The sequence below is a fragment of the Schistocerca cancellata genome, chromosome 1, assembly GCF_023864275.1.
Source record: "Schistocerca cancellata isolate TAMUIC-IGC-003103 chromosome 1, iqSchCanc2.1, whole genome shotgun sequence".
Taxonomy (NCBI): domain Eukaryota; kingdom Metazoa; phylum Arthropoda; class Insecta; order Orthoptera; family Acrididae; genus Schistocerca; species Schistocerca cancellata.
In genome coordinates, this window is record NC_064626.1 from 1,085,781,253 (window position 1) to 1,085,925,431 (window position 144,179).

Genomic DNA, 144,179 nt, shown 5'->3' on the forward strand with positions numbered 1-144,179 from the left:
GTAGCACCTCTTTTAATGTAGACAGAAATCTTTTCCTTATTATTCCCATCCTTGAATTTTATTGTGGAAAATTTACAGGAATTTTTCAGGGTGATACACATTGTCAGTAAAATATAAATAATTGCAACACAATAATTTGCACACCATAGTAGACGTAAAACAGACTTTGACTTCACATAACTTAAATTATCAATTGTAATAGTTAGCACACGAAATTTTTCGATTTTTTGTGAAATTTTTATTTTTTGCAAATTCATACAAGGCAGAAAAATATATGCCCATTGTTGATAACAATAGCGAAAACGCAGTCAGCCAAGATGGCGCAGAATTGCGCTATAGAACAATTGAAGTTCAGGCGCCATGCTTGCCTACTGCAGAAAGTTTAAGTAGGTCACAGATGAATGTCACAGATGCGGCAAATGATAGCGATGCTCCACAGCAGAAAAACTTTGATGACACAATGTTTACAACTGACGAGACAATGTCACGCATCTCCCAGAGCGATATGCCGCTCATGAATGAAACACTGGAGAGCGATACAAATATGAATCTTGACAACACGTTATAAACACCACTTGCTCACAACACAAATATTAACTTGAAAGGTACAGCTGACAGCAAAAATAGTAGTACAACTGACACACTGCTATGGAAGTTATTATCTAACATAAACACGAAATAGAGATAACATGAACACCAATTTCAGTGGGGTGAAACAAGATATGAATACCGAAATTGATAATTTGACACAGAATCTGAACATAGTCTCACAAGATATGAACACAGTAAAACAACAACAAAACACTGTTACACAAGATCTAAATACAATGAAACGAGAACAAAAACAAGTATTCAAGGATTTGCAAGAGATGGTCTCACAGAAGTTCAATGACTTAGTCAAAAATTTTCGCACTGAAATCGACGAAAAATTGAATGATATGAAGAAAACAAGTAAAGCATGAAAAGTAACATTACGGAGATAAAACAGAAGGTAGATTCTTTTAACGACCATCATGATCTAGTAGAGCAACAGACAAGGAAAATCACAGACGCAAACACGAACACTGAAGCCACACAGAACCAGTTGTCTTTGACAGTAAAAAAAGGTAACCACTGTCGTTACCCAACTAAACAAAGACTATTAATATGTACCTCTAGCTGTAGAAGAGCTTACTTTAAGGGTAGCAACAGCAGAAATTGACCCAGCATGTACTAAGAAGGAGAGAGAGAAGATCAATGAAAATCTAAGTGATATCATTAGTCAAGCTGAAGCAGGTACGTTAGATAAGAGTAATACCATTGCTGAGAAATTAGTAACCGATCGTAAGTTATACATGGATGTAGCAGAAAAAGCAATTCAGAAAAAAAAAAATGAAATTGTGAACATTAACCTACAAGTCACGGAAGGTAAGATCCGAATCTTTTAGAACAAAATATTACCGTATCTCGAAATATGCACGTAAATAATACACAGGCTACAGTGAACACACCACAACCTGTCGGTATTTACCCACAAATTGTCATGAGTCCTACAGCAGGTACCAGTGATAGTTGTAGAGTGCAAAATGTAAACATACCCACAACTGCAACACCTCAGCAATTACCAACCGGAATTACAGGTAACTACAATAACAACATAAATACGACAGAAAATGCCACGTGTCTATCGACTATTTTTGCAGGCGAAGGTTTGCTGAGACATCGACAGTTTCCTACATTCACTATTGAAGGTAAAAGAATGAACCCAGTAGTATTTATCAGTGTATTTCGTCATGTATTTCCACGTAACTGGACGAAAGCACAAAAATCAGGTTTGTCGTGGGATATACAGGGCTATTACAAATGATTGAAGCGATTTCATAAATTCACTGTAGCTACATTCATTGACATATGGTCACGACACACTACAGATACGTAGAAAAACTCATAAAGTTTTGTTCGGCTGAAGCCGCATTTCAGGATTCTGCCGCCAGAGCGCTCGAGAGCGCAGTGAGACAAAATGGTGACAGGAGCCGAGAACGCGTATGTCGTGCTTGAAATGCACTCACATCAGTCAGTCATAACAGTGCACTTCAGGACGAAGTTCAACAAAGATCCACCAACTGCTAACTCCATTCGGCGATGGTATACGCAGTTTAAAGCTTCTGGATGCCTCTGTAAGGGGAAATCAACGGGTCGGCCTGCAGTGAGCGAAGAAACGGTTGAACGCGTGCGGGCAAGTTTCACGCGTAGCCCGCGGAAGTCGACGAATAAATCAAGCAGGGAGCTAAACGTACCACAGCCGACGGTTTGGAAAATTTTACGGAAAAGGTTAAGCAGAAGCCTTACCGTTTACAATTGCTACAAGCCCTGACACCCGATGACAAAGTCAAACGCTTTGAATTTTCGGCGCGGTTGCAACAGCCCATGGAAGAGGATGCGTTCAGTGCGAAACTTGTTTTCAGTGATGAAGCAACATTTTTTCTTAATGGTGAAGTGAACAGACACAATGTGCGAATCTGGGCGGTAGAGAATCCTCACGCATTCGTGCAGCAAATTCGCAATTCACCAAAAGTTAACGTGTTTTGTGCAATCTCACGGTTTAAAGTTTACGGCCCCTTTTTCTTCTGCGAAAAAAACGTTACAGGACACGTGTATCTGGACATGCTGGAAAATTGGCTCATGCCACAACTGGAGACCGACAGCGCCGACTTCATCTTTCAACAGGATGGTGCTCCACCGCACTTCCATCATGATGTTCGGCATTTCTTAAACAGGAGATTGGAAAACCGATGGATCGGTCGTGGTGGAGATCATGATCAGCAATTCATGTCATGGCCTCCACGCTCTCCCGACTTAACCCCATGCGATTTCTTTCTGTCGGGTTATGTGAAAGATTCAGTGTTTAAACCTCCTCTACCAAAAAACGTGCCAGAACTGCGAGCTCGTATCAACGATGCTTTCGAACTCATTGATGGGGACATGCTGCGCCGAGTGTGGGAGCAACTTGATTATCGGCTTGATGTCTGCCGAATCACTGAAGGGGCACATATCGAACATTTGTGAATGCCTAAAAAAACTTTTTGAGTTTTTATATGTGTGTTCAAAGCATTGTGAAAATATCTCAAATAATAAAGTTATTGTAGAGCTGTGAAATCGCTTCAATCATTTGTAATAACCCCGTACACAAGGTGAAGATCAAAAATCAAATGGTTCAAATGGCTCTGAGCACTATGGGACTCAACAGCTGAAGTCATTAGTCCCCTTAGAACTAGTTAAACCTAACTAACCTAAGGACATCACAAACATCCATGCCCGAGGCAGGATTCGAACCTGTGACCGTAGCGGTCTTACGGTTCCAGACTGCAGCGCCTTTAACCACACGGCCACTTCGGCCGGCAAGGTGAAGATCTTTTATGGGCAACTGAAATGGCCGAACGTAGCAGACCTTATATACAAGGCAGTACAAGAAAGACTCAGACGCGAGGTTTTTAACCCCACACCATTCAATGGCAAATATGGTAGTCTACGCGGATATTTTGAAAAATATCTGAACATGACACACTACTGGACGAACCCAATACCACAGGTAGACGTATTGAAAATTCTAAAAAGTCGTATACCATCGCACATTAGAGAAAAATTAGTCACAACGCCAGAGCACGACACTGAACTCTTTCTGCCAGTGCTTGATTCTATCGACTTAATCTATGAGGAAAGACCTGTACTGAATAGAACAACAGAAAATCACTCACAACAACAACAGCAACATAGTTATTTAAGTCAGTAAACGTGACCTTAACACCCAGCAGGGATGGTACATGCAAAAGCAAAGTTACATACCCAGAGGTAACGAATATGGTAAGGGGAACGAAAAAACCAAATGATCTAAAAGAAATTTTCAAAACAACAGGAGTAATTTCAATGCACAAGCGAAGTACAGTCCACCATCACAAGGCCATACGCCAAACACAAACAGAAACAGTCAGCCGCAGCAATGGCCGACATGTGGCAACAATGCCAAGCCTTTCGCTGCACCACAGCCAACCTTTGGGCAGCAAAATAACAGTAGAACAACTTTTACTAATAATAAGACGAGCACTCACAAAGGAATGTCGCTAGCAGCCAACGACACAAATTGGTGAAGTAACCACACTAACTGAAATTACTCCAAGTAATGAATTAAGTCACACTACACCATCGGAAAACCCCAACCAGTTGTAGTTAAGCCCCATGCTTTTGACCTCTCAGGGAGTGGTGGCAAAGACAAAACACAAACATGTTTCACAAGATTTGACAAACAAGGTGACATGTATCACCATAAGTTATATAAAACGAATAATATCCATGAAGAACAAGTAGAAACAATCATAAGGGTGAAAATATTTATCATTGACACACAGTTAATTTTAGATACAGGTTCAACTACCAACATAATGCCAAATGCATTTTTGTGTGAACTCAGGAAGAGAGGCAAATTTCCAACATTTCGTGTCCAAAATTGCAAGGTGTAAACTGCTGCAGGCAGTAAGGCTAAACTGGTAAAATATCAGGTACTTATTCCATTACAAATTGAATGTTTTACAGTGAAGTACAATTTTCTTATAATTGACAAACGTATGGTTAATTGTCTTTTCGGCATGGACATGTTTAGAACATAGAAAACACAGATTGACACAGGTAAATGTCACTTTTATGTAAAAGATACGATTTTTTTCCTTTATTTAGTCAAAACATCTGATAAAAGTAACAAAAACAAATCAGAGTCAAATGTAATAGTACAATATTCCCTTCCAACTGTATATTTCACAAACAAATATCAAAGTGAACAAGAAACAAATACTGATGATAGTTATGAAATGGTTGGGCAGAATCTAAGTGAATCACATACACTAAATGATATGCAATGACAAGAACTATATAACACTTGTTTAAGTATGCAAACGTTATCAGTAAGGAGCCAGGATTCATCAAAGACTATGAATATAAATGTGAAGTTAATCCACACGAAACTTTTGTGTAATGTCATATTCGATTCCATAGGCGAAACGAGAGGCAGTAAAGGAAGAGATCAATTGTATGAGTAAATGGGGAAGTATAGAACCTTCGTTCTCACCCTATTGTAGTCCTATATGACCAGTAAATAAACCAGACGTATCTGTAAGATTAGTTCTCGATGCTTGAGGCATCAATAAGATTTTAGTACCAGTACGCATAACACCAGACATCTTGGACGAACGGCTTTTAAAGTTTTACACTATCAAATACTTCAGTACAATCGACCTCAAGAAAACTTACTGGAAAATAAAGCTCCCCAAAGAAAATCGAAAATATACAGCATTTGTTTGAGGTGGCAGCAGTTACAAATACTGTTTTCTACCTTTTGGACTGAACTTTAGCACAGGCGTGTTCATATCTGCTTTGGACAAGGTCTTAGGACCTGAATTGCTTACGAAAGTCACTGTTTATGAAGATGACATGCCAATAGCCACACTCACTTGGTTAGAATATATCAGGCTGATTCAACAGGTACTTCAACAATTTGCAGATTACAGAGTAACAGCCAATGTAAAAAGAGTCTAGTTTTCGTAAGGAGCAAGCTACATTTTTAGGACATGTTTTGTCAGAACAAGTTTTATTACCTGATCCAAAAAAACTTTATGCCATATGCAATTATCTAGCTCCCAGGAATAAAAAAATAACTTAGTTTGTTTAGGACTAGCATCCTTTTTTCGTAAATTCGTACCACAGCAACTGATGAAGAGTGATGCATTACTCAACTTGCTACAAAAAAATAGGCCTTGGTTATGGGACAATAAGTGTCTGGAGGACTTTAGTAACATTAAGCAGGCATTAGTCAATGCAAACATTCTTAGCCACCATGATATGTTCAAAGATTTTTGTCCATACACAGATACCTCATCTCAGGGACTGGGGACATACTTGTTCCAGATGTGAGAGGAAGAGGGTAGAGTAGTACCCAAGGTCATCAGTTGTGCTAGTCGAACATTATCAGAAGCAGGAAGGTTGTAAAATTTAGCTGTAATATGGGCATTTAAAAAGTTTGAATATTTTTGTGGGGTAAGAATACCAAAGTTTACTGTGACCATCACTCGCTGTCATTTCTTTTAACCTGTAAACTACTACACCATAGATTAGCCAGGTGACGTCTGTGTTTACAAGAATTTAATTTCGAGATCATTTATATAAAAGGAAATCAAAATGTTATTGCAGATGCCTTGTTTAGGTTACCACAAGGTTTAGATCAATTACGTGAATTAACAGAGTAAGATGCATAAATCAAAACATTATTAATGCAAGGTACAGTGCAACAGTCTGATTATCATAAGTTTTGTAAGGAAATGAAAATTATACAACAGCAAGATCGCAGTTGGAGTAAATTAATACAAAACCTTAAGCAAGATGAAGGTGGAAAGGTAAGTAAATGACGTCAGCGGCACAAGGCGTATTGTATCATAGGAAACATGGAAAATCTGATCAGTGGTGTCTGTGTATTCCTGAAGATTATATCGACGAATTTATAAGACACACACATGAAGTATGGGAACATATGGAGTAGGCAAATGTACTGAAAAAGTTACAACACTTTGTTATTTTCCAAATTTGAGAAGGCGAGTCCTACAGGTATTAAGAAAGTGTGCAATATGTGAAAAATCAAAACACTTCAATGTGTCAAAATATACTGAGCTACGCCCAATACTCACAAAAAAAACCTCTAGATATGGTATCCCTGGACATAGCTGATCCATATCCAAGAAGTAAAGGTGGTGTACGATATGTGGTAGCACTATATGATATTTTATCGAAAAGTATCAAAATATATGCCATTAATAATGCAACAGCCACAAATGTCAGAAAAATAATTGAGGAAGACTATTTGAGAAGAATACATAAACCAAAAGCACTACTAACTAACAATGCTTCATATTTCGTTGGGCAAAAGTGGAAACAATTTATGACCTCATAGGGTAAAAAAACATGTATTAGTAAACTTTTTTCACCCAGAAGCAAGTCCTGTAGAATGAGCCTTTAAAGAATTTAACCGGTTTATTAGGACATACACCGTTCACAAACCCATCCAATGGGTAGAATGCATAACACCTTTCATGCAAGTTATCAATAATCTCCCATATTCTTCAGCAGGTTTCACACCTAACAAATTGATGTTCCAGACAAAACAAACGAATGAGTGGGAGTCACCCATACCAAAAGTACCCACTACAGAAATGACACTACAAGTCAAAATCGATCTATGATTACACTCGAAAACAGGGCCAAGTTTAGAAAGAAAATTTATAATAAGAAACTGAAACATGTTACACAATTTCTTGAAGGGCAATGAGTCCTCTTACAGACGCACCCTAAAATCGACAACAATTGGCAGACTGAATAAGAAGTGGCAATTACTCTATTCAGGAGCATGTCCAATTTCTAAAATACCTTACCCTGGAATGTACAGATTAGTCTATGACAAAACAGGGACAGCAAAGGGTCTCCACCCCCACACAAAGGTATAAAAGCTTTTATGAAATGATGAAGCAAGGTAGAATTTTTCTTTCCAACACAAGGTAATTGTACATACTGTACAGAACTCTAAGTGTAATTTTTTCTGGGTTGTATTTTAGGATAAAGTAATTTGTATAGGTGTAAGTAATTATTATCATTTATACACGTAAGCATAAAATCAACAGGAATGAGACGTAATACACTGCTTCATGCGAAGCAAAAGTAAAAAAAAAATTAAAAAAAAGCGCTACTGACGTCAGTAGTAGTAGGAGGGCTTTGACCTGTGTGCGTGCACAACAGACTGGCAGAAGGTGCAACCAAATAGGAATGCGATATGTACAAGCACCTAACTTAAATACTAAGTAAACAGAAATACTAAGCAATTACATCTAAGAACTAAGGAACCTATTGATATATGTAAACAGAGATTTAATTAACTACTAAGCTATATAAAACAAATTTACAAGCAAAAGGAAGCATTATGAATAAATATACATGTGTAAGCTAAGAAGAAACGATAAAATATTGTAGAAAATGTCTCTTTGTAGGGTAAATGATCTTAAAGGGTAACAGAATAAATGAATGTCTATAAATTTAAACAAAGTATGGTAATATCTGTGGATGGATATAATGACCTAACGTATCATTGGCCACTGAGCTATGTAAAGCTGTAGTTTTAAGTGTTTTTTCTATTTCAGCGCCCAGTGCGTCGTCACAGCACAGAAGAAGAGAATTACATTGAGAGTAGCAGGTATCAAATGAAGAAACGAACCACACTTTGAGTAAGCGATTTAGTTTTAAGGATATTTTTACAATGGTCATAAGGCAAATGAAAAATGAAAATATGCATCGCTGCAGTATAGCTCTGTGACATTTATCAGTACCTATTCGCTGCAAAGTACACATAAACATTTAAGCTTGTGATTTTACAAAAACCAATTAATTTTTATCATGTCACATGAAAGCCTAAATAATGACATTTCCAGGTATTCGAGAAAGATAAGTCTACAATGGTTGAAACTTCATCATATTTAACACTGAGCTACCTGTAAATTGAAGTAAACTGCACTAGCGCATCAAGAAATAACATGATTAGTACATGAATGACTAGTCAGTACATATCATTTCTATGGAATAAGAGTTCCTTGGCAACTAGTAACATTTCCTCATTAATCCTTGAACCAGTAGATGAGTATTTCCTTTTTTCCCTCCCAAACAAAGGAGGTGGCGCCAAGCGTAGTTAGGCCAGCAATGCATAAGGTTATAGTCCTATTTTGAATGTTTTTCTCCCTCTTCCACTTAAGGAAGTAATGAGCTCCCATAAGTAATATAAGTATGTCTATAAAATTAAGCATAAATATATCATATACATGTATTGTACCATAATAATGTGTTATGTAATTAATTTGTACACGTTATGTGAATGAAGATAAGTTGAAACTAACAAACAAACTGCAGTAACCAAAACCAGTTAATGAAAATTTTATGACTTTTTAAAACTTAAGAAATTTATGTTCATAGCATAAGCAATGGATGGAATGTCAGCCATAGGTATAAGCTATCATGTTATATATTATTGTAACTCAGCACTTGTATGCATTTTCATTGAAAACCAAACTCTGTGTAAAGGAGTGAACTTTAAAGACAAGCAATTTATTCAGTGTTTTGGATGGCAATATGAGTCTTTCAACAAATTGGATGGTGAAGTGCGGTGATATTAACATACTTGTGCAACAAAGTAATTTCTGAGAATTGTGTCTCTCAATGCCTGATCATTAATAAGTGAACTATAGTTGTTCAAGCCAGTATTTACATTGTGGACAGATGTTGTTAGCCAGGGTTCTCTCTGCTGAAAATGCGAGTGCGAAGGGTAATAATGACGCCCAGGCCGTAAGAATGGAGATCTTCTGCCACAGCGTCGGATTTTGAAGAACAAGCACACACACACTGCAGCCAGAATGAAGACAAACGCCACGGCAATCCTTTAATATGTAATGCTCAAGTGAAAGTGTGACACTCAATGTGAAATTAACACTAAGAAACGAGTGCACACACGTACGATGGTAGCAACTAACATGTTGACCGTTAGCAGCTCATGCTTAGCTGCCAAACATACTAGTGGCAGGAACAAAACCCGGTGACAAAGAGAAAGCAAACTGAACATTATTGTCAGGACGCTAAATTCAAATATGTAATGAACTATCACATTATGTATATAATATTTTAATTTCTTGTAGAACTAACATGTATAGGATAAGCTGACGCATCCATTCCACTGAATAAAAGAGAAGCCAACAAATACAGGGCATCGGCCCCTATTGGCAAATTTAAATATAAGTTATGCACATACAAAAACATTGTACATCTCGATACCATGTCAACGTACAGTGTGGGGGCAGTTGTGAAGGTATATGATGAAAGACCCCTCTAGATACGCTAAAGTTAAAAATTATTAAAATATGAAACAGTGAAACGATATAATCAAAGACCGACTAAAAGCATCTGCAAAGACATTAGTTATGAATGCGTAGTAAAGTGCAGACAAATAACCATAAAAATCATTCACTTTTTTGTACATGTTTCTGTTTCACTCTCTCGTATGTAGAAGTTTTGTCACACTGTACTGCTCGGAGTAGGACAGGCTATGATCTTTTGCATCATATGTCTTTCTGAATAAGAAAAGACTTAATAACAGTATTAAGTATTTTTAGTAAAGTGAAATAGAGCCAAGTTAAGAAGAATTCCTTCATATATTCCCCGGAGTTGGCTGCCTACATCTACAATTGAAGTCAAGGAAAGGAACTCCACAATCGTATTTTCGTAAAATTAACAGAAGTAGAAGCTTTCAGAAGACAAGAAGTATAATTAAATTACACATAGTGATGGGCACAGAAAAAGAAACAACCTAAAGTAAAGTGAATGAGTAATAACACAATTTCTTACTTGTAGAACATTTGATAATAATGTAATTGTGCTAATATTTTCTTTTTATTGCAAGTGATAAGACAATTACCAATCAGTTTCCCTCATTCATTCCTTTAATTTTTTAATTTTTTTGTTATAATACAATAGGTATTACTAATAGCAAATTTTTATCTGGGAATTTGGCTCTGTATGAGCAACATTTTATTTGCTATTTAAGGAGAGAAGTAGGCCATCCCAGCAAAGTCATATTCATAGAATGAACCTGTGACTGACAGGAGATGTTTGTACATCATTAGGAGCAAATTTTCTTATGTTCCTCGTAATGGTCCATGCTGGCACTGAATGTTTACCAAATAGTTTGAAAGTCCTCATTACAGAATTCTAGTGATTGTAAGGGATACTTAATGGAGAACGATTAGTTTGTTGACCCCATACTGGGTGTGCTGTGAAGTGGGAAAGATGAAAATGATCTTATATTCAAACTTGTTTTACATTCCAGTTGGTACATTCCATCCCATGGGTTCCTTAGCAAAACTGTATCTAACAAGTCCCCTCCGCCACATCCTAGAAGCGTGTAACTGAAATTGTGGAACATCCTGTATATTTTTAAATATCAAGTTATTCAATTTATATATTATATGTTCTATTTGTGCCTGACAATTGCTTTCTGTCCTATTTTAGGCTTACAATCTTCCCCTGAATAGCTCTAGTCATGTCATAATTGCTGCAAATTTCTTTTCTCGTACAGGTCTAAGGATTTCGTTATAAGCTACATAATCTAAATGCTTATGATATTCAGTTCTAGTCTACTCTGAGGAAATCACCATTTGAGCTGTTCTAAGGTTTGCTTCTTTACTGTATAGAATTATTCCCAAGGCATAACTTCCAGTTAGGACTGAGGTGTTAGCTACAAACAAAACTGAAAAAACACAGTATTCAGTGGAAGGTGATCTGTGTAACATAGGAGTAGATGTGATCTCAATTTCAAACCTTGCAGAACGTCCTGACAGATTGTTCACCAGTTAGAATTTAACATCCCACTCAGATAGAGATCATTACAGATGGACCAGAAGCTCAAATAGATTCAAGGATGGGGAAAGAAATTGGCCATGCCCTTTCAAAGAAACCATAATGGCGCTTGCATGGAGAGACTTAAGGAAATCATGGAAAAGCTAAATCAGTATGACCAGATGTGGGTTTGAACCTCCACCCTCCCAAATGCAAGTCCATTGTCCTAACCACTGCGCCACCTTGCTTGATTTATTCTCTAGTAATAGAAGCAACTGCATGCATTTTACATTAAATTTATCCTTTCTTTTTTTATTTGACAAGTATGGTTTGAGTTGCCATAAAGCAAGCAGAAATGATTACTGAACTGAAAGCCTTTGTAATGTGATATAAAATTCTTATGTCCATTCTATTGTTATCTTTTCTAAAAATTTGCTGATGGATTAAAGAGTCTTTTATTTTTTAGGAGTCAAACTCATTTTTAAAAATCTAAGTCGCAAAGAAAACATATGTTCTGATAATTTCACATACCTTCTGCTGACCTTTCTTTGAGCAGTGTTTTTGTGGTTGAATATCATAACATATTAAGGGAAAACCCCTTCTTGAAAGAAATGCACCTACCCCCACTATTGCCCAAGACTTTTAGCCACTATTACTGTGTGGATCTGTTACCATCCCACTTTTTTTTCGTTCAGCAAGGCCAGGTCTTGAACTGTCTATTTTCTGTTCATGAACAATTAGTGTCTTGGCAAAAAATGGGCTTTGCCTTCAACTAAGTAAATAAATAGTTTGCAAAGTGGCAAAATGTTCTTAAAACGTGTGGTAGGAATCTCATTCTGGTCTTCAGTAATTACTTACAGTTACTGATTTGTAATAAAGTAACACAGCATCATTTAAGTGATGTAACGTTTCTAATTCCAAAAGCTTTCTAACAGAGAGTGTACACTTGCTGAAGTTCATATTAATAGAATAGTCAACATTTTAAATGTATTTTAACTTCATTATAATGATAATAATTTGTTGCTTTATTGAAGGTGAACATTATGAAGAAGTGTAAGGAGAAATTTAATTGTGTCTTCAGAGATTTACTGCTACACTTGACCTAATTAAAATCCCATTGAAATAAAATAATGTTCTCATTAATGCAATCACTGAAGTCTGATTGCAAAATTAAGTAAAGAAAATGTTAAATTTACAACACCTATGAGTTAACAGATCCTTGACAGACTCTACAAATGAAAAGAATGCAGAGATTTTGAGATAAAAATTTGGAAGTTACACTTTTAGGAATTAAATAAGGGTACTATAGTGATAATGAAGAGGTCTACAGTTGGCGGAGTTATTTGTAGCTGCCATGTCATGTTGCATATTTATGAGTAGAGCAAGAAATATAACTCAAAATTATTTCAAAATTACTTTTACTCGTTCATTTATTTTTCAAACAACACTGTATTGGCTTATAACAACACTGTTTGAAGCCCCCGAATGATTTATACAAGAAATCCATTTTTGTATCCACTATTTGCGTGACAGTGATCTGTAAGGCTGTTTCACGCTAGACTTCATCAGAACAGAACAGAAGTCAGGCTACATCACTTTCCAGTGGTGGAATGTTCACACTAAATGAGACATCAGAATGACATCAGTTAGTTTAGTCCAGTACTGTATGGTGAAAGTGACGTTTTGAGATCCCATCTGTTATATAAAAAGTTAGAAAATAGTATCAAAATTTCCCCAGGGGTCCACTCTTTTGTGGATATGTGAGTGGCGAGCACAGGACCTCGAGCTCATGCAGCTCTCATTCCTTTCCAGACTGCATACTTTGCCTTTCCACATCCTCCCTGTCCTCGATCCTTCCCTTCTCCCCCCCCCCCCCCCAGCACCTTCACGTCCCCTTCTCCCTCTATTTGGGAGTATGTTTTGCGTCTCCATCCGGAGACGGACACTAGGGAACGAATGAAGTGGTTTCCCTTCTTTTATCCCTCCAATGTGAAGTATCGGTCCTTACTTTGTCCTTCTCTTTCCTTGATTCTTCTCTTTGCCTTCTTCTCCGCTGCTACGTTTGAGAGTCCTTCTCTTCTTTTCTTTTCTTTGTTCCTCCCTTTTCTTTCCTTCCTCCCTGTGCGTGTCTGAAGGCCGCCCTAGTCGGTGACAGGGTAACGAGTAATTCCCCGCCCTGAATAGACAAGTAGGACACATATGTACCCCCTGGTAAAGGCCTGGCCCAGGGAGGGGTGATTACCCACGCTGGTACCTTACGAGGATGCCCATTGGTCTCTCCATCCGTTTCTCAGGAGGTTTGACCTGTGTAGAAAATCACCTAAGATGGGACTGCCGTCAGAGGGGGCCCCCACTAGGAAGGAGCACGCCATTGAAGACGCCGTTAATCATGGGAGATACTTTCGCAATGGTTTCTTCTACTTATATAACTACTGCCCACAAGAGAAAGCTAGATGATTCTCAGCAAGAAAAAATTCTTCATTCAGTGTCAAAGCTCCTAGTTGTTTCTCGATCTGATGAAGGTCAAGACTTGTTAACTGTAACCCTTTCATTATTCAGAAAGGTTTCGATCCAATTGCAGGTCCTGTAATGTCTTGTTCCCAGCTACAAAACGGCGTCTTGTTGTTAGAAACAGACAGTGCCCTCCAAGCACAAAAATTGCTTCGAACTACACTGCTGCACACCTTCCCTGTCAGGGTGGAAGCACACTGTACTTAAACTCATAGCGTGTGGTCGTATATACAAGATCACTCGACGTATTATCATATGAGGACATTCAAAATTACCTCTCTGATCAGGGAAAAACGGCCGTACATCGAGTAATGAAAAGGGTTGAAAAGGAATTGGTACCAACCTGCACTCTCTTCTTGATGTTTGACAGAGCTCAAGTTCCATCGAACATTAAAGCGGGATATGAGATAATTTCTGTCCGCACTTACATCCCCAACCCTACGCATTGCTAACCGTGTCGGAGATTTCATCACATCAGACACTCGTGTTCCAATATGGCCAAATGCGTTAACTGTGGTAGGGATATCCATGAGGGTGATTGTCCACCCACCTCCCCTCGTTTCATCAACTGTATGGGTAACGACGCTACTTCCTCTAGAGATTGCCCTATTTTTAAAGATAAACGAATTATTCAGGAATTCCAAGTGAAGGAAAAGGTGTCTACCTTTTTTGCTCGTAAGTTATTCGCCAGTAGAAAGCCCACGGTGCTCCCAGCGGGTAAATATAACACTGTCGTCACCTCTCCTCGACCTCCTAAGGAGACAGCCATGCAGACTTGCGATCTCACCTTTAACGCCATGGTCGTCAGATCGGACAGCCCAAAGATCGCCTGTTCAACTTCCCCACTATCACTTGCTCACTCTAAGGCTCAGCCTTCATCGGCTCCTGCTAAATCATGTGTCCCAAAATCAGACGCCCAGGCTTCCAAAAAAGAGCCTACTCGTGAAAATTTTTTACATACCCAGACCTCACAACCATTAACTCCTCCTTCACCTCAAAATCCTGCTTCCAAAAAGCTTCAGAAGAAATCCTCTGCTACAGCGCCACCCAGTGGTAGCCACCCTCGGCTATCTTCCAAGTCGCCGAGACGCACCGCTCACAGCCAATCAACCAGCCGATCACTGGCGGCAGCCCAAACAACCTATGGATCAGGATCTTCTGCCTCTGTCTGAATGCCATTCCACGCTGTTGGCCACTGGCTCTCAGCAGTCGCTGAGTTGATGGCAACTTTGGTGAGATTTTTCCTTTTTTCGTCCACCCTATGTCAGTTATCCATTGGAATATCCAAAGAATTAGCTCCAGTCTGGATGAACTGTCGATCCTCGTATGATCCTAATCCCCGATCATCTTCTGTCTTCAGGAAACAAAGCTCTGTCCCCATGATCGCTTTGTCTTCCCTCATTTCCAATCAGTCTGGTTTGATCTCCCCTCTGTCACATGGGGGACTTATGATTCTTCTTCGTGATACTATCCATTATCGCCTAATCCACTTACACAATTCCTTCCAAGCTGTCACTGTACATCTTTCCCTTTCTGGATTCACCTTCTCTTCTCGTACGATATACAATCGTTCACACCAATGGCTAGAGCCGATCTCCTTCACCTCCTTGGTCGCTCCCACGCCACTATTTGCTGGTTGGGGACTTAAATGCCCACCACCTGCTTTGGGAAGCTCCGCGTCCTTGTCTGAGATCCTACTGATTGACCTCTTCCACCAAGTAGATCTTATTTGCCTCAAAACTGGGGAACCTACATTTTTGACTGCCTCCACATCAACTTACTCTCATTTGGACATTTTGGTCGGTACTGTTCGGTTAGCCTGGCGGTTTGAGTGGTTCGCTCTTGCTAATACACACTCGAGTTACTATTTTTCCTATGTGCTTCAATTGCAGTCACAACTGCCATCTATGTGCCCAAGACGCTGAAGTTTTCCCAATCCGGTTGGACACTTTTCTCCTCTCTAGCGACATTTGACGACCGTCAATTTCCTAGCATCGACGATCAGGTCACTCATGTTATGGGAGTTATTCTTACAGCCAAGGGAAATTCAATACCTCATACCTCCCCATCGCCCCAGCGCTCCACAGTTACTTGGTGGAACGAGGCATGCCATGATATAATACGAGAGTGAAGATGTGCTCTTCGCGTTTTCCACCATCATCCTACTTTGGCCAACTGTACCTGCTATAACCAGTTATGTGTGTGATGCCATTTCATCATACACGATAGCAAGAAGGCAAGCTGGGATTTCTTTACCAGCTCCTTTAATACCTTCTTTCCCTCATCAGTTGTTTGGAGTCGAATCCAACAGATATCAGGCACATCCAGTTTTTCCCTGACCTCTGGGCTAACTGTCGCGCAGGATACCTTAGTGGACCCAGTCGCAATTTCTAACTTACTGGGACGACACTTCGTTCAGATTTGGATCTCTTCCAATAAACCACCAACGTTTCTGCTGAAGAAACTGGTAGCGGAAGAGCGACCTCTTGCTTTTTCCGCTCAAAATCTCGAAAGCTATAATGCCGTTTTTCCTATGCGGGAACTCAGATATGCTCTCTCCTCTCGCTCTTCTGCTCTGGGACGGTATGGTATCCACGTCTATCATACCCTAGTCTGTGCTACCTCTTTCGCCTTTATAACCACCTTTGGGTCGACAATACCTTTCCCAGAAGATGGCGGGAAGCTATCGTCATTTCTGTTCCAAAACCTGGAAAGGACAAACATCTCCCCTCCAGCTATCTCCCAATCTCTCTCACGGTTAGTGTTTGTAAGGTTTTGTAGTGTATGGTAAATTGCCGTTTAGGCTGGTGGCTGGAGTCCCGAAACCTTTTAACAACTGTTTAATGTGGTTCCCGAAAGCATCGTTCTGCAGTTGACCATCTTGTTGCTCACTCCACTTGCATCATGAACAATTTTCTCAGGAAACGCCAAATGGTAGCTATAGTTTTTGATCTGGAGAGGGCATATGATACCTATTTGAGGACAGGCATCCTCCACGCACTGTTCTCTTGGGGCTTTCGAGGTCGGCTACCCTTTTCAATCTGTGAATTTATGACAGAGCACACATTTAAGGTGCAAGTGAATTCTCTATCCCGTACCTTACCCCCAGAAAACGGGGTGCCCCAGGGCTCCGTGATAAGTTGCACTGTTTGCCATTGCCATCAATCCAATTATGGATTGTCTCCATCATCCTGATGTCTGGGGATCACCCTTTGTCGGCGATTTTGCAATCTACTACAAATCTCAATGGACCAGTCTTCTTGAACGACGTCTTCAAGGATGTCTCGATCGCCTCCACTCATCGAGCATCGAAACCGGGTTTCGACTTTCTCCCAGTAAGACTGTCTGTGCAAATTTTTGGCGTCATGCGGAGTTTTCTCCGCCTTCCCTACATCTAGGCCCTGTTGATCTCCCACTTGCGGACGTCGTCAAATTCTTGGGACTTATGTTTGACAGAAAACTGTAATGGTCTTCCTACGTTTCCTATCTTTCGGTTCGCTGTCTGCAATCCCTCAGCACCTTCTGTGTTCTGAGTGGTAGCTCCTGGGGAGCGGATTGAGTGGTCCTCCTCCGCCTATATCGCGCCTTAGTGCGTTCTAAATTGAACTATGGAAGTATAGTTTACTACTCTGCATGGCCATCTATTCTTCGGCGTCTATATTCTGTCCTCCACCGTAGATTGCGTTTAGCATCTGGAGCTGTTTACACTAGACACGTGGAGAGCTTTTATGCTGAGACTGCTGAACTTCCGTTGTCCAATCAGTGAGCTGTCCTTCTGAATCATTACACTAGTCATCTGCCTTCCATGCCTGCTCATCCAGCGCATGCCCTTTTTTTCGACGCCTCCTTGGATCTGGAGTATGCAGGCAGCCCTTCCTCTCTACTACCACTGGGAGTCCGTTTCTGCCAACTGCTACATTCACTTTCCTTCCCATTTCCTAAAACTTTCTTGACGAATGGGGCTACAACGCCACTCTGGCTTTGCCCCCTGACCCGCCTTCTCCGTGGCCTTGGTCATGTTCCCAAGATTATCACCCTCTCCCTTCCCCGCCCTATAGTTTATCCTCGGGCATTTCCTGCTCTATGCACACAAATGGAGGATGCCACATTTATTTACGCTGACAGCTCTAAGACAGGAGCGACTATATTATTGACAACGCCCCTATTAGATTTCGGCCACCCTCTGGTCCACTTGATTCAGGACTGCCACCACACGGGGACATCTCTGTGGCATTCTGCAGGGCATGTTGGTATACATGAAAACGAGGCAGCCGATAAAGCAGCAAATGTTGCTTTCTCTCTTACTCGGTCCACTGTTCACATGGTTCCCTTTGCGAACTACAGAGCGTTTTATGTCGTCGTGTTGCTCTTTTATGGCGCACACAGTGGTTTGCACTTCAGGCTAATAAATTACAGGACATAAAACCTCTTCCCTGTGCTTGGAACTTCCTCCCGGCCTTGTCGTCGGGAGGAGGTAATTTTAACTAGACTCCGGACTGAACATGGTATTTTTAGCCCTCGACTCCCCCACTTTGTCCCCACTGTTCTCAATCGTGGACGGTGAGACACCTTTTACTTCAGTGCCTCTATTTTCATCCGCTACGCGCCCGTTTACAGCTGTCGCCTGATATTGTAAGGGTATGGTTAGGTGTTTTCTTATTTTATGACTGAACACAACTGTATAAGCTGTAATGACATTGTTTAATATTGCATTTTGTCGTGGAAATACACAATTTTACAAAGTTTACGATATGACAATGTTAAGACACTTCTCAAAATGACGCATCTTGGCCTCTGAACGTGAACCAATCCTAAACAAAACAGTATTAAATTTTAACTCACAGAAAGTTAAATAATCCTAAACACAACAATATTAAATTTTAACCAGAAGTTTCTTTACAACATTATTCTTACTATTACGTTATGATGTTGGTCAGTACTACAATAAATCATCTGATTCCGGTTCAAAGTTCGGTACTATTTTTACGATGACAATCAAGTCTATGGAAGATGGTTAGTTTTATGACAAGTCGAGCAAAAGATTACCCAAGGTCGCTCGAGTTTACAGTGGATGCAAGCTGCTGAACAAACAACTTTACATCTCTGCACGTGGTATTTACCTTAGCTGTGATGAGTTGTCGTCAGCATGGCTACTCTCGTGCACAAAAATTCCTAAAAAATCTGATTAAGCCTTTGCTGAATTTTCCTGCAGAAACTCTCCCTATATGCAAGAAAACATGAACTCATTCCTAGTCTCAGACTACGGCGATATACATGCACATGACTGGAGCAGTGCAGATATTATAATGCCCTCTCAGTTCTCGCAAGACCAATTAACTAACTTACTGGTTCGTTTCTCCACAGTTGGAGCTCAACGATGCTACAGCTAATTTCTAGCTGGAGGTCAGTCGCTGTGAACGCAGTGTTCACACAAATTTTTCCTCTGCATTGTACAGAGCGTTATGTGCTCCATTCTGAACTTGACGCCAGTTCAGAGAAGAGTCAACGAAAATTTCGCTCTCGTCTTTCTTGTAGCCGAACTCTCTTCCCGCCTGGCTTCTTTCGGTCTCCACGTCATGGCTTTTTTTGACCAATAGGAGCTTTCCTCTTATTCTGTGGAAACTCTCTCTACCAATTGCAAGGGTCCTGCCATTAAACTGCATCGAAATCTCGGCACTTTACTCTTTCCCATTGCGTTTCCATCAATCGGACGTTTTGTGCCTGCTCCAAACGCCTGAAAAGTTACATGTTCACATGATCGAATGCGTCACTGGTTTTGTTTGTGTCCCTTTGACATTCCGAAATGCAGTTTTCTAAAGCTTCTTTCTGTCCTACTTCTGGCGGCCCATTTCTCGCCCTGCAGTATGTCTCACCTCTCCGGTCGCTGACTCTCGCTGCGGGACGCGCCCCCTTAAAGAGCTCTCTGTAGTGCCTCACAGGGTGCGGCCTCTGCGTCTGCCCATGCTGGTTTCTACACAAAACGTTTCCTTTCGCTGCTTATGTCAACTTCTGCTCATTGCTATGCATTATATAGGAGTGGTGTGTTAATACCGTCGATTGAGTGTCTTACCTTTTGCATTACATACTTAAAGGCAAATGTGCTCATTACCACCAAAGTAAATTAGGTGTCATATTCACCTTCCTATTACGATGTATAAAACCGTTATGTAAGGTGCGGAATTGACCATCATTTATTCTGCCACCTTACATATCCTCCTCCTTCCATGTTCAATTTTGTGCTGGGTCAATCAATGGTTGCGAAACTGATAGAAGTCAGTGCAGAATTGTCTGCTACTGCTGACTCTAGCAGTAGACCTATTTACTGGCCAACTCCCTATTATAATATTTTGTATACCTTAGACAGTGGTTTGATCTAGGCTTCTCATCGTTCTATTTCATATTGTACTTGATTTCATATCCACGGATTTGAGCTCTTAAGTTATGTTCTTTTTCTATCAAAATTTATTATTCTTTCTAATTTTCTGATTTTTATACAATGGTATGTAACTCATCTAAACTTCTTTTCTCTCAATATAGTTGTCTACACTTTCATTTCAATTTAAATAGAAACAACTGGAGCTTATCTTTAAATTTGTATTATCTTTTAAAAATTTAGTTTTGAGACTGATCTGTTTTTTGCCTACCTAATGTATGTTAAATGGTGATGAAAATGTATTGAAGTTGAGGAAACCGCCATTTAACATTATCCTCCCCTTTTTCAATATCTCCAGCTTTCATACCAATAATTATCTAAGAAATTTTCATTTCTTATAATAAAGCAGTATTATCATCATTTACAGGCATAATCCTATTCATGAACATGTTATATTCCCTAAAATCTTAGCTCTATGCATTACAACTTTACAAAAATTTTCAAATTTGATTTTTACAAACATATTAAATTTCTAATCATATTAATGGCTTTACAAAACTGAAACAGGCATCATGGAATACCTAAACCTTCTGACATGACACAAGCTAGGTAACGTGATTGGCGGCATGTTGAATGTGATCCATTAATTCCTCTTCGTTTCTAGGTGGTTCACGTCTGGGTGGGTGAACTAGAACCTTAGGGATCCCAACAGGAAAAAGTCAGGTGGCGTGAGGTCTGTTGATCGTGGGGGCCATGTCCTACAAGCACTTCTGCCAATTACCCATCCATCTAAGAGTTCATTAAAATATCTGCACACAACACGACTGTTATGTGCAGGCGCCCCATCATGCAGCAACCACATGCGTAGCCATATGTCCAGGGAACATCTTCCAGCTGGCTGGGCAGAGTTTCCTGTAAAACGTGAAGGTAATTTGCCCCAGTAAGTCGAGGAAGTAGATGGACTAGCCCAATCAGATGGTCACCCACAATGACTGCCCAAATGTTGAGCGAATCGTTCCTGGTGTCCGTGGTCGTACAAGATGTGAGGATTTCACCTTGCCAAGTAATGAATGTTTCGAGTGTTGTAAAGACCATCCCGATGGAAGGTGCACTCGCTGGTAAACAACACAGTGCTGAGGATATCGGGATCTCGTGCAACAATTCGCAGAAACCACCAGCAAACCCTAGTCTGTGTTCATAGTCTGCCACAGGATTTAGGTCTTGGACAGGGTGGAAACTAAATGGATCCCTCAAATCCTCCCAGACTAAACATTGAGTGACCCCCATGTCGTGTCCAAGTACTTGTCATAGGTGCTTCCTCGAAGTGCTTGAGAACAGTCTCCAAAATCAGCATCCATTCATGTTCGAGGTCTTCCAGCATCACCATGATATCCTGCTAACGAGCGTGTTTCACCAAGGCGCAGGTGAATTGCTGTAAACGTTTGCAGGTGTGGGTGGCGTCTTGCTGGGTACTGTTCCTCACAGAACCGTCTAGCTCCATGTGCATTACCATCAGCTAGTCCATAAACAAAAACCACGTCTTGTTGTTCTCCAAACGAATACTGTGCCATCATGCTTAATGCATGATTGAATCACAGGCGGCATGTGTGTGTTCTGAAGCGAAGCTTACACGTTAATGCTTCTGACGTGGGGTGGAGATAAACAGCAAGACCTATTCGACACATGTGCTTGTCACGATGGGGCAGTGACAGGCGAGGGACATTTGTATGTGTGAACTGACAACCATAGTGCTGTGGCGCCAGGTTTTCGTAGTTTAAAAATGGTGTGTTGTCGACCTACACAACATCAGTAATTTTGGTTCCTACTGGCATCAGCTATCCAGGGTTAAAATTTCGTGACACCATTTTTCTCCACCCTCTATATAATTCGAAAACCGCACACTCCAACGAAAACGCGTCTCATTACACAATTAACTAAACTAAACTAAACTAAATTTGCTACAAAAAATGCCGCATTAATTTTTTGTCTAGGACTAATGGTTTGCGCAGAGAGATCGGGGGAAAACTGAAAATCTCGCGTGACGCGTGTGCACTGTAGCTTAGGTACTTTTTGTAGACCAGTTTGTGGTAGTTTTCCGAGTTGATGGACCACAAGCATCCTGTATCAAAACGTTCGTCTCAACTTCCTATATATTACTGTGGTATGTTGTAAAGAATGACAATGAATAATAATAGAGAAAATAAATAGAAATGTGCATTAAAAGTGTTCTATCTCAGAAACCATTCGGAATAATGTTCACATCAAGTTTTTTGGTTCAGAATCAGCTATGCTATCACCCGTCAAGGCACGTACCTATCCTCCTGATTCACCATATATATATACACACATACAAGTCGGGATCTCGTGCAACACATCGCAGGAATCACCAGCAAAACACCCTAGTCTGTGTTCATAGTGTCCTATTTATCTTGACCATCCTAAATAACTGTTTGTCCAGATGAAAATTACTAATGTTTCAAGCAAATGTTCGTTAGCCATCAGGGAGACATCAATCAGCATGATTGTCTTCGTTGCAGCCTTGTTTTTTCAAAGATATGAACAGCAGTATGACTTTTTTAAATGGCACCCTATATTTTTTATGTTTTTTATTCGGTAATTCATTTTATCTCCTAAAGAGCTATTCAAAAATGTATCACAGCGTACCATTCACTGAAACACAACGTTGTTAATTACGTAACACAATATTGACGTTGACGCTCCCAGCGCCTAGTGCAGGTATTTGGAACACATCCACATGCTGACGTCGACAGAGGACAAATGTAAACATAAGTTGAACGCACACCCGTCATTCCATCAACCATCGTCAGTTGAAGAGTTGTGTGAGTAGAATGTACACCAACGAAAAGAAGGTAGAAATGCTACTCGTCTGTGGGGAATGTAAGTTAGCAGAACATTAATTGCAATACTGTATTCTTACATACGGTTACATTTAGTACAGTAGTTTAGTCCTTTTAAATACTGTTGTGTAGAGTGGGCATACAGTAAAAAGGCTCTCCTTCCTACAAACAGCATCGACATAACGTTTCTTTTATTGTTGTTGTTGAAGGTAGGCAAAATGCTATGCAGGTAGCGGAACTGTACAGAGAGCGATATCCTGACAAGAACCCATCTTCCCGATGGATGTTTTCTCGTCTTGTTGCGACGCTCCAGGAAACGGGAAATTTCAACCCACGACAACGCAATCATCATAGCATTCACACTGACGAAGCTGCCAAAATTACTGTACTCGCTTCCGTTGCTATGAATCCACATGCGAGCACATGACAGCTTGAACACGAGATTGTCATTCCTAAAACCAGTGTACATCGTATTCTTACACGTCACTGGTTCCATCCTTACCATGTACACCTAGATCAAGAACTGCATGGAAATGATTTCCAGAATTGTGTACAGTTCTGTCAGCGGACACAGTAGCAAATCCTCGCCAACCCAAACTTCTTCTCCAATGTTCTATTTACCGATGATTGTTCCTTCTCAAACAAAGGATATGTAAATACAAGGAACATGCATTATTGGTCCAGCGACAACCCACAACGGCTTAGACATGTGGAACATCAGCGTCAATGGAGAGTTAACGTCTGGTGTGGGATGCTTGGTACTACAATTATTGGCCCTTATTTCATCAATGGTAGTCTAAATGGCACAGAATATGCCAACTTACTATGACGAATTCTTCCTCCTCTTCTGCATGAAGTACAGCTAAGAACCAGAATGCTTATGTGGTATCAACACAATGGATGTCCAGCACATAATGCCTTGTGTGCAAGTCACGTTCTGAACCAAAGGTATCCTGTCTGATGGATTGGTCGAGGAGGAACAGTTACTTGGCCTGCTAGGTCTCCTGATTTAAATTCTCTGGACTTTTTTCAATGGTGATGCATTAAAGACGTTGTCTATCGCGATATTCCAACAGCTCCAGAGGACATGCACGAATGCATCATGCTTGCTTACAATTATCTTCAGCAGGCAACATTAGAAGCAGTAAATAATTCTTTCATTCAACGAGTGCAGCAGTGTATTGGTGTCCATGGTCACCACTTTGAGTACCTATGAATGTTCTACTCTTTGGCAATGGTACAGGAGAGTCAAAGTCAATTTTGTGTTATGTTTTTACTTGGTGTTCATTTGTTTTCTCTTAACTTCAGCAAGTGGCCGAGTTTGTGATCTCGGGCTCAAAGTCAATTCTGTGTTATGTAATTAATAACGTTGTGTTTCAGTGAATGGTACACTGTGATACATTTTTAACAGGTCTTTAGGAGAGGAAATGAATTACTGTATAAAAAATACAGAGTTCCATTTAAAAAAGTTATACCGCTGTTCATATCTTTGTAAAAAACAAAGCTACAACGAAGGCAATCATGCTGGTTGATGTCCCCCGATGGCTAAAGAACATTACAGTTATTTATGGTGGTGAAGATAAATGGGACACCCTGTATATACACTCCTGGAAATGGAAAAAAGAACACATTGACACCGGTGTGTCAGACCCACCATACTTGCTCCGGACACTGCGAGAGGGCTGTACAAGCAATGATCACACGCACGGCACGGCGGACACACCAGGAACCGCGGTGTTGGCCGTCGAATGGCGCTAGCTGCGCAGCATTTTTGCACCGCCGCCGTCAGTGTCAGCCAGTTTGCCGTGGCATACAGAGCTCCATCGCAGTCTTTAACGCTGGTAGCATGCCGCGACAGTGTGGACGTGAACCGTATGTGCAGTTGACGGACTTTGAGCGAGGGCGTATAGTGTGCATGCGGGAGGCCGGGTGGACGTACCGCCGAATTGCTCAACACGTGGGGCGTGAGGTCTCCACAGTACATCGATGTTGTCGCCAGTGGTCGGCGGAAGGTGCACGTGCCCGTCGACCTGGGACCGGACCGCAGCGATGCACGGATGCACGCCAAGACCGTAGGATCCTACGCAGTGCCGTAGGGGACCGCACCGCCACTTCCCAGCAAATTAGGGACACTGTTGCTCCTGGGGTATCGGCGAGGACCATTCGCAACCGTCTCCATGAAGCTGGACTACGGTCCCGCACACCGTTAGGCCGTCTTCCGTTCATGCCCCAACATCGTGCAGCCCGCCTCCAGTGGTGTCGCGACAGGCGTGAATGGAGGGACGAATGGAGACGTGTCGTCTTCAGCGATGAGAGTCGCTTCTGCCTTGGTGCCAATGATGGTCGTATGCGTGTCTGGCGCCGTGCAGGTGAGCGCCACAATCAGGACTGCATACGACCGAGGCACACAGGGCCAACACCCGGCATCATGGTGTGGGGAGCGATCTCCTACACTGGCCGTACACCACTGGTGATCGTCGAGGGGACACTGAATAGTGCACGGTACATCCAAACCGTCATCGAACCCATCGTTCTACCATTCCTAGACCGGCAAGGGAACTTGCTGTTCCAACAGGACAATGCACGTCCGCATGTATCCCGTGCCACCCAACGTGCTCTAGAAGGTGTAAGTCAACTACCCTGGCCAGCAAGATCTCCGGATCTGTCCCCCATTGAGCATGTTTGGGACTGGATGAAGCGTCGTCTCACGCGGTCTGCACGTCCAGCACGAACGCTGGTCCAACTGAGGCGCCAGGTGGAAATGGCATGGCAAGCCGTTCCACAGGACTACATCCAGCATCTCTACGATCATCTCCATGGGAGAATAGCAGCCTGCATTGCTGGGAAAGGTGGATATACACTGTACTAGTGCCGACATTGTGCATGCTCTGTTGCCTGTGTCTATGTGCCTGTGGTTCTGTCAGTGTGATCATGTGATGTATCTGACCCCAGGAATGTGTCAATAAAGTTTCCCCTTCCTGGGACAATGAATTCACAGTGTTCTTATTTCAATTTCCAGGGGTATATATATAATATATATATATATGTATGTTTGTGTGTGTTCATATGTATGTCTGTGTATGTATTGTGTTCCTTGCTTCATCTTCTTTGGCTACTATGTAATTTGTCTACACGATTATTTATTTTAATAATTTTATATTGCATGAACTCTTCAACTGAGTGCAAACTATTTTTTAGTAAATATTGTTTAAGAATTTTTTAAATTTGTAGAGATCCTTTATGTTTCTTATATCTTTTGATAGTTTTTTTATATATCTTTACTCCTTGATAAAACAGAGTGGTTTGGGTCTTTGCTTTATTCATTCCATCTGGTGACAATTAGTCGTTGTATCTGGTTTGACCATAATGTATGGAGCCGCTTATTGCGTATTGTTCATTGTTTTTCTGTGTGAAAACCGTAGTTTTAAATGTCTATTCACTTGGGACTGTCCGGATACCTTGTTTTTTGACCAGTTCGATGCTGTGAGCCCTTCTGTGACTCTTGCTCGTTACTCTGATGGCTCGTTTTTGCAGTTTGAACACTTTTTCACATTCTGAACATTTGCACCCCATAATACTATCCTGTAACTGATAATATAATGTATGTGTGCAAAGAATGATGTCCTTAGCCATGAGCTATTACACCCTGTAGTTAATATTTGTAAGGCATAGCATGCTGTGCGAATTCTTTTTTCAGTTACTCTGATATGTTCATTCCCACCCATTTTAGTTGTTTATCAAAATACATACCTAAAAATTTTTTGTCAGCAATATATTCTATGGTCTCATTATGTCTTCTACATTTTGTTCGATTAGGTTTTTGTTTATGTAGAACTTCATGTTATTATTCTTTCTTATATTAAGAGTTACTTCTTATTATTTGATCAGTTGTGGACTGCCATGTGGCCTTTTTAAGTATTTACTTCTAACATTTCTGGTGTCCTATCTTTAATTATTGTATTCCTGTCATCAGCAAATAACACTGGTTCTTCTTGTGTGGCCCATAGTAGGAAGTCAATAATGCAAATGAGTAACAGTATTGAGGGATCCTAACACGGCGTCGAGCGGCTCCCACTTTCAAATATTCTTGATCTGTAAGATGTTTCACCATACAATTTGAGCCATGTGAAATTTGGTATGGCTCTACCATCTCCACTCTGTCTGACCCCAACTACTTATTGGCAACCCACCGTGTTCCCAGATTCGAATCTACCTAGCAGTACTTCACGATCGACTGTGTCAAATGCTTTACTGAGGTCTAGGAGAAACCTTGTCACCTGTCCTCCTTTATCTTGGGCCTCTAAAAGTACTTTTGCAGATTTTGTTATAGCAGCTTCTGTTCCCTTTCCAGACATGAAACTAAACTGTTCTTTGCTCAAAAGTTGGTTTTTATTTAAATAATCCTCAACTCTGTTTATTGTAATAGTTTCTATCAGTTTTGGAAAAGAAGACAGTATCGTAATATCTAGGCAGTTACATTTAATCCCGCACGGTATATTTCAGTTGAAATCGTCTTGAATAGAGTGCCAGTAAAAATTCACACCACACTTGTGCAAATACTTTCTGGCCTCCGAGGCGATGGTGAGGCGACGTATGTGCAAATTTTCATTGCTTGTGAAGTGCGGCTTCACGAGTTACACGCCAAGGCGTTCTGTAATAATTGTCTTTAAGGTCGAAGTAAGTTTTCTTCATAATATCTTTGCCTTTGTCGCACGTGTGGTGATGCTGTGTTATGTTTACGTTTTGAATTGATTGCACATTGCGAGCAGTGGACGAATGTGTCATTACCGTCACATGTGGATTGTTTTGCTTCACGTTTACACAAGTCAGAAGTTTGAATAATGGTATGTTGAGTGTTAGCATACAGACATTTTATTTTACGAATTTTAAGGCTGCGAATAATCATATTTCCGAGGTATACAAGAGTAAGTGCCCATCGTTTTCCTCCCGTGTAAATTAAATTTCGTAAGATTTCACGCAGCCTCTATTTGATTCCAACAGAGACATATGTATAATTCTCTCCCGTTTACACAGTAGAATCTACATTCTGAAATGCAGCCCAGTTTAATCTTATTTTGGTCACATTTGAAAGGAACAGACTTTATTCATATCAGTATTGAAGCTGCCGAACAGAATTGTTTGTTTTATTGAAAGTCGCATATTTAATTTTGTCTCTTTACCTGTACACTGGAAATCATTGTACGGTTTCGACACAATAGCAACTTTCTCATATTTGTTTCTTCACAATTCATGCAAATGTTGTACGGAACTGTAATTCAGTTTTTATTTACTGATGACTACACAGCTGCTGTAATCTTAATTTTTCCTCGTGCACAATGTGTTCTTACAAATGCGTATTTTATATTATCTACGGTGGACTGATCTTGTGGCTGCATTTTTCTGTTGATACCATTCTGATGATACCATTGCATGATTCATCCCATAAATTTGTGCGCTAAATAGTGAGTGTCTTTTCAGCTTAGGGTCTTGTCTCAATGAAAGATTTGCAGACAGTGATTAAAGTCACATATAAGCTTATGTGTAGGACACATATGTACATTTTATGAAATAACTAACGTTGATTTCCTGCTACTGAATAGCATGCCCCATCATTGAATGTAATATTTATTTTTTTCTTTCAAGGCTAAGAAGAAAATTGTAATGAATGAGCAGCCAGTACACAAAGTAAAGAAGTCTGTGACAAAGAAGTCCTTGCCACATATCCTAAAACTAGATGACAAACCAAGAAGAATAAAAGGAGATCCAATTCAAAGGTCCATCAAGGACGTTAAAGATTTAGTAAATTCTATCCAAAAGAGTGAAAATGTGGAACAGCAGAAAGCGACCGGTATTTCCCACAGTCAACAACAACAAGGTCGAACACCTATTCCAAAAGAAAAGCTACTGCGCTACAGCAGAGGTTCTGGAGTTGATAAGGACACTATAAAAACTAAAGTATGGAAGAAACGAATCAGTAAGCAGGAAAGGAAAATAGAATATGCAACAGAGCAAGCAGCGAGGGCAGAACTATTACTGACAGAGGACAGTGGGTGAGTGTAAATGTGTGTAGGCTATGGTATAGCCTTTTTTGGATTTCATGTGAAAGATAGCTCTCAAGTATATTATGTACACTATATTATATGCAACAAAATATTCTTTCATCTTTTTAATGTCTTTTGAGGTATCACTTCATGAGATGTATTGTAAGTTATAATTTTGTGATGCTAATGGGAAGCTGTCTTGTAAATATCCATCTGGAGAGTTCAGTGTTTTAATGTCATCAGGTACATATTTTCTCTCATGAAATCAGAAGCAAATAATCCATCAGAGTTAAGAAATACTGATGATGGTTAGGTGTTGAGGGACTAAACAGTGAGGTTGTTAGTCCTAGAAGTTGTAATGATGTTCGTAATTATAAAAGTAGAAGAAAAAAATGACCTTCAGTGCTCAGCATTGAAATTTATGTTAGAAATGCTGCTAAGAAAGTGACACCAAAATATATTTAAATGCTTAGTTTAATTTAAAAATTAACTATATTTTTATTTATTTATTCGTTTCTTCAAAGGATCATCTCACAGTGATACACGTATGATTTATCATGGTAGTATAACAAAAATCAATAGCTCAGAAATTAGATATAGGCCCTACACAGAGTACTTACATATGCTCTATAAGAATAGGACAGGTGGTCAGGCGTGGTTTTCATGAAGAAACCATTGCAGTATTACTTAATTTAGTTCAGAAGTATTACACAGTTGGTTGTTGCTTTGTTGTATGAATAGAGAGCTTAACATTGTGGTCATACCAGTACTTGCCCTTACTAAAAAACTTGAAGACAGATGTGATTTAAATGTTTAAAACTGCATTCCAAAGTTGAAATATGGAATGGAAATATGATCCACTCCCACATTTTTAATCCCTTCCATTCTACATGTCCAATATCAGTACAGTAACTAAAATATTTACTTTGGGACTGAGAATGTTATACCATATTACTGGCAAACAATGAAGGAACTAACCACCCTGAAAACACCTTAAAATCTTAAACCTAACAGTCTCTGCAGAAGATCAGATGCTACACAGAGCCTTAATTATGACCACATTTGTGGATCGTCTCCTGAAATAGTGGGCAGGACAGTTTGTAAGCCAGTAGCAGCCCTTTATCAGTGACATGAAGCATTTTCTGTTAAAATGTGAATTACTGGAAATCTGTACACTGTTGGGTGTGCTCACCAGAGCTGAAATCCATCTGTCATAGGTCAGTACCCTTTCAGGAGTGATGTTAAAATTATTTCCTCCCACCTCATGGGCTAGGAAGAGCAACATCGTGTACATATCACTTATTTCACCTACTGCTGTGTGTTGATCCTCCTTACTAGCTACCCTATCGTCCACTGGCGTATGATCCTTTGGTTTAATAGCAAGGTGATTGCATGTATGTAAACAACACATTGTATAACTGAATGAAACCTTCCCTGCCCCTACTGATAAAGAAGAGAGAATTGATTGACTGGACTTGTTTTTCTGCTGTATACATATGGTAGTCTGAAGAGCGGCTGGGAATCAGAGCAAATGAGAAATTTGGTAGTATTATTACATCTCATCTGCCCCAATACATCTGCATAGATACTCCGCAAGCCACTGTACGGCACATGGGGGAGAGTACCCTGTACCACTACTGGTCATTTCCTTTACTGTTCCATTCGCAAATAGAAAGAGGGAAAAATTACAGTCTATATCCTTCCGTATGAACCCTAGTTCCTCATATCTTATCTTCCTTGTCTTTAGGTACAGTGTATGTTGGATTGTTAGTGACAGTAGAACTGTTTTGCAGACAGCTTCAAATGCCATTTTTCCAAATTTTCTCAATAATGTTCCTTGAAAACAATGGCACCTTACCTACAGGGATTCGAGTTCTCAAAGCATCTCAGTGACACGTGTTGTTCACATGTACAGGTAACAAATCCAGCAGTGTTGTTCACATGTACAGGTAACAAATCCAGCAGCCCAATCTCTGAATTGTTTCAATGTCTTCCTGTAATTTAACCTGTTATGGATCCCAAATACTCAAGCAGGCTCAAGAATAGATCACACTAGCGACCTGTATATGTCTCATTTACAGATGAACCACACTTTCCTAAAAGTCTCCCAACAAACCAAAGTCGACCGTTTGCCTTCCTTGGCACAATCCTCAATTGCTCATTCCATTTCATATCACTTTGCAACATTACGCCCAGATATTTAAACATTTTGACTGTGTCAAGCAGGACACTATTAATACTATATCCAAACATTACTCTCAAGATCTTAAATAATTCAGCATCAGATACTGTGAATACATTATGTAAGTAACTCTTGGAGTAATATTCAAGAAATAATGCAGAGCAGACAGTGGAGTTGTCTTGTTGAGGCTCATCACTGTAAACTACAGCCTAGTTGCAGTGTTCAGAAAAAAATCTGTAAAACATGGACTTTAAAATGTGGCCAATTTTGTTTGTACCCCGACAGATCTAAAATAATTCTGAGATTCCTACACATCCAAAACGGTGAACAACTCCACTATTGATTAAATCCAATAATAAGGTCTTCATTAAGAGTGTCTAGGTCCTGCTTAGAATGCGTCTTAAACAGCCTTATTGTTCGCTCTCAGTTTACAATTATTCTGTCAATTAGTGGGTGTGCAATGGTATGGATGAACTTATCTTATATGTCACTGTTGCCAGCTTAATCTCCTCATGCAAACAGTATGTATGATTTAAGATACATTATGTACAAACTGAGCATCTGTATTCAAGAAGGTTAATAAAAGTCTTAAAGAATAGAGCAGACATTATTGGTCTGCTCCACAAGACCTGTGGCTGACACATTTGTAGTATAGTCAAATCCTTTATCCATTTAAATTGTTGAGGTATGGTAACAATGCATCTTGCAGAGGTTAGATCCAGAGATGTCACTGAACTTTTAAAATTGACAAAAGTGTCCCAGACTTTGGGCACAGGTCTCATCATCAGTACAACCAATGAGTAGCCATTGCAAGGTTGGAGGAGAAGCAAAATATAGTAAAAACCTCCATAAACAATGAACGGAAGATTTAACTGTGGCCCTAACAGAGTCACACTTCAAAAATAGATCCATGAGTGAACCACTTGCATACTTGAATAATCACACCAACAGAAAATCATTGCAAACTGCTTCTCGGAAGGGCTAAGTGTTTAGCACTGCGACAAATGGAATTTACTGGACTTGTAGTGTCACTCTCACTGATGAGAGTGAGGACGTTCAGCTAATTTGATGTTCACTGTTGATCCTGTATCTTCAGGTTTCCTTACCAGCTTCTGCACTGTTGACACGTTAGGCGCACTCACCTACCAAAAATTACATGGAGTCTTCGAACAGTCTCTGCAAGCATTCGCTGTACTTGAAATGCACTTTCAAAATGCATCACGTATCACTCTATTTTAGCTGATAACAATATACACAAATGCCAAATGACAGCGACAACTGCTAATCGCAATATCAACAGATGACAGTCGCTTAAATTTCAGGTCCACCAAGCTAACAAACTTAAGAAGGTGCTGAATTTAAAAACTGCATTCGTTTTTAGTATATGCTACGTACCAGGTAGCCCTTATTGTAAGCATATTGTGCATATATGAACAACTTACCATGGGTGTAATGCTAGGGCAGTACGAAATGCAACTTGGCCATCTGACTGCCCACCACAGCGAATTCGTGTCCTGCTACCTGTAGGCCGGCACTCAAGCTGGAACAGTCCACTTTATTGAAAACAAAATCTGGAAAGAAAGAACTGTGTGAATATGTGTTGACATCCCCATAACCCCAATTTGTGGTGCTGTCTGAGGATGTTATGAAATAGTGTCTTAGACCCTCTTAAGATTGAAGATTATGCCTACAAGATGGTGTCTGCATTGGACACGCTGTAACATTGCCTCCTCCAGTAGAGTGAGTTAGACAAGGCTTGAACATCACCTTCTGAACCCACACTGAAAATGACTTAGTTCCTGTCATTCTAGGACCCAGTTCAGATGCTGGTTTACTGTATCACTAATACTTCTGTTTAGTTAACCAATTGATGTCAAAATTATTTTAAAATTTGTAGTGCATTGAAGTTTTTGGGGCAAGTACTAAAAAGTTCTAAAACCACACATTTGAAGTTTAAATTGATTCCCTCCGGCAAAAATAATCACTCTCCTATAAATAAGACACAGGACACACACAGTGTCCTATAAAGGAATCAGTCTTCTTTCAGCTTTTTCTCCTGTTTTACAGTTATATTCCACTTTATTTTTAAGAAAGAAATATTCCAAATAAAATACTCAATTTCAAAATGGGAAGGACTGATTTAAACACTCAAATAACAAAGTATATTCTGTTACTCTTGAAAAATTATAAGAAACCCTTTATGAAAGTTAGTGGTTAGCTCCTAACTTGTCACATCAGCTATGCACGTCATAAACATGGGTAATTGTGATTATCTGTGAAAGTTGGTGATTAGAACCTATAGGCCCAGTGAGTTACCCTTAATAAAAATGTTGAATGTGGTTATCATTGGTTGAAATGTTGGAAGACAAGTGTTTATGGAAATTGATAATTAGACAGTACAATTATAGCCACACCACTTAGTGAAAAATGAGAAGTTTAATTACTTATCAAATTCTAGAATAAAATCAGTACACAAAGTTGGGTTAAATTTTGGAGGCTTCCTTGGATAATTTTGGAGTAGACATTTCTTCTCTGCTTCTCACTCCTTTTTTTTCCAATAAAGTGACCTTTCCCAAGGAACGGCTCGCTCTCCAGAACTTTTTTCCAAGAGATGGTACTAGTATGCAGATGCTTCTTAATGCATTCTGCCTAATTTTCGGATATGAAGGTGCCAACGAGGCTTTTGTCCACCTGTGAGATACTTTGTTGTAGAACACATATATGTTTTCACTGCCTTTGTCAACCTTCATAATACAGATTGGCCAGTACTATTTTTTCCATTAACTTCTAGTGTATGGTTTTACAAGAGCCATTCTTTGTGGTCTACGCTGCCCATACATTTTCTGTACTTACAAGATAAGGCTGTTGGATGAGCTTCTTTTCTTCATGTCCTTTCTGTTATCTACAAACTAATATGAGAGGCTAAATTAGATCAAAATTTGTTGCCATTGTCACACAGACATCATTCCATTTAACCATGATGATTTGGTTGTTTGTCCCCAGATAGGAATCGTAACATCCTTGACCGTCCTTTGCTAAGATATTTTTCGGTTCCAAAGAGCAATGAACAGTTTTTTCTGTCTTATTGTACTTGTGGCACAGTGTCCCATTATCTTTTAGTTCTAAAACAGATCATATAAACTATAAAATAATTACCGAAATAAGTGACATGAGTGTTCGGGTCAACAACACACACTAGCATTCATTTTCATTAATGACACATTAAAATTAAAAACAAATGTTATAGTACAGTTTACCTGGCACAAGCCAGTGAGAAAAATATCATTTCAACTCAGTTTTAAACATTTAAATAATTTGTGGCTCAAAGGTTACTATTTTTCTCAGAATTTCAATTGTCTTGCACCATTTTACGTTGTTGGACACTTTTCTAGGTCCACAAATCCTGTGAACATGTTTTGATTTTTCTTAAGTTTTGTTTCCATTATTAAGTGCTGTATCAGGAGTTTCTTTTTGTGTCTTTACCTTTCCAAAACTGAAACTGATAGTCATCTCTAACTGGTGCTCAGTTTTCCTTTCTGTGCTTCTGTATATTGTACTATGTAGCAGCTTTTATACATGGGCAGTTAAGTTGATTATGTTATAATTCTCACACTTATTTCCCCTTGTTTTCTTGTGCACTGTGTAGATGATGTTTTTCCAGAAGGTGATGCTATATCCTCAGACTCATAGAGTCTACAAACCAAAATGAATAACCATTTGGTTACCAAATACCCCAATGATTTTAGAAGTTCCAAAGGCATCTTACATATTCTTCTAAAGCTCCGTTTTGACTGGAACACTGGATCTCCTGTCTCTTCTGAATCTTCTTCTGTCACCTCATCAGATAAGTCTTTCCCTCATAGAGGTCTACGGTGTACTGTTTCCACCTGTAACAGCACAAACTAAGGCAAGAGGGCTTGATGCTGTAAAGAGTGCCACTTGCAGAAGTAACGTGACACAGCATAATGCCACAAGATCTGATGGGTGCCAGTACCTGCCTGTTGGTCTGTACCCACCTAGTTACTGAAACCGGGGACATTTTTGCACATGACAGATGTGACATTGCAGTAGAAGCACTACCACCACCACCACCACCACCACCACCACCACCACCACCGCCAACAACAACAACAACAACAACAACCCGTCCTTGGCATATAGAAATATCGGCAGTCTGCTCAGGCAGGTCATTGATCAGTGAGTCATTGAGTTGGCATCCTACATAGTATTGACTTCCACTTAGAGGACACTCTGTTCCATCATCATCTTCACAGGACTGCCTGTCAGCGGATTCTGCAGCTGCCTGATTGGCCGAAGGTCAAATTGAGACACTCCGAGCCTGTAACCCATTAGGATGTTTGCCAGCACCATTCACCACCAGCCAGCAGTCTATGCTCTGTAAGCCATGATGATCTGCCACATCAGCCCTGACACAGTTCAGTCACTGGCCAGGGATATTTGCTACACAGGGTCACACCATACCACAAAAACTACCCACTCTCTCCACTGTATTTAACAGTGGAATGCACATTGTCCTCTTAATGTTGCCACCCTTGCTTTTAATTTCATTGAAGGTTTTTGGCTATTTGATGTGTTGAATCAGTCTTCTGATGACCATTTCTTTTTCAATTTCATTACATTTTTCTTGCAGACTTTTTCCTTAGCTTCTCCACACTTCCAAATTATTAAAGTTTTTTTGCAGTTGCCTTCCTTGTAGGTGTCTTCGTCTGCCCAATTTCTGTGATTTGTGATTGACCATTTGTTAGCAATGTTCACTCCTCGTCAGCTGAACTGTGCAGTGCAGTATTCATTATCACAGTATCTACAACCTTAGAGAACTTGAAATTCACATCGTCATCCACAAGTACTTCCGTATACCATTTTTTTCCACATTGATTCTTCTGGACCTCCTCTTAAACTTCAGTTTACTCTTCATCATTATTAAATTGTGATTCAAGTTTATATCTGCTCCTGGCTAAATCTTACAATCCATTATCGGATTTCAGTATCTCTGCCTGACCCTGATAGTGATGCCTATATGGCGATCAGTGAGTACCAGTAGGGTCTTCTGAGATCTGTTTGGATAGTCTGACCATAATGTAAGCTGGCAGGAAACTTCCCGTGTCCATGAGCATTTTACAATTACACTCCCTCATCTTGTGATTCTTAAACAGAGTATTAACTATTACTAGCTGAAGTTTATTGCAGAACCATTTCTTTTTCTCACAAGACTTTCTTTCGTTTCTGACTGAGTGAGTCCAGTATTTATTGTCCTTAAAGTATTTTGTTGTGTAGAAATACTATCTATTGTATTGTACATACCTTTAATCATGTTTTACTGTGTGAAAAGGGAATGAATGTCTCATTTCTGATTCCACCCACAGTTCATTAGAAGATGGATAGTCAAGTTTATTTTCATATAATTTACAGAAATAGCCTCCAGTGGCTGCTTCTGGGTTGTTTCACATTCTGAAAAGCTCTCCATCACATTGGGAGTTATGGAACACACTGTGCGAATGAATGCGTGATGAAAAACATTCTGTGTGTATTAGTATTGCTTGTTGCAAAACAATAATTAGTTGTGTGTTTGCAGTTATCTGGTTCCTGATGAAGGAGAGGTAACTACGCAGTTTACGCAGAGCCAGATAGCAGCCTCAGTTGATATCACAAGTGCTACAAAGCATTTTGACCTTCAACTTCCTTTTGGATCTTACAGGTAATCACTGAAAACAGAATTATCTTGAGGTACTTATTTTCACAATAGCACTAACACTTTTTTCTTCATATATAGGATGAGGTACAGTCGTAATGGTCGCTTTTTGTTGCTTGGTGGAAGGAGAGGTCATGTTGCAGCATTTGACTGGGTTACGAAGAAGCTGTTTTGTGAAATGAATGTAATGGAGGAAGTCTTTGACGTTCAGTAAGTGAAGCTACTAGTTATAAATAAGCCAATTGTAAACCTGGATTAAACAAGTTGTAAGCATGAGAAAGAACTTGTTAGACTTGTGCTACAAATGCTCATAGTTACTGATAAAATGTTTTTCAAAAATTATTACTGATGGTAACATTTATTCTTTTTATAATGATTATATAAGGGTGCACTAAAAAGCAAGGTGTCCAAATTTTTTATGTGAAAAATTTCAAAGGCTTCTGAAGAAAACAAATGTTATTAACATTCTACATCTTTACTTTTCATGTCTACATATTTGCAGCACTCTGCCATGAGAAGGATCAGAATTAAAGCATGTAACATGGCAGTGTGTAACGTAACTATGTTGGTGCATGGGAAACAGCATGCTGTAATCAAATGTTGAACTGAAAAGTTTGTTCAGACACAGAGCACCATCTTCCTCAGTGTGACAATGCCAGACCTTACACGAGTAGTGCGACATTTACAACAGTCCAATATCTTAGGTTCACTGTCACCAATTATCATGTGTACAGTCCTGACTTGACCCCATTTGATTTTCATCTGTTTTCAAACTTAAAAGAACACCTTCAAGGACTTCACTTTGACAGTTAATGAAGGGGTAAAAGCAAAGGTGAGGTTGTGGCCCTGTCAACGAAGTCAAACCTTCCCAGTGACAATGTCAATAAACTGGTCTCTCATTGAGAGAAATGTGCTCTTCCCAGGGTGACTATGTTGAGAAATTAATAAGTATACATGAACAATAAAGATGTACAATGTTGATAACACTTGTTTTATTTAAAAACTTTCATGAATTTTCCCGTAAAAAATTCAGAGGCAGGACTTTTCAGCACATCTCATAAGGTACTTCACCACAAAAGTTTTGTTTTGGGCCCTATTTATAAAAGCAGCAGCTTAATGTTCTTGCCTAATCATAACTACTTTGCAGTTGCTGTTCGAGAAAATTGGTTAGTTGATGGGTAGGGCCTATATTCAGTTTTGTGTATTTTCAGTTTAGCATTACATTTATGATTCCGCAGTGTTTCCCGTTAGATGAAAATCTAGTCAGGAATGAGTACTTTTTTGTACCCATTTTCTAGCAGCTAGTATTTCAGAAAATGTCCACAAATTAATTTTTGCAGTTCTATAGGTTCAACTAGGTAGCAACGTCACTGTTTAGCAACCTCTAAGGAAGGTAGAATGTGAAGGAGACAGTAACCCCTGCCACTTTAAAATATAGAGGAGAAAGGCAACAACTGACTTATCATGGACTGATGTGTGAAGAATAGGAACATCTGTAACAGGAAACAGTATTCATACTAGCTTTCTAGCTCTTGCTCTTGCTCTTTTTCTAATAAAAGCACACACAACCACACAGGCGCCCATGGCTGCAGGTGTGTACATGTGGTTGGAGTGTGATTGATTGTACTTCTACTAGAAAAAGAGCAAGAGCTTGAAAGCCACTGTGAATTCTGTTTCCTGTTAAATATTATTGTGTTCCACACATCAGTTTGCTATAGATGGACTGTTGCCTTTCTCTTATTTTGTGTGTTGTTCCATCTACAAGGTGTACAACATTGCTTCTGCCATTTTTCCCCCAGCATTTGAGGCTTCAATGAAACAAATTCGTTACACATATCATTCAAAGTATTTTCCATCGCTGGCCGCTACTTTTTCCCATCTTTTGGGCAGTGCACGAATCCTGTGTCGAAAAAATTGTTCATCTTTTGAAGTGATCCATGAATCAATCCAATTAGTGACTTCTCCATGAGATCGGAAGTGTTGGTCAGCCAACCCATGTGCCATTGATCTAAACAGGTGATAGTCAGAAGGAACAATGTCTGGAGAATACAGCAGGTGGGGTAGGACTTACCATTCTAACGTTTCCAAGCACGTTTTTTTCTCTTTTGCAACATGGGGTCGAGCGTTGTCATGCTGCAAAATCACTTTATCGTGCCTCTCACTGTATTGCAGCCATTTGTCTTTTAATGCTCTGCTCAAACACATTAATTGCGTTCGATAACGAGCACCTGTGATTGTTTCACTTGGTTTTAATACCTCCTAGTACAGGATGCCGAGCTGGTCCCACCACATGCAGAGCATGATGTTGTAGCCATGAATATTCAGTTTGGCTGTCAATGTGGAAGCATGGCCAGGATATCCCCATGAATTTTTGCATTTAGGGTTACCGTAATTAGCCCATTTTTCGTCCTCGGTCACAATTTGATTCAGAAATCCCTTCCGTTTTTGCCTCTGAAGCAACTGTTCACAAACACACAAATGCCATTCGATGTTTCTTGAGTTCATCTCACACGGGACCCAAGTTCCCTCTTTCTGAATCATGCCCATAGCCTTGAGAGCTTTTGAAATGGCTTGCTTTGTCTTTCCCACTAATCGTCCCAATTATTCTTGAGTTTGACACGAGTCTTCACTAAGCAATGTCTCCAGTTCTGCATCTGCAAAAACATTCTCTCTTCCACCACTATGCTGGTCTACGATGTTAAAATCACCGTTCTTGAAGCGTTGAAACCACTCGTGACACATTCTTTCACTAATGGCGTCCTTACCATACGTACTTGACAGCATTCAGTGAGATTCAGCCGCTGTTTTCTTCATATTGAAACAAAACAGTAACACCTCCTGCAGATGACGAGAATTAGGCTCATAAATTGATATTTTCAATCAGAAACAACTTTCTGATGCAGACACAAATTTACTAATGTCTGAATGAGGTTATGTTGACCAAGGTCCAAGCTAATTGCCTGACATCTGCAATTTGTTTCTTTCGACTGCTACTTACCATTGTCGCCACCTGTCGGAAAATGGTGGAGGAAAAGTTGTACACCTTGTAGGAATTTCCATTATTGTGTTAATTATGTAATGCAATTGTAACATGTTACAGTGATATATTTAATGATCAAAATTTGAGTTAACACAGTTGATTTAGCTGTTTTACACATTCTTTGTGATCCAAATACTTATGAAGCAAATGTGATTTTATGTAAAAGGTGGCTGCATATAGAAACAATGTTTGCTGTTGCACAGAAGAATTGGGTGTACATATATGACAACCAAGGTATCGAATTACACTGTCTGAAGAATTTACACCACGTTCTAAGGATGGAGTTCCTGCCATACCACTTCCTGCTGGCTACCAGTGTGAGTATTCTTACATTTCTTGCTTATACCTTACTTCTGGCTGTGGAATGCTCTAGGTAGAATATAAATATAATGGAAGGAGTTAAGATAACAGCTCAGCTATAATTGAAGTGTTCAGTTATCAACGGACGCATCGACAGGAGTGAGACTGTTGCTGTCAGACAAATACTTCTTCAGGGGTAATAGAATACATAAAACCTGTACGGCTATAGTGCGCACAGATTGACTTTTTTTGTCATTTCAGACAGCATTTGTGTATTATTAAGAGAAATTGCTAGAACTATATTATGGAAGGACAGTGAATGATCAGCATCTTTCCCACTCTTAGTGATTTATTCACTTGACTATGAATGGCACAATGGCAGAAAGATTAACACATTGACAGTGCACAAGTTGTATATTCATACATACAAAAAATAATTAGCCAGGTGTAAAACTGTTTATTAATATTTCTTTTTCATAAGAATGAGCAGTAGATTTTAATTGAATATGGTGTGTTCTCTCTCTCTCTCTCTCTCTCTCTCTCTCTCTCTCTCACACACACACACACACACACACACACACACACACACACACACACACACACACACACACGGCTGTGCCCCTATATGGTGCCACCTGGACGAACAGTGCCACTGCTGCATTTGGGCAGGTTGTGTTGGGTGAGGTTGAGAGGAGGATTAGGGTTGTGTGGTTAGTGGCTTGGAGAGAGGCAGCTGGTTTGCTGGCTAGGAATGGGAAGGGAGAGATGGCAGCTACATGGGCTAGGCATGTGATGCATGGTTGTCAGTTGGTGGGGAGCGGCACATACTGATGGTGACATGGAGTCATGCATTGGGAGGGGGTGACAGTGGAGGAACAGGAACTGTTTGGTGCAGATATTGGGACAGTGGGTTACCAGAGATTGAGGCTTGGACAGTTACAGGAGCGAAGGATGTCTTGTAAGGATAACTCTCAAATATGTAGTTCAGAGAAGCTGATGATGTTAAGGACCTGCAACATAATTGATATATAACATGGTTGCTTACACTGATGGCCCAGCCTCTGGTTGGGTAGGATAAGCCTGTGACAGAGCTGGAGTGATTTGGGCAGGTATTGCACCATGGTCTACCACAAAGATATTACCATAGTGGGAAGAGGGTGGGAGTTGAAGTGGCGTAGGGATGGGTTAAGATGTTGTATAGGGTGGGTGGATGATGAAACACCATTTTAGGATGGGTGGGAAGGATCTTGGATTGAATATCTCTAATGGCATGACGAGAGATATTCAGAGCCTTGGCAGAGGATATTGTTCAGTTGTTCCAGTCCAGGGTAATACTGGGTGACAAGGGGGCACTCCTTTGTAACTGATTCTTGGACATGATGGGAGGATTGGGTGTATGTGAAGATATGGAGTGGGAAATACATTTGTGGACTAGGTTTATGGGGGTTTTACCTGTCTATGAAGGCCTTTACGTGAGCTTCACCATATTGGGTAATGGAGTTTTCGTCACTGCAGATATATTGCCCACAGGTGTATGGGAGGGATTTTTTGGTGGGAAAGGGATGGCAGCTTTCAAAATGCAGGTACTTATGGCTAATAGGATTAATGTGGACAGAAGTGTGGGTGGACTCATTAGAGGGGTGGAGGTCAATATCCAGAAATGTTGTACATTGGGTAGAGGAGGACCAGGTGATGCAGACAGGAGAAAAGGTGTTGGGATCGTGAAGTAATGAGTACAGGGTGTCTTGGCCCTGAATCCAAATCATGAAGATATCATCAATGAACATAGTAAAGACAAAGGGTTGGGAGTTTCAGAGGCTAGGAAGGTTTCCTGTAGAAGGCCCATAAACAGTTTGGCACAGGAGTTTGTCATGCAGGATCCACTTGCTGTCCCCATGTCACATTCAGCAAGTGCCACTCCCCACTGCCCCGACAACCGTGCGTCAGATGTCTAGCAAATATATCTGCCACCCCTCCCCCCTGCATGCCTAGCCGGCAAACTAGGTATCTCCCTCCAAGCTGCCAGCCAACCAGCCCCAGTCGCTCTCCCTGCCTCCTGCCTCTCTCTTGCCCTACCCACCCCACCTAACACAACCCCCGTTCACAGCCCGTCTACTTGTCAAAGTGCAGCACTAGCACTGTTCGTTCATCCTGGACCATATAAGGGCATGTGCATGCATGCATGTGTGCATGCATGCGGATGCGCGCGAGTGTGCTTATCGATGACTAAATGCTTCTACTTTATGGTGAGTGGTCTCCTTTAATACAAAGGTATTTGCATTCTATCAGAACTTTCCTGCAACATTTTTACTTTCTGTACAATATATTTGATGCTCTTCTTCTGTTTGATTTCAGAGTGAAGAAGGATACCTTGCATGGTTAGATGTTTCCATTGGAAAGATAATTTCTCGATATAATGCAAGGCTAGGAAGGCTTAATATAATGACACAAAATCCATACAATGCTGTCCTTTGTTTAGGGCATTCGAAAGGTGAGCATCTGAGCTAACAGTAATGTTTTTCCATCACAGTTTCTAAATTACTTTTGTTTCCTCAAGGCTTTTAAGATATGTGTATGTGCATATTTATATTTGGAAGAATTGTTTGTAGGTATATTGGATAGTTGCCTGTTTTACCCTATACTCCCACAGAAAAGTAACTGTGCCATTTCATACTCTGTGCTTACCTGCTAGCTTTTTGGATGCTTCAAAAACTGGTGCATTTGTATTAACACATATGGAAAATAACTCCATTGGAGACACATACCACCTTAAGATGTTCTGAATGTAGTAGTAACTATATTCCCCTTGTCAGCTCCAGCATAGAACAGCAATTAAGGATGATTTGAGGCAGTGCACGCCCCATGACAGCAATGTTCCATGCGCCTGTTCTGAACTCTGTGAGTCGAACTGACGATATAAACCTTCCCATGTTGACATAGAATTTTATATAAGCCAGGCTTGCTAAGTCCCAAAACAAACTTTCACAGCCGGCCGGAGTGGCCGAGCGGTTAAAGGCGTTACGGTCTGGAATCGCACGACCGCTATGGTCGCATGTTCGAATCCTGCCTCGGGCATGGATGTGTGTGATGTCCTTAGGTTAGTTAGGTTTAAGTAGTTCTAAGTTCTAGGGGACTTATGACCACAGCAGTTGAGTCCCATAGTGCTCAGAGCCAAACTTTCACAGAGCTGTGTTGTGCCCTAATCTTGGAAGGTGAATGGAACACACTCTTAATGTTAAAACTCCTCAAAATTCTTAGAGTCTTAAATGATATGCCCCCTGCATAAGGAATAAAGGCCACAGATCTATGCCCTATTCATGCACCTTCAGGGATAGTCCAAACTCCATAACCCGATGAATCTGCTTCTAAGAGTATCCATTTTCCATAGAAACAACCATCAAATACAAAAGTTCTTAGGTTAAACTCTCTGCATCAAAAATGGCATTGCTCTGCATAGCAGAGTCCTAAGGATGCCACTTCCTTGGTATGGTGGATGGCATTTCTCAGCATGCAGACACCGATCAGTGTGTGTCGGTTTTCAGTGAACACTATGTCCCATAGTACCATCTGTTGTTTTGTAAACCATGACATCCAAGAATGGAAGCATCCCATCACTTTCAACCTACATGGTAAATTTAATGCCGGGATGAAGACAGTTAAGTGGTCCAAAAATCTGTTGAGAGCAGCATGTCCATGTGGCCAGACGAAAAATGTATCATCTTCATACCTCCAGAACCATGTTTGTGTCAAAGCTGAAGTCCTTAGTATCATATCCTCAAAGCCCTCCATGAATAAGCTGGCAACAATGGATGATAAAGGACTACCCATAGCTATTTTGTCATTCTGTTCAAAAATGTTGCCGTTAAATGAAAAATACGTGGATGTTAGCATATGACGACAGAGCTTCACCAACTCTTCATCCAGCCAAGCACTGATAAGAAAACACATCTGTTTTACCTGTAGACAGCTGGATATTGTCTTCAGAGATTTATTTTACTTCCATTTGGCTTGTCATCACAGTTTTCAAGAGACATAGGGGAGTGGGTTGATGGTTCCACATGGGCACTATTAGACTGGGGACATAGTGCCCTTACCAATCAGTCTTCGAGATTTGAACGTCTTCTTTCTCATCCTACAGCATCAGAAGAAATAAACTTCAACACACTGTTATTAATCTTTCTAGTAAGGTGTTGGACATGACCAAAGTTTTGGTGTTGTAGAAAGGTTTAAATTTTGCTCCCACTTCATAGAGACCTCCTGTCGCAGAATTTATCTGCTCTGGAGAACAAGCAATACACACCTCCTTGAGAACCAGATGGAAGAAATAAGGCAAGAAGTGTCCCACACATTACATTGGGCTCGGCCACCGTGGGATAACATCTCTTCCGGAGAGACAGTGGCCATTCGTTCCTGTAGGAATGATGATGATTACTACTCAGCAACCTGGCTTACGGAGAACTGTCTAGTGACCCAACAGAAAGGATTAGGAACAAGACATTTTCAGTTTTGAAAAAGAGCTCATTGTCCAAAGATTTACGTAAGAAACTTCATACTGGTGCTGCTTTTCTGCTTAGGTTGTATGGTCTGCCTAAGTTACCTAAGGAAGGGATCCCTGTGTGCCCTATTGTTAGTAATTTGAGTGCACCCACTTATAACCTGGCGAAGTATTTAACATCTGTTCCAGCCCATATGTTGGCAAGTGTGAACACCATATCTCCAGTTCAGTGGATTTTATTTGATGATTGAAATTTTTGAGTCTGGGTCCTTTGGATTTATTATTGCGTTTTGATGTGGTATCTCTATTTACACGAGTCCCTCTGCAAGAGTCCCAGAGCTTGAGTAGTGAGAAACTGAATTAAGAGTTGGTGAAGCTTTGTCGTCACATGCTGAAATCCACATATTTTTCATGTAACAGCAACATTTTTGAGCAGAATGACAAAATAGCTGTCGGTCGTCCTTTATCATCCATTGTTGCCAACTTATTCATGTAGGACTTTGAGAATATGGCACTGGAACATTGGTTTTGCAACCAACGTGCTTCTGGAGGTATGTAGATGATAACTTTTTCATCTGGCCACATGGACGTGATGCTCTCAACAGATTTTTGGACCACTTCAACTGTCTTCATCCCAGCATTAAATTTACCATTTAGGTTGAAAGGAATGGGATGCTTCCATTCTTGGATGTCATCGTTTACAAACAACAGATGGTACTCTGGGACTAGTGTTCACCGAAACCCAACACACGCTGCTTGGTATCTGCATGCTTAGAGTTGCCATCCACCATACCAACACAGTGGCGTCCTTAGGACTCTGTACGCTCAGCATAAGCCATTTCTGATGCAGAGAGTTTAACCCAAGAACTTGCACATTTGATGGCTGTTTTAAGGAAAATGGATACTCTGAGAAGCAGGCTTGGACCATCCCCAGAGGTGCATGAATAGGATTGTAGTTCTGTGGCCATTATTCCTTATGCTGGGGGCATATCATTTAAAATTGGAAGAATTTTAAGGAGTTTTAACATTAAGAGTGTGTGCCATCCACTTTCCATGCTTAGGGCACAACTCGTCTCTGTGGAAGATGATTTGGGGCGTAAGAAGCCTGGCTTATATAAAACTCCATGTTGATATGGGAAGGTTTACATCAGCCATTGGATTTGCACAGTTCAGACCAGGTGCATGGAACATTGCCGTCATACGAAGCTACAACTGGAAAAATTGGCAGTAGCAGTACATTTTTTAAACGAGGGACAAGGGATGAAGTTTGACAAAACTGTGATAGTTGCCAACACATCCAGCTTTTGGAACAGTGTTTATAAAGAGGCAATAGAAATTAGGTTGGCAGATAATTTGGTTAATTGAGTCAATGGGTATCCTCTTAGCAGGACGTGGAACCCTGTACTATTCCGCATCAAAACAGAACGTTCTTCAGTGCAGCCAGTCCGAATGTTCGAAAATAGTCTCTTGAATGTGATATATCATTGCTGCTGGTATTCTACTAAGGTTGGCGCCATCTGCCTCGTCTTGGAGGGCAGCATCTGTGGTGTGCAGTACATGTGCCGTGTACGGTACGGAGGCCTGTATTGATTTGCAGCCTTGGCATCAGTTCTCAGCAGCATCAGGGGCATTCCGAAGATGATGAGCAGTTGGATTGTCGAAATATTGAATCGAGTTAATGTTAGGATCCGGCAGCATCCCGAAGAGAATTTCAAGACTTATTATGCCAAGAAAGCCTACAAAGTCACAAAACTCGCCTGGATTTTGGACACCACCACCAAATTTGTTAAAAACTTGTCCGAAAGAACAGATACCATCTTTTTATATATATATATATATATATATATATATATATATATATAAAGATGGTATCTGTTCTATATATACCTAAAAACAAAGATGATGTGACTTACCAAATGAAAGTGCTGGCAGGTCGACAGACACACAAACGAACACAAACATACACACAAAATTCAAGCTTTCGCAACAAACTGTTGCCTCATCAGGAAAGAGGGAAGGAGAGGGAAAGACGAAAGGATGTGGGTTTTAAGGGAGAGGGTAAGGAGTCATTCCAGTCCCGGGAGCAGAAAGACTTACCTTAGGGGGAAAAAAGGACGGGTATACACTCGCACACACACACATATCCATCCACACATATACAGACACAAGCAGACATATTTAAAGACAAAGAGTTTGGGCAGAGATATGTCAGTCGAGGCAGAAGTGCAGAGGCAAAGATGTTGTTGAATGACAGGTGAGGTATGAGTGGCGGCAACTTGAAATTAGCGGAGATTGAGGCCTGGTGGATAACGGGAAGAGAGGATATATTGAAGAGCAAGTTCCCATCTCCGGAGCTCGGATAGGTTGGTGTTAGTAGGAAGTATCCAGATAACCCGGACGGTGTAACACTGCACCAAGATGTGCTGGTCTTGCACCAAGGCATGTTTAGCCACAGGGTGATCCTCATTACCAACAAACACTGTCTGCCTGTGTCCATTCATGCGAATGGACAGTTTGTTGCTGGTCATTCCCACATAGAACACATCACAGTGTAGGCAGGTCAGTTGGTAGATCACGTGGGTGCTTTCACACGTGGCTCTGCCTTTGATTGTGTACACCTTCCGGGTTACAGGACTGGAGTAGGTGGTGGTGGGAGGGTGCATGGGACAGGTTTTACACCGGGGGCGGTTACAAGGGTAGGAGCCAGAGGGTAGGGAAGGTGGTTTGGGGATTTCATAGAGATGAACTAAGAGGTTGCGAAGGTTAGGTGGACGGCGGAAAGACACTCTTGGTGGAGTGGGGAGGATTTCATGAAGGATGGATCTCATTTCAGGGCAGGATTTTAGGAAGTCGTATCCCTGCTGGAGAGCCACATTCAGAATCTGATCCAGTCCCGGAAAGTATCCTGTCACAAGTGGGGCACTTTTTGGGTTCTTCTGTGGCAGGTTCCGGGTTTTAAGGGGAAGAGGAAGTGGCTCTAGCTATTTGTTTCTGTACCAGATCGGGAAGGTAATTGCGGGATGCGAAAGCTGTTTTCAGGTTATTAGTGTAATGGTTCAGGGATTCCGGACTGGAGCAGATTCGTTAGCCATGAAGACCTAAGCTGTAGGGAAGGGACCGTTTGATATGGAATGGGTGGCAGCTGTCATAATGTAGGTACTGTTGCTTGTTAGTGGGTTTGATGTGGATGGATGTGTGAAGCTGGCCATTGGACAGATGGAGGTCAACATCGAGGAAAGTGGCATGGGATATGGAGTAGGACCAGGTGAATCTGATGGAACCAAAGGAGTTGAAGTTGGAGAGGAAATTCTGGAGTTCTTCTTCACTGTGAGTCCAGATCATGAAGATGTCATCAATAAATCTGTACCAAACTTTGGGTTGGCAGGCTTGGGTAACCAAGAAGGCTTCCTCTAAGCGACCCATAAATAGGTTGGCATATGAGGGGGTCATCCTGGTACCCAAGGCTGTTCCCTTTAATTGTTGGTATGTCTGGCCTTCAAAAGTGAAGACATTGTGGGTTAGGATGAAGCTGGCTAACGTAATGAGGAAAGAGATTTTAGGTAGGGTAGCAGGTGATCGGCATGAAAGGAAGTGCTCCATCGCAGCGAGGCCCTGGACATGCGGCATATTTGTGTATAAGGAAGTTGCATCAATGGTTACAAGGATGGTTTCCGGGGGTAACATTGGCGTTCAAGAAAGTGTTTGGTGTCTTTGATGAAGGATGGGAGACTGCATGTAATGGGTAGAATGTGTTGATCTACGTTGGGCAGAGATGTATTCTGTGGGGGCTTGGTAACCAGCTACAGTGGGGCGGCCGGGATATTTGGGTTTGTGAATTTTAGGAAGTAGGTAAAAGGTAGGGATGCGGGGTGTCGGTGGGGTCAGGAGGTTCATGGAGTCAGGTGAAAGGTTTTGTAGGGAGCCTAGGGTTCTGAGGATTCCTTGAAGGGAACCCTTGTCAGCCGGAAGAATGACGATGGATCGGTCAGCCTTCAGATCACAGATAGCCTGGGCTTCAGCTGTGGTGATGTTGGGAGTAGGATTAAGGTTTTTCAAGAAAGATTGAGAGGCAAGGCTGGAAGTGAGAAGTTCCTGGAAGGTTTGGAGAGGGTGATTTTGAAGAAGAGGAGGTGGGTCCCGCTGTGACGGAGGACGGAACTGTTCCAAGCAGGGTTCCATTTGGATAGTGTCTTGGGGAGTTGGATCATTAAGAGTAGGATTAGGATTATTTTTCTTCGTGGCAAAGTGATATTTCCAGCACGGACTATGAGTGTAGGACAGTAAATCTTTGACGAAGGCTGTTTGGTTGAATCTGGGAGTAGGGCTGAAGGTGAGGCCTTTGGATAGGACAGAGTTTTTGGATGGATTGGGAGAGAGGTTTGGAGGAAAGGTTAACTACTGAAGTGGGGTATTGTGGTTCCAGATTGTGTTGATTAGAATTCTGAGGTTTTACAGGGAGTGGAGCTGGAAGTGGGAGATTGAGTAGATGGGAGAGACGGGGTCTGTGTGCAATGAGGGGAGGTTGAGGTTTGTTGGAAAGGTTGTGGAGGGTGAGTGAGTTGCCTTTCCGGAGGTGGGAAACCAGGAGATTGGATAGTTTTTTGAGGTGGATGGTGGCAAGCTGTTCTAATTTGGCCTTTGGGGGTAATGCAAAATGTCAGACAAGCCTGAGTAAATAAAATATGGGAGTGTAATCTGGCTAGGGGAAGGCATGTTTGCGGAGCGAATGTAAATAAAACTTAATGGGGTCATTGTGGGGATGTTGTGAGGGAGACATGATATTTAGAAGGTGGAAAGTGTAACATGAGGCTAAAATGGAAGTCCCTGCAGTTGTACTATCTTGTGTGTGTGTTTTTTATTGTGTCTATCAACATACCAACGCTTTCTCACTTGGTAAGTTACAGCATCTTTGTTTTTTGGGAATGTGGAACTCACGGGAGGCGTGCCAGAGATAAGTCCCTGTAGTCGTACTATCTTCTGTGTCCTCGGTGGCTCAGATGGATAGAGTGTCTGCCATGTAAGCAGGAGATCCTGGGTTCGAGTCCCGGTCGGGGCGCACATTTTCAACTGTCCCCGTTGACTTATATCAATGCCTGTATGCAGCTAGGGGTATTCATTTCATTGTAAAACCACCAAATTTGTTAAGAAACAGCACTGAAGTTGGAAAAAACCCGCATAATTGGTGGAAACAAAACCAACAACACTGAACTTGAAAACACAAACAAACAACACAGATTTTGGCAAGAAACATGGAATTTGACAAGAAATCATACCAAATTTGACAGGAAAAACAACAGTAAATATGACAAAAGGCAACACTGAATTTGCCAAAAAATAACACTGACTTTCAACACAGTGTGAGTCTTTTAACCTAAGGGTCTATAGTTCATGTCCCTGTCTGGGCAAAGATTTTAAAAAACAACACTGAATTTGTCAAAAGATAACACTGGGTTTGCCAAAAAATAACACTGGGTTTGCCAAGAAATAACACTGGGTTTGCCAAGAAATAACGGCGAGTTTGACAAAAATTAACACCCAGTTTGGTTATGAAATAAAACAATTTTCTCCTGTGCCTAATTATCACCAGACATTTCCTGGAGACTGTAGAGTGCAAATGAATGACACATTCTGCCAGCAATTATTGAGTTTTTTGTATAAATAACTGTAGATTCCCCAATATACATTAGTAAACAGTATGCCTATGACCTATCCAGCATCCTTCAGCAGGTAAGTAACATGGTGGCCTGCCCTTGATTTTTGTTTTATTGTTGTGAACTTTCCATTAACATAACGCATTTGCAATACAGTTTTGCTTTAGATCTCTCAGTGTTTGAAGTCAAATGAACATTACTTTCTAAAGAAATTTCTTTGTTGACATAAAATTTCAAATATTAAAATTCTGGAATGGTGGTCACCATTTTTTGCATTATTCATTAACACTTTCACTTGAGTTACATCAGTTACTGTATGCTGTCTGAAGAAAAGAAAGTATTAGTCTATTAAATCTGGCTGCGTGTGTTGCTGGCTACCTTCTCAAATGTGCTCTCCTTGAAGAACACCTGGACTAATGAAAAAGTAAGCTCTCCGAGTAACAGTTTGACACACTGTCTTTGCATTGCCTCTTCAGAATGTCATTTTGGAAACTAGAGACATGGCACAGACACTGTAATATCTAAGAATTTTGCCATTAATTATGATACACTTTGAAGGAGCGTACTTTGTGCGTCTCATTATAGTGCTTACCCTTGTTTTTCTGTAAGCTGCTTAATTGTTATACAGGGTTTAACCTCTGAGTCCAGTAGTATTCTTAAGGTCTGTTAAGATGTAATTTACTTTATTACATTATCTTTTCGTGATTAGTATTTATAAGTGTGTTAGAAACAAAATAGGCAGTAATAGGCATTGTGAAGTTTTTTTGTATGTCTGAAGAAAAGAGGATAAAAGGCAGTGCAAAGACTTAGATATTGGTTCTCTAGATGCTCATGATTTAACTGTCACCACACTAAAAAGTTAACAATCTAGGATTTCTATAGTTGAAGTCCTTTTATTCTTATACCCATCTTACTGCTACACATGACCTCAAATTTTCTTGCTGTTTTGAATGTGCCGAATATATTTCATGTTCTTTAGTTAGATCTTAGGGAAAGGTGAAATCTAACTTGTTACAGATCGGAGTTCGAGTTCTGTCCGATTTTGTTCTGCACTACATAAAGTTACCTTTATTCAGTCAATTTGTTGGTGTCTGTCAGTCTTTCATTTTCACACACACATTTTTTAGAATATCTCAGTATCAAGGATGAATATTTTTCTCTGTCCCATATGATAAGCACTATTGTCCCAAATCATCTCTGTCTATTCCCTTTGTTTCTATGTATCTACTATTTTTTCTGAGATTGTGATTAGTTTATTTATTCTGTATCTTTATTTCTTATGCTACCAGGTACTGTAACAATGTGGAGCCCAAATGTCCGTGAACCACTTGCCAAAATGTTGTGCCACAAGCATCCACTATTGGCTGTAGCTGTTGACCCTGCAGGCATGTAAGAAAAGTACAGAAATTTAGTTACATGTATTTTTATAATTGAGTTTCTCTTAGGTATTGTTTAGTTTTGATAAAATTCTAGTGTGGACGAGTTTTCTATCAGACGGAAATGAGGAAAATGTCTTTGAACTTTAACCACAGTTTTCTGTGTTTGTCCAATTTTAATTACATTTTCTCATTTTGTCTTTTAATTGATTGGTACTGTCTATCAGTTTCAACAAACTCAAATACTCTCAGAGCATTTTTGCATTTGTTGATCAGAAGATCCCTAACCACATTATGGTTCAGTGACTCTTCCAAAAAGATTGGGTCTCATATTCCATCATTTTTTGAGAGTGCTTCAGGCATATTATTAACTCTTGTAGTTATATTTTGGCATACAATCTTTTAGCCATTCTCAGGATGAATTCCTTGTAAGAGTTTTGATGCACTTTACGCTGTGGAGTAAATATGCATGTGTCAGAGATAACACTGTTGGTAACATGAGCATCGCTGACAGATAAAACTTCATGTCTCTAAGAGTAAAACAAAGCAACTGCAGAGTCAGCGAATCCACATTGCTTTCAAAGTATTTGGTTGACTGTTATGGATGGCATATGTTCAAATTTTCATGTGGAAAAACTTGGAGACTAATACTTACTTCAAGAGCACAGACTTGAAATGAAGGGTTTCCATAATTTGTTGAGTTGGGAAAAGCCATGCACCTGATGGAAGCCCTTTCAAATTCTATACAGAATTTGCAGCTGAGTGAGGCCCTTTCTTTAACCATTATATAGCATACATGCATCAAACAAATACTGTGCCCAGTGGTTCAAAGAAAGCGCAGGTCATACTCGTCTACAAGAAGGGTAGCAAAATGACCCACAAAACTACTGTCCAATCTCATTGACATCTGTCTGTTGTAGAATCCTAGAACATGTTCTGAGCCCAAACATAATGTGGTGTCCAGAACAGAATTATGTCATCCATGTCAACCAACATGGATTCCAAAAACATCAATCTTGTGAAATCCAACTTGTGCTTTTCTAACATCATGTCCTGAAAGCTATGGATCAGGGAAGATGGGTGGGTGTTGTATTTCTTGAATTCCAAAAAGCATTTGAGTCAGTACTACACCAAAACTTGTTAACCATCATACACAGCAATGGAAAATCCAGGATGGAATGTAACAATATTATAAAAAAGAATAGTATCTACTCACCATATAGCAGAGACACTGTGTCGCAGATAGGCACAACAAAAAGAGTGTCACAAAATAAGCTTTCAACCAACAAGGCCTTTGTCAAAAATAGACCACACACACACACACACACACACACACACACACACACACACACACACATGCAACTCACACTCGCATGAGCACAGTCTCGGGCATCTGAAGCCAGACTATGAGCCACAGCTGCAGCACATGGTGGGAGAGCCAACTAGGTGAGGGTAATGAGGAGGCTGGGGTGGAGAGGGGAAAGGATACTGGGGCAAGGGTGAGGGACAGTAAAGTGCTGCTGGGGAGCATGCAGGGAATAGAGGGCTGTGTAGTGCTCTAATGGGAACAGGGCAGGGGCTAGATGGGTGAGGACAATGACTAATGAAGGTTGAGGCCAGGAGGGTTGTGGGAAAATAGGATATATATTGCAGGGAGAGTTTCCACCTGTGCAATTCAGAATTGGTGGGGTGGATCCATATAGCACAGGCTGTGAAGCAGTCATTGAGATGATGAACATTGTATTGGGTGGTGTACTCAGCAACAGGGTGGTCCAGTTGTTCCTTGGCCACAGTTTGTTGGTGGCCATTCATACGGACAGACAGCTTGTTTCCTGTCATGCCCATGTGGAACACAGCACCGTAGTTGCAGCTTAGCTTGTAGATTACATGGCTTGTTTCACAGGTAGGCAAGGGGTTGGGAGCAAGGATTGTGTAGGGATGGATGAGGATATTGTGTATGTTCTCCTCACAGTCGTATTCTGCCATCCACTGAACCTACACAATATCTTCATCCATCGCTACACAATCCCTGCTCCCAATCCCTCGATTCATGGCTCATATTCCTTAATAGACCTAGATGCAACACCTACTCCATATGCTTCCCACCACCATCTACTCCAGTCCAGTCACAAACATCACCTGTCCCATCAAAGGCAGGGCTGCCTGTGAAACCAGTTAAATGATCTACAAGCTAAGCTGCAACCACTGTGCTGCATTCTGCATGGGTATGGTAACCAACAAGCTGTCTGTCCACATGACTGGCCACCGACAAACTGTAGCCAAGAAATAACTGTACCCACCCTATTGCTGAACACGCCGCTCAGCATGATGTTCTTCATTTCAGTGATTGCTTCATAACCTGTGCCATATGGATCCTTCAGACCAGCACTAGCTTTTCTGAGTGGTGCAGGTGGGAACTCTCCCTGCAATATGTCCTATGTTCCCACAAACATTCTGATCTCAACCTTCATCAGTCATTGTCCTCACTCATCTAGCCCCTTCCCCGTTCCCATTCGAGCCCTACACAGCCCTCCATTCCACCAACGCACCCAGTTTTTTTTTTACTTCTCTCCTTTTCCGCTACACCCCCCCCCCCCTCCCACACCCTCCAGCTAACCTTCTGACTGGACCTAGCTACCCTACCCTCTGTCCACCCCGTCCCTGCATGCTCCCCAGCAGCACTTTAGCATACCTCACACCTACCCTGGTACTCCTTCCCCTCCACACCTCAGCCTCCTTCGTACCCACACCCAGTTGCCTCTCCCCATGATGCGCTGCTGCTGCTCATAGTCTGGCTTCAGCTGCCAGAGACTGTGCTGAAGTGTGTGTGTGTGTGTGTGTGTGTGTGTGTGTGTGTGTGTGTGTGTTTGACAAAGGCCTTGTTGGCTAAAAGCTTATTTTGTGACAGTCTTCTTATTGTGCTTATCTGCGACTCAGCACCTCCGCTATATGGGGAGTAACAACTATCCCTTTCGGAATAACTATAATGTGTGGTGTCAAAAGTTGCAACTAGATGGAGGGTATCTCGCAAGGGAGGTTGCAAGATTTTACATTGGATGGGGAGTCATCAACAGATGTAGAAGTAACTATCCCAAGGAACCCTTGTTATTTATATTACACTGAGGTACCTTACCCTTTTAAATGCTGGATTACGACGTAAGAAGCTGTCATCTTTTGTAATATACTCCTCTGCATACGATCTTGACTGGCTGTATCAGAGCTGGACAAAGCCTCACTCAGAGTTCTTATCCTTGCTTGGGGATAAATTTAATTGGTAATTTTTCTCCAGGTTGAGTCAATTAAACTTTCTAGGAGCACTTTTCTGACCTAGAGGAGAGGTTCAAATTGTGGCTTATATTGCATCACTGTATAATGTAACGTGAAACAAGCACCATCGAGTTAGCAGAATTCTGGCTGTCAGTGATATTGTTTAACTGTGCTGCAGCATAACGATTAACCATCGGTGTTCAAACACCATTTATCTTTAAATATTTAGTCACTGTAACATGATGAAACAGCATTTTAACACTTTACAATGAGATGCCTGTTTTACGTTTTCATGCTGTTCAGACTTAAAAATGCAGACTTGAGGAAAATACAGAATCGAGGAAAAATTAAAACACCCAAAATATGATCAAAAACATATGTAATGGGCATATATGATCAACAATCGTAATCCTCTTTGATACATTGCATAAAATTGTATAAGTGAAAGACATTAAATGTACAGTACAGTGTTTATACAATATGTATTTGTTGTTGTTATGTCATATGAATAGAATGATTGCTGCAGTTGTAAATACTAAGAATGAGTTTTTTATTGTGTGTTTCATGTGGATTAAAAAACTGAAAGCTTTTTGTTTCAGTATTCATGACAAATGAAATGTTGTAAGTGATTTTCATACCAGATGATGGCCTATGGCTGAAACTGTTAGTTGTAATAAAATCCAGTTAATATAGTCCAGTGTCATAAGGTTTTTTGAAAATTTATACAATAGTTTGCAGTAATGAATCCATCAGTGATTTAAAATATCTCAGATGTGTAAGTTGTTGTTTTGCTCTTCAGTCCTGAGACGGGTTTAATGCAGCTTACCATGCTACTCTATCCTCCCTTCTGTTAAATGTTAATACTGAACAGGATATAAAATCTGTTAAATCTGAGCTCAAGAGGGTAATCAGTAAGCCAAAAATTGATTATTTTAGGACACTCCTCAGAGACATTCACTGGACTGATGTTTACAGTGCTCATGGCATGAATGAAAAATATAACATTTTTGCTAATAAAGTGCTTACCTTATTTGAACACTGCTTTCCCCCAAAACTTACCAAGGTTAGAGCAAAGTCTACAAAGAAGCCATGGATTACTCGAGGAATAGGGGTATCTTGTAAAACAAAAAGAAAACTGTATCTGTCAATCCGAAACATTTCCAATGTTGATGCTATAGCACATTATAAGAAATACTGCAAAATATTAAAGACTGTAATACAGATGTCAAAGCAAATATATTACAAGGAAAAGATAGTCATATCAGATAACAAAATAAAGACAATATGGGATATAGTGAAGGAGGAGACCGGTAGAACCAGAAATGAAGAGGAACAAATAGCATTAAGAGTAAATGATGCATTGGTGACAGATGTGTATAGTGTTGCAGAACTTTTTAACAAACATTTTATAACTGTTACTGAAAAGATGGGGTTGTCAGGTTCGGTAGATGCTGCTATGGATTACCTTAGACCAGACATTTCAAGTAACTTACATAATATGAATTTGACCCTCACTACCCCAACAGAAATAATGTCCATCATAAAATCTTTAAAATCAAAAACATCTAGTGGGTATGATGAAATATCAACAAAGTTAATTAAAGAATGTGATTCTGAGCTAAGTAACATATTAAGCTATCTGTGTAACCAGTCGTTTATCAGTGGAATATTTCCTGAATGGCTGAAATATGCTGAAGTTAAGCCACTGTTTAAGAAGGGAGATAAAGAAATAGCATCAAATTTCCGTCCAATTTCACTGTTGCCAGCATTCTCAAAAATTTTCAAAAAAGTAATGTACAGTCGTCTTTATAACCATCTTATCTCAAATAACATACTGTCAAAGTCACAGTTTGGATTTCTAAAAGGTTCTGATATTGAGAAGGCTATCTACACTTACAGTGAAAATGTACTTAATTCATTAGACAAAAAATTGCAGGCAACTGGTATATTTTGTGATCTGTGAAAGGCATTTGACAGTGTAAATCACAATATCCTTTTAAGTAAACTAGAATATTATAGTGTAACAGGAAATGCTGCAAAATGGTTCAAATCTTATATCTCTGGCAGGAAACAAAGGGTGTTATTAGGAAAGAGACATGTATCAAGCTGTCAGGCATCATCCAACTGGGAACTAATGACATGTGGGGTCCCACAAGGTTCCATTTTGGGGCCCTTACTTTTTCTTGTGTATATCAATGACCTTTCATCAGTAACATTACCAGATGCCAAGTTTGTTTTGTTTGCTGATGATACAAACATTGCAATAAATAGCAAATCAAGTGTAGTCTTAGAAAGATTAGCCAATAAAATATTTGTGGACATTAATCACTGGTTCCTAGCCAATTCTTTGTCACTAAACTTTGAAAAAACACACTACATGCAGTTCAGAACTTGTAAGGGATGTCCCAAGAGTATATGTCTAACATATGATGACAAGAAGATAGAAGAAGTGGACGGTGTTAAATTCTTGGGATTACAGCTTGATAATAAATTCAACTGGGAGGAGCACACCACAGAACTGCTGAAGCGTCTTAACAAATCTCTGTTTGCAATGCGAATTTTGTCAGACATAGGGGATATAAAAATGAAAAAGCTGGCATACTATGCTTACTTTCATTCCATAATGTCATATGGGATTATTTTCTGGGGTAATTCATCAAGCCAAGCTAAAGTTTTCCGGGCACAAAAACATGCAGTAAGAATTATATGTGGTGTGAACTCAAGAACATCCTGCAGAAGCCTGTTTAGGGAACTAGGGATACTAACTACAGCTTCCCAATATATTTATTCCTTAATGAAATTTGTCATTAAAAATATATCACTTTTTCAAACCAACAGCTCAATTCATGGAATCAATACTAGAAATAAGAATAATCTTCACAAGGATTTAAAGTCACTTAGTCTTGTACAAAAAGGTGTGCATTATTCAGGAACACACATTTTCAATAACTTGCCAGCAGCCATAAAAAGCTTAACAACCAATGAAATTCAGTTTAAGAGAAGCCTAAAGGATTTATTGGTGGCCAACTCCTTCTACTCCATTGATGAATTTCTTAGTAAAACCAACTGATTTGTATATAAGTACAACATAACTTCTGCACAATTTCAGTGCAGTAATGTGTTCACTGAAAATTTGTGTGTGTGTGTGTGTGTGTGTGTGTGTGTGTGTGTGTGTGTGTGTGTGTCTGTGTGTGCTTGTGTGTGTGTGTGTAAGTATAATCTAACTTCTGCACCATTTCAGTGCAGTAATGTGTTCATTGTAAATAAGTATTACAGTAGTTGTATTACATGTTTCTTACCTTATAAATAAATAAAAAACTTTTTTATTTTAAATTCAGTGCATTAGTATTTGTAAAATGACTCTTAGTGTTCATTAAAAAATGACGATCATTCCACTTGGGACCTGTGGAATGGTACATTAGCTTATTTGTTTTAGTTGTAAATATTTGTCATGTATTGTTGTTTTTCTGACATGTTCCACATCCTGGAGGACCTCCTCACTACGGATCAATTGGAATGAAAGTAAATCTAAGCTAATCTAATCTAAAACCTGTGCAAGCTTCTTCATCTCCCAGTACTTACTGCAACCTACACCCTTCTGAATCTGCTTAGTGTATTCATCTCTTGGTCTCCCTCACGATTTTTGCCCTCCACGCTGCCCTCCAATGCTAAATTTGTGATCCCTTGATGCCTCAGAACATGCCCTACCAATCGGTCCCTTCTTCTTGTCAAGTTGTGCCACAAACTCCTCTTCTCCCCTATTCTATTGAATACCTCCTCATTAGTTACGTGATCTACCCATCTAATCTTCAGCATTCTTCTGTAGCACCACATTTCAAAAGCTTCTATTCTCTTCTTGTCCAAACTATTTATCGTCCATGTTTTACTTCCATACATGGCTACACTCCATACAAATACTTTCAGAAACGACTTCCTGATACTTAAATCTATACTTAATGTTAACAAATTCCTCTTCTTCAGAAACGCTTTCCTTGCCATTGCCAGTCTACATTTTATATCCTCTCTACTCTGACCATCATCACTTGTTTTACTCACCAAATAGCAAAACTCCTTTACTACTTTAAGTGTCTCATTTCCTAATCTAATCCCCTCAGGATCACCTGACTTAATTCGACTACATTCCATTATCCTCGTTTTGCTTTTGTTGATGTTCATCTTATATCCTCCTTTCAAGACACTGTCCATTCCGTTCAACTGCTCTTCCAAGTCCTTTGCTGTCTCTGACAGAACTACAATGTCATCGGCGAACCTCGAAGTTTTTATTTCTTCTCCATGGATTTTAATACCTACTCCGAATTTTTGTTTTGTTTCCTTTACTGCTTGCTCAATATACAGATTGAATAACATCGGGGAGAGGCTACAGCCCTGTCTCACTCCCTTCTCCACCACTGCTTCCCTTTCATGCACCTCGACTCATAACTGCCATCTGCTTTCTGTACAAATTGTAAATAGCCTTTCGCTCCCTGTATTTTATCCCTGCCACCTTTAAAATTTGAAAGAGAGTATTCCAGTCAACACGGTCAAAAGCTTTCTCTAAGTCTACAAATGCTAGAAACGTAGGTTTGCCTTTCCTTAATCTTTCTTCTAAGATAAGGCGTAAGGTCAGTATTGCCTCACGTGTTCCAACATTTCTACGGAATCCAAACTGATCTTCCCCGAGGTCGGCTTCTACCAGGTTTTCCATTCGTCTGTAAAGAATTCGCGTTAGTATTTTGCAGCTGTGACTTATTAAACTGATAGTTTGGTAATTTTCACATCTGTTAACACCTGCTTTCTTTGGGATTGGAATTATTATATTCTTCTTGAATTCTGAGGGTATTTCGCCTGTCTCATACATCTTGCTCACCAGATGGTAGAGTTTTGTCATGACTGACTCTCCCAAGGCCATCAGTAGTTCTAATGGAATGTTGTCTACTCCCGAGGCCTTGTTTTGACTCAGGTCTTTCAGTGCTCTATCAAACTCTTCGCGCAGTATTGTATCTCCCATTTCATCTTCATCTACATCCTCTTCCATTTCCATAATATTGTCCTCAAGTACATTGCACTTGTATAGACCCTCTATATACTCCTTCCACCATTCTGCTTTCCCTTCTTTGCTTAGAACTGGGTTTCCACCTGAGCTCTTGATATTCATACAAGTGGTTCTCTTTTCTCCGAAGGTATCTTTAATTTTCCTGTAGGCAGTATCTATCTTACCCCTAGTGAGATAAGCCTCTACATCCTTACATTTGTTCTATAGCCATCCCTGCTTAGCCATTTTGCACTTCCTGTCGATCTCATTTTTGAGACGTTTGTATTCCTTTTTGCCTGCTTCATTTACTGCATTTTTATATTTTCTCCTTTCATCAATTAAATTCAATATTTCTTCTGCTACCCAAGGATTTCTACTAGCCCTCGTCTTTTTACCTACTTGATCGACTACTGTGTTTCTTTCCCCCATTCCTGTCAATTGTTCCATTATGCTCTCCCTCAAACTCTCTACAACCTCTGGTTTAGTCAGTTTATCAGGGTCCCATCTCCTTTATTTCCCACCTTTTTGCAGTTTCTTCAGTTTTAATCTACAGTTCATAACCAATAGATTGTGGTCAGAGTCCACATCTGCCCCTGGAAATGTCTTACAATTTAAAACCTGGTTCCTAAATCTTCTTTCTTACCATTATATAATCTATCTGATACCTTTTAGTATCTCTAGGGTTCTTCTATGTGTACAACCTTCTTTCATGATTCCTGAACCAAGTGTTAGCTATGATTAATTTATGCTCTGTGCAAAATTCTATCAGACGGCTTCCTCTTTCATTTCTTACCCCCAATCCATATTCACCTACTGTGTTTCCTTCTCTCACTTTTCCTACTCTCAAATTCCAGTCACCCATGACTATTAAATTTTCGTCTCTCTTCACTACCTGAATAATTTCTTTTATCTCATCATTCATTTCATCAATTTCTTCATCATCTGCAGAGCTAGTTGACATATAAACTTGTACTACTATAGTAGGTGTGGGCTTCGTGTCTATCTTGGCCGCAATAATGCATTCACTATGCTGTTTGTAGTAGCTTACCCGCACTCCTATTTTTTATCCATTATTAAACCTTCTCTTGCATTACCCCTATTTGATTTTGTATTTATAACCCTGTATTCACCTGACCAAAAGTCTTGTTCCTCCTGCCACCGAACTTCACTAATTCCCACTATATCTAACTTCAACCTATCCATTTCCATTTTCAAATTTTCTAACTGACCTGCCCGATTAAGGGATCTGACATTCCACGCTCCGATCCGTAGAACGCCAGTTTTGTTTCTCCTGATAACGACATCCTCCTGAGTAGTCCCCACCTGGAGATCCGAATGGGGGACTATTTTATCTCCGGAATATTTTACCCAAGAGGACGCCATCATCATTTAACCATACAGTAAAGCTGCATGCCCTCAGAAAAATTATGGCTGTAGTTTCCCCTTGCTTTCAGCCGTTCGCAGTACCACAACAGCAAGGCCGTTTTGGTTACTGTTACATGGCCAGATCAGTCAATCATGCAGACTGTTGCCCCTGCGACTACTGAAAAGGCTGCTGCCCCTCTTCAGGAACCACACGTTTGTCTGGCCTCTCAACAGATACCACTCTGTTGTGGTTGCACCTACGGTACGGCCACCTGTATCGCTGAGGCACGCAAGCCTCCCCACCAACGGCAAGGTCCATGGTTTATGGGGGGAGGAGATGTGTAAAAGCAAGTAAAAACTTTTCAAAAAATTGAAATTGATATCTGGGCACAAAGTAATTGAGCTATTTTTTGACTTGCTACAACCACAAATTATTCCTCAAAACACGCATTTTTGAGAGACCTTTCCTTCGCACTCACCAAGGAAAAAAAAAAAATTTATGAACATGCTGAATTAAAACGAAAACAGTGAAGTACTGTGACAGGTGCCAGAATCTAACATGTGAGTGTGTGTGGTTTACTTCTGTAGCCATTGCAACATACTCTGCTGATGTGAGCATGGTTACCTCTAGTGTACTGCTTGTAAACATCCAGCAGGTGAGCTCATTTGTGTGTGTTGATCAGGTTCATTTCATAGTACTTTTTTCAGGAACTGACTTAATTGTGACGTAGTGATACTGCGAAGGTGATCAGAAACGAGGCTATTGGTTTGTCGATCACTATAGCACTGAGTTGACGTTTATGAATGTGTTAGTGACAGGAGAATCTCAACTGTACCAAGAACTCTTTGTGGGAATTGTTTGCAGTCATGCAACGTGCAAAATATTTGTGACCAGGATGAATATGAATGTTATTGCTCATAATTTTACTTGCAGCTATTTAAGCTGTCCTCTTAGGTTCTCGCCTAACAACACACCCGGAAATTGTCACATATTCAGAAACAAAGAGTCAGATATTTGTGAGAAGGAAGGATATGAACATTACTGCTACTCGTTTCAGTCTCAGCAGTTAAAGCTGTGCTCCATGGCTCCTGCCTAACCACACACTCGGAAATCGCCACTTATTCAGAAATAGACAATGAAGTATTTGTGACAAGGAAGAACATGAATTTTATTGCTGCTCGCTGTCCTATTAGGTTCCTGCGTAACCACTCACTTGGAAATCACCACATGTTCAGAAATTCTCAGCCAAATATTTATTTCAACCTTTGTTCTCTAATTAGACGGCAGTGTTAAATAAGATCGAATATTGCAGAGCATACTTCTATTACATAACAAAGTCCCAGAGTGTGTTAAGAACACTAGGATGTAAAATAATAATAATAATAATAATAATAATAATAATAATAATACACTCCTGGAAATTGAAATAAGAACACCGTGAATTCATTGTCCCAGGAAGGGGAAACTTTATTGACACATTCCTGGGGTCAGATACATCACATGATCACACTGACAGAACCACAGGCACATAGACACAGGCAACAGAGCATGCACAATGTCGGCACTAGTACAGTGTATATCCACCTTTCGCAGCAATGCAGGCTGCTATTCTCCCATGGAGACGATTGTAGAGATGCTGGATGTAGTCCTGTGGAACGGCTTGCCATGCCATTTCCACCTGGCGCCTCAGTTGGGCCAGCGTTCGTGCTGGACGTGCAGACCGCGTGAGACGACGCTTCATCCAGTCCCAAACATGATCAATGGGGGACAGATCCGGAGATCTTGCTGGCCAGGGTAGTTGACTTACACCTTCTAGAGCACGTTGGGTGGCACGGGATACATGCGGACGTGCATTGTCCTGTTGGAACAGCAAGTTCCCTTGCCGGTCTAGGAATGGTAGAACGATGGGTTCGATGACGGTTTGGATGTACCGTGCACTATTCAGTGTCCCCTCGACGATCACCAGTGGTGTACGGCCAGTGTAGGAGATCGCTCCCCACACCATGATGCCGGGTGTTGGCCCTGTGTGCCTCGGTCGTATGCAGTCCTGATTGTGGCGCTCACCTGCACGGCGCCAAACACGCATACGACCATCATTGGCACCAAGGCAGAAGTGACTCTCATCGCTGAAGACGACACGTCTCCATTCGTCCCTCCATTCACGCCTGTCGCGACACCACTGGAGGCGGGCTGCACGATGTTGGGGCGTGAGCGGAAGACGGCCTAATGGTGTGCGGGACCGTAGCCCAGCTTCATGGAGACGGTTGCGAATGGTCCTCGCCGATACCCCAGGAGCAACAGTGTCCCTAATTTGCTGGGAAGTGGCGGTGCGGTCCCCTACGGCACTGCGTAGGATCCTACGGTCTTGGCGTGCATCCATGCGTCGCTGCGGTCCGGTCCCAGGTCGACGGGCTCGTGCACCTTCCGCTGACCACTGGCGACAACATCGATGTACTGTGGGGACCTCACGCCCCACGTGTTGAGCAATTCGGCGGTACGTCCACCCGGCCTCCCGCATGCCCACTATACGCCCTCGCTCAAAGTCCGTCAACTGCACATACGGTTCACGTCCACGCTGTCGCGGCATGCTACCAGTGTTAAAGACTGCGATGGAGCTCCGTATGCCACGGCAAACTGGCTGACACTGACGGCGGCGGTGCACAAATGCTGCGCAGCTAGCGCCATTCGACGGCCAACATCTCGGTTCCTGGTGTGTCCGCTGTGCCGTGCGTGTGATCATTGCTTGTACAGCCCTCTCTCAGTGTCCGGAGCAAGTATGGTGGGTCTGACACACCGGTGTCAATGTGTTCTTTTTTCCATTTCCAGGAGTGTAATAATAATTTTAAAAAAGTTCGCAACTTACCACCTCTAACTCTGTAAACTACCATTTTATTCCTTATACTACAGATGAATTGTATGAGTTTCAGCTCTTTTCATGGTTATCATAATATCAGTATCACTGAGGCATGCAAGCTGCCCCACCAATGGCAAGGTCCATGGTTCATTGGGGGGGGGGGGGGCTTTTGTTATACAATTCTTTAACAATAAATTCATAGAATATCAACAATGGTGGTGTGATGTTCTCACTGATAACAACCATTGGCTGTATCAGATGAAGTGCCCCACACTGCAAGATGCTGATACAGGGGGAACACCACTGCAACACCTTTCCAGAAACTCCTCAAATACATGTAACAAACAAAAAAAGAAACACATTTTAGTATGCAGTTTTAACATAAAGTGATTACAAAAATCATTCACGTGAACAGGGCTTACTTGAGTTTGTTTAAACATGGAAGAAAGGACATTGTGCATTCAAACTGGTGCACTGCAACATACAGAGTTATTCAGAAAGATGGAACCAATTAATTAATTGAAACTTCCTGGCAGATTAAAACTGTGTGCCCGACCGAGACTCGAACTCGGGACCTTTGCCTTTCGCAGGCAAGTGCTCTACCAACTGAGCTACCGAAGCACGATTCACGCCCGGTACTCACAGCTTTACTTCTGCCAGTACCTCGTCTCCTACCTTCTCCGCTGCAGAGTGAAAATCTCATTCTGGAATTAATTAATTGATTTGTGTTTTATGAAGTATAAGTTATACATGAACAGTCTACTTACCAGTGAAAGGTATGAGTTTTTTTAATGCAGGTTATAAATGTTCAATGTGTGTCCCCCCTTTGTTACGTGGCAAATTTGTAAGTGCTAACCAAACTCTTACCACACATGAAGAAGCATGTGTTATGTTACGGAGTTCAGTACAGCAGTGACACAGTTCTACGGGTCAGCCACATTTGTTGTAGAGATGGCACGTAAACAGTCTGCTTAACATAGCCCCACATGAAAAAGTAACAGGGTCTAATAATTTGGTGACTAAGAGTGTGTGAAGTGTATGTGCAAACTTCCCACTTCTCTTATACGAGTCGACTTACTTGCTGTACACAGCCGATCTTCTTCTCTGGGTAGCCGGCTTCTGGAATCTCTATAAACTACTTCTCCGAAGAATGATACTAGTCACAGGAACCTTAAAGACTCTCTCTCTACTTGTGAAATAATTAGGTACTCAAAGAATACTTTTCAGTAACTATAGGTGTATTTGAGCTTCATAAAGAACAAATTTCACACTTCGCACATAAACATTAGACCTCTTGTAAGTCGCTTGTATCGTCTCACATTAGAAACAGATTTAAGTACATTCAGCAAAAAGTTGGCTTAACAACTCTTACAACAAATCGTAAAATACGTCTTGCCTCTAGCAAGCCCAAGATAAGAGGTTTTTTTTCCAGACTTCAGAATCTCAATTCTTCTTGTTATTTATAACAATGGTCACTGATATGATTAGCGCAGAATAACCTAGAAGCTCCACGGTTCTTCAGTATACTTTCAATAGAACTTGCAAGTACTTGTCGGTGCTGTTTGTCCGCCACGTCTACCTTCTGCTAGCGACTGATTTCACACCTGCACACACAAACATGTGACACGCAGTAGGTAGGATTCTACCATCCCACTCTCACATCTAAAATATCATGTGTTCGAGACAGAAGAAGGCCGAGTGGTTCTAGGATTTACACAGATATTCTCGAAACACTACAAGGGCTTCTTCAGAAGTGCAAAGCCAAGTCTTGATTTTTCATGTGACTTATCTGTCACCAAGAAAGAAATCCCTAGACATGATGGTGCCAGTGGGGTGGAGCTCCATCCTTTTGGAAAATGTTTAGGAAATGGAGAGCTACAGAGAGGTCACTCAGAAACTCAGTTCATGGGAGACTAACCAGTCCCATTCCACCGTCACTCTTTCTTGCCCCGCTGGCTCCAAAAGATTGCACATTTCAGTAACTTTTATGTGTGTTTCCTCCTGCAGCTGCTTGGTGAGCAGATTTTTATCTATCCTGTTCTATTGTACAAAAAGAATTAAGCACATTGCTCTAAGAATCTGTAAAATCATGCAGAGAATGTGTAAAGTCTGCCATTGTTTATTTTGTAATGTGCCCATGTCTTGATGTTTTTGTAGGTACATGGCAACCAGTTCTGTGGACCGGAGCTTAAAACTGTGGGATATACGCATGCTTGAAGGACCATTACAGCACTATAACCTCCGTTCTCCAGCAACACAGCTTTCATTCAGCCAGCGTGGACTGATTGCTGTGGGCATGGGCAGTGTAGTTGAGGTTAGTAATTATTTTTTCACTACAGGTTAAGGCATTTAAGACAGGCCACCTGAATGCCTCCGTCCCTTTTAGTGATAGAAGAAAATCTTTCAAATCAAAGCTGCTTAGGTTGTGGGGGCGTAGTGTGGTGGCCATATTTTTTAATACGTAGAAGGGTAGAGGAGATATGATAGTCAACTTCTTGACTTTTAATGTACTGGTATGTTATATTATTTACCTTTTAATAATATGTTTGAAGACATGTTCGATCCATTAGGTTCTGTGTTCTTTGCCAAAGCTGAGAAAGTTGGTACAGATTTTATTTAAGGCAGATATTACCAAAATATGAATGCAGCAGTGCAATTTTCTGCTGAGAGATATCCTTATCATGTGACGCCTGCGTGATCTACCTTTGCAAACATAATACAAACAATCCAGGTAACAGAAAATGTCAATAATTAAAAAAACCTAAATTGCTGAAATCAGCAATCATCAAGTGACTTGCAGTTGATGTCTTAGCAGCTGTAGCACACAGTCTACATGTTAGTACAGGACAGCTTGAACGCAAGGGTGGAATCAGTCAACAAAGTATTCTGCAAATACTACATTCCAGCAGATTTCATCTATGCTACGTATCACTTTGTCAGGAGCACCAAGGTGATGACTTTCGATAAAGGATCAGATTTTCCAAATGGGGACTACAGAAGCTGTAAACAGATTACATGTTCTTGACCAAGATGTTATTTACGGATAGAGCCTCGTTTGCAAACCATTGGCACATTAATCTTCACAATATGCACTACCAGTCATTTGAATACCCACAGTTACTGATAGAAGTGAACAAACAAAGACATTGGTCAGTCAATGTGTGGTGCTATCTTCTAAATATTCAAATTATTGGTCCCTGTTTTATTGATAGGACTTCTTAACAGAGGTACTGTCACTGTTACTGAAAGACACCCACTTGGCATACCACAAGTCATGTGGTACCATCACAATGGATGTCCTGCATATTATGCACAGAGGATTACAGAGGTTTTGAACAACAGGTCTGAAGATCATTGGATTGATCGGTCTGGCAACACAAAATGACCTGCATGTTTGTGAGACCTAACACCTCTGGATTTTTACGTGTGGGGTATATTGAATCAACAAGTTTCCAATGAAATACTAACCTGTAGTGAAGACATGAAAAAATGTATTACATGAGCTTGTTTTGCTGTCAGCTCGGCTGATTGTCAATATGCAGTATTGCCCACGTACAATGTTTCGCAACATGTATAACTGTTAATAGTCACCATTTTGAACACACATTTAACCATGTCATCTTCTGTCATTAAATTGCTTGCTGTACATTTCATCCTAACTCATTGTGTGTGTTTGCGAATGCCCTTGTAAAAGGTCACCACCATAATCTGATATAATTACTGTACAACCTAATGCACTGTACTTGTCTTCAAACATATTAAAAGGTCTCTGTATATGTGCGGATGGATACGTGTGTGTGTGTGCGAGTGTATACCTGTCCCTTTTTCCCCTTAGGGTAAGTCTTTCCGCTCCTGGGATTGGAATGACTCCTTAACCTCTCCCTTAAAACCCACATCCTTTTGTCTTTCCCTCTCCTTCCCTCTTTCCTGATGAAGCAACCGTGGGTTGCGAAAGCTTGAAATTTGTGTGTGTGTGTTTGTGTGTTTTTTATTGTGTCTATCTACCAGTGCTTTCTCATTTGGTAAGTCACAGCTTTTTTTTAATATATTTTTTCCCATGTGGAATGTTTCTTTCTGTTATATTCACATTAAAAGGTGAATAATATAACCTGCCATTCCATTTAAAATAATGAGGTTGACCATCATGTTTTCTCTGCCCTTCCACCTAAAAAAAATGTCCCCCTTCAAGCTAAGCAGCTTTTGTTTGAAAGTTTGTCTTCTTTCACTAAATGTGGCCGAGTCATTCAGGAGGTCTGTTTACTGTATAAAAAGCCTCAGCTGTTAGAGGAAAGCACTTGTAATCTATCACCAATATCACTGTGCCTAATTAAACACAATGATGATCAAACCAATCTGCTTATTGATGACTACTTTATCTTTTATTAATACAGTGTACAACCAAGATATCTCAGTTGCTCATTGCTCTCCTGTAACTTTAGTTTGAGAGTGGTTTTTGAGTTCACCAATAACTTCATATATTGAACTGCAGTGAAATGTGTTTACCAAAATGAAACTATTACTAAAATACACTCCTGGAAATGGAAAAAAGAACACATTGACACCGGTGTGTCAGACCCACCATACTTGCTCCGGACACTGCGAGAGGGCTGTACAAGCAATGATCACACGCACGGCACAGCGGACACACCAGGATCCGCGGTGTTGGCCGTCGAATGGCGCTAGCTGCGCAGCATTTGTGCACCGCCGCCGTCAGTGTCAGCCAGTTTGCCGTGGCATACAGAGCTCCATCGCAGTCTTTAACACTGGTAGCATGCCGCGACAGCGTGGACGTGAACCGTATGTGCAGTTGACGGACTTTGAGCGAGGGCGTATAGTGGGCATGCGGGAGGCCGGGTGGACGTACCGCCGAATTGCTCAACACGTGGGGCGTGAGGTCTCCACAGTACATCGATGTTGTCGCCAGTGGTCGGCGGAAGGTGCACGTGCCCGTTGACCTGGGACCGGACCGCAGCGACGCACGGATGCATGCCAAGACCGTAGGATCCTACGCAGTGCCGTAGGGGACCGCACCGCCACTTCCCAGCAAATTAGGGACACTGTTGCTCCTGGGGTATCGGCGAGGACCATTCGCAACCGTCTCCATGAAGCTGGGCTACGGTCCCGCACACCGTTAGGCCGTCTTCCGCTCACGCCCCAACATCGTGCAGCCCGCCTCCAGTGGTGTCGCGACAGGCGTGAATGGAGGGACGAATGGAGACGTGTCGTCTTCAGCGATGAGAGTCGCTTCTGCCTTGGTGCCAATGATGGTCGTATGCGTGTTTGGCGCCGTGCAAGTGAGCGCCACAATCAGGACTGCATATGACCGAGGCACACAGGGCCAACACCCGGCATCATGGTGTGGGGAGCGATCTCCTACACTGGCCGTACACCACTGGTGATCGTTGAGGGGACACTGAATAGTGCACGGTACATCCAAACCGTCATCGAACCCATCGTTCTACCATTCCTAGACCGGCAAGGGAACTTGCTGTTCCAACAGGACAATGCACGTCCGCATGTATCCCGTGCCACCCAACGTGCTCTAGAAGGTGTAAGTCAACTACCCTGGCCAGCAAGATCTCCGGATCTGTCCCCCATTGAGCATGTTTGGGACTGGATGAAGCGTCGTCTCACGCGGTCTGCACGTCCAGCACGAACGCTGGTCCAACTGAGGCGCCAGGTGGAAATGGCATGGCAAGCCATTCCACAGGACTACATCCAGCATCTCTACGATCGTCTCCATGGGAGAATAGCAGCCTGCATTGCTGCGAAAGGTGGATATACACTGTACTAGTGCCGACATTGTGCATGCTCTGTTGCCTGTGTCTATGTGCCTGTGGTTCTGTCAGTGTGATCATGTGATGTATCTGACCCCAGGAATGTGTCAATAAAGTTTCCCCTTCCTGGGACAATGAATTCATGGTGTTCTTATTTCAATTTCCAGGAGTGTATAAAGAAGTATTGTACTTAATGGGTAGCATCTGGGATAGGCATGAACATCCAAAATGGCTTCCTCTTCTGTCAAGCTTTTAACAGATCCTCTAGAGAGGGGCCAGGGAACGATCAGCCTTTTGTTTGGTGGTGATATAATGATGATACTTTCATCATCTGACTCCAGATCAGGATTTAACTTTTAAACTTCCTTAGATGAGATTCATTTTGTACATTTTCTAAAATTCAGTTCATGCTACATTCCTCAGTGTTGAACTGTGTTTTCCTGGTGGACAACTCGATGCTACTGTGCACGCCACACACACCAACAAATAGTAGTACCTGTGTTTTAACAGTTACCTTAGGAAACAGGAAATATATATTTGTGCTAATATATAAATGGAGAAACATTGTTTCCAAAAATCTTGAAAAAGTGTTGGTCAGACTTACTTTAACTTTTTACACAATACTCTAATAAACATTCAAACAAGGGAAAATCCAGGATGGAATAATTACAATATTATGAAAAGGATAGATTATTACTCACCATAGAGTGGAAATGCTGACTTGCAGACAGGCACAATAAAAAGACTACTAATACTGTGGAATAATGATAATATTATGAAAATGATAGATTGCTACTCACCATAAGGAGAGATGCTGAGTCACAAGCAGGCATAACTAAAAGATGTCTGCGACTCGACGTCTCGGCTGTATGGTGAGTAGCAGTCTCATCCTTTTCATAATACTGTCTAATAAACATTCACATCGACATAGGCTATATATTTTTTAACAACAGTGTACAGGTTGTCTGCTAAAACTGACTTCCAGAAAGAAAATGCTATGCTGTGCTGTGAAAATGTGCAGTTTCGTTTTCTTCCTCGCAGTTTGTTTGAACAGGAAGCCTATATATTGGGAAATTTATATTTATGACTATCAGTTATGATTAGAATACTACTATGGAATGTGAATTGTCCAAAACTATGTGAAATAGTGCTATTGAAGCTGCTGTATCACAGATCCAGCGGTTGGAGAGGTCTTTCTCACACCCCGTATACCAATGATCTCAAATGACTTACCCATTCAATTTAAATGAATCAAGGTTTCATTTGCAGCAAAAGTAAAATTTTGTCAACTAATCTGACTAAGAACTGTAAGAAGTGTGGGTTTTACGTAAATTCAGTAGGCTGTTTGAAATGTCCATTCAGTCACTCATTGACCATACTGGCACTGAAATGAGAGCTAACAGAGAGAAGGCTGCTACACCAAAAACCAGTCATCTGAAATTGTTTCACTGTAGCAGATGATAATACTGCCCTCCTTTCAATCATCATATGAATGTTGAAATGGCAGATATTGAGAGAACCAGTCGCAGGATAGAGAAAGAACTACAGTTGCGTAGCAGTGGAAAGTCATCAGAGCCAAATGAGATACATGTAACATTTGACAAAGTTTATGCCAAAGAACTTGCTTCCTTTTAGCAGCAGTTTATTTTAGTTTGCTGGAGCAGCAAAGGATACCTAGTGACTGGAAAAATTGCCATTGGACAGATGCTCATAATTATAGGCCTACACCATTGCCGTCAGTCTGTTGTAGAATTATGGCTACATCTACATCTACATTTATACTCCGCAAGCCACCCAACGGTGTGTGGCGGAGGGCACTTTACGTGCCACTGTCATTACCTCCCTTTCCTGTTCCAGTCGCGTATGGTTCGCGGGAAGAACGACTGTCTGAAAGCCTCTGTGCGCGCTCTAATCTCTCTAATTTTACATTCGTGATCTCCTCGGGAGGTATAAGTAGGGGGAAGCAATATATTTGATACCAACATCCAGAAACGCACCCTCTCGAAACCTGGCGAGCAAGCTACACCGCAATGCAGAGCGCCTCTCTTGCAGAGTCTGCCACTTGAGTTTGTTAAACATCTCCGTAACGCTATCACGGTTACCAAATAACCCTGTGACGAAACGCGCCGCTCTTCTCTGAATCTTCTCTATCTCCTCTGTCAACTCGATCTGGTACGGATCCCACACTGATGAGCAATACTCAAGTATAGGTCGAACGAGTGTTTTGTAAGCCACCTCCTTTGTTGATGGACTACATTTTCTAAGGACTCTCCCAATGAATCTCAACCTGGTACCCGCCTTACCAACAATTAATTTTATATGATCATTCCACTTCAAATCGTTCCGCACACATACTCCCAGATATTTTACAGAAGTAACTGCTACCAGTGTTTGTTCCGCTATCATATAATCATACAATAAAGGATCCTTCTTTCTATGTATTCGCAATACATTACATTTGTCTATGTTAAGGGTCAGTTGCCACTCCCTGCACCAAGTGCCTATCCGCTGCAGATCTTCCTGCATTTCGCTACAATTTTCTAATGCTGCAACTTCTCTGTATATTACAGCATCATCCGCGAAAAGCCACATGGAATTTCCGACACTATCTACTAGGTCATTTATATATATTGTGAAAAGCAATGGTCCCATAACACTCCCCTGTGGCATGCCAGAGGTTACTTTAACGTCTGTAGACGTCTCTCCATTGATAACAACATGCTGTGTTCTGTTTGCTAAAAACTCTTCAATCCAGCCACACAGCTGGTCTGATATTCCATAGGCTCTTACTTTGTTTATCAGGCGACAGTGCGGAACTGTATCGAACGCCTTCCGGAAGTCAAGAAAAATAGCATCTACCTGGGAGCCTGTATCTAATATTTTCTGGGTCTCATGAACAAATAAACCGAGTTGGGTCTCACACGATCGCTGTTTCCGGAATCCATGTTGATTCCTACATAGTAGATTCTGAGTTTCCAAGAACGACATGATATTCGAGCAAAAAACATGTTCTAAAATTCTACAACAGATCGACGTCAGAGATATAGGTCTATAGTTTTGCGCATCTGCTCGACGACCCTTCTTGAAGACTGGGACTACCTGTGCTCTTTTCCAATCATTTGGAACCTTCCGTTCCTCTAAAGACTTGCGGTACACGGCTGTTAGAAGGGGGGCAAGTTCTTTCGCGTACTCTGTGTAGAATCGAATTGGTATCCCGTCAGGTCCAGTGGACTTTCCTCTGTTGAGTGATTCCAGTTGCTTTTCTATTCCTTGGACACTTATTTCGATGTCAGCCATTTTTTCGTTTGTGCGAGGATTTAGAGAAGGAACTGCAGTGCGGTCTTCCTCTGTGAAACAGCTTTGGAAAAAGGTGTTTAGTATTTCAGCTTTACGCTTGTCATCCTCTGTTTCAATGCCATCATCATCCCGGAGTGTCTGGATATGCTGTTTCGAGCCACTTAATGATTTAACGTAAGACCAGAACTTCCTAGGATTTTCTGTCAAGTCGGTACATAGAGTTTTACTTTCGAATTCACTGAACGCTTCACGCATAGCCCTCCTTACGCTAACTTTGACATCGTTTAGCTTCTGTTTGTCTGAGAGGTTTTGGCTGCGTTTAAACTTGCAGTGAAGCTTTCTTTGCTTTCGCAGTAGTTTCCTAAATTTGTTGTTGTACCACGGTGGGTTTTTCCCGTCCCTCACAATTTTACTCGGCACGTACCTGTCTAAAACGCATTTTACGATTGCCTTGAACTTTTTCCATAAACACTCAACATTGTCAGTGTCGGAATAGAAATTTTCGCTTTGATCTGTTAGGTAGTCTGAAATCTGCCTTCTATTACTCTTGCTAAACAGATAAACCTTCCGCCCTTTTTTTATATTCCTAGTAACTTCCATATTCAGGGATGCTGCAACGGCCTTATGATCACTGATTCCCTGTTCTGCACGTACAGAGTTGAAAAGTTCGGGTCTGTTTGTTACCAGTAGGTCCAAGATGTTATCTCCACGAGTCGGTTCTCTGTTTAATTGCTCGAGGTAATTTTCAGATAGTGCACTCAGTATAATGTCACTCGATGCTCTGTCCCTACCACCCGTCCTAAACATCTGAGTGTCCCAGTCTATATCTGGTAAAAAAAGGCATTTGACACTGTTTTATGCTAAAAAATTATGACTTTTTTGGAGACTAAAAATCTCCTGTATAAAAATCGACATGTATTCTGCCATAACAGAGGTCCTGTGAAACTCGTTCAAACTTGCATCCGGCCATCAAGATTTAGGTTTTCCATGGTTTCCCTAAATAGCTTTAGGCAAATGCCTGGATGTTTCCTTTGAAAGGGCACAGCCAATTTTCTTCCCCATCCTTAACACCATCTGAGTTTGTGCTCTGTCTGTAATGACCTTGATATTGATGGGGCATTAAACCCAGTATTCCTTCCTTTCTTCCTGTGAAACTGAGCTCACTCTGTTTCTCCATGAAATCCATAGTGCTGAAGACAACAGGACTCAAGTTGATGCCATGTCCTTGACTTCAAAAAGGCATTTGACACTGTCCTGCACTGCTATTTAGTGAAAAAATTATGAACTTACTGAGTATTGAATCAAATGTGCAACAGAATTCAAGACTTCCTAGTAGATAGAACTCAACACATCGCTCTTAACAGAGCAGAATTGACAGAGGAAAAGGTAATTTCTGGAGTAGCCCAAAGAAGGGTCATAGGACTATTACTGTTTACTGTATCTGTAAATGATCTAGTAGAAAGCATCAGAAGCTCTTTAAGACAGTTTGCAGATGACACTGTTGTTTGTAAGAAAGTAGCAATGCCAGAAGGCAGTATGGAGTTGCAGAATTATCTACAGAGGATTGACGAATGATGCAGGCTGTGGCAGTTGACCTTGAATGTCAATAAATGTAACATATTGCACATCCATAGGAAAAGAAATCCACTACTGTACAACTACACCATTGATTACAAATAGCTGGAAACGGTATCTACTCTAAAATATCTAGGAAAAACTGCCATGACCACATAAAACAAATAGTAGGAAAAGCAGATGCCAGACAGATTAGTAGGAAGTATCTTAAGGAAATGTAACTCATCCACAAAGGACTGGCTTACAAGGAGCTTGTTTAACTGATTGTTCATCAGTCTGAGACCCTTACCAGATAGGACTGACAGTAAGGAATAAGAAGGAAGAGTCATTGCAGAGTGACACATTTCATCATTGAGTCGTTTGGTCATTGCAATAGTGTTACAGACTTGCTCAACAAACTCCAATGGCAGACACTACAAGAGAGGCGTTGTGCATCACGGAGAGGTCTCCTGTTGAAATTCCAAGAGAATACTTTCTGCGAAGATGTGAAGAACATATTACTTCCTCCCACAGCTTGCAAAATGACTGCAGCAAGAAAATTTGAGAAATTAGAACTAATACAGAAATGTACTGACATTCATTCTTCCCATGCTCCACTCACGAGCAGATGAGGGAAGATGGATCAGTTAGTGGTGCCAGAAGTACTCTCCACTGTACAGTCAGGTTGCTTGCAGAGTATTGATGTAGACAATAAACAATGCTCAAGGTTAAACATTCAAATAGGTTGGAAATAATTTATGATCTGAGTATTTTTACCATAAATACAAAGTCAAATAAGGGTAATGCAGGAGTGGGTTGGACAATGAAGAAGAAGATAGGAATACGGGTAAGCTAGCCAAGATAGACACGAAGCCCACAAGTACTGCTGCAGTATGAGCTTTTATGCCAACTAGCACCACAGATAATGAAGAGATTAAAGAAATGTATAATGAGGTGAAAGAAATTACTCGGATGTTTAAAGGAGATGAAAATTTGATTGTTATGGGGGACTGGAATTTGATAATAGGAAAAGGAAGAGAAGAAAAAGTAACAGATGAATAAGGACTGGAGGAAAGGAATGAAAAAGGAAGCAGCCCTGTAGAATTTTGCACAGAGCTTAATTAAATCATCCTAACAGTTGGTGTAAGAATCATAAAAGAAGGTTTTATATGTGGAAGAGAACAAGAGACTCTAAAAGATTTCAGATTGATTATATAATGGTTAGACAGACATTTACGAACCAGATTTAAATTGTAAGACATTTCCAGGGGCTATTGTGGACTCTGATCACAATTTGTTGGGTATGAACTGTAGATTAAAACTTAAGAAATTAGAAAAAGGTAGGCAATTAAGGAAATGAGACCTGGATAAGTTGAACAAACCAGAGTTTGTTGAGAGTTTCAGAAAGTGCATTTGGCAACAGTTGACTAGAGCACAGGAAAGGAATGCAGTAGAGGACAAATGGGTAGCTTTAAGTGATGAACTTCTTTGATGGTGGTTTTGATGTCCCCTTATAATTTAGTTAGAACATGTAAAGCATTTAGCTACATTTGAATCATTGATACAGGTATACAGGGACTGCATCAGATCGACAGCTGAAAAACCGTACATCCGTCATCAAGTTGGTAAAACTATAGGAAACTTACAGTTTTGTCCATATGAGGATGTTCTCGGTGTAGCAACAGCAGGTGGCTTCAGCAGCCTTCTTGTACCAGGTAAGTACAAAAATCTTCAGTTTTGTAGCTGACAAGTTGAATACCTATATGTTGTCAACAACATTTTTTGCAATATTTTAAGTGCTATTTTCCGTCCATATTGTGGGTGTACACCTTTTTTTATCCATGACTTGTCAATTTAATTCACTTCAACATTGTCACACACATTAAAATAAAGTGTTTAGATGGTTCAAATCTCATTTCATTTGTTAATCCTAAGTGCATATTTCAAACTCTAAAGTGTTACATATAAAAGTAAGTCCGCTCTAGTACTATCATACTTAAGTCAGAAATTTCAGCCTTTTATTACACTAAACAACCATCTTTGTACAGATTATGTTCTGTATATTATTTGTGAGTTTCATGCCAAAAGGTGGAGGGGGAGTCAGTTTAAGATTTATAGTGATCACATCTAACCACAAAGGGACACACTCACCTCCGGAAAAATCAGCACCTTTTTATAATTCATAAATATTGTAAGCAAAGTTCTGGTAGAATGTAAATAATCTGGATATAGAGTAGACCGCTTGGTGAATAGGAAAGGCATGAAGTCATCAACAGGCACATAAAAAAGAATGAAAGTCTCTGTCAGTGACTGAACGCCTTTACTGTTCAGTGAGTAGTCTCCTTTACTCCTAAAATACATATAAAACTTAGTGTTTGTGGATGAAGTTGATGATACCTCCAAAACAACCCACCACCAACCGCTTCTTTTTGAATCGGGTGTTACATTTGGTGCCACCATTGTGTGCTGTAGTAGTTGTGCTATAATAGCTGTTGTGGTTGTGGAGGTACAAGTTGTGATATTCACCTGCTTTATTTCTTCGTTGATTGACCTTGGTGTCAACATACTGCATTGCTACACTGGCTGAAAAAACAGGGGGTAGAAGTTCAACACTGGCTACTTTAAATGATGCAGCCGACAGGTGCACATTTGTGTTTCACAGTTCTTTACTTTCACTGTTCACAACCCCCAAATAATACACAGTTATATGGCCAGTGCACTACTGTTTAACTTTCGATAAGCCTCATTAATAGTTTGAGGCAAACACCAACACGTTACTACAATAGTTTACTGTTGAACCACTACAAGCAGTAAAAACGTAATCCCATAGTTCTTGCCGTATAATACGGTACATATTGAACAGACTCTGTCATTGTTTTAGCACATGGCCTATTACACTTATTCCACAGTTAAGTGAATGCATTGTTGTTGATCTAACCTCGTCTGAAACTCAGCCATGGACTGACTGTCTCGGGACCAAAAATCGGGCCCTTATATATCATCACAAAAATAGGCCCTGAAACTACACATTGTTTGATGTTTAATTTACAGAAATTACAATTACAACTTAACTCATTAAATTAACTGAATACATCAAAAAATTCCGTCTTTTTAACAATTTCTTCTACTACAAGGGTTAAGCTGTATTATTTGTTTAGATCATGAAATTAACAGATTTAGTTATGCAAACAATACTTTTGACAGAACTTGTAATTACTTTGGAATTAAGGGCTGGCTTTGCTAACATGTTTTCGAATAGAGCCAAATAAGTACTTAAAGAATGCCAGTGTTTTGTCTTCCAAATGTTTATAATTAGTGCAGAATTTATATTTGTATATAAGTCAACAATAGAATTTAAGTTACGAAACAATTACTAATTTCACCCTATAACGAAAGATACTAACTAGGAATAGTCAAAAGTACATACATAAACCTAAGCACAAAATTCAATCTGGTGTTATATTCAGGGTGTATACGGCCCGGGACATCCGGGAGATCCGGGAAAAACCCGGGAATTTTTTAGAATTCCGGGATTTTTCATTGTTTTAGATTTCAGTTAGTTTTGTAGGTTTGACGTGTAAGATCAGATACGCTGACAAAGAACTTTAGTCCACTACTGCTGAATAATACTGCAGCAATGAAACATAAATCAGAGAATAACACCAAAATAAAAGTTTAGTTGGATAGAAAATGGGTAATTTACACAATGCACAGACCAGTTTGCCGACACCGAAAAGTGTCAAAGGCTTTAGATCGAAGATTATGCAGTACGTCCGTAACAACTAACGTGCATTCGATGTGCGTGACGTCACAATTGTTTAAATTTCTAACAGATCAGAAGAAAATATTACGAACAGTGGCTTGAGATGCGTTACTTTCAAAGTAAATTTCCTTGCAAGATGATTTATGTTACGTGTGAGAATGTGCAGTGAATTTCTTAAATCACAGGGCATTATAACTCTCATTCAAAACGTAACACTTTGAGGATCAGCCATTTGAAAACTGTCGGGCCCAGAAGATAAGTCATTTATGCCACTATTTAAAATTTTACCGGCACATTTGTATTTGATATGACTTAACATGTAACACACGCTAAAAAAAGACCGAGCTTCAGGTTAGTTTTCATATTTAATGTTGTTCTTTCATAGATAAAAAATTATGCAATCGATGCCAAAAAGTGTAATGGACCTTCAAAAAAATGTGCATAATGTGTTACTGAGCAATGTCACAAGTCTCTTCATGCCAGAACACTTCGACTTTTCTACGCAACTGATAATCATTTTGGCACGATTTTAATTGCCAAATTAGAGCCTGTTAGTAGGCCTACGGACTTCTTATTATTGTAGGACTAATAACAGTGGATGCCAATAGACGATGCAATTCTCGTTCGTACATGCACATCTGCTTACGAGTCAACCGGTGTAGAAACGCACTTAGCTGAGTTGAGCGAGCTCAGCGTAACTTCGTAACGTAGGCGCCACGGCCTGTCTTTCTCGTAGGCCTCGTGCTCTGAATAACGCCGTCATTCGCTAGCGAGGTCACGTGACATGAGCTATGACTGGCTGACAAAAGTGCATCGCTCAACGCAATCTCTATTTTAGAGTTTCGGAAGCTACCGTGCTGTAATTTGTGGAATTTGTGTAAATACTTTCGCAATACGAAAATAGTTGTCTCGCATCAAACAACTTTCCAAACGCATTGTTTTTCCAGGATTTCGTTTCCTAAAGTGGTGGGACGTCCTCCGCCGGTATAAGACCTTTACGATTCAAAGGACTGATACGTTTTATACCTCCGAGGGAAAGTATACTGTTACTTAACCCGGATGTATTTTCACCCGCTTTATACGCAATTTCATCCGGGAGAAATTGTGTTTTTAACCGGGAAATCCGGGAAAAATCCGGGAATTTTTTTTTCTTGTCCACGTAGACACCCTGTATATTCTTTGACCTGAGGGTCAACCTTTCCCTTTATGAAAATGCAGATTATACTCACGTATGTTAATGGTAATTGGTTAAAAGTGAAAAAATGAATTTTAAGGAGGCAGATGGTAAAACAAGAGGGGAAGCAAAAATATCCCAGCTTCCTTTGTCACAAAGTGTTAGAAGTGGTCATCATTGCATCATGGTGATCACTAGAGCATTGTTGCTTTCACATCAGTGTACTTTTCAAGGAAATAAATTTAAGATTGCAGTTTCTCTTCATAATTACGATTGAGAAACAGCACATATGATATTGATTCTCACTCCGGCAAAATCGTCTTAACTGATGTGTTATGTGCCATAGTAAAGATAGAGGCACAACTTACTGAGAAGGTGTATCTGTTTGTAGAGGCAATATATGCAAACAAAGAATGGTTGTATGAGCAAGCAATTTCAGCTACAAAAAATGACAGTTCAACAAATGAATCAGTGATACCATGGCGAACCTATACAAAAGCATAGACATTCCTACAGAATTCCTGCATGCACTTAATGTTTCTGATATTTTTTCCAAAAAAAATATATATAACCTTTTAAGAACATCATAGAAGGAGAAATATTAACAGGAAAAGAAAATAGCTAGTCATCATTCTCGCCATGAATTCCACTCATTTCAACTAACTTACTGTTCAGCTTTAAAAGGCTTCAGTTTCTGATAAGATGAATGTACAGTATGACTATCAATAAGATACAAGGTCAAATATTCCAGTGTTGCATAGTGAATTTAAGAGTATGAGTTCCTTGCATAGGCAGCTGAAGGTAGCTTATTAGTATGTTATATACCCACAAAACTTTTTTGTCTTTACACTCGAAAGCAAAACCTAACTGTAGCTTACAACAATAAACTCTGAATAAATTAGATGCTTTACGAACAAGATGATTAACTGCACTTTTTCCAATTTAGAAAACAAAAGCACGTTCTTTTCAGCTACTGACTGACTGGTATGCATTAGGTTTTTTATTGTTTCGCTGAATAACTTCAGACAGATGACAGTGTGAGTCCTTCAATCGGGCCAGTTGTTGCCATGTCAGCTGTGCTGAAACTCCGTTCCTCTCCCACTGATGTTTTCCGTCCAAATCTTCATAGCAGTGACAGTGGCTGTGTGATTTCAAGATGAACATACAGACCTGTTCTGTCAAGTGACATGCTTTGATTTTTAAGTTAATATTATCTGCTTTGAAGTGACATTTAGATTCTCGTTATTGTGTATCTAATCTATATTAAAATTGTTTGAATTTATATATTACAAACTATTTTTCTCGTTGTGAGTGTCATATATTTTAAGTAGAAGTGACCAAGGATTGTCTTTAATGCTGAAGACTTGATGAATGTGTCATCAAACCAAAGGTGAAGAGTTTATGCTAACTTCAACGCTGTTTCTTAGCCAAAACGATCTGGTCACACAGTTAACACATAGTCACCGAGGCTACAATAGGCTGTAGTTTTGGAAATGTTTCGTGACTCTCAGTACTCTGCTGCTTGAAAAATAAATACAGTTTAAAAACTGAAAGTCACTATTATGTTTTCTTCTGTGCAATGTGTATCATCTGAGTTACCACCTCAAAAATCTATGCAGTAGAAAAGTGCATATCAGAGGATGCAGGAGTTACTGAGTATAAAACTAAATGTATCATACGAATTACATACGGATTCTTTAAAATTTTCCTACAGAAGAGGTGATGTGGGCAGTTAATTCATTTTCAGGTAGCTGCCATTAGAGAATATTTATGAAGGGAAAATTAAAAAAACGAGACGCAGCTTCGCGAGTCTAACTTAACTTTTATGCTGTGTCTGTATTAATTCTCTGTTAGGAGATATTTATTAAGGGTTACTTATGTTTCAGGTAAATTCTTCCTATTCTATTCTCAGGGTAGAATGGGAAACCGTCATTTACACAGTGTCATGTGATAAAGTGTGCTTTTTTTCTTGTTTCAGGAAGTGGAGAACCAAATTTTGATGCACTTGAGAGCAATCCATTCCAGAGCAAATCTCAGAGGCGAGAAGCAGAAGTGAAGGCATTGTTAGAGAAGGTATTGATAATATCCATTCAACATTTTTCATGATCTTCTCAAGAATACCGCTATTGCTGAGCTGGAAATGCCACTGCCTGTACAGATATCCACATTATACCTTTCTAAGTAGGCTCTGAAAGCTCTTGTATGTTAGTCATCATTTTATTCCTGAAGTGGAACTATACTGAGGAAGACATTTGTGAATGGTCCCAGTGTCATTCAGCTTCTCCAATTATGCATCTTAAAGTCATCAGTAAGCTCTATATAAGCTTTATTGTTTGTGAGATTTTCCTCATCATGAATTTGGGTGTACTGAAACGTGCTTAACAAAGATTGTACCAAAGTTTCTGAGAAGGCTTACAGTTAGTTCATTTTCTGTTTCTTACAGTGCAATATCATTGTGTATACAGTGATGTGTAATATTTGGAGATATAAGTAATCTTTCGCATTCATCACTCATAACTGAATGGTTACAAGTAAAAGTCAGCTATAATCAAAATAAAATAAACAACCCAAAGCAACAATCTGTTTTGTCTTTTTGTGTAATGAAGCATTTGATACAAGCTAATTCATAGCTCTGATCTTGCTGTAGCAATCAGTAAATTATTACAATATTGGTGAATCAGATTCAAAATTTTATGTTGACAGCCACAAGTCCATAGGTGGACTACATTATTGTGTACTTCCATAGGTTCTTATTCCATCGCCTGGGAGCTACACATAACTTAAAAACACAAAAAGTACTTTCTCATTGCATATTCAGAGCAGAATTACAGCTTAAAAAACATTAACTAAAGCTGTAACAACAGTATGAAAAGGATGGCACAACAACAAAAAAAAGAATATTAGAAATATTTATGCTTTTGAACAAAGCACTTTCTCAGATGTAGAACTCTCATATCTTCACACAGTAACAACAATAACAATAACAATAACTGACATGGCTACTTGGGCACTAAGGCCCGAGTGCAACTTTGTCTGATGTGAGCAGCAATCTAGTGGGATGGGGGATTCAGGAGGAGGCATGCAGTGGGGAGGGGGAGTTTTAGCAGGATAGGGGTGGGAGAGGGTGCTAGTGCTGCCTATAGGAGTGTGCAGGGACATGATGTGGATGGGTAGGGCTGCTGGGTGCAGCATCAGGAGGTTGTGCTGGGTGGAGGGGGAGGGGACAGAAGTAGAGAAAAGGAATTGTAGGTGCATTGCCAGAATAGAAAGCATTGTATTGGGAGCAGGGAAGAGAATAATCAGGTGGAGGGCAGAGTGTTGTGAAGGTTGAGGCCAAGGGCACTACAGGAGAGTTCCCATTTGCACAATTCAGAAAAATTGGTGTTGGTGGGAAGAATCTAGATGGCACTGGCTGTGAAGTGGTCATTCTTTTGAAACACATCATGTTGGGTGGCACGTTCAACAACTTGGTGGTCCAGCTGTCTCTTGGCCATAGTTGGCAGTGGCCATTTATCCAGGCAAACAGCTGATTGCTAGTCATGCCCACAAAGAATGTGGCACAGTAGGTGCAACTAAAGTTTATATTGTATTAGTTTGCTGCATAAGTTCGTAGTGTTTTTGTTTTCCTTGTTGGTATTGTGCTTGCTGTGGGTTTATTTATCAATTGTCATTTTTTATTTGTAGTTCACTGTTACTATTTGAGTTTATATTTTGTCATTTGGAGATAGTGAATGGAGCTATGGGCACTAGAAAATGGTGTCCCAAGTGAAGAAATCAGAACATTTCCAACATATTCTTCTATTTGAGTTGAATAGAGGGTGATAGTAGTGGAGAAAAGTCAGAAATATCTGTGTCATGTATGGGGATAATGCCATTGGACAGAGCATGGCAAGAAAATGGTGTTCTTGTTTTAAGGATGAACATTTTGTCATTAGTGACTCTTCAAGTTCAGGAAAACATTCAGTGTCTAATGAAGGTTGTTTAAACACAGTAGTCCACAATGATCCACATCATTGTTGTTGAGAACAGGCAAATGTGATGAATTGTTATCATTCCACCATCATGTAACATTTGCGTGCAATGGGGAACCTTCAAAAATCGGGTGTATTGGTAACACATCTCTAAGCAAAAATCAAAAAAATCAGTGGGTGGCCATGTGTACATCTCTGCTTGCTTATCTTCAATTGCCTCATGAACACCACCAACTATTCCTATGTATCGTGTGATGAGAAATGGTGTCTTTATGCTAGCATATGGTAAATAAAGGGCTGATTGAACTCAGACAAAGCAGCAACTCCCGGTACAAAGACCTGGCCATATCTGCAAAACATAATGTTATGCACTTGATGGAGCAGCAGCAGTGTGATGTACTACAGATTGCTTCCCCAAGGTGTAACCATCATTGCTGACATTTATTGTCAACAAATGAGTTTTCTTGAAGGTGCAATCCAAGAACAATGATCAGGAAGACTGCATGAAGTGATGCTAATCCATGATGATGCCCGCCCACATTCTGCTAGACTGACAAAGACACTGTACGGGAGTTGGGTGGTCATTCTGCACCCACCTTATTCACCTGATCTTCCACTCTCAGAGTTTCACCTTTTCTGCTATCGAACAGCCTACAAGGAACTTCCTTTCCAGATGAAAATGTGCTCTGAACATAGCTTGACAAGTTCTTCGCCTCAAAAACGTGATTTCTACAGTTGTGGAACTGAAAAGTTACCCCAACATTGGCAGATCTTTTGTGAATAGTGAAGGAGAATATGTTATTGATGACTAAAATCTCTGTTCTGTGTACAATTTGTGTTTATGAATCTTATGGAAAAACACTATGAACCAACCTAATAGATTACAAGGCTACTTTCAATGGAAAAACACTATGAAATTATGCACCAACCTAATATATCACATTGCTACTTTCACTACAGCCAAGAGGTTGCTGGACCTCCCAGTTTCTGAACATGAACATGTTGCCCAGCATGGTGTGCTTCACATTAATGAGTGCTATACAGCCTGTGCCATTTAGATTCTTCCCACCAACACAAGCTTTCCTGAACTGCACAGATGGGAACTCTGCCTGTGACATATCCTTTGTCCCCATAGCAATCTTCAACCTTTGCTAGCTCCTGTCCTCTACCTGCCTATCCCCTTCCCTGTTTGCACTAGAGTACAAGTAAGCCTTCTCTGCTGCCAATGCATGTACAGGTCCTTTCCTCTTCGCCACTTCATAGCCATCTCTTCCCTCTCCCCCTTTCTCACTCATCTTCTACCCCAAGGAAGCCTCCTAATACTGCACCTAGCAGCCCTATCATGTCGCCATGACTGTGCACTCTCCCATGGGTAGCACTAGCATTTGCTAGCACCCCTACCCTGCTATCCCTCCTTTGCCTGGAGACAATAGCCGCGCGCGCGTGTGTATGTGTGTGTGTGTGTGTGTGTGTGTGTGTGTGTGTGTGTGTGTGTGTGTGTGTGTGTGTTGTCGTGTGAATTTGTAAATGTTCTATTTCTGAGGAAGGACGTCATCTGAAAGCTTAAATATTTCAAGTATTCTTTTTCATTGTGCCTACCATATTTACTCGAATCTAAGCCGCACTCGAATCTAAGCCGCACCTGAAAAATGAGATTCGAAATAAAGGAAAAAAAAAAAATTCCCAAATCTAAGCCGCACCTGAAATTTGAGACTCGATATTCAAAGGGGGGGGAGAAAAGTTTTAGGCCGCACCTCCAAATTGAAACAAAGTTGGTCCATTGTAATATGAGACTCAATTTAGGTCGAATGAATGACGATACAGCTACAGTAGTTTGGTTTGAGTCGTAAGCTTAGCAGTTGGAAGCTTTACCAGGTAGCCATTGCTATGCGTCAGGCGCTCTGTCCGTATTTACACGGATACTCTTCCTTTTTCACGTGCTTCGTCTGGTTTGAATCGATTGCTTATTTTGCTTTGATCTGATAAGTGCCGTTTTCTGTGTTATAGGTGTTTACGTAAGTCACTCTAAGCTGAAAATGCATTACTATATTGTGTCATGCATTGTTTGTCTCATTCTGATAGTGCTTGCGGCATGGCTTCCTTTTGTGCGCGCTACCGCCGCCTACAATTAAAAAAAGAGAGGAATCGTCTCATTAGCGAAGCAATGGCAAGAGACTGCTATTTGTAGTTACTTACACTGCTGCTTTCTTTGATAATGATCAACAAGAACCAAATAATAGACTGCGTATGATAGAACATGTTCTGAACGAGAGTTTGGCGAAATTTTTTCTCCGTTTGAAAGTCTTTGCGGCCGCTTCTTTAGTACATCAAATTCTGCACAGAAATTAGTCATCTTCGATTTAAAAATCTAGTCAGTTGCCGTGCTTCATTTATGACTGTATCACTATTCAGCATAAGAGTAATACGAATATAAACATGACACGATACGTATATTCTTCCGCGTTTGCTGTTGTCTCACTCTAGTTTCGTAGTTTATTAGGCAGACAGGATTTAAATGAGATAGAAACAAACACGAAAGAATACATGGCAAAATGTTTATATTCGTATTATTCTTTTGGTGAAGAGAATACTGCATGTGATTCACATTTCATCAGGTTCCTATTAGCAACCATCTCTTCTCACAGGTACGAAAAAATTCAGAACGTAACATTGGCCATATTGACAAAAATCCCAGTCTTGCCAGTCGGACTTTCGTAGTACATTGAAATTCTGCTACATTCGAAGATGAACAATACGGAATTTGTATTTACTTCGTTGGATAATGTATGAAAATGCAGTGGTCGAAACGCGGGCGGAGAAAAAACGCTCGTCTTCCAATTTTTTTTTTTTATTTTATTTACTGACGCAGAGGTTTTGGAGCCAGTATTTATCTTTGTGCCTACAAAGGATGCCAGTGTAGCGCTACATACATATGCGACGGCAGAAGTTAATTGTGGCGGCACCTACCAACATTTTTCAGAACTTCCGCTTGCTTTGCACTCGATTCTAAGCCGCAGGCGGTTTTTTGGATTACAAAAACCGGAAAAAAGTGCGGCTTAGATTCGAGTAAATACGGTATCTATAACTCTGTGAGGCCTGTGTGAGATGAGTAGTGATTTGTCATTGTAAAATTTGATAAAATTATTTCATTAGCTACTGGAACAAGTGAAACATTAATACATTTGTATTTTTAAGTGTGTATTTTATAATTTTCATTATATTAAGTAATCTATTTGTCAATTATATACAAAACTTCCCCCTTCATCTTATTTTCCTGTTTTAAGCATATTACAGGATTCTAGTCTGAAACACAATACTATTTTATGTTCCTATATGCTTGCCTGTCTTCTTATTGAAACTTGATATGAGATACATTTGTCGAGACTTAAGGCTGGTAATTTTTGGTGTCTTTTACAGATTCAGCCTGACTTGATAACGTTAGACCCATCAGTGATTGCAGAAGTTGACGTGCCAACTCTGAAAGACAAGGTGGAAGCAAAGAAGAAACTACTGGTAAGTATTTCAAGCTTAGTGACAGTCTCCTGATTGAATCTACTGGTATATTATTCTTGTTATAGACGTGTCTACTTAATGTTATGCTCTGTTTTGCAGTATATTAAGCCACCTAAGATAGATTATCAGCATCGCAAAGGTGGTAGAAGGAAAGGTACTGTTAAAGCAATGCAGACAAAGAAAATCCTCCAGGAACAAGCCAAAAAGGTATTATATCTTTTTTGTTAGTGTTGTGAAGATAGCTTTGTAATTTATTTTCAGTCACATTATTAACTTATGCACAGTGTTTTCTAGTATGTGAAATATTGGCAAGGTAGTCAATTTGTCAGTCACTGATTTTGTCCTCCGACATCATCATTCATTAATATTGAAACGAAGATTACACCGACAGTGTGAAATCACATTAGAATACAAAATTATCTTCTACAGGGTGTTACAAAAATGCGTGGCCAAACTTTCAGGAAACATTCCTCACACACAAAGAAAGAAAATATGTTATGTGGACATGTGTCCGGAAACGCTTACTTTCCATGTTAGAGCTCATTTTATTACTTCTCTTCAAATCACATTAATCATGGAATGGAAACACACAGCAACAGACTATACCAGCGTGACTTCAAACACTTTGTTACAGGAAATGTTCAAAATGTCCTCCGTTAGCGAGGATATATGCATCCACCCTCTGTCGCATGGAATCCCTGATGCGCTGATGCAGCCCTGGAGAATGGCGTGTTGTATCACAGCCGTCCACAATATGAGCACGAAGAGTCTCTACATTTGGTACCGGGGTTGCGAAGAATTGCCTCCTCCATTTCAGGTGTCCTCGTCGTTCTACGTCTTCCCCAGTCGCGAGTCATAGGCTGGAATGTTCCGTGCTCCCTAAGACGCCGATCAATTGCTTCGAACGTCTTCCTGTTGGGACACCTTCGTTCTGGAAATCTGTCTCGATACAAACGTACCGCGCCATGGCTATTGCCCCGTGCTAATCCGTACATCAAATGGGCCACTGCCAACTCTGCATTTGTAAACATTGCACTGACTGCAAAACCACGTTCGTGATGAACACTAACCTGTTTATGCTACGTACTGATGTGCTTGATGCTGTAGAGCAATGAGTCGCATGTCAGCACAAGCACCGAAGTCAACATTACCTTCCTTCAATTGGGCCAACTGGCGGTGAATCGAGGAAGTACAGTACATACTGGCGAAACTAAAATGAGCTCTAACATGGAAATTAAGCATTTCCGGACACATGTCCACATAACATCTTTTCTTTATTTGTGTGTGAGGAATGTTTCCTGAAAGTTTGGCCATACCTATTTGTAACACCCTGTATAATCTGAATATTTTACTGAAGATTAATATATGGTAGCAGTTGGTTAATTAGTAGGGAAGTCTATGTTTTGTGCAGTTTCACAATACCATTTATGGCAGGGATCTTAAGACTACTTCCCCACATTATAACTTTCATTCATTAAGTCAGTTAGTCAGTCAGTAATATTGTGGAGGATATATCACATCTTCATTTTGAGAGACAAATTGTTTTCTAGTAAAAACTCCTTTATAAAATTGCTCTCAATAAACCTTTGTGTTATAAAACCAAACTTGTATGTGTTAAAACTAAACAAATTAAATTCATATTTACCATGAAAGCAACAATTTAATAAACAGTATTGTTATGATTAACCTTTCAATTTTCTTTACAGGAGTTTATTTCAACCATAAAGTCTGTTACAAATGATGGAGTTGTACCACAGGAGCAAGATTCTGGGAAGATCAAAGTGAAAAGTAGTGTCTTAGACAGGTTCAAACCAAAGACAAAACAATGACTTCATTGTAATAACTGTGATATTGTACATTCAAAATAAATATATGTTTATAAATATGCATAATTCCTTATAATTTCTGCCTGTTAACATGGAATCTGCTGCCCTTTAAACTTCTATACTAAGAAAGCAGACATTAGCAAATATCATTCCAAAGTTAGAGTATGGAATAGTTGCCAACATAAAAACAAATATATTTACAAAGCAAGAAGCAAAGATAATAAAAAGAAAGTTAGCTGTTAGAGATAAAGGTTCCATCTTTATGTGAAAGAGTGGAAATGATTTGAGGATGTTGGAACAAGGGAGATATGGTGATTTAGGACAGTAAAGGACAGAACACAACTGTCTTCTGATCCTAAAATATCTCCTTTCCCTGTTAACCGTGTAGCTGAATTTCTTGTTTAAACATCAAAATTGCCTCAGGTACTGAAACCTAACATTTTTGCCACATTTGATTCATGTATGTGTTAGATCTGTCCTTGCAGTTTTGTTCTAACCTCATTTTATTGTGGATTCATTTTTAATTACTTTGTTTTTGGCAATGTTCATTTCACTATCTACTACAGACTTTATCGGGATCAAACGGGACAAAAAAATTAAATATGCTGTATTGTATAAAACAATAAAAAAAATTCTATAGGATATGACTTCGAAAGTTCATTAGAATTTGAAATGATTGTAGACTAAAAATATGCTGAGTAAAACTCTATACAGTGCTGGAAAAATTCATCCAGCAGGAAGTAAGAAAAGTAGATTATGAGACTTTATTTCATAATAGGGAGATGAGTTGTTGTGGTCTTCAGTGCTACTCTATCCTGTGCAAGCCTCTTTATCTCTGAATAACTACTGTGGCTTACATCCTTCTGAATCTGCTTACTGTTTTAGTGTATTAATGTCTTGGTCTTGCTCTACAATTTTTACCCCTGCCCCTCCCCCACTCACATGTCCCACCAATACTAAATTGGTGAGCCCCTGATGTCTCAGAATGTCATGTTTACCTATCACTTTACTGTACTCAAGATATGTCTAAACTTTATTTTCTCCCCAATTCTGTTCAGTGCTTCCTCATTAGTTATGCGATTTATTCATCTAATCTTCAGCATTCTTCTATAGCATCACATTTCAAACGCGTCTGTTTTTTTTTCTCTAAACTGCTTGTCAGCCATATTTCACTCCTTACAAATTGTTTCAAAAATGACATCCTAACACTCAAATTTATATGTGATGTTAAATTTCTCTTCTTTTTCCCTTCTTCAGGATCACTTCTCTTACTGTTCTATTTTACATTTTATGCTCTTTTTACTTAGGCCATCATAATTTATTTTACTGCTCAAACAGTAAAACTCGTCTACTACTTCTAGTGTCTCATTTCCTAAAATAATTCCCTCTGCATCACCTGCTTTAATTTGACTACATTCCATTCATTACCTTTGTTTTCATTTTGTTAAAGTTCATCTTATATCCTCCTTCCAAGACACTGTCCATTCTGTTGAACCGCACTTCCAAATCCTTTGCTGTAACCAACAGAATTACAATATCATTGGCAAACTGAAGTATCTTTATTTCTTCTCCCTGAACTTTAATTCTCTTTTCTAATTTTCTCCTTGTTTTCCTTCACCGCTTGCTCAATGTACAGGTTGAATAATATTGGAGGTAGGCTATGCCCCTGTCTCACTCCCTTCTCAATGACTGCTTCTCTTTCATACCCTTCAATCCTTATAATGGCCATCTGGCTTCTGTACAAGTTGTAAATAACCTTTCACTCCTGTATTGTGTCCCTGATGCCTTTAGACATTTAAAAAGTGTGTTCTAGTCAACATTGTCAAAAAGCTTTCTCCTAATCTACAAATGCTATAAACGTAGGTTTGCTTTTCCTTAAACTATCTTCTGAGGTAAGTCGTAGGGTCAATATTGCCTTGCGTGTTCCAGTGTTTCTCCAGAACCCAAAGTGATCTTCCCCAAGATCAGCTTCCAGTTTTTCCATTCCTCTGTCAATAATTTGTTTCAATGTTTTGTAGCCATGACTTATAAAATTGATAGTTTGGTGATGTTCTCATCTGTCAACCTGTCAGCACCTGCTTTCTTTGGAACTGGAATTATTACATTCTGTTATGAAAAGGGTGGCTTGTTACTCTCTGGTCACTGAGGCTGGACTCATAGACATTGTTCATGTGTGTGGGAGCTGCACTTGTGTGAATGAGTGTGTTGTCTTTGTTAGAAGAGGGCGTTTTGGCCAAAAGCATAAATGCAGTTTTTTTATGTCTGTCTGTGACTCATTGTCTCCTCAGCTATGACATTTTTCTGAAGCAACTGAGGAAGGGCGATGAAAATCTTAATTCATATGATTGAATGGCAATCTGAAATTCGCATCTCCTCAACAGGAGTCTAGTCTTATATCATACTTGCCTGGGAAAGTAAGTTACAGATACAGTTAAGTGGTTTTCTATAAAATCCCGTATTACATTTGTCATCATGACTAACAACTTATCAAGGGAAATGACACAAAGTCACATACATCAATCTATTCAACTACAGACTCATTGCATACCTTATATTACATTGCCTGTTGGTCCAGAATTGCCTAGTTACCTTTTCAGAAAAATGAGGGTGTTTGCAGAGACCACTATTCCGTCTGGCTATACGATTAATCAGTTGTAGAATGCATGCAATTACATGCAGACACAATCAGAGGGACAAAGGTAGATGCTAGTTAAGTCTGGTTCAGTTTTCAGCTACACAGATTTCTGTTTCACTGAAAGCAGTTCTTACTCCCCCTATTCTCTCACTTTAATCAAAATTGTTACCCGGTAGAGTAAGTGTTCAGTCTCTTGAATGATCCCATTGCTGACAATTTATACCACCCTAAAACCAAAGAGGGTTCATTTATATCAGGGGAAACTTACATGGGCCATTGCATAATTCTTTCAGTGCTCTCTACTCACTGATAATCTGATTTTTGAGGAATCCTTTGTACTCATGCTATAGTTACGGAATAAATATTTCACTCTGCACAAACTCTTCTTATGAAATGACTAGCCTACATTTATTCATTCTTTTTATCGTATACAAGCAACAGCAAAAGAGACTTAGAGGAATCTGGTATTAGTTGAGAAGTTTATAAACACAGTGAAGTAGCGGTCAGAAACTACATTACTGTGTAAAATTTAAGAATGTGATAAAGTAACATAACTTGATGATAACGGCTTGGTGGAAATGGAATCGAAGTGCAGTAGCACGTTGCCAGAGGTCTCCCAGCCATGCACAGAAAGTTGGACTTAACATGATGTGAGGTCAGTGTAAATATAACACCAAGTAAGGCTGACCATGCCACACGAGGCAGTTGAAGGTACAGGAAAGGACAGTATGTATCAATCAGCGAGTGTCACAGTGAACTCCTGAAGGTGCCCATTACAACATGACTTGGAGACAACTTTTGGATTACCGCACATGTGAAAAATCCTCGGGAAACTGGGAGAAGGATGAAGTGCAATGAGTGTAGCTCAGGATTCTGGTATTGTTTACAGCACTGTTTCATGTGCATGAGGCATGTTCCGGACCAAAGGCATTGTTGTCCAAAGCAGAGAAGGTGGGACTCACGTCAAACAGCAGGTGCAACTGCAACCAGATTTAACAGGACTGCAAGGCAAACCACCTCACACCACAGTGGCAGGGCACCTGCATGGGACTGGTCTCTGTATCTGATGACCAGTACGTTATCTTTCATCGATGCTTGCACGTTAGCACCCAAGGGACTGGAACTGGGCCAATGAGAAGTGGGTCACATGGTCTTCTCAGATGAAAGCAGATTCAGCTTGAGTAATGATTCTGGATGTACCATCATATGGCAAGAGGTGGGAAGGTGTAATGCATCAAGGAACTCTGTCGAACATGATCATTTTGGTGTCTGGGTGCTATGGTATAGGAAAGCATAATGTTGCATGAACGTGCTGACCTCCAAACCTTTGAGTAACATACAGGACACTCACCAATTGTCGTTGTGACACTATACTCCTTCTCCATGTGTGTATTTTGAGGGGTGCATTTGACCATGACTTAATTTTTATGGATGGCGATGCGCGACTGCATCAAATTACACAGCTGGAGCAGCTCTTGTAATGAGCGCAAATGACCATCCAGCAGCTGTGAACCATGCTGGTGGAGGAATGGAATGCCCAACCATAAGGACTCCTTACCAACTTTGTATTCAGCATGACAGTGTGTTGCCGAACATGCATTGCTGCCCTTGGTGATGACACATCCTATTAAGAACCGTATCTCACCTTTTGTGTTGTCTAGGGGATCATCATTAATTATAGTGACTTTAGTGTAATTCTGTTTGTCACATTGTGTATTTCTTTCAGTTACCTCCTGTTCTATACTGTAACAGCTCATTCTATGTACGGTCCAATTTTCATCGAGCTATGTTAATTGGCAATGGCAGATCATGTGAAAGTTACTTTCATCCGTAAGTTTTGCCCTCCAGTGTATTTCCATAAGCAGTATTAAATATTAAATTCCATTAACATATTATTCTCTATCCGTGTTACTTTAGTTCAGTGGTGTTTTTTTAAAATGTGCTGTTCTACGTGAAATGTGTGTGCAGTTGTAAATCACTTATGCTGTCTGCCAAATAAGTAATGAGACAACTAGCATTACTTCCAAACTAAGAACTTTATTTCAAGTTTCTCAGTTACAAGGATTCAAAATAACCCCCTGCATCTCCATGCAATGTTTACATCAGTCATACAAGTTGTTGAAAAAAGGCTGGAAGTTTTATGTACCTCCTTCAGTCTGTCAGTCACAGCATGTTGGATGTCCTCAGTGTCAACGAAATGTTCCCCTTTGAAATCACATTTAGTTTCCTGATATAGAAAAAGGTCTGCTGGCAGTAAATCGGGCAAATAGGATCAGTGTTCAAGTACATAGATCTGTTTTGATGTTAAAAATTGTTCCGCAGATAGTGTGCAGTGAGCCACTGTATTGTCATGCAGAAAAACCAAAGTCCTTGCTTTGGAACAGAAACATTCTGATCTGATGCATGCAAACGAATAGACACTGGGTGACTTCTAAGTTGTCCTATCCAGTCACTATTTTGCCCTCAGGGAGAGATTCATGCTGGATTTCTCAAGAACCATAAAAAAACCTCCCATTATCTTTATGTGATTTCTGCAACCCGACTTTCTTCTCTGTTGGTTACGCTCCATGCCATTCCATATTCTGATGTTGTGTCTCTGGATCGAAGTGAAAAAAATGGTGTTTCATCCACATTTACACTTTGTTTCAACAGGTTAGGATCCTCATCAACTGCTGTGATGAAACTGGCACAGCATGCAGATTGATGCTCTCTCTGCTCTTCTATCAATTAATGTGGCTTAAAACGAAACAGATCTTTCTCTAAAATGGATCAGGCTGTTTCCTCACTTACACCAAGTTTCAATGCAAGCCTTTTGGTAATAAATCATCTATCACTGGCAACTTTGTGGTTCATCTTCTAAGTCCTATTATCTATTCTTAAATGCTGAAAACCGGTGGAACACTTTTGCTTGTCTAAGGCAATCATTCCTGAAAATGTGTTGCCTAACTTTGTAAATTTATGGTACTGTTTTTATTAGTTTACAGTAAAATTTTAAATATATCTTTTTTTTGGCATTTTTTGCTTATAAGTTGGGAACTATCAGCATTTTATAAATAACCTCCCGATGTTGTTGTTGTTGTGGTCTTGATGCAGCTCTCCATGCTACTCTATCCTGTGCAAGCTTTTTCCTCTCCCAGTACCTACTGCAACCTACATCCTTCTGAATCTCTTTAGTGTATTCATCTCTTGGTCTCCCTCTACGATTTTTACCCTCCACGCTGCCCTCCAATACTAAATTGGTGATCCCTTGATGCCTCAGAACATGTCCTACCAATCGATCCCTTCTAGTCAAGTTGTGCCACAAACTTCTCTTCTCCCCAATCCTATTCAATACCTCCTCATTAGTTATGTGATCTACCCATCTAATCTTCAGCATTCTTCTGTAGCACCACATTTCGAAAGCTTCTATTCTCTTCTTGTCCAAACTAGTTATCGTCCATGTTTCACTTCCAAACATGGCTACGCTCCATACAAATACTTTCAGAAACGACTTCCTGACACCTAAATCAATACTCGATGTTAACAAATTTCTCTTCTTCAGAAACGCTTTCCTTGCCATTGTCAGTCTACATTTTATATCTTCTGTAATTCGACCATCATCAGTTATATTGCTCCCCAAATAGCAAAACTCCTTCACTACTTTAAGTGTCTCATTTCCTAATCGAATTCCCTCAGCGTGACCCGACTTAATTCGACTACATTCCATTATCCTCATTTTGCTTTTGTTGATGTTCATCTTATATCCTCCTTTCAAGACACTATCCATTCCATTCAACTGCTCTTCCAAGTCCTTTGCTGTCTCTGACAGAATTACAATGTCATCACGAACTTTAATTTTTTTATTTCTTCTCCATGGATTTTAATACCTACTCCGAATTTTTCTTTTGTTTCCTTCACTGCTTGCTCAATATACAGATTGAACAACATCGGGGATAGGCTACAACCCCGTCTCACTCCCTTCCCAACCACTGCTTCCCTTTCGTGCCCCTCGACTCTTATAACTGCCATCTGTTTTCTGTACAAATTGTAAATAGCCTTTCGCTCCCTGTATTTTACCCCTGCCACCTTCAGAATTTGAAAGAGAGTATCCCAGTCAACATTGTCAAAAGCTTTCTCTAAGTCTACAAATGCTAGAAATGTAGGTTTGCCTTTCCTTAATCTAGCTTCTAAGATAAGGCGTAAGGTCAGTATTGCCTCACATGTTGCAATATTTCTACGGAATCCAAACTGATCTTCCCCAAGGTCGGCTTCTACCAGTTTTTCCATTCGCCTGTAAAGAATTCGCGTTAGTATTTGGCATCCATGACTTATTAAACTGATAGTTCGGTAATTTTCACATCTGTCAGCACCTGTTTTCTTATGGATTGGAATTATTATATTCTTCTTGAAGTCTGAGGGAATTTCGCCTGTCTCATACATCTTGCTCACCAGATGGTAGAGTTTTGTCAGGACTGGCTCACCCAAGGCTGTCAGTAGTTCTAATGGAATGTTGTCTACTGCCGGGGCCTTGTTTTGACTCAGGTCTTTCAGTGCTCTGTCAAACTCTTCACGCAGTATCATATCTCCCATTTCATCTTCATCTACATCCTCTTCAATTTCCATAATATTGTCTTCAAGTAAATTGCCCTTGTATAGACCTTCTATATACTCCTTCCACCTTTCTGCTTTCCCTTCTTTGCTTAGAACTGGGTTTCCATCTGAGCTCTTGATATTCATACAAGTGGTTCTCTTTTCTCCAAAGGTGTCTTTAATTTTCCTGTAGGCAGTATCTATCTTACCCCTAGTGAGATAAGCCTCTACATCCTTACATTTGTCCTCTAGCCATCCCTGCTTAGGTATTTTGCACTTCCTGTCGATCTCATTTTTGAGATGTTTGTATTCCTTTTTGCCTGCTTCATTTACTGCATTTTTATATTTTCTCCTTTCATCGATTAAATTCAATACCTCTTCTGTTACCCAAGGATTTCTACTAGCCCTCGTCTTTTTACCTACTTGATCCTCTGCTGCCTTCACTACTACATCTCTCAAAGCTACCCATTCTTCTTCTACTGTATTTCTTTCCCCCATTCCTATCAATTGTTCCCTTATGCTCTCCCTAAAACTCAGTACAACCTCTGGTTTAGTCAGTTTATCCAGGTCCCATCTCCTTAAATTCCCACCTTTTTGCAGTTTCTTCAGTTTTAATCTACAGTTCATAACCAATAGATTGTGGTCAGAGTCCGCATCTGCCCCTGGAAATGTCTGACAATTTAAAACCTGGTTCCTAAATCTCTGTCTTAACATTATATAATCTATCTGATACCTGTCAGTATCTCCAGGCTTCTTCCATGTATACAACCTTCTTTTATGATTCTACCTCCCGATACAAAATTAAAATTCATAAAATTTCAGCGTCTGAAAAAGAATTTAAACTACTAAACAAAAGACTGAGTAAAAACAATTATTTTGAAAGTTTTCAATGGATTAAAAATATTTACTACGTAGTTCAGTCACTTAAATCATTATGTAACTGTCTCGTATTTCAATTTTCAGTTAGCTTCGCATGACAGCAAGAACCATGGACCTTGCCGTTGGTGGGGAGGCTTGCGTGCCTCAGCGATACAGATGGCCGTACCGTAGGTGCAACCACAACGGAGGGGTATCTGTTGAGAGGCCAGACAAACATGTGGTTCCTGAAGAGGGGCAGCAGCCTTTCCAGTAGTTGCAGGGGCAACAGTCTGGATGATTGACTGATCTGGCCTTGTAACATTAACCAAAACGGCCTTGCTGTGCTGGTACTGCGAACGGCTGAAAGCAAGGGGAAACTACAGCCGTAAATTTTCCCGAGGACATGCAGCTCTACTGTATGATTAAATGATGATGGCGTCCTCTTGGGTAAAATATTCCGGAGGTAAAATAGTCCCCCATTCGGATCTCCGGGCGGGGACTACTCAGGAGGACGTCGTCATCAGGAGAAAGAAAACTGGCGTTCTACGGATCGGAGCGTGGAATGTCAGATCACTTAATCGGGCAGGTAGGTTAGAAAATTTAAAAAGGGAGATGGATAGGTTAAAGTTAGATATAGTGGGAACTAGTGAAGTTCGGTGGCAGGAGGAACAAGACTTTTGGTCAGGTGATTACAGGGTTATAAATACAAAATCAAATAGGGGTAATGCAGGAGTAGGTTTAATAATGAATAAAAAAATAGGAGTGCAGGTTAGCTACTACAAACAGCATAGTGAACGCATTATTGTGGCCAAGATAGACACAAAGCCCATGCCTACTACAGTAGTACAAGTTTATATGCCAACTACCTCTGCAGATGATGAAGAAATAGATGAAATGTATGACGAGATAAAAGAAATTATTCAGGTAGTGAAGAGAGACGAAAATTTAATAGTCATGGGTGACTGGAATTCGTCAGTAGGAAAAGGGAGAGAAGGAAACATAGTAGGTGAATATGGATTGGGGGGAAGGAATGAAAGAGGAAGCCGCCTTGTAGAATTTTGCACACAGCATAACTTAATCATAGCTAACACTTGGTTCAGGAATCATGAAAGGAGGCTGTATACATGGAAGAAGCCTGGAGATACTGACAGGTTTCAGATAGATTATATAATGGTAAGACAGAGATTTAGGAACCAGGTTTTAAATTGTAAGACATTTCCTGGGGCAGATGTAGATTCTGACCACAATCTATTGGTTATGAACTGCAGATTGAAACTGAAGAAACTGCAAAAAGGTGGGAATTTAAGGAGATGGGACCTGGATAAACTGAAAGAACCAGAGGTTGTAGAGAGTTTCAGGGAGAGCATTAGGGAACAATTGACAGGAATGGGGGAAAGAAATACAGTAGAAGAAGAATGGGTAGCTCTGAGGGATGAAGTGGTGAAGGCAGCAGACGATCAAGTAGGTAAAAAGACGCGGGCTAATAGAAATCCTTGGGTAACAGAAGAAATATTGAATTTAATTGATGAAAGGAGAAAATATAAAAATGCAGTAAATGAAGCAGGCAAAAAGGAATACAAACGTCTCAAAAATGAAATCGACAGGAAGTGCAAAATGGCTAAGCAAGGATGGCTAGAGGACAAATGTAAGGATGTAGAGGCTTGTCTCACTAGGGGTAAGATATATACTGCCTACAGGAAAATTAAAGAGACCTTTGGAGAGAAGAGAACCACTTGTATGAATATCAAGAGCTCAGGTGGCAACCCAGTTCTAAGCAAAGAAGGGAAAGCAGAAAGGTGGAAGGAGTATATAGAGGGTTTATACAAGGGCGATGTACTTGAGGACAATATTATGGAAATGGAAGAGGATGTAGATGAAGACGAAATGGGAGATAAGATACTGCGTAAAGAGTTTGACAGAGCACTGAAAGACCTGAGTCAAAACAAGGCCCCGGGAGTAGACAACATTCCATTAGAACTACTGATGGCCTCGGGAGAGCCAGTCATAACAAAACTCTACCATCTGGTGAGCACGATGTATGAGACAGGCGAAATACCCTCAGACTTTAAGAAGAATATAATAATTCCAATCCCAAAGAAAGCAGGTGTTGACAGATGTGAAAGTTACCGAACTATCAGTTTAATAAGTCACAGCTGCAAAATACTAACGCGAATTCTTTACAGACGAATGGAAAAACTGGTAGAAGCCGACCTCGGGGAAGATCAGTTTGGATTCCGTAGAAATGTTGGAACACGTGAGGCAATACTGACCTTACAACTTATCTTGGAAGAAAGATTAAGAAAAGGCAAACCTACATTTCTAGCATTTGTAGACTTAGAGAAAGCTTTTGACAATGTTGACTGGAATACTCTCTTTCAAATTCTGAAGGTGGCAGGGGTAAAATACAGGGAGTGAAAGGCTATTTACAATTTGTACAGAAACCAGAGGGCAGTTATAAGAGTTGAGGGACATGAAATGGAAGCAGTGGTTGGGAAAGGAGTGAGACAGGGTTGTAGCCTCTCCCCGATGTTATTCAATCTGTATATTGAGCAAGCAGTAAAGGAAACAAAAGAAAAATTCGGAGTAGGTATTAAAATTCATGGAGAAGAAGTAAAAACTTTGAGGTTCGCCGATGACATTGTAATTCTGTCAGAGACAGCAAAGGACTTGGAAGAGCAGTTGAACGGAATGGACAGTGTCTTGAAAAGAGGATATAAGATGAACATCAACAAAAGCAAAACGAGGATAATGGAATGTAGTCAAATTAAGTCGGGTGATGCTGAGGGAATTAGATTAGGAAATGAGACACTTAAAGTAGTAAAGGAGTTTTGATATTTAGGGAGTAAAATAACCGATGATGGTCGAAGTAGAGAGGATATAAAATGTAGACTGGCAATGGCAAGGAAAGCGTTTCTCAAGAAGAGAAATTTGTTAACATCGAATATAGATTTAGGTGTCAGGAAGTCGTTTCTGAAAGTATTTGTATGGAGTGTAGCCATGTATGGAAGTGAGACATGGACGATAACTAGTTTGGACAAGAAGAGAATAGAAGCTTTCGAAATGTGGTGCTACAGAAGAATGCTGAAAATAAGGTGGGTAGATCACGTAACTAATGAGGAGGTATTGAATAGGATTGGGGAGAAGAGAAGTTTGTGGCACAACTTGACTAGAAGAAGGGATCGGTTGGTAGGACATGTTCTGAGGCATCGAGGGATCACAAATTTAGCATTGGAGGCCAGCGTGGAGGGTAAAAATCGTAGAGGGAGACCAAGAGATCAATACACTAAGCAGATTCAGAAGGATGTAGGTCGCAGTAGGTACTGGGAGATGAAGAAGCTTGCACAGGATAGAGTAGCATGGAGAGCTGCATCAAACCAGTCTCAGGACTGAGGACCACAACAACAACAACAACAACAAAATTTCAGAGAAATTTCGCTATTAATGTTTCTCCTCCCGGAAACTGTTGGAACTTAAGCACTAGTTGATAACCTGTATTTCAGCTGTCTCTGCAGAAATCCTCTTTTCCCACTCCAAACTCTTACCTATTATTAAGAGCTGTTAGTGAATTTCTCCCAGTCCTTGGCACACATCTTATTTAGATCATACAAGGTCTGTTCAAATAAACTTTGTCCACAAAGTTTTTTCACACTTACCTTTTACTTATTGTGCATGGTCTCCTTCAAAATACACTCCTCCACAATTGATACATCACTCCCAAAGCTATTTGCACTTCCAGAAGCAGTCCGGTGTGCTGCATGCTGGATCACACAATGCGCTGTCTGCAAATTTTCTTTCAGCTTATCTATCATCACAAATTTTCATCCTTTCAACAGGGTTTTCAACTGTCGAAATAAAAAAAGTCCACAGAGGCCAGGTCCGGAGAATACTGAGGATTAGGCAGGCCAGTGATTTCATTTTTCGTGTAGTAGTCATGCGCCAACAGGTATGAATTGCAGGTGCGTTATCGTGATGAAGGAGCCATGAACTGTCTCACCACATTTTAGGCTATCCTTCTCACAATTTCTCCCAGGGTTTGCAACATGTCCTGATAGTACCATCAATTAACAGTTTGTCCCTGTGGTATGAATTCATGATGAATCCTTCAAATTCGAAGAAAACTATCAGCATGGCTTTGACATGCGCCAACAGGTATGAATTGCAGGTGCGTTATCATGATGAAGGAGCCATGAACTGTCTCGCCACGTTTTAGGCTATCCTTCTCACAATTTCTCCCAGGGTTTGCAACATGTCCTGATAGTACCATCAATTAACAGTTTGTCCCTGTGGTATGAATTCATGATGAATCCTTCAAATTCGAAGAAAACTATCAGCATGGCTTTGACATTTGGCCTGACCAGACCTGACGAGCTTTTTCTGATCTTGGAGAACCTTTCCTGACCCACTGTGAAGACTGAATGTAGACCCACATCTCATCACCAGTTATGATTTTCTTAACGAACACCTCGTTCTCAATTGTGTGATCCAAAAGCTCAGATTGCGAAGCAAAAGTCTTTCTGGTCATGACTCGTGAGCCATGGAACAAACTAGGCAGCAGCATGATGCATTCTAAGATGCTGTGTTAGGACTTCATGACATCCAACTGAAATATTACATTCTTCTGCAACCTCTTGGACAGTCTGTCTTTGATCGACATGCACAATTTCATTGACATTTCTGAAATTAGCATTGTTGGTAGACGTTGAAAGGCGTCCTGAACGAGGGTCATCCTTAACTTCTGTCAGACCATTTTTAAACCCTGTGATCCATTTGTAACACCGAGTATGGCTTAAACACTCATCACTGTAGGCTTCCTGCATCATTTACTGTGTGTATGTAAAGGTGTTCTTCAACTTAATGCAAAATTGAATGCAGATCCATTGCTCCTCTAACTCTGCCATCTCAAAATTCAGAAACTGTATGACACAACATTCTACTCAACGTCGCACTGAACAATAACTAATAGATGTACAAAAATATAACTCCCGCCAGTAACATGTTAAACACAGTTCACTCTAACACACTATTGTCACGAAATTACAAATGTTCCGGAACTTTTAGAGCAAACCTCATATTTGCAAAAGGAAGAACTCATTTTTTCAAAAATTATGTAATGTTTAAGTTATTTAAATAAGTCCAAAATTGTATAATTTCTGTTACAAAAAGTTGTAATTACAATGAAAAATCTTGAAAAATCATTACATATTATTACATTGTGCATAATTATTTATGACACTGTTATGTGAGCAAAAATTGTAAATGTTGTGATTGTTTAGAAGGCAGTGGGTCACGGCACAGGTTTGGGCTATTCTATCATTAGTGTTGGGGCTTGTTAATCAGAAAAATGAAAGAGAAACCAACAACTTGTTATCAGTCTTAAGGAGGGATGAATGGTTATGGAATAGGCTGTGAGATTAGACAAACCTTCTGCATAATATAACTGTCTTTCCTCACTCTGTTCTCAGTCTCTTTCTTTAGTCTCTTCTTCAACTATGTCAATGCTGTCCTCTGGGGGCTCAACATTTGCAAACAGCCCTTCACCTCATGTGCATCAGGAAGCAATGAAAGCCTGCCTTCCTGCATTCGCTTTTGTGTTAGCAGCCCTTTTTACATTGACAAGAAATGGCCAGAGAATCAAGTCCAGTCCAGGGTTCAAATGGGGTGGCACTGGCACAAGACTAGTCCAGCCCCCCAGGGGGTCCACAACTCTTTTGTGGATACGTGCGTAGCGAGCATGGGACCCCGAGCTAATGTGGCCTTCCTTCCTTTCCGGGCTGCATACCTTCCCTTTCCGCATCCTTCCCCCTCCCCCATCTTCGCCCCTCCTCCCCTCACCTCTGGCTCTTTCCTTCCCTTCCTCCCCATCTGGGAGTATGGTTTGTGCCTACGTCCGGAGATGGACGCTCGTAAATGAAGCGCATTCTTCGCCTTCTTTGCTTGTATGTCTTCTTCCTTCCTTTGTCCTTCTCTTTTCCTTACCTCTTCTCTTTACCCTTTTCTCCCCTGCGGCGTTTGAGACCTCTCTTCTTTCCTTTCCCTTTCTCTTTCTTCCTCCCTGTGCGTGTCTGAAGGCCGACCCATGCATTTTTGTGCGTAGCCGGTGACGGGGTAACGCGTAATTCCCCGCCGCGCTTAGACAGGTAGGACACATACGTACCCCCTGGTAACGGCCAGGCCCAGGGAGGGGTGATTACCCGAGCTGATACCTTCCGAAAGTGCCGATTGGTCCCTCTGTCCGTTTGTCGGGAGGTGTGAACAATCACCTAAGGCGGGAGTGCCCTCAGAGAGGCCCCCCACAAGGGACGAGCGCGCCATCGGAGACACCGGTAATCATGGGGGATTCTTCCGCAATGGTTTCCTCACCTTCCACTATGTCTGCTCACAAGCGTAAGTTCACTGAGTCTCAGCCACAGACAGTTCTTCCATTGTTGCCACAGTTCCTTGTTGTTTCTCGGTCTGACGAAGGTCACGACTTCTCCACGGTCAACCCTTTCATTATTCAGAAAGGTGTCTACGCAATTGCAGGTCCTGTAAAGTCTTGTTCCAGATTACGGAATGGCACCCTGTTGTTAGAAACAGTCAGTGCCCTCCATGCACAAAAATTGCTGCGTACTTCACTGCTCCACACCTTCCGTGGCCGGGTTGAAGCGCACGGCACTTTAAATTCCTCGCGTGGAGTCATTTATACACGCTCCCACGATGGATTGTCTGACGAAGAAATTCAGCACTACTTGTCTGACCAGGGCGTAACGGCTATTCATAGAGTTATGAAAAGGGTTGACACGGACATCATTCCAACCCGCACTGTCTTCTTGACATTTGACAAAGTTCAACTCCCATCCAAAATCAAAGCAGGCTACGAGATGATTTCCGTTCGCCCTTATGTCCCAAACCCTACGTGTTGCTATCGGTGTCAGCGGTTCAATCACACCAGCCAGTCCTGGTCCAATCCAGCCAAATGAGTTACGTGTGGCAAGGATGCCCATGAGGGTGCTTGTCCACCTCCATCCCCTCGCTGCATCAACTGTATGGGTGACCACGCTGCTTCCTCTCGAGATTGCCCCATTTTTAAGGACGAAAAGCTCATCCAGGAAATGAGAGTGAAGGAAAAAGTGTCAACCTTTGCTGCTCGAAAATTATTCGCCAGCCGACAGCCCACCGTGCCTCAGACAGGAAAATACAGCACTGTCCTTGCTTCTCCTCGGCCAACAAAGGAGGCGGCCACGCAGACTTGCGACCTCACCTTTAGTGCCACGGTCGTCAGATCAGCCAGCGCAAAGATCGCCCGTTCAACCTCACCACTTTCGCCTGCCCACTCTCTGGCTCACCCTTCGTCGGGTTCTGCTAAATCTCGAGCCCAAAAGTCAGACACCAAGACTTCAAAAAAAGAGCATACTCGTGAAGATTTTTTACGTACCCCAACTTCACAACCATCAGTTCCTCCTTCATCTAAACATCATACTTCCAAGAAGGCTACAAAGAAACCCAGGTCATCTCCTTCTCCGCCAAGGCGTGTCTCATCTACAGCACCACCTGGTGGATATCGCCCTCGGCTGTCTTCTGTGTCGCCGAGGCGCACTGCTGGTGGCCGATCAACAGGCCGATCGCTGGTGGCGGGAGCTGCTCCTGAACAACCTATGGATCAGGATCTTCTGCCTTCGGCTGAATGCCATTCCATGCTGTCGGTCGCAAGCTCTGAGCAGTCGTTGAGTTGACAGCAACCTTCGTCACATTCCTCCATTTTCTGTTCACCCTATGTCCATTATCCACTGGAATATCCGCGGCATTCGAGCCAATCGGGATGAATTGTCGATCCTCTTACGATCCTACTCGCCGGTCATCTTCAGGAAACAAAGCTGCGTCCCCATGACCGCTTTGCTATCCCTCATTTTCAGTCCATCCGATATGATCTCCCCTCTGTTGAAGGCACTCCAGCCCATGGAGGACTCATGATTCTTCTCCATGATACTCTCCATTATCACCCAATCCACTTAAACACTTCCTTCCAAGCTGTCGCCGTCCGTCTTTCCCTTTCTGGATACACGTTCTCTCTTTGTACTGTATACATTCCATCGTCCCCACCAATGGCACGAGCTGATCTCCTTCATCTTCTTTGTCAGCTTCCACCCCCCTATTTGCTGGTTGGGGACTTCAATGCCCACCACCCGCTTTGGGGATCTCCACATCCTTGTCCACGTGGCTCACTCTTGCTAGACGTCTTTCACCAAGCGGATCTAGTTTGCCTCAACACTGGGGTCCCTACATTTTTGTATGCCTCCACGACAAATTTCTCTCATTTGGACCTTGCGGTCGGTACTGTTCCGCTAGCTCGGTGCTTCGAATGGTTCGCCCTTGATGATACACACTCGAGTGACCACTTTCCATGTGTCCTTAGACTGCAGCCTCAACTGCCATATATGCGCCCGAGACGCGGGAAGTTTGCCCAGGCCGACTGGACACTTTTTTCGTCTCTAGCGACATTCGATGACCGTCACTTTCCCAGTGTCGACGATGAGGTCACACACAGTACCGACGTTATTCTTACAGCTGCGGAACGTTCAATACCACGCATCTCCGAATTGCCCCGGCGCCCCTCAGTTCCTTGGTGGAACGAGGCATGCCGTGACGCAATACGTGAGCGGCGACGTGCTCTCCGCGTTTTCTGCCACCATCCTACTTTGGCCAACTGTATCCGCTATAAGCAGTTCCGAGCGCGATGCCGTCGTGTCATCCGCGCTAGCAAGAAGGCAAGCTGGAAATTCTTTATTAGCTCATTTAACACCTTCACTCCCTCCTCGGAAGTTTGGAGTCGGCTTCGACGGTTCTCAGGCGCGCCTAGTTTCTCCCCGGTCTCTGGGCTCACTGTCGCGCATGATACATTAGTGGACCCCATCGCAATTTCTAACTCATTGGGTCAGCACTTTGCTGAGATTTCGAGCTCTTCAAATTAGCCACTAGCATTTCTCCCCAAGAAACATGCAGCGGAAGTGCGACCTCTTGCTTTCTCCTCTCAAAATCGCGAAAGCTACAATACTGTTTTCTCCATGCGGGAACTCCAACATGCACTCTCTTCTTCTCGCTCCTCCGCCCCAGGACCAGGTGGTATCCACGTCCAAATGTTGCTGTAATTATCAACCCATAGTCTGTGTTACCTCCTTCGCCTTTATAATCGAATTTGGACCAACAGTACTTTTCCCAGACGATGGCGGGAAGCTATTGTCATTCCTGTTCCGAAACCTGGAAAGGACAAACATCTCCCCTCTAGTTATCGCCCCATTTCTCTCACGAGTAGTGTCTGTAAGGTTTTGGAGCATATGGTGAATTACCGTTTAGCTTGGTGGCTGGAATCCCGCAGTCTTTTAACACCTGCCCAATGCGGATTCCGAAAGCATCGTTCTGCAGTTGACCATCTTGTTGCTCTTTCCACTTATATCATGAATAATTTTCTCCGGAAACGCCAAACAGTAGCAATATTTTTTGATCTGGAGAGATCATACGATACCTGTTGGAGGACAGGTATCCTCCGCACACTGTTCTCTTGGGGCTTTCGAGGTCCGCTGCCCCTTTTTCTTCGCGAATTTATGGCAGAGCGCACATTTAGGGGCGCGGGTGAACACTACTCTCTCCCGTACTTTCTCCCAAGAAAACGGGGTACCCCAGGGCTCCGTGCTGAGTGTTGTACTGTTTGCCATTGCCATCAATCCAATTATGGATTGTCTCCTTCCTGATGTCTCGGGCTCCCTCTTTGTGGTCGATTTTGCGATCTACTACAGCTCTCAACGGACCAGCCTTCTTGAACGACGTCTTCAAGGATGCCTTGATCGCCTCCACTCTTGGAGCATCGACACCGGCTTCCGTTTTTCTCCCAGTAAGACCGTTTGTGTTAATTTTTGGCGACGTAAGGAGTTTCTTCCGCCCTCCTTACATCTAGGTCCTGTCAACCTTCCGTTTTCAGACGTCGCTAAATTCTTGGGTCTTATGTTTGACAGAAAACTGTGCTGGTCCTCCCACATTTCCTATCTTTCGGCTCGCTGTCTGCGATCCCTCAATACCCTTCGTGTCCTGAATGGTACCTCCTGGGGAGCGGACCGAGTGGTCCTTCTCCGCCTCTATCGCGCCTTAGTGCGCTCGAAATCGGACTATGGAAGCATAGTCTACTCCTCTGCTCGGCCGTCTATTCTTCGGCGTCTCGACTCATCCACCACCGTGCATTACGTTTAGTGTCTGGAGCTTTTTACTCCAGCCCTGTGGAAAGCCTTTATGCTGAGACTGCTGAACCTCCGCTGTCCAATCAGCGAGCAGTCCTTCTGAGTCGTTATGCTAGCCATCTGTCTTCCATGCCTGCTAATCCAGCCCATGACATTTTTTTCGATGCCTCCTTTGATGTAGGGTATGCAGGCCGCCCCTTCTCCCTACTACCACCAGGAGTCCGCTTCCATCAACTGCTCCATTCTCTTTCCTTCCACTTTCCTAAAACCTTCTTGACAACTTGGGGTACAGCACCACCTTGGCTCTGTCCCTGGATCTGCCTGCTCCGAGACCTTTGTCGATTTCCCAAGGATGGTACCCCTTCACTTGTTTATCGTCGGGCATTTGCTGCTCTATGTGCACAAATGACGGACGCCACATTTATTTACACCGACGGCTCGAAAACATCGTTAGGTGTAGGGAGTGCCTATATTGTTGGCTACACCCCAAATCACTTTCGGCTTCCCGACCAGTGTTCGGTTTATACTGCGAAGCTTTACGCTGTTCCCCAGGCTGTCCACTACATCCGCCGCCATCAGCGGATACAGTACGTTATCTGCTCAGATTCTCTCAGCTCTCTCCTCAGTCTCCAAGCTCTTTACCCTGTGCACCCTCTGGTCCACCGGATTCAGGACTGTCTGCGCTTGCTCCACCTGGGGGGCGTCTCGGTGGCGTTCCTCTGGCTCCCGGGACATGTTGGTATCTGCGGAAATGAGGCGGCCGATATTGCAGCCAAGGCTGCAGTCTCTCTTCTTCGGCCAGCTATTCAATCGATTCCCTTCTTCGATCTATGGAGCGTTTTATGTCGTCGTGTTGTTCATTTATGGCACGCGCATTGGTCGACACTTCCCCAAAATAAATTGCGGGATGTGAAAACTCTTCCTTGTGCTTGGACCTCTTCCTCCCGAACGCGTCGTCAGGAGGAGGTAATTTTAACTAGACTCCGGATAGGGCACTGTCTTTTTAGCCATCGACATCTTTTAAGCGGCGATACTCCCCCACTCTGTCCCGCCTGCTCTCAGCTGTGGACGGTAAGACACCCTTTAATTGAGTGCCCCTATTTTAATCCGTTATGCGCCAGTCTACAGCTGTCGCCTGATATATCGTCAATTTTAGCAGATGACACACGCTCGGCCAATCACGTTCTAGAGTTCATTAGTGCCAGTGAAATGACGTCAGTCATTTGAAGCTTTTTTTGGGACAACCAACCCCTTTCTGTAGTGGATTTTTAAGCCTTCCTTCTGCTTTTAGTTTCTCCAATTTTATGACTTTTGTTCCCATTGCTGCTGGTTTCCGTTTTCGGTTTTTTATAGTTTCCTAAGTCACAGACCGGGCGCTAATGACCATAGCAGTTTTGCGCCCCCCCCCCCCCCCCCCTCCCCCCCCCCAAAAAAAAAAAAAGAGACTAGTCCAGGTTGTTTCCCTCCCCCACTCATTAGGGTCAATTATTGAGTGTGGTCTGACTGCATTTGAAAGTAAACTCTCAGCTTAAGTGGTTGGGGGGGGGGGGGGGGGGTGCCCAAATGCAAGATTTGTGTACGGTACATTTCGCAATTATTAGTGAAAGCTGACATAGGTGAAAGTGTATGAGTGAAAAGGAAAGCAGGGGAGGCACCAAATGATACGTTGCTAGTGAGGAAAAATATCTTGAACCCGGTCCTGATGAAGGGAGAGAATAAATAAAGTGAAAAGATGTACAAGATGGAATTATGTTGGCACAGAATTAAAATACAATGTGAATTTGGAAATGCTTTTTTTAGTATTGGAACTGGCGTAACAGATGAAACCGGTCTATATTATATTCTACTTGAAACTGGCAGGAATTAATTAAATGACAGCCTTTAATAATAAATTAGAGTTTTGATGTGGAAAAAATGGGTTTCTGCAGATACAGCTGAAATACGTCTATTTTTAACTAACGATTGAGCTCAAATGGTTTGTCAGAGATAAAAACCTAAATAAATTTTATGTACTTTTTGTGGTGTCACCGCCAGACACCACACTTGCTAGGTGGTAGCCTTTAAATCGGCCGCGGTCCGTTAGTATACATCGGACCCGCGTGTCGCCACTATCAGTGATTGCAGACCGAGCGCCGCCACACGGCAGGTCTAGAGAGACTTCCTAGCACTCGCCCCAGTGGTACAACCGACTTTGCTACCGATGGTTCACTGACAAATTACACTCTCATTTGCCGAGATGATAGTTAGCATAGCCTTCAGCTACGTCATTTTCTACGACCTAGCAAGGCGCCATTACCAGTTACTATTGATGCTGTAAAACATACCTTACGTCAGCCTGCGTGAGCTAAAATGCGTGCCTTTCGGCTTCCTCTCATACCAGTGTTGGCTCTCCTGCCAACCCACAACACTTTTATTTTGAAGATTTTTCATAAAAAGTTGATAGTTTCCAAGTTATAAGCACCATGAAGTTTTGTTGGCAAACCTCATATTTTGTTTCAGCATTCTAAAAAACATATAGAATAGAAGAAATCAAAACTTCCCCACAACTTTGCCACTATGGGGTCTTTTTGAGCACAAATTGACTGCAATGAACAAAGAATGCAAAACATCATACTTGCAAGAAATGAAATTACATGGTATACGCAGTATATTATGACTTTCAAACTATGCAGTGTTGTAAATCAAGATTAAGTTCAATAAATTTTATGCAAAGTAATTAGCATAGAAAAAAATTCATAACAAATTAATCAAGAGTATCATGTTCTTATCATTGTTTGGCAAAGCAATGCACTTGCAGCAGTATCGGAAACATCAAAACTATTCTGAAAGGAGACTGAGATGGGTTGTTGTGACTGTAAATTTAAGAAGATGAATGAAGGTTAGAGTTTATGTCAACAAGATCAAGGTTATTGGAGATGACCCATAGTCGATACAGACATGAAGATGAGAGGAAATATATTGTGGTATTCCATTTAAGCAATCCAGGAAAATGTCAGAAAACCTGGTCAGAATGGCAAAAAAGGAAGTTAAACTCAGCTATTTCAGAATGTGAATGTACCACACTTCACCAACTTGCCTGGCTTCTAACAAAAGGCAATTTTCAACCCAGACTTCATGTCTGTAATGCCCTCACAGATGAAGCAATCCAATACAAAAATTGAAAGTATTTCTGACATCCTCTAACTTCGAATTTATTCAGCTCATTCTTTTTTCTGTACTTACAACAATTTATTCACTTGTTAGAATAATGTCCTTACTCTTCACTCGAGAATTGCAAAAGGCTGTAGATATCACAGTAGGATAAATATCCCATAGAAATATGTACACATGAAGGCTTGCATTGTGAACTGCCTTCTGATATATTATTGGTGTGTGGAGTTATGTGAAAGAGGTTCATTATGTCAGTCTCCATAACCTTGATCTATCAATTGCTGTCAGTGCATAGGAGCTGAGACAGCAGCTTTTTGAAAGGCTTTTGATATAGTTCTGTAGTTCATTTAATAAACATTATAGAGTGTTTGAAAACTATAGCTGATGACTTCTCTCCAGGTTGAATTCAATACTGCTGTGTTGCTGTAGGTGAAGTTATCAGCAGATATAAAGGTAATACTGATGCACCTTAGAAAGTGCTAAGCGGCCACTGCTGTTCATTGCATGTATGTTTATCACAGAAAACATTATGAGAATCTCACCATAAGTTTAACAACGAAGCAGATGTTAATGTTCAGTCTATAAGATGCTGGTAATCGGGTGGAGACGAATGGCTCCAGATGTTTATTTGTGCAAAGTGAGTTTCATTTCTGTGGGTTATGAAGAGCAGATTTGTGAGCTAGCCTTTTGCGGACATCTACGTGTACAATTCAACACTTTGCCAGGGTTCCGTGTGTTTGTAATGGTTTCAGAAAGTCAACTGACGTGGTGCCCTTACCATTCTCAAAATGAGAGTTTCTATACGACAAGCAGGCAGGGTCAGATATACAGACAGTGGCGCCCCAAGGCCTGAGATTCTTCAGCGCCCCTCTTACTCTCCCACTGCCGCTCACTGCTCACCACTTGTTTGTTTTCGACTTTCATTACATTCTTTGTGATTTTTCTAGTCCTCTTCTATTTCCAAATGTTGGACTCTCCACTATCATTAACGCCTCTTTGGCATCATCTTCATCAACAATAATATCGCTCCATTCCTAATTCTATGACAAATTCACTGCCATCAATGTTTTCATTAAATTGTGTTAAAATTTCATCTTGACTGTTAATATTACTACCCATTGGGCAGTTCATACAGGGTGTTTCAAAAATGACCGATATATTTGAAACGGCAATAAAAACTAAACGAGCAGCGATAGAAATACACCGTTTGTTGCAATATGTTTGGGACAACAGTACATTTTCAGGCGGACAAACTTTCGAAATTACAGTAGTTACAATTTTCAACAACAGATGGCGCTGCAAGTGATGTGAAAGATATAGAAGACAACGCAGTCTGTGGGTGCGCCATTCTGTACGTCGTCTTTCTGCTGTAAGTGTGTGCTGTTCATAACGTGCAAGTGTGCTGTAGACAACATGGTTTATTCCAAAGAACAGAGGATTTTTCTGGTGTTGGAATTCCACCGCCTAGAACACAGTGTTGTTGCAACAAGACGAAGTTTTCAACAGAGGCTTAATGTAACCAAAGTACCGAAAAGCGATACAATAAAGGATCTGTTTGAAAAATTTCAACGGACTGGGAACGTGACGGATGAAGGTGCTGGAAAGGTAGGGCGACCGCGTACGGCAACCACAGAGGGCAACGCGCAGCTAGTGCAGCAGGTGATCCAACAGCGGCCTCGGGTTTCCGTTCGCCGTGTTGCAGCTGCGGTCCAAATGACGCCAACGTCCACGTATCGTCTCATGCGCCAGAGTTTACACCTCTATCCATACAAAATTCAAACACGGCAACCCCTCAGCGCCGCTACCATTGCTGCACGAGAGACATTCGCTAACGATATAGTGCACAGGATTGATGACGGCGATATGCATGTGGGCAGCATTTGGTTTACTGACGAAGCTTATTTTTACCTGGACGGCTTCATCAATAAACAGAACTGGCGCATATGGGGAACCGAAAAGCCCCATGTTGCAGTCCCATCGTCCCTGCATCCTCAAAAAGTACTGGTCTGGGCCACCATTTCTTCCAAAGGAATCATTGGCCCATTTTTCAGATCCGAAACGATTACTGCATCACGCTATCTGGACATTCTTCGTGAATTTGTGGCGGTACAAACTGCCTTAGACGACACTGCGAACACCTCGTGGTTTATGCAAGATGGTGCCCGGCCACATCGCACGGCCGACGTCTTTAATTTCCTGAATGAATATTTCGATGATCGTGTGATTGCTTTGGGCTATCCGGAACATACAGGAGGCGGCATGGATTGGGCACCCTATTCACCAGACATGAACCCCTGTGACTTCTTTCGGTGGGGACACTTGAAAGACCAGATGTACCGCCAGAATCCAGAAACAATTGAACAGCTGAAGCAGTACATCTCGTCTGCATGTGAAGCCATTCCGCCAGACACGTTGTCAAAGGTTTCGGGTAATTTCATTCAGAGACTACGCCATATTATTGCTACGCATGGTGGATATGTGGAAAATATCGTACTATAGAGTTTCCCAGACCGCAGCGCCATCTGTTGTTGAAAATTGTAACTACTGTATTTCAAAAGTTTGTCTGCCTGAAAATGTACTGTTGTCCCAAGCATATTGCAACAAACGGTGTATTTCTATCACTGCTCGTTTAGTTTTTATTGCCGTTTCAAATATACCACTCATTTTTGAAACACCCTGTATTTTGCAATTTCATGCTTTGACAAACTTCTCCAAATCTTTTAGCTTGAATAGTATCCTCAAACTATACCCATGGGTCCTCCATTTCCACTCATTCTAGTCCTTCCAGAAACTCTACCTTATTACACAATGCAATTTTAGTGGTAGTCTGCATATGATTATGGCACTCATTCAACATGTCCCAATCATCCTACTGCAGCAGGTCTAAATTCACTACTAACAGTCCCTTTGCTAGTTTTACTTCATTGACAGCAAAATTATCTAAATTGATGGGTACCATTCTCCCGCCGCCATCTCTCTCTTGTACACAGATAATGCTTCTTCCTCAAAACAACAATTTCATTGATGTGTTCCATAAGTTAGAAGAACATTGTGACAGTACTTCACTGGCAACAATTTCCTGCAGCTGGAACATCATTCCTCTAAGTTCCACAATATGTCACCAAAGGCGAATTTTGGTTTGATGTTCTACCAACAAGTCTAATGCACTTTTGCTTACATGAGGCACTACCACCACATACTGTTCAAACTGAACTGCCTCAACCTGAAAATTTAAGAATGCTGACCCTGATGACTTCATGCCATTGTCTCCCACCCTACACAACCTATAGTGTGACGGGTTTAATCACTTCTGACCTACAAGGCCAGAATTGCCACTGACACATGCATCCCCATGGCTGCTTACATTGCCTCTGTACATGCCACGATCATCCACACCTGGAACACTATACATTAGTGAAAAACACTTTGCTAGACCCACGCCTCTGTTGCTATATCAGCTTGTTCAAACTGTGTAATCAACCTGACAGCAGTGTACAGGTCTTTCGAGTTATGCATACAAACCTGGGTGACAAGACCCTCCAGAAGGCTGCAAGTACTCCGTGTTCAGCTTTTTGGAATATAACCATATCTGCCTCCTCATTCTCTTCCAGTCTGTAAGTTTGAACATTTGTCTTGCATATTCTGTCTGTGAAACCTTCTAGTGACTCACTGTGTCTCTTCATCACACTACTTTACTGTTTGTGGAAAACACTCAGGCTGGCTGTTTTCTTTTTCTGTACTATTACAGGAGGCTTTTCTTCAGCTGCTTAAATGCCTGTGTATTTCTTAACCCCTTTGTACACCTGAAAAAAGTTTTTAGCTCCCCAACCAATCATAATTTTGTTGCATGCAATAACCGATCATCTGACCAATCATCCTTCTTTGCCAATGATTCCCGGTCACCACCACATCAAAAAAAAAAAAAAAAAAAAAAAAAAAAAGGGAGTAATTAGCGTATCATAATCTGCTGGACAAACTCCTTGTTTCCAGACTGAGTCATTGTGAAATATCCATATCTCCTACACAAGTAACAACATAGTATTAATTGACTCTATTCATGCACAATTAGAATCACATTTTACTCTACACTGTATCGTCATCCACCAAGACTCAGTACACTGCCAAGTTGTACGGACATGTTGGTGACACATAAAGCTCTATTGACACTGTCTCTGCATGTGCCACACTATGCCCTTTCAGGCTGCATTTAGAAAATTGCACTGGTTGCAAATACTTTTCTCTGGTACCACACCAAAACTGAGAACAACAGTGGGTTCTAATGGCTTTACTAATGTAATCTTCAAATTGCAGTAAATCTGCCACCTAGACCCCATCTTCTCTGCACACAAAAGTTGAATCAAATGGGTCATTGATTCACCCTGCTGTATGATGCCAATGCAAGCTGTGACTGTGACGTTATGTCACATGGAGGATGAATCTTCAGACACCAGCTGAAGTGTACACTTGGTGTAGTACCATTTCTGTGCAGGGTTGGGTTGTGGCAGGAGGTTGGAGCAGAGGCATCGGCAGTCCAGGAGCACCTATGATTACGTCAGGGCTACACCAGTCGACTGAGCAATACTGGACAGCATGCTGCTGCGATGAGTCTGGGCCTCTATCACCACACCATCTTCTACCACCAAATCCTTCTTGGGGCTTGCTGCCCCCTGGCTCAACCCAGCAGCAACTAGACTTACATGCTGGAAGGAAGCTGAATGAGATTGGGGTAGTACAGCCACTCAACTTACTGTGCTTGTGTGGGTGTCTAGGTGCCAAGTGCCATCACTCACAAGAGCAAGATTTACAGCTGGAGGCTGGCATCCCCTGCAAGCATCCGAGCAGTAGTCCACATTTCTGGCACCATCTGTGAGAAGTCGTGCCCTGCTAACTCAGGTGCATCCCACACAAGTCTTCATTCATAGGTGCCAACATCACAGCAAACTGGACAGCAGCTTCTTGCTGCCACCACTACACACTATTCTCACACATGCTGTGAGGTGTGGTCACCTCCTTCACTGAGGTACTAAAAGTGCAGTAACATAAGTCTTTAATATTTTTTCCCCCTTTTGATGCTGTTTGTCTGAGCTGTCATCAGCCTTCGTCCCCACTACGACCCACCACAACAACCCAACTCTGCACAAAAGTGGACATATACCCCAGGTCCACTTAAGTTGGCATCAGAATATTCATGCTCCACACAGTACGACATAGCAATCACAGCTTACAGTAGCATCACACGGGGGGCTTAGTAAGTGAACTGTTTGATTCTCCTCTTGTGTGAAGGGAAGATGGATTCTAGGCAGGACATTCACCACAGCTTGAAGGGTGCCTCTCAGAGTTCAATTTTTGGTCAACTCTTTTCCTTCTACATGTAAATGATCTTCCACTTAATATTTGACAAATGGTACTTTTTGCAGATACTACTGGTGTTATAATTGGTCTAGTGACATTAATGTGACCAATGCCTATGCTTGATGTCAGCATACAATAGCCACTCACAGACAGCAGGTGGCAGCACTAGCAGTGGAGGAGGGTATACATATAAAACAGTGTAGGCATTGTCATAATGCAGAAATGCAGCGATTTATCTGATGTCTGAAAGGGCATGACCATTGGCTTTCAAGTCAAGGGTGGAAGCATTTCCAAAAAGGCTAAGTTTTTATACTGTTCACTTGCTGCCATGGTTAAAGTATATTGAGCATGGCAAAATGGTGCTACCCAAAACTGGTGCTGAGGCACTTGTTGGTGTACAACGGGCCATAGATGACAGGGGTGAACCATGGCTGTGGAGATGTGTACAGGTGAACAGATGTGCAACTGTTGAGCAACTGACCACACAGATGAACCAAGGGGCCATCAATAGTGCCACCTCAACAAACGCTCAGTTGTCAAAAAGGGCTGGTGGTGGCTGCGTAATGGTGTGAGTTTTGTTTATGTGGAATGTACTGGCTCATCCTGTCCGACAGAATCAATCATTGACTGGAAATGGTTACGTTGGGCTACTTGAAGACCACTTGCAGCCATTTATGTCACTTCATGTTCCCAAGCGAAGATGAAATTTTTATGGATGACAATGCATCATGACACCAAGCCACAACTGTTCTAGATTGGTTTTAAGAACATTCTGGACAGTTCAATTGAACAATTAGACCACCCAGATTCCCTGACTTGAATCCCATCAAAAGATTTATGGGCCTTAATCGAGAGGTCAGCACATGTACAAAATCCTGCACCGGCATCACTTTCGCAATTACGGATGTCTATAGTGACAGCACGGCTCAATATTTCTGCAGGGGACTTCCATCAACTTGTTGAGTCCATGCCACTTCAAGATACATCACTACACTGGGCAAACGGATGTCCAGCACTATATTAGGAGGTATCCCATGACTTTTGTCACCTCACTGTACAAGGGTTGGGAGAGGTTTTTAAAAGCTTACATACCACGTATCTAACATTAAGCACCAAAAAGTGTCTGTATGCCTTCGAGGAAGTTGGGTACTCAGAGCATGTAATTAATGAAGGAGGTGCTAGGACAGACCCAGGTTGGTACAAGCACAACCATTTTTAGGGCTCTCCAATTATTATAGGAAATTTATGAAAGGGTTTGCAGATACTGCACAGCCAGACATGCACCTACTGAAGTGTGAAAGCCTAGTGGACGACAGAGTGGCAAACTATCTTTGAGGGACTGAGAAAAGCTTTGATTTCAAGCTCGGTGCTGATTTTCTTCGACTATAAAAAAAAGTTTGTAGAGTCATGTGACGCTTTCAGTCAGGCAGTAGAAAGTGTTTTGAGTCAAGTAGTAAATGGTGAAGAACATCCCGTGGCTTACACTACACAACAACTGAATAGGGTGCAAAAGAACTATTCCATGACAGATAAATAAATATCCAGTTTAATATATGAAGTTTTATAATTTATGTGCTATTTGTATGCGAAACAATTCAAAGTAGTGACTGATTATGTAGCTCTGAAGTGGTTATCAGAGCTGAAGGATCCTTCTAGTAGGCTCACAAGACAGTTGTTGAGGCTGAGTGAATTTGATTACGAAGCTGTGAATAAGCCAGGCAAGAAGCATGGGAATGTGAATGTTTTGAGCAGAAAGGTAGGGATAGTACAGGCACTGGGTCATGGTCTTACTGAGTAGCAAGTAGCACACCCAAATGCTGACAAGGACTGCAAGCTGTAGATGATGCAGCTGCAGATCAGCATGTGTGTGAGCCTGTTATGTACGATGAACAGGTAGGACCACCCATGGTGCTGCCAGCTAAGTTCAGGGAAGAATTGTTGGAGGAAACAAGTGACCACATGGTATTCAGGCATGTAGGTCAGAGGGCAACAAACCAGAAGATAGCAGAATGGTAGTGGCAGAAAGAGAGGAAAGAAGACAGGGACCAATATGTAAAGAATTGTGTACTGTATGCACAATGAGCGATAAGCAAGTCCCATTACAAAGGTTACCGAAGACAACAAAATCATTCAAAATTATAGGCATAGATGTCCTAGGTTCATTTAACCAGACTCCAATGGAGAACCGTTTGTTTTCAAAAGTTATTGGCCACTTTTCATGAAATGTGGAAATAGTCACCATCCTGAATCAGCAAGCAGGTATGGAGTCACAAGCCATGGTCGACAACTGGTTGGTCATGACTGGTGTGCCTGAGATGGTAATCAGATACCAAGGGAAAATCTTCATTTCAGACTTGATGAAACCACTATGTCATTTACTGTGGGTTCAGGAATTATGAAATAGCCTGCTGCATTGTACTGTGGGTAAACTGCTGAGTTATAATGTAAACTCTCACCATAATGACTGGGATATGTACCTGTAATTTGTCATGGTAGCTTAGAGCTCGCAGGTCCAGACTGGTAATGGGCTGTCCCATTATGAGGCTATCCCACAGAAGGAAGATCTTGTCACCATTTGAAGTGATGAGACCGAATATTGGTAAGGATAGGAACCAGTTTTAAATTTAGGCAAGATGCTAAGGGAACTATGGAGCCGTGTGCAGAATGTGAATACCGAAGACCTGGAACAGCAAGTGGTACTGTGGGAGCACATGGGGAAATTACTATGGTATGGGGTTGGGTAATGATTAATGTTGTCAAGCCTTTATACACCTAAGTGTAAAACAAGAATCTTTGTGACGAGGTACCAGGGGCCATACCAAGAGATAGAGACAACATCACTAGTCAACATCAAGCTTCAGTTGCAAACATGAACAACAATAGTTCATGTCAGATGCATACGACCATTTCAAGGTTCTTCAGATTCATTGCCATTCGGTTCAACATCCACAGTCAAATGGAAGGACAAAAGATGTGGAGAAAGGTCTGAAACCAAAGATGCTGTGTGACCTGTGCAGGAAATGCCATACAGATTAAGGCTGAGGGGATAATGAGTGATGTAATGAAGTGTTATGTAGCAGTTTAATTGCAGAGTTAGGTAGCATTAATGCGTACACAGTGTGATTGCCAGAAGAAGTGTGGTGTGATGAAAAGGGTGTGTAGAAGATATTTTGTGTGCTGTGTTTATTCTAGTTTTGTCTGGGGTAAATGGTTAATGTAGGTATAGGAAGTATGTCAAATGATAACCTTCCTGAAGGGAGGAGGGAGAATGATTGTTTCTTCCCATTCTCAGGTTGCTGTATATAAGGGATGAGGATGAAGGGAATCCTAGTCGTGGCAGTGCTTCACTTCTTTACAAAAGCTGGAGAGAGAGAGGCGCTGTGAGATCAGTGACTGGACAGCAGTACCCTTTTTATCAGTCATGAGGCTGTGGTTCTCACCTGTCATCAGTGGGTGCCGAGACTATTTTTCAATGCATGGGAGATGAAAAATGAGGTGAGAGATGGGAAGTGTGTTTACAGGATTACGACACGAAGTGGAGGAACAGGTTTATTCAAAGAAATATGGAGGCTGTATGATGGATTACAAAAACCCTACAAATGATTACAGGGCAAATGCAGCAAGCAACGGACATGGAGCCAAACACCTTGCAGCAATGCATAAAGGTTTCTTGGGTGCTGTGGGAATGATACTGAAAATGGTGTTTGGAACTGCAGATAAAAGCGACGTCAGGGAGCTAAACGGTATCATTGAAAGATTGAAGGAAATGGCAAAAGAAAAAGGGCAATGGTGAAGGGGAATATCACGCAGTTGGCATGTGTGGGAAAGGAAGTGTTGAAGAATATGCGTGTGTTAAGGAAATTGACGTTTGATGTAATGGAATATGCAGCTGATGCTGTAAATCTGGATGTTAAAATTATGCGGATTTGAGTGGATGTTTTGGAACGAGGGGAACAGTCGCAAGGCTAGTAAAATCGTTAGCTCACTATATTTCGAGTGCTTTAGTCGTAATGGTTTGCAAGAAGCCATTCACTATGCAGTACACGGACGGCGTATTCCAGTACTTTTAGCACTGGAGCAGTACCTGCTTCGTTTACAGAAAGTGCAGAAGTAATTGCTACTGAGTTGGAACTCACTCTAGAGTCGAGCAAGCAAAATTTGGTGCTCTACTGTCACAAATCAGTGTGACATCCTGTGGCCTCAAGCCTACCTCCAACAAGCGTAGCTATACTGGATCTACTACATGTATGACATCGTACTGGCTGCAGTGGATTGCTACAAACAGGATAGGCTCACAGGGGCCAAGAGACCGAAGCTATATAGTCGTGGGTTGTTATATAATGGGAGAGTTTGCGAAATAACAGGACTGATATTCTGCCTTTCAGCCACCACTGTAGATATGATCAGGTTAAGCATATACTGGCCATAAAACACGCAAGGAATACTCCCAGCAAAAAATTTGACCTATTTCAAAATCACGTTGTAGCCATAGCAAATTCTCTCCATGAGCCAGCCCGTAGCAATCCAAGGACGTATTTCGGCAGAGAAGATGCTACAGCATGTGCAGAAGTACTGGGAGAAACGACGTCGTATGGTCGTGACACTGAGCATCACAATATCTGGCAGCATAGTAGCCCTGACTGTTTTGTGCAGCCTTCATCTACTTGAGGTGGAGAGCTACCCATCCAATTGACCCTCTGGTAGTGCTGATCCCAGTGGATTGGATCACCAGTTGTGTATGAGTGATGGAAAATGGAAATTTAGAATTAACATTATTGAGTGTGTGTGTGTGTGTGTGTGTGTGTGTGTGTGTGTGTGTGTGTGTGTGTGTGTGTGTGTGTGTTGTAATATACAGGGCTATTACAAATGATTGAAGCGATTTCATAAATTCACTGTAGCTCCATTCATTGACATATGGTCACGACACACTACAGATACGTAGAAAAACTCATAAAGTTTTGTTCGGCTGAAGCCGCACTTCAGGTTTCTGCCGTCAGAGCGCTCGAGAGCGCGGTTAGACAAAATGGCGACAGGAGCCGAGAAAGCGTATGTCGTGTTTGAAATGCACTCACATCAGTCAGTCTTAACAGTGCAACGACACTTCAGGACGAAGTTCAACGAAGATCCACCAACTGCTAACTCCATTCGGCGATGGTATGCGCAGTTTAAAGCTTCTGGATGCCTCTGTAAGGGGAAATCAACAGGTCGGCCTGCAGTGAGCGAAGAAACGGTTGAACGCGTGCGGGCAAGTTTCACGTGTAGCCCGCGGAAAATTGGCTCATGCCAGAACTGGAGACCGACAGCGCTGACTTCATCTTTCAACAGGATGGTGCTCCACCGCACTTCCATCATGATGTTCGGCATTTCTTAAACAGGAGATTGGAAAACCGATGGATCGGTCGTGGTGGAGATCATGATCAGCAATTCATGTCATGGCCTCCATGCTCTGCAGACTTAACCCCATGCGATGGGGTTATGTGAAAGATTCAGTGTTTAAACCTCCTCTACCAAGAAACGTGCCAGAACTGAGAGCTCGCATCAACGATGCTTTCAAACTCATTGATGGGGACATGCTGCGCCGAGTGTGGGAGGAACTTGATTATCGGCTTGATGTCTGCCGAATCACTAAAGGGGCACATATCGAACATTTGTGAATGCCTAAAAAAACTTTTTTGTATGTGTGTGCAAAGCATTATGAAAATATCTCAAATAATAAAGTTATTGTAGAGCTGTGAAATCGCTTCAATCATTTGTAATAACCCTGTATATTAGTGGTGGTAAGAAATGTATTTCCCAGTATTTAAGATGTCCCAAAGTACTGTTGCACAGGGCATGGAGCCCAAGGTTAAGATTAAGTGGCACCTGAAGAGACTTCAAATTGTCATGGCAAGCACAAGATGATAATAGCCATAGTGAGATCTGTTGTAGAAAATCGTTGAAAATGAGAGCAGAAAATCTACTAGTTTTAATGGTTCAAATGGCTCTGAGCACTATGGGACTTAACTGCTGAGGTCTTGAGTCCCCTAGAACTTAGAACTACTTAAACCTAACTAACCTAAGGACATCACACACATCCATGCCCGAGGCAGGATTCGAACCTGTGACCGCAGCGGTCGCGCGGCTCCAGACGGTAGCGCGTAGAACCGCTCGGCCACTCCGGCCGGCTAAACAAAGACTGGGATAATTATGGAGTACACAGAGGGTCTTCCAGGAATGTTGTGGCAGATTTCGAGGGGTTGTAGAAGGGATCTTAAGGAACAAATTAAGATAAGGAACTCATGTCCGGAAACGTCATCCAATGGCGCTACAGAGCGTCGAAGTTATAGGCACTGGTGCCTACCGCTAGGTCAACCCTTCAGCTACAACATGACTTTGTATGCTGATGCAGTTTATTTTTCCCCTGAACACTGACAAACACTGGATATTTTAGACGGTTCCAGGAGAAAAATAAGCTGTAGACGGAAACCTGTGTCCGAAACAGTCATCCACTAAGACAACAGAGCACCACACTCATGGGAGACAAGGCCTGTCTACGCAGCAGCTAGCTCTATCTTCTCCTCTGGAATTGATGACAATCAGTCTCGATAACTGAATAACAAACAACATTGCGAGACATCCCGACTGTGGTTCGTCAGCGTACAAAGTCACGTTTGCTGCTGATGGAGTAACCTTACAGCAGGTGCCGGCGCCCATAACTTCGACGGTCTATAGCGTCATTGGATGACTTTCCTGGACATGGGTTCCTATCATCAATTTGTTCCCCACGACACTCTCTACAAACCCATTTCTGGGACACCCTGTAGATTAAATACACAGCCTCTGAACTTTGTGGCTCATGCTGCCTATTACTTAAGTACTGTAAATTGTTGCCCACTAATGTTGAGCTTTATTGCAGAGCAGTCTTGGGTGAAGACCTGGGGGCCGCCGGCCGGTGTGGCCGAGCTGTTCTAGGCGCTTCATTCCGGAACCGCTGCTGCTGCTGCTACGGTTGCAGGTTGGAATCCTGCTTTGGGCGTGGATGTGTGTGATGTCCTTAGGTTAGTTATGTTTAAGTAGTTCTAAGTCTAGGGGACTGATGACCTCAGATGTTAAGTCCCATAGTGCTTGGAACCATTTGAACCTGGGAACCACGTCTTCCAGAGGAGGGAGGTGTCGTAGCGATACGGCTATTTTTGGGCATCTTCACCACATGCTTTGAGTGGGCGTAGCAGTCGTCTCTGCCAAGACACTATGACTTTGGCTGCATGAGGTTTTAATGAAATGTTTTGATTTTTGGTGCTGTTTATCTGAGCTGCCATCGGTCTGAAATCCTTTCACGACCCAATGCCACAACGCAACCCTGCACGGAAGTAGTCCTACACCCTGGGTCCACTTCATTGCTAAATGGGGACAAACTGCAGCAAACGATCCCTCAGAGGAGAAGGAGCGCAACGGTCATGTGGACATACACTGAGGTGATAAAACTCTCGGATCTCATTTTCCCCTGCAGAAATACTGAGCCATGTTGCTTCTTTAGCCATCCATAATTGCGAAAGTGTTGACAGTGCAGGATTTTGAGCACGAACTGAACTCTCGGTTATGTCCCATAAATGTTCGATAGCACTCGTATCACGTGGTCTGGGTGGTCAGATTGCCAAACCATTCGCTCGAATTGCCCAGAATGTTCTTCAAACCAATCGAGAATAATTATGGCTCGATGACATGGCGCATTGTAATCCATAAAAATTTCATCTTTGCTTGGGAACACGAAGCACATACATGGCTGCAGATGGTCTCCAAGTAGCCAGACATAACCATTTCCAGTCACTAATAGGTTCAGTTGGACCAGAGGACCCAGTCCAATCCATGTAAACCCACCCCACACCATTATGGGCCGACCACCAGCTTGCACAGTGACTTATCGACAATTTGGCTTCATAGAATCTGCGTCACGCTCGAACCCTACCATAAGATCATACGAACTGAAATCTGGAATAATCTGACCGCGCCATGGTTTTCCATTTGTCTAGAGTCCATCAGATTCGGTCACGAGCCGCAGAGAGACGCTGCAAAGGCCTCGGTGGTCTGCTGTCATAGCCCAGTGACGCCAAATTTCGCCTCACTGCCCCAACAGATAAGTTCGCCGTGTGTCCCACTTTGATTTCTGTGGTTATTTCATGCAGTGTCGTTTGTCTTTTGACAATGAAAACTCTACGCAAACGCCGCTGCTCTCGGTCGTCAATTGAAGACCGTCGGCCACTGTGTTGTCTGTGGTGAGAGGTAATACACGAAATTTGGCATTTTCAGCACAATCTTGACACCGTGACTCTCAGAATATTGAATTCTCTAACGATATCCGAAGTGGAATGTCCCATGTGTTTAACTCCATCTACCATTGCGCTTTCAGAGTCTGTCAATTCCCGTTGTGAGGCCATAATCACGTCGGAAACTTTTTTCCATGAATCGCCTGAGTACAAATGACAGTTCCGCAAATGCACTGCCCTTTTATACCTTGTGCATGCGATTCTACCGCCATTTGTATGTGTACATCTTGATAGCCCGTAACTTTTGTCACCTCAGTGTATGGCTGTAAATGCAGTCCAAAAGAGGTGCATCCACTTAAGGGTGGGGATAAAAGATCTTAACAGTGTAGATTCCAATGATAGAAAGCACACATGAAAACATACCAGACAAGTTGGGATGTACTGTCTGTACTAATGTTTTAGCCCCACACTCAGAAGGACAGTCAACTGGAGCACCATCATGTAGCAGTCTCAATACTGTTTGTGTCAACAGAGGAACGTCTTCCAGCTGGGAAGGCAGAGCCCTATGCAGGAAGTGCAGACGTGCCTCGCCTATGAGGTGTTGTAAAAGAGTGACTGATTTGATCGCCAATAATCGTTGTCGATGCAGTGAAGCTGAAGTGTGTCTGCAGCTAGTGGTCTAGGGGCTAGCTTTGCTGTCTCTGGATCACGGGTTCCCAGGTTCGATTCCCGGCCGGGTTGGCGATTTTTTCTGCCTGGGGACTGAGTGTGTGTCGTGTCTTCATCATTTCATCATCATCATGTGTGAGAGTGACTAGATTGGATTGTGAAAAGAAAATGGACTGTGCAAAAATTGGAACTTTGTACGAGCGCTGATGACCGCGCAGTTGAGCGCCCCACAAACCAGACATCACCTCGAAGCTGAAGTGGTGTCGATGGTTCGGTGCCACCACACCGCAGGCATTCTCCGTAGCCCGCAGGTGGATACTGTGAAGGCTGACGATACCACCACACGTAAAAGTAACCTCACCTGTGAATAGGATGGAAGACGGAAATTCCAACACCATGGTGGCCTGTGTGACGAACCAGTAACAAAACCGTCGCTGTGGAGGCAAGTTAGTATGTAATAATGCCTGCACGCACCGTACATGGTAAGGATAGTGGCAATAGTCATGGAGAACATTTCACACGGTCGTCTGGCTGATCCCATGCTGGCGGCCGCCACTTGCCTGGTGTTGATATCGGTGTCACGATCAAATATCTTTTACCTCCACCTTCAAGTGTGCCTGCTTACCTCCCTTGAAACGCATTTCACATGGACTTTTTTCTGCTTATCCTACCAGGGATCGTTTATTGCAGTTTGTCTCTATTTAGCAAAATCACCCTGTGTATGTGGAGGTGATGGTGATACGCTAAAGACGCGTTGCTTTCGGTGCACAAGAGCCAGATGTTTAGCGTCCATACTAAAAATAATAAGAAAAACAGGAACTAAAATTTAAAATACAGAGTTCGTTTACATTCATGAGCGTTCGCGCCCACTTACACACACACACACACACACACACACACACACACACACACACATATCTGAGGTCATCAGTCCCCTAGAACTTAGAACTACTTAAACCTAACTAACCTAAGGACATCACACACATCCATGTCCGAGGCAGGATTCGAACCTGCGACCGTAGCGGTCGCGCGGTTCCAGACTGAAGCGCCTAGAACCGCTCGGCCACTTCGGCCGGCGTCTCGTAATCTGATGCTATATAATTTAGTTTGGGATTTCTCAGTCCTCATCTGGCGCGCCCCAAGGTGACGGATAGGGGAATCCCCGGCATATATGCAGGGTAAGTGAGGACTTGCAAGGTAGGTGGGGACTTTTTCACAGCTTTTAAATTGTCCGGAACCCAAAGAGAAATTCCATTCCCAAAAATTCATCGTGACATCACAACAGGAAGTTGGTTACCAACACATGAAGAAGTTTATTAATACATCAAAACACAACAGTCAAGGACGAAATTGTAGTTGAAATCTAGTAAACATTCAAGACCACACTCACTCAATGAAATCACACAAGTAATCCGAAACATTTGGAAAACCGAAAAGTGCCGGATGCCTGCTCTAATCCACCCACCGCACAAAAAGGCAATAAACCAGATGTAAATAACTATAGGGGGTTCTCCCTCTTATCGATCAACTACTAAAACCTATCAGCTTGTCTCTGAACAGAACATAAAAGCTATTAGACCCTAAATTAACAGAATGTAAAGCAAGATTCATACCGAACAGGTCACGCTCAGAACAAATTTTTAATCTCAAAACCATACGGAAAATTCTAACCCTCAGACAAAAACCTCTAGTATGCACGTCTATAGATTTCAAAAGGGCGTACGACTTGTTAAACAGGTATTCACTACTCCAAATATTAGAAGAGAGGCGACTAGATCCAAAAACACAAGAACTCATAAAACAAACTAACTGGGGGTCGAACCGCACAATAACCCCGGGTTCGGTGTGGGGCGGTGGTGTGCTGAGTGGACTGCTGTAGACTGTTGAGGGGTTGTGTACCACTGTGGGCTACGGCGAGGACGACACCTCTCCGTCGTTTCTAGGTCTCCAGTTGAATACAATACAAGGTAATGCTAAGCCAATATACACTGATAACAAAATACTATAAAACAGCAATTAGGTTACAGAAGGATTATGAGCTTTTCGTGTTTAGGACAGTTGATGACAATGGACAGCAAAAGAAACAAACAAAAAGGAAAAATGGCATGGAGTATCTTTGATAAACTAAATACTGTGGCTTTTTCTTTTTTTGAAACAAAAATTTCATTGTATCTGAAAAAGAAAATCGAAAAGTAATTTGTATTACCAGTTTCGATTTATAGCAGTGAAACTATTCAATAACTTAGGGTTGCTTAGCGAGAAAATGGAACATCGCGGATTGGCAGTTGCAAGGAAAAATAGCAAAATGACCATGCGGATTAGGAAACAGTCGGGAATGGAAGGAGTTGTTATAAATTTAATGAATATTGAGAAGTGTTTATGGGGACATGTAACCATGCGAATGAATGGTAGACGGACCAACAAAGTTCTTTGCTGCATTCCAGCACAGGAGAAGACCTAGACGATGATGTAATGGAAGATGGGCTGAAGACATTAGAAGACGTGTAGCATCAGCGTGGATGCTTAAAGGTGAAGCCCGTAAAGCGTGCAACAGTATGGAGGAGACTTTTACCCCGCAATGAATGCCAATGCGCTGAAGATGATGATGTGGTGTGGTACACCATGTGTGTTTTCTGAAAAACTGAAACTATGCCTAAAGTAGGGCTTAAAAAGTTTTACTAAATGTTTGTAAAATACATTAAGTATCAAACAGAGGCGAACAAATAGTAATTAAAAAGTTATTGTGACAAAATTTAGAAAAGATCATTTTGAAAGAAACATTTTGCAAGGCCATAGTGATAGTATTTAGATTTGTGGTGATGTAGGGCCTTACAGCAGTCAAATAACTGTGAAACTTCATTGTAGATGACCACCAGATGTTTATTTTTATGCTCAATGCCACCGGTTTTGACCAATAGGTCATTACCAAACCGAAGGGAAGCCTAACCAGTTCCCACTACGACATCCGAAGTGAACAACTTCGATGTAAGTGGAAAGAAGTTACGTTTTTCTACCTACATCGAAATTGTTCACTTCAAATGTTGTAGTGACAAGCTGGTTGCGGTTTGCTTCGGCTCGATAATGGTCTACTGATCGAAACCGGCAGAAGTGAGCATACAAATAAATAGCTGACGTTTCACAACCATATTGATAGTGTACGAAAGCAACAAATTAAAAAAAGAAATCTAACGTATAGAACCAGTTAGCACAAACGTAAGAGAAATATAACTTATTAGGGAATAATCAGTAACCCGCTCCCCCCCAGCACAGATTCTTTGAAGTATATATTAATGTCTTCAGCATATTTTAAGAAAAGCTAATTTTTCACGCAACTCAGTGTTTATGGAGCCGTATCTACTTAGCTGTATGTCGTACAATTACATAAGTCTGGAGGCACTTTCAGTAGTATATATGGATATTGTCCGAAAATACACTCCTGGAAATTGAAATAAGAACACCGTGAATTCATTGTCCCAGGAAGGGGAAACTTTATTGACACATTCCTGGGGTCAGATACATCACATGATCACACTGACAGAACCACAGGCACATGGACACAGGCAACAGAGCATGCACAATGTCGGCACCAGTACAGTGTATATCCGCCTTTCGCAGCAATGCAGGCTGCTATTCTCCCATGGAGACGATCGTAGAGATGCTGGATGTAGTCCTGTGGAACGGCTTGCCATGCCATTTCCACCCGGCGCCTCAGTTGGATCAGCGTTCGTGCTGGACGTGCAGACCGCGTGAGACGACGCTTCATCCAGTCCCAAACATGCTCAATGGGGGACAGATCCGGAGATCTTGCTGGCCAGGGTAGTTGACTTACACCTTCTAGAGCACGTTGGGTGGCACGGGATACATGCGGACGTGCATTGTCCTGTTGGAACAGTAAGTTCCCTTGCCGGTCTAGGAATGGTAGAACGATGGGTTCGATGACGGTTTGGATGTACCGTGCACTATTCAGTGTCCCCTCGACGATCACCAGTGGTGTACGGCCAGTGTAGGAGATCGCTCCCCACACCATGATGCCGGGTGTTGGCCCTGTGTGCCTCGGTCGTATGCAGTCCTGATTGTGGCGCTCACCTGCACGGCGCCAAACACGCATACGACCATCATTGGCACCAAGGCAGAAGCGACTCTCATCGCTGAAGACGACACGTCTCCATTCGTCCCTCCATTCACGCCTGTCGCGACACCACTGGAGGCGGGCTGCACGATGTTGGGGCGTGAGCGGAAGACGGCCTAACGGTGTGCGGGACCGTAGCCCAGCTTCATGGAGACGGTTGCGAATGGTCCTCGCCGATACCCCAGGAGCAACAGTGTCCCTAATTTGCTGGGAAGTGGCGGTGCGGTCCCCTACGGCACAGCGTAGGATCCTACGGTGTTGGCGTGCATCCGTGCGTCGCTGCGGTCCGGTCCCAGGGCGACGGGCACGTGCACCTTCCGCCGACCACTGGCGACAACATCGATGTACTGTGGAGACCTCACGCCCCACGTGTTGAGCAATTCGGCGGTACGTCCACCCGGCCTCCCGCATGCCCACTATACGCCCTCGCTCAAAGTCCGTCAACTGCACATACGGTTCACGTCCACGCTGTCGCGGCATGCTACCAGTGTTAAAGACTGCGATGGAGCTCCGTATGCCACGGCAAACTGGCTGACACTGACGGCGGCGGTGCACAAATGCTGCGCAGCTAGCGCCATTCGACGGCCAACACCGTTTCCTGGTGTGTCCGCTGTGCCGTGCGTGTGATCATTGCTTGTACAGCCCTCTCGCAGTGTCCGGAGCAAGTATGGTGGGTCTGACACACCGGTGTCAATGTGTTCTTTTTTCCATTTCCAGGAGTGTATGTTGCCAATAGAGTTGGTAGTACAGAGGTAATAAATTAAAATCTCACGCCTGATGCTGAAATTTTACTACAGGAAGAGCGAAAATGTAGTAAGCGATAACCTTTTCTCCTTTCATTATCTTGCAGGTGGTGTTAGCGAGAAAAAGTTTCGAAAAGGTTTGATTTATGTGTAAAGTTTATTGGAAGTCAGTAAGTGCTCGCATTCTCAAATTCTGGATGCATGCAGTCTGGGATTTGCGTGCCGTGAGTTACGTTCGCTCGGAACATATACGAGGGGCATTTAGTAATTAATACGACACGTTCTTTTTTGAAAGCATTTTGGTTTTATTCGAGATTCCAATACACCATATTATTCCCCACTCTTTTGGCTACAAAACCATATTTTTCAAAGTAATCTCTGTTCAATGCGACGGCCTTACGCCGCCTTACTTGGAGGGCCTGTATAGCTGCATGGTACCACTCTACTGGTCGACGTCGGTGCCAATGTCTCGTTGCATCAATAACGTCGCCACCAACCACGTATTGCTTACAGCGAAATGCATCTTCCATCGGGCTAAACAGATTGGAGTCGGAATGTGCGCGATCCGAGCTGTAGGGTGGATGAGGAAGAACAGTCCACCCAAGTTTTGTGAACTCCTCTCGGATGGGCAGACTTGTGCGACGCCTTGCGTTCACATGGAGAAAGAGAAGTTCGTTTGCATTTTTGTGGCGACAAACAAGCTGAAGTCGTTTCTTTAATTTCCTGAGGGTAGGACAATACACTTCAGAGTTCATTGTTGCATCATGCGGGAGGACATCAAACTCAGACAGGATATCCCATTCAGAGTCCCAGAAGACAGTCGCCTTGACTTTACCGGCTGAAGATACTGCTTTGAACTTTTTCTTCGGAGGAGAGGTAGTTTGGCGCCACTCCATGGATTGCCGATTCCGGTTCGAAGTGACGAACCCATGTTTCATTGCCTGTGACGATGTTCGACATAAAATTGTCACGGTCAGCCTCGTGAAGCGCAAGAAATTCCGCACAGATGGCCCATCATTACTCTTAATTGTCTTGTGCTGGGCGGCGAGGGACAAAAAAAAAAATAAGTTCAAATGTGTGTGAAATCTTATGGGACCTAACTGCTAAGGCCATCAGCCCCTAAGCTTACACACTGCCTAACCTAAATTATCCTAGCCGGCCGCGGTGGTCTAGCGGTTCTAGGCGCTCAGTCCGGAACCGCGCGACTGCTACGGTCGCAGGTTCGAATCCTGCCTCGGGCATGGATGTGTGTGTTGTCCTTAGGTTAGTTAGGTTTAAGTAGTTCTAAGTTCTAGGGGACTGATGACCACAGATGTTAAGTCCCATAGTGCTCAGAGCCATTTTTGAACCTAAATTATCCTAAGGACAAACACACACACCCATGCCCGAGGGAGGACTCGGACCTCCGCCGAGATCAGCCGCACAGTCCAGGACTGCAGCGCCGAAGACCGCTCGGCTAATCTCGCGCGGCGGCGAGGGACCGAGCGGGCACACACTTTGGAGTACCCCAAATGGTAGGCGATTGTGTCAGCAATACGAACAGAGAGGTACAGTTGAACAGCGACACTTTGGTTTGTGTTCCGTCTATCACTTCGAATGAGAGTGTCGGCATGTTCCAACATGTGCAGGAGTCACAACTGTACGCGGTCTGCCGGCTTCTAGGAGATCGAACAGATGTGCGCGACCTTGCGATGGTGACAGTCACCACACCCAGCTACTTACAGTGCTTTTGTTCATTGCCAGGCCTCCGTAAACATTCTGCAAGCGCCTATGTAAATCTGCGATGCTCCGGTTTTCGACGAAAGGAAACTCGGTGACAGCTCTCTCCTTGGAATGCATTTCGAAGGCTGCGTGTAGCCTCACCACCTATAGGGATTTCACGGAACTATAGGGACTAAAGAATAAATATTCCACGATGTCCCGCAACTAATTCCGCATTTTTTCAACTGAAATTGGGCGAGGAAAAAATGTATTTCATTACTTATTGAACGCCCCTAGTACGTATACGGTTTCTAACTTTAATACTAGATTTTTGTGTTAAACCTTCATGGATTACACTACTTAATGAGAAGATTATGAGAACATTTTAAATTTTAAATTTGGTTGATAATTATATGACACATTGAAAATAAAATTTTTGTTGCCCTTGGATGCTATTAGATACGCAACCTGCAGCTGGTACTGTGCAGCGTGTTACCCACTTACTAAATAGGTACGCTGCACAGGCAGTCGTCTTCCACGAACGGATGCTCCTCCCTCCAATAGACTGTTATCCCAGTAGACACATTCATGACATGTCTACGATCTTTTTAATCCAGTACACTGTTAGAAACGTCACACCAATCACTATAGTCCTAAGGATCAAAACAGTTACCTGATGAAAACTCCTGACCAAATGAGCTGTGTGGAATGCCAGTTGAGAATGATGTTGGTTGAAATGCATCATATCTATTGAAAACAAAATAAAAATTATGATAAAGGTTTTCCTTTGTATTATTCAGTGCTGAATAACAATTATTGCGGTCTATACCGTTTTATGCACATCGCAGCTGGCGCTTTCAAGCATTGCCTTAACTGCCATCTGTCAAATATCACATCTGCGTATTTTTCAATAAACGTACGAATAGTCTTGTTTCAGGACGAAGATGTGGGCCGACTTATATTTGGAATGTCGACTGACTCATACTTTACAGGACGTTTGTGTCGGACATGAGCTAACAAGACAGTTCTCTCGCCATCGCCATCTCCTTTTTTTCTCAGTCAGTCTTCTGACTGGTCTGATGTGACCCGCCGCGGATTCCTCTCAATGCCAACCTCATCATCTCACAGTAGCACTTGCAACCTACGTCCTCAATTGTTTACTGGTTGTATTCCAATCTTTGTCTTCCTCTACAATGTTTGCCCTCTACAGCTCCCTCCAGTACCATCTCCTAGCCATTACAAATACGCGTCCGCAAGAGGGTGGGATACCGCCGGGTGGTTGGGGGGCGAGGGGGGGGGTGTTTCGAACGGTATAGACCTTTTGTTTATTACAGAATTCTCACGCGTTTCTAGACATGACTCTTTCTTATTGTAGCTACTGTACCACACAAGCAGCTCGTAGTGAAATTGCGTACTTATGGATTATCGTCTCAGTTATGTGACTGGCTTTGTGATTTCCTGTCAGAGAGGTCACAGTTCGTAGTTTTTGACGGAAAGTCATCGAGTGAAGCAGAAGTGATTTCTGGCGTTCCGCAATGTAGTGTTATAGGCCCTTTGCTGTTCCTTATCTATATAAACGATTTTGGAGACAATCTGAGCAGCCGCCTTCGGTTGTTTGCAGATGACGCTGTCGTTTATCGACTAATAAAGTCATCAGAAGACCAAAACAAACTGCCGGCCGGGGTGGCCGAGCGGTTCAAGGCGCTACAGTCTGGAACCGCGCGACCGCTACGGTTGCAGGTTCGAATCCTGCCTCGGACATGGATGTGTGTGATGTCCTTAGGTTAGTTAGGTTTAAGTAGTTCTAAGTTCTAGAGGACTGATGACCTCAGAAGTTAAGTCCCATAGTGCTCAGAGCCATTTGAACCATTTTCAAGCAAAACAAACTGAAAAACGATGTAGAAAATATATCTGAACGGTGCGAAAAGTGACATTTGACCCTAAATAACGAAAAGTGTGAGGTCATCCACATGAGTGCTAAACTTCGGTTACACGATAAATCAGTCTAACTAAAAGCCGTAAATTCAACTAATTACCTTGGTATTACAATTACGCACAACTCAAATTGGAAGGAACACATAGAAAATGTTGTGGGGAAGGCTAAGTAAAGACTGCGTTTTACTGGCAGGACACTTAGCAAATGTAACAGACCTACTGAGGATACTGCCTACACTTCTCTTGTCCGTCCTCTTTTGGAATACTGCTGCACGTGTGGGATCCTTACCAGATACGACTGACGGAGTACATCGAAAAAGTTCAAAGAAAGGCAACACGTTTTGTATTATCGCGAAATATGGGAGAGAGTGTCACAGAAATGATACAGGATTTGGGCTGGACGTCATTAAAAGAAAGGCGTTTTTCGTTGCGACGGAATCTTCTCACGAAATTCCAATCACCAACTTTCTCCTCCGAATGCGAAAATATTTCGTTGACACCGACCTACATAGGGAGGAACGATCATCAAGATAAAATAAGGGAAATCAGAGCTCGTACGGAAGGATACAGGTGTTCATTATTTCTGCGCGCTATATGAGATTGGAATAATAGAGAATTGTGAGGGTGGTTCGATGAACCCTCTGCCAGGCTCTTAAATGTGATTTGCAGAGTGTCTATGTAGATGTAGATGTAGATGTACTAAACCGTAGATCCAGCACTGCCGAGTGCTTTAAAATTTGAGTTTGTTTGCTTGTCAGGCTGTTCATGCGAAATTATGCTTTTTCGTTGGTGCGGTGGTGGTTTCGGTACTCTCATGTAGTCAAGGCGAATTTGAATATTCACAGAAGTTTGAACAAATACAATCTATTCTCTGTCGCTTACTCGTACAACCATTAATTAGCTGAAGAAAGAGCAACATACTGGTGCGTGGATCCCGGCGACTGTTCCTAGCGCAAAAGAAACAAGATGCAATACACCTGCCCAGCATTTGTCTCAGATTCCTACAAGCACACCCCTTCCTGCTGCTGCATAACTTAGTGGCAATAGTAGCTTCCCATCTGTCTTGTTGAGAACACACTGCGTTTGACAATCAGAGACGAGTGTAATAGTCTCTGAAAAACGCTGCCTCACTATACCGCAGTTGTGTTCATATGTACTTCATCTATCGACCCAAATCCGTCACTCGAAAAGAGAAAATATTTTCTGTACTAGGAGGGGGTGGCAGCATATTCCTGGAGTCGTCACTTAAAGCCGGTTCTTCAAGCTTTGTTGGTAAACTTTCTCGGGATAGTTTCCATCTTATCTTCAAGAGTTGTCAGTTTACTTCTTTCAACATCTCTGAGACACTACCGAATGTCAAACAATCTGTGACCATTTGTGCTGCCCTTCTCTGTACTCGTATATGTTCAGTATCAACTGTTAATCTCATTTGTTACAGTTCCATAACAGTGAGCAGTACTAGGATGGGTCGCACAAGTGATTTGTAAGCAATTTCCTCTGTACACGGGTTGCATTTCCCCAGCATTCTACCAACAAACCGAAATCTGCCTGCTGCTTTACACATGACTGAGCCTATGTGGTCACTGCATTTCACATCCCTACAAAGTGTTACACCCAGGTATTTGTATGAATTGACCGATTTCAACTGCGACTCACTGATATTATAGTCATAGCAAGTTTTCAATGTTTGCACCACTCTGAAATTTTATCAGGATCTGACTGAATATTTGTGCATCATCTGTGAAACATCAGAAGTTGCTATTAATATCGTCCGCAAGGTCATTAATATACAACAAGAACAGCAAGGGTCCCTACACACTATCATGAGGTGCACTGGGAGTTACTTCCCCTTGTGTCGATGAATCTCCGTCCAACATAACATGCTGTATCTTACCCACCAAAATGCCCTCATTCGTCACAAATATCCCTTGATACTTTGTATGTTCGTACTTTCGTTAAAAAAACCTACATGTAGTACTGAGTCAAATGACTTTCGGAAATCGAGAAATACTGCATCTACTTGACTGCCTTGATCCAAAGCTTTTAGTATGTCGTGTGAGGAAAGTGTGACCGGGTTTCACATGATCGAAGTTTTGTGAATCCTTGCTGGGTGGCGCAATGGAAGTCATCCTGTTTGAGATACCTCATTATTTTTGTGCTCAGAACATGTTCTAAGACTCTACAGCAAGTCATTGTCAAGGATCGGGAAAGGAAAATTGTTTTCCGAGATAAAAATCGACAGCCAAGACTAAAATGGGTGGATAAGATACTGGTTGGCTTCGACAAGATGGGATTCCGATGGCAATCGAATAAGTGAGATTTATGGAGGCAGGTTGCTGATGATCCCAAGCCGTATTACAAATGAGAAAGGAGAGGTCTTGCAAACAGTAAGGAAGTTTTACTCCCCATATGTCTGAAGCAGTCGGCAGTATTCCGATTGTTTTCCGTCAGAAAATGTTTATGAATACGCCCCGGAGGTGAACGCTTGTTGTTAGCGAGGCCTGCAGAAGGTGGGAAGGTGCAGATGACTTCGGGAGATAACCCCCTATTTCCCAGAAGGTGGGCGGCGGCGTTTGCGAAACACTTCGGGCCCCCCGCATTGTGTGTGTCTCCGCGTGACGACATCCCGTGCCAGAGGTCTGGCACGACGCCGATAGCTCCTCCCACAGAGACGAGGAAAAGGCTGCCGCGCACGTCACACCACGTCTTATCGTGAGCTGTCAGCAAGGGGCGTGGCCCGACACTCTCACTGTGCCATCCCGATTTACATTAGAAAATTTCCACGTTGTCTTGCCTTCAGATAACAAATGCGAATTTTATTTCGTTCCCTTGCTTGTTGATATATCCCAACAGCTCAACAGCTGCTGCTTGGGCTGTTTCCCCGGTTTTTATGTGACCTAAACTAGCCACACAACTCCATCTCCTGAGTCTGACATTCTGACATACACCACAAGCATCGGTAACTAACTCTAGCGCAAATTTTTCGTACTGTGGCACTGATGAAGATGGTCCCAAAAAAAAAAAAAAAAGTATAGTGACTTAGATCTCGGCCGCCACAAAGGTGCTAGGTGCTATTCGAGGCATGCGGAGAAGAACAGTCAGTGATTATGATGTTATCAAAGCGATGGCAGTTGCAGTGTTACGTGGCTTTATGCTTAATTACAGACTTACTGTTTCATCAGTTGATTTGTTTTCACCACGTAACGCCCGCGGTTTACGTCCTTCTTCGTTGCTGAGCGATGTATCACTTTTCGTTCTGACGACGCAACTCTTCCTTTCCTATATCTTTACTACTTTTTATCCATATAAATGATAAACTATTGGTTTTGACGTTTAACACCTTTTTAATAACTGTGGAAGTAACACAGGCACCGGGTCCCACCTAATGTGTCACCCGCCTACACGTTTTACATGAACCTTTCAGGACTCGATCGATCTGTTTACAAAGAGAAAGCAGAATATCTCTTCCTTTGACGTTGTCCAACAGCGACCTAGGAAGCTCGACGCCCTCGCGGCCCAGGCTCTTCCACGGCTCGCGGCAGCTTGCAGCATTCGTTTTACTCCTTGCCCACTTGCCGCAACGTCGAACTTTTCGTGGTGATCGTTGGGCAACGTGTTCCACGTTATCTGCAACATAAATAAACTTTCTTCCCACAGTATTTCTGAAAACCCAAAAACAAACTTAAAGAACACAATAATAATAACTGCTCTTACAATTTTTCGTATAAGTCTTGGTCGATTTAATGAGGGGCGGGACAGGCCAAAGCCTTGTGACACCACACAGTAATTAAACTTAATAAATCCAAAACCCACCAGAAAGGCTAGGAGAGTATTTTTGCTAGAAAGAACAGATAAGCGATTGTTAGCTTCGCACTTAGACAATGACATCACTTAGTAAGTGGATTAAGGACGAAAAAGGCCCACGGTGCTGTAGTAGCAAAATTCGGAAAGTTGCTGAGGAAGAAAAGACTGTATCGCTCTCATTTCATAAGAGAACGCGCAAATGACGAAGCAGAGATTAGTAGAGATTAGTTCGTCTGTAGAAAGATTGATGCGCGGTGCATACAACTACCACCGTAATACCTTAGCAAAAGCTATTGCCGAGAATCCGAGAAAATTCGGGTCCTATGCAAAATCGGTAAGCGCGTCTAAGTCTTCTACCCAGTCACTCGTTGACTAACCTGGTGTGGCAACGGGACACAGTAAAAGAAAAGCTGAAGTTTTAAATTTCGCGTTTAAGAAATAGCTCACGCAGGTAGATCGTACAAAGATACTGTTGTCTGCCCATCGCACAGACTTCCTTATGGAGGACATAGTAATAGGCATCCCTTTACATTGACCTCAACGGCGAGTGGTCATCAGAGACAATGGTATCGTCAGGAGTGCCCGAGGGAAGTGTGACAGGACTGTATGCATAAATGGTCTGAAGGACGGGGTGAGCAGCAGTCTGTGGCTGTTTCCTGATGATGCTGTGGTGTACGAGAAAGTGTCGTCGTGAGTGAATGTAGGAGGATACAAGACGACTTAGACAAAATTTCTAGTTGGTGTGATGAATGGCGGTAGGGAAGTCAAGTGGCGAACTTCGGTTTATTGAGAGAGTTTAGGGAAGGAGACCGCTTGCAGAACACTACTGCGACCCATTCTTGATTACCGTTCGAGTGTTTGGGATCCCCGCCAGATCGGATTAAAGAAAGACATCGAAGCAATTCAAAGCTGTTTTGTAGGGAGCACATAGTGCTCATGTGAGAGCGATCTCGATGCTTGTAAAACAATAAACTGGTGGCCAAGATCGCAGGAATTCTTTTTATTCCGTGATTACCGGTTTCGGCGAAAGTAAAGCCACCATGATCCGATCTTAGGACACATGCAGGTTACAACATCAAGGCAAACAATGGTGATATTAATAGTTGCCTATATCACGCCGGCCTTACAAACTGTCGTAAGCGGCACATAGGCGTCCAAGAGAGATGACATTATAAGCGTTAAGTGTCTCCATCACATACAAGCGCAAGCAAAGCTGGGCTGCTAGATTTGTTACGTGCAGGTATTATCGATATGCTTTCAAATGGGAATTCTTAGAGGGAATGCGACGTTCTTTTCGAGAAATACTACTGACAAAATTTAGATAAGCACCATTTGAAGCTGACTGCCGAACGATTCTATTGCCGCCAATGTACATTTCGCGTACGGACGACGAAGATAAACTAAGCTACGCGCGATTAGCCGAGCGGTTTCAGGCGCTGCAGTCATGGACTGTGCGGCTAGTCCCGGCGGAGGTTCGAGTCCTCCCTCGGGCATGGGCGTGTGTGTTTGTCCTTAGAATAATTTAGGTTTAGTAGTGTGTAAGCTTAGGGACTGATGACCTTAGCAGTTAAGTCTCATAAGATTTCACACACATTTGAACATTTTTTTGATAAACTAAGAGAAATTAGCTTTTGTATCAAGACATAAAGATAGTTTTTTCACTCGTCCTATTTGCGAGTGGAATGGGAAAGGAAATGACTGGTAGTGGTATAAGGTACCCCACGCCACGCACCGTACGATGGCTTGTGCAGTATCTGTTTAGATATAGGTGTGCTGGCACAGGATTTAACCCTCTGCACAGATACTGACAAAACAATATTTTTCCATCCGAAGGAAATACGCCACTGGGCATGAAGGAAGAAATCGTTTTTCGATTAAGGGCTTGTATAACCTCTCGAAATCTCCCAGCCACCTCGCCTGGCACTAATCTTTCTCTTCTTTTCCCTCTGCGAATTACGCTAACAGATTCACCAGAAAGTGCAAAATATATGCTCTGCTTGACTTGGAATGGAATGCACTCCGTCTTCAGGCCACTAGTGGCCCATCGGGACCATCCGACCGCCGTGTCTGGTCAGCACACCGCTCTCCCGGTCGTTATTAAGGTTTTCTTTGACCAGAGCCGCTACTATTCGGTCGAGTAGCTCCTCAACTGGCATCACGAGGCTGAGTGCACCCCGAAAAATGGCAACAGCGCATGGCGGCCCGGATGGTCACCCATCCAAATGCCGGCCACGCCCGACAGCGCTTAACTTTAGTGATCAGACGAGAACCGGTGTATCCACGGCGGCAAAGCCGTTACCCAAGCTTGACTTATACGAGCACAAATAAGCGACTTGTATCTACATCTATCCTCTGTAAACCAATCTGAAGTGCAGGGGGTACTTCTCATTGTACAGTAAGATAGGGTTTCTTCCCGTTCCATTTGCTCAATTAGTTTAAACTTGCCTTTGTGGTCTCTTCGTAGCCATACGCTGGTGGCTGTAGTATTTTCATAGATTTCTCACTAAATACTGGTTTTTGGAACTTTTTAAATAGGCTTCCGTAGGATTGTTGACGTCTGTCAGCAAACATCTGCCAGTTAAGAAGTTTTTTAAGCATCTCCGTGACACTCTCTCATGGATCAAACAAACCATTATCCTTCAGTTCACAATGACAGTGCTATTGGGTATGGATCCTATACGCTTGAGCAGTATTCCAGGACAGACTGTACGAGTATTTTGTAAGCAATTTCCTTTTCAGACTGACTCAATGTTCATCAGATTACCTTTCATGAGGAAAGTGCGTGCAGTCAGCGACTGTGATATGATTTATAAATCATGCATCATGTTCTTTCAAGAGCAATCATGCATCAAGACTAGAAAATAGTACATTGATAATGGCTAGGCACTAGCCAAAATCTGGATTTGCCAAATAAAACCTGCAAAAAAAGGACGACTAATTGCTGCGCTCTCTGATTTATAAATTTATAAATATGACTCAATGTTTTTCAATATCCTACCAGTGAACAGAGGTCTGCCATCTGATTTACCTGTGACAGCCTATGTAACCATTCCTTTTCATATCTCCACAAAATTTTTACAGACAGCGTTTGTATAAGCTGTATGACTGCAGTTGTGACCCAGTGATGTCATAGTCCTAAATCGCTACATTTTTTGCGGTTTGTCAAGCATTCCTAGCCGTTGAAAGCAACTTGACAATCTTTGCATCACTTAAATCTAATTAAGATCTGGCTAAATGTTTGTGTAGCTTCTTTCAGACAGAAAATTCTGAGGTTGCTATTAGTGTTGTATGCTAGGTTATTAACATACAACATAAACTGGAAGGGGCTCCATACTCTTCTCTGGAGCATACCTGAAATGGATGACACTCAAGCCAACATAAAATCCTGCGCACTCCTTATCAAGAAATCCTCGATCGTGGGGGAAAGGGGGCGGGGGAGGGATTGGCGTGAGTGTCATCGGAAATTACTGCATCTCTCCTCTACGATACTAACACTGGTTTATTACGCAGCGGTCGTTGCTCTTGAAAGAACATCAGCGGTAACTCTCTTACATCTCACCTCCAGAGTAACTGAAAAACAATAAGAGCAGGAGCGTACTGCCAACATGCGATTAACTAATTAGGTGGCCTTTAATTTAAAGTCCGTTCGTGTTAGGCTCGTATCAGAAGACATTCAGCGGAGATTAATGATAATGGAACTTGGCAACAAATAGCCGGCGGTTAAATGAGCAAAGAATAAACAGTGACACTCGATTTATCTCATAGCGAGAGGAAGAATTCAGAAGTACGCAAGCGGTCAAACTGTTTGAAGCTTTGAGGTTAGTCAGATATACAGTTTTTTTTATGAGATCATGGGCTGTACGTAGAAATTAAAAAAGCTCGTGACTGTATTTCTGAGTATGCGCACCAGAGATTTCTGAATGTTGTGTTTGCATGCACGTTTTTCCTTCCTCTTGGCGATTTTCTTTTTTTTTTTTCTTTTGCCTTAGTGCGTCGCAAAGAGCGCGTACATCTGGATCTGCAACGTTTAATAGTGCAACCACGTACAATCGGTTACACAGTGGCACAGTGATTAAGAGATATGCTCACACCCTGCATGACATCCGTTCAAATACTTTACAGATCAACTCATTTAGTTACTCTGTAGATTCTCCTAAAATTTCATAACAGTTTCCTTTTAACAGTATGCGGGCGCCATCTTTCCCCATTCATCCCTAATCCAAAACAGGCGCGGTTCAGGGTTCGGCGCTTCTTGGAAGAGGGGTGGGGGTCAAAGCTTCACACATGTCTTCCATCATAATAACAACAGTAGCATATTTTAACGCAATAATAGTTTTCTTAATCGGTGAGTACATCGCTTTCAACTTCAGAGAACTATGGCATTTGCAAAGCATCCGTGCAAAACTTTGAGAAGTACATGCGTCACCTAACTGGCTTGAAGAACTGTAATACCAATATATCCTCACTGTTTTTGCAGCATCGAAATTACCCAATGTGAAATCAAAGTGTGCGTTCATTGAGCACAAGTCAATATCAGCAACTACATCCATACTCCAAAAACACTGCGAAGTGCATGGCAGAGGGTATATCCCATTGTACCAGTTATAATGTTTTTTTTTTTTTCATTCCTTTCACCTATGGAGAGCAGGAAGAATGATTGTATATATGAATAATTTCCTCCACGCGCGCTGCAGTTAATCCATTATTGCAGTCATTATCCCTATGGGAGCGATACGTAGGGTGTTGCACTATATTCCTAGAGTAATCGTTTACAGCCGGTTCACGAACTTTGTAATTGTTTACGTCTACATTCAGATTTTTCCGAAATGGACTGTCCCAGGCATCTAGCTCCAACTACCAATCCACGTTCAATGTTTGTTAATTGGCGTCGTGCGGCCTTAATCACGTTGTAAACGTCTTCACATGAACTACCTGAGTACAAATGACAGCTCCACCGATCCACTGCCCATTTATACTTTGTGTACGCCATTCTACCGCCTTTGTATATGTGCATATTGTTATCTCATGACTTCTGTCCCCTTAGTGTATAGCCGGCCGGGATGGCCGAGCGGTTCTAGGCGCTACAGTCTGGAACCGCGTGACCGCTACGGTCGCAGGTTCGAATCCTGCCTCGGGCATGGATGTGTGTGATGTCCTTAGGTTAGTTAGGTTTAAGTAGTTCTAAGATCTAGGGGACTGATGACCTCAGAAGTTAAGTCCCTTAGTGCTCAGAGCCATTTGAACCTTAGTGTATAATGTGGACAGCAAGAGTTCCAACACACTTCTCTGGGACATACCCGAAGTTACTTCTACTACTATTGGTGCCTCTTCTTCCAAGATAGTTTGCTATGTCCTCCCTACCAAGAAATCGTCAATCCAGTCACAAATTTCGCTTGATATTTCATACGATTGTTTTTTCGATAACACGAGTAGACGTGGAACTTAGTCAAATGCTGTATAAAAATCACGAAATACTGCGTGTACTGGACTTCCTTGAGCAAAAGCTCTCAGTATGTCATGTGAAAAAAGTGCAGACTGGGTTTCACATGCTCGATGTTTTCGGAATCTATGTCGGTTGGCATGGTGGAGGTCATTCTGTTCGAGACCTTATTGTGTTTGAGTTCAGAATATATTCTATGATTCTACAACTAGTCGATGTCAACAATATTGAGCGGTAGTTTGTCTGTAAAACATCAATATGCAAGCAAGCAAATGAGAGAGTACTATTTCTTTCAGTCATTTCCCCCTACGTTCCGAAAGTCGGTACTTCTGCAATTTTACTTCGTGGGGTAGAGCGTTCTTACCCTTTCCGTCTCGCATTATTCGAGTGCATATAATTTATCACCTGGTTGTGGACTCTCGAACCGTGTCGGATTTGTCGTCCGCGGCGGGCGCCTGGTACAGTCAGCCTTTGCTGATTGGATTGGAAAGTTGTCCGTAGTCGGTTGGGAAGCAAGCGCTTGCACATTACACAAGAATTCTTCGCCATTTTCGACAGTCTATTTTTACGCTGCTTTGTTCTCGAAGTGAGCTGAAATAATAAGATATTTATATTTTTTAAAGCATACTGTTTTGATGCGGCCCGCCACGAATTCCTTTCCTGTGCTAACCTCTTCATCTCAGAGTAGCACTTGCAACCTACGTCCTCAATTATTTGCTTGACGTATTCCAATCTCTGTCTTCCTCTACAGTTTTTGCCCTCTACAGCTCCCTCTAGTACCATTGAAGTCATTCCCTCATGTGTTAGCAGATGTCCTATCATCCTGTCCCTTCTCCTTATCAGTGTCTTCCACATATTCCTTTCCTCTCCGATTCTGCGTAGAACCTCCTCATTCCTTATCTTATCAGTCCACCTAATTTTCAACATTCGTCTATAGCACTACATCTCAAATGCTTCGATTCTCTTCTGTTCCGGTTTTTCCACAGTCCATGTTTCACTACCATACAATGCTGTACTCCAGACGTACATCCTCAGAAATTTCTTCCTCAAATTAAGGCTGGTTTTTGATATTAGTAGACTTCTCTTGGCCAGAAATGCCTTTTTTGCCATAGCGAGTCTGCTTTTGATGTCCTCCTTGCTCCGTCTGTCATTGGTTATTTTACTGCCTAGGTAGCAGAATTCCTTAACTTCATTGACTTCGTGACCATCAATCCTGATGTTAAGTTTCTCGCTGTTCTCATTTCTACTACTTCTCATTACCTTCGTCTTTCTCCGATTTACTCTCATACCATACGGTGTACTCATTAGACTGTTCATTCCGTTCAGCAGATCATTTAATTCTTCTTCACTTTCACTCAGGATAGCAATGTCATCAG

General features: G+C 41.7%; 1 protein-coding gene across 1 annotated transcript; it reads left to right on the forward strand.

Annotated features, from left to right (window-relative positions):
- Positions 1 to 27,889: 27,889 nt before the first annotated feature.
- LOC126091166 (WD repeat-containing protein 46) lies at positions 27,890 to 89,409 on the forward strand. Its single transcript, XM_049907040.1, has 13 exons — positions 27,890 to 28,025; positions 28,825 to 29,231; positions 36,998 to 37,120; positions 37,196 to 37,324; positions 40,321 to 40,471; positions 42,810 to 42,945; positions 51,890 to 51,989; positions 66,653 to 66,809; positions 76,691 to 76,838; positions 82,039 to 82,133; positions 87,449 to 87,544; positions 87,644 to 87,751; positions 89,251 to 89,409. Exons 1-13 carry the CDS (start codon positions 28,023 to 28,025, stop codon positions 89,371 to 89,373), a joined length of 1,776 nt encoding a protein of 591 aa, XP_049762997.1. The 5' UTR covers positions 27,890 to 28,022; the 3' UTR covers positions 89,374 to 89,409.
- Positions 89,410 to 144,179: the final 54,770 nt, after the last annotated feature.

What these genes read in the sequence shown, in the direction of transcription:
- LOC126091166 (XM_049907040.1), top strand. An exon ending in ACTTCCTGCTGGCTACCAGT is followed by an intron (nt 40,472 to 42,809) that starts GTGAGTATTCTT and finishes GTTTGATTTCAG; the next exon opens with AGTGAAGAAGGATACCTTGC. An exon ending in AAGCAAAGAAGAAACTACTG is followed by an intron (nt 87,545 to 87,643) that starts GTAAGTATTTCA and finishes TCTGTTTTGCAG; the next exon opens with TATATTAAGCCACCTAAGAT.